We start from the raw sequence: 140556 nt of genomic DNA on the forward strand, positions 1-140556 counted from the left end.
AGGACGCCTCCACCTGGACGTCTGCCAGCCACCTAAAACTCAACATGTCTATGACAGAGCTTCTTATCTTCCCTCCCAAACCCTGTCCTCTCCTTTACTTCCCCGTCTGTGGACGGCACTACCATCCTTCCCGTCTCACAGGCCCGCAACCTTGGTGTCATCCTTCACTCTGCTCTCTCATTCACCCCACACATCCATTCCGTCACCAAAACCTGCTTGTCTCACCTCCGCAACATCGCCAAGATCCGCCTTTTCCTCTCCATCCAAACTGCTACCTTGCTGGTGCAAGCTCTCCATAATATCCCGACTGGATTATTGCATCAGCCTCCTCTCTGTTCTCCCTTCCTCTTGTCTCTCCCCGCTCCAGTCCCCCACTCCGCTGCCCGGCTCATCTTCCTGCAGAAACGCTCTGGGCATGTCACTCCCCTCCTCAAACCCCTCTGGTGGTTACCTATCAACCTCCGCACGAAACAAAAACTCCGCACTCTGGGCTTCAAGGCTCTCCATCCCCTTGCCCCCTCCCACCTCACCTCCCTTCTCGCTTTCTACAGCCCACCCCGCACACTCCGCTCCTCTGCCGCTCACCTCCTCACGGTGCCTCGTTCCCGCCAGTCCCGCCGTCGACCCCCGGCCCAAGTCCTACCCCTGACCAGGGAACGCCCTCCCTCCTCCCCTCCAGTCAAACTCACTCTCTTCCCCCCTTCAAAGCCCTCCTGAGAGCTCCCCTCCTCCAGAAGGCCTTCCCAGACTGAGCCCTCCCTTTCCCTCCGCCCCTCCCCATTCCCCCTCCTCCCTCCCTCTGCTCTGCCCCCTTCCCCCAGCACTTGTGTATATTTGTATATATTATTTATTACTCTATTAATTTTATTCACGATGCGTATGTGCGATTCTATTGATCTATTTTGATGGTATCGATGCCCGAGTACTTCTTTTGTTTTGCTGTCCGTCTCCCCCTTTGAGACCGCGAGCCCGTCGTTGGGCAGGGATAGTCTCTGTCCGTTGGCCAACCGTACGTTCCAAGCGGTTAGCACAGGGCGCCGCACACCGTTAGCCCCCCACAGATGCGATGGAATGAATGAACGACTTCCCTCCTTGACTCGGAGAGGTTAACGCGGGCCGTTCCCGCCCCGGTTCGGGCTCGCCGTGGGCTAGGTGGCGAATCCCGGTCCCTGCTAAGGGTCGGATCGGACGGTTTGGGTCTCGGCGGGAGAAAGGCATTGGCCTCTGGAGTCCCGAGGGGTGCCTGGGGCAGGGGAGTTAGGCCTCGGGTTCCACTATCAGGAGTCCCGACGAGTCCCCCTTTCCCGGGCACGGCCTCAAGACTTCGTCTCGCGCGAAGGAGTTGGCACCCAACTCTTTAGGCGCTAAACGGCAAAGTTGTCCCAGTCTTCCCCTAGCCCACAACCCCCCGAGGTTCAGTCGGGTCCGGATCCCCTTCTCTGTTCGTTCCCCGCCTAGAGAGCAGCCTGTGAGCGGGCCGCGAAACGTGGCACCCCGGGACCTGTAGTCCTCGCTCAGCTCCGCGGGCTGGGAGGGGAGCGGCGGACAGACTACATTTCCCAGACTGCAGAGGGGCGCGGCGGGAGAGGGAAGGGCGGGGCGGGGGAGGAGAGGGCGAGAGACTGTTCGTCCGGGACCGCGTTCGGTTGCCGCCGCCGCCGCCGCTGCCAGAGCCGTTGCCGGAGCCGGAGCCGCCATAGTGCTAGCCGCTCGGGTGAGTGTGGGGTGATGCCCCCCGGGCTGAAGCGGGCCGGGAGCGGGACCGCAAGCCGCGGGACGGAGCCGATCGCCTCCGGGTTCAGGGGGCTGAGGAGGAGCGGACTTGGCCACCCGGGCCCCGACCCCTCCCCACGCCCACGTCCCCGGCCCCCTCTCGCTTTCCCGCTTGGCCGGGGGCGGCCCGGCCCGACCCCGGGTCCCCCACCCCGGCACGTGGACCGCGAGCTCTCGCCCCGATGGGAGTGCCGGGGCGGGGTGGAGCGGGGGACGGCGCCCGGCTCGGCACCCCTTTTGCCCTTCCCGAATCTCGGGGCCCCAGGTGGGAGGGAAGGAGGGGCTGCCGGGGGCCTGTGGGGTGGCCCCCGGGTTTGGGGCGGGTGGGGAGGGCGGGAGGTGAGAGCAGAGGCCGTAAGCGCGGCGTAGAGCGGGGCCGGGAGGGGGAGGAGGAGGTCCGAGGATTCGGCGGGGAGATGTGCCCCTCGTGCGGGGCCCCCTTTCTGCGGGTGATTCCTCACCGGGTAGCTCTGTTCCTTTTCCTTTTCCTCCGGCTGGGCTGGTCCCGGCGCACGTTGCTTCGTTCTTGCCGGAGAGCGGGGCTCCCCCTAATTCGGTTAGGTGTATTGCAGGCTCCGGGCACCCCCATCCTAAACCCGTACCCGTGCCCGGCCTCGCCCCCCTTCCAGTTTCCAATTCGCCTCCCGAGCCCGTCCGAGTGACGGGACTGGAGTTTTCGGTCCGTAGCTATGCCGGTATTTCTCCCAGAGGCAGATCCTCTCCTTCGCTCGAAGTTGTGTTCGATCTGTGAGATTGACTTGGTGGCCCGGAAGGCTGGCGCCAGAATGGCCCGTCGGCTCTTCTGCTCGTCTTTCCCCGTTAGTGTCTCGAGGGCAGGGTGGCACCCCCCCCCCCCCAAGTACCCACTACAGTCCCCCTGCCCCCAGGCGCTCGGGGAATTCCGTCGGCGGTGACGATCTCGGTCCGGGAGACCTGGCGAATACCTTTAGCTCTCCCGAAGTCCGTGAAGGTAGGAGAGAAGCCTGCTGGTAAAAATGCGGGACTACTTCGAGATCAATCTCTTGCTATTCCGAGCTGGTTTTTCCAAACGATCCCGGGCAGCAGTCCCCAGATATTGGGGGCGAGGGGCCCCACGCGGCCCGTTTTGGCGGTTAGGTCTGGATTTAAAAATGAAAAACCAGAGGGGCTAATTTGGGAGGGAACGTTCCATTACCCTATTTATTTTGTCATTACCCTATTTATTTTGTTAATGAAATGTACATCGCCTTGATTCTATTTAGTTGCCATTGTTTTTACGAGATGTTCGTCCCCTTGACTCTATTTATTGCCATTGTTCTTGTCTGTCTGTCTCCCCCGATTAGACTGTAAGCCCGTCAAACGGCAGGGACTGTCTCTATCTGTTGCCGACTTGTTCATTCCAAGCGCTTAGTACAGTGCTCTGCACATAGTAAGCGCTCAATAAATACTATTGAATGAATAGTGTCCGTGTCCCTCCCCGTCCCCCCGTCCCCCCGATTCAGGGGAGAAGGCGTGGCCCGTGGGGTCTGGGACTGGGGCCAAGAAATCAACCTTTAAATCTCCTGGGTTGCAGCAGAAGTCATTTGGGACATCCTCTGCAGTGCCTTGTGAAAAGGATCCGGAGCCCGGGACCAGTAAACGAAGTGCTGATCTTCTTGATCCTGACTCCGTGTAAAGCCTTGCGTGAGGATGAGCCTATCGATTTCATTTCTCCTTTTCCAGAAGGGCTTTAGATTCGTTGGTAGCTGTCCTCTTATCGCAGCACTTGATGTTTATCCGGTGCCTATTGTGTGCAGAGCCCTGCGAGCACTCGGGAGAGTGTGCGGTAGAGTTAGTGCTGAGATCCCTGCCCTCGAGGGACATCCAGTCTAGCGGAGGGAGACAGACTCTAAAATAATTGAAAGGGAGAAGAAGGAAAGAGTGTTTAGGGTTTGAGTCGTGCTATCCCATTTCTCCGGTGGAAAAAGCACTGGAATAAGGGACACAGGCTACAGTCCTAACTCTGCCACTTTGCCTGCTGGTTGACTGTGGGCAGGTCGCTTAAGGTAGGAAGATAGGTTTAGGAGTCATCCGCATAGAGGTGGTAATTAAAATCAAGAGAGCGAGTGAGAGCTGGAGAAGAGAAGGGCATCCAGAAGGGAGCCCCGAGGGACGCTCTCAAGCGGCTGGGGGGATGAGATGGGAGGAAGAACCCGAGAAAGAGGCTGAGAAGGAGCTGCCAGAAAGGTGAGAGAAGAACCAGGAGAGAACCGGGTCCACAAAACCGAGGTTAGATAGTGGTTTTTTTTCCCCAGAAGGGAATGGTCTGCAGTGTCCGAGGCAGCCGAGAGAGGTCCAGAAAGATTAAGATAGTCCTGTAGATTTGTCATGGAGGAGCTCTTTGGGGACTTTGGGGAGGGCGGTTTTGGTTAAATGAAGAGAGCAGAAACCAAAAAGTCTACTTGTCTTCGTTGATACTTAAATCTAGATATGGCCTCTGGGTGGGATTGGGATGGATCGGATCAAAATGTACTGCATTTGCTGTTGGCACTAAGAGTTAGGGACTCGACGGGCAGCCTTGCTAGAGGACAGACTCATGATGGGCCGGTCTGGCTTATAGGGTTACACTGCTGAGAACTCGGTCCAATCTCTTAACCGCCATTCGCTAAGTAGCTGTTAGGATCTAAGCCCCTCCATACATCACAGGGATCTGGTGAGTCAAATTCTGTTTGAATGAAAGAAAAGGAAGAATTTTCCATTCCTCAGAAGAAAAGAAAGAAGCAATTAGTGTTGATATCGTTGCTTCTCACCATCTAATGATTAAAAGCTTGAGTAACCAAACAGTATTGGGCAATTGCCTGTCCAAGATATTCAAATCCAATTTTGTTCAGTTATCTGGACTTTCAGTGATTTGAACAAGCCGTAGTCCCACTTAGCTCAGATAATTTCCTTTTTCTTGCTCTGCGGTCACAGCCAAGACAAATGTTACATTTGACCCTCCCTTTGCGTAAAAATCCTTTTTCTTCTGCTCCCTTGAAGAGTGCGGTGAGTTTCCTGGTACGGGATGCATGCTTATTTGATTGCATCAGGCCAGTAAACACAAAGTAAATTGCAAGTATATTTGCAAAAGAGCCCAGAAAAGGCGTAGAGGAACTTGCCAAGTGTTTTACCTCAGCACCCCATATCTTGGGGGTTGGTTTTACTCTTTTTAATATTAGTTTCTGGCAGGTGGGACCTGGGGTGTTTTGTGCTGCTTATCAGTCTGTCAGTGGTGTTTATTGAGCATTACTGTGTGCAGAGCACACTGTACTAAGCACCTTTGGACATGTTACCATGTTGAGTGCTTCAGAAAAGCACCTTTAGTTTTCCAAACTGCTCAAGTCATTTGCAAAGAGCACTAAAACAGCCTCTCTCTGGATTGAGCAGAGAGTGAACCGAGCTCTAGAGTTGGAGGAGGGCTTGCCCAACGGGTGTGGGGAAGCTGTGATGAAGTCCTGATGCCTCAGACTTCCTTTTGTAATTGGTGTATGCTTTTTGTCAATCAGTGAGATATGTTAAGCGCTTAGCTTATGTGTGCAGAGAGCGGGTAGACAGCATCCCTACCCTCAGGGAGCTTACATACATTACAAATTCATTCATTCAATAGTATTTACTTAGTGCTTACTATGTGCAGAGCACTGTACTAAGCGCTTGGAATGTACAATTCGGCAACAGATAGAGACAATCCCTGCCCAATGACGGCCTCACAAATGAACAGGTACATAAGTGCTGTGGGGCTGTGGGGGGAGATGGGGAGCAGACGCGAATGCACAGGTGACACAGACCGGAGGACTTAGTTGGCTGGAACTGTGTCTGGAGGACCAGAATTTCACGTTCTTCGTGATTCAGAGTCCACGGCATACCCGAAGCCACAGCAATGACTGCCGCGGCCTCGGGTCTTCCAGAGTTTTTGTGGAGGCCTTGTGCCACGGGTGCTGTTCTCTGCCCCCCTGGGGTGAAGGAAAGCAGGACGGGGTGGGGTCTCCTCCATGGCGCAGAGGGGAGACGGTGCCAGTTTCTGGGGGAGGCAGCGTGGGTGGCGTACAGAGCGGGCCAGTGGGCAGGCGGAGCATTCCTCGGTCGTGGTGGTGTGGGGGTGCTGAGGATGCGTGGGTCGGCGAGGCTGCAGTTACTGAGTATTTAGCTCAGTTGGAGGTGAAGAGGGTCCAAAGAGGTAGAGCAGGGGCTTTTCTGCCCAGTCCCTCGCGCGCAGAGAGTGCCGGGAGCAGACAAGAGAGATCCTCAGTTGCGATGAGAGGGCGGAGGGTGCGCAGGGTGGGCATTTCAGTGTCGCTGCTGTGTTTTTCACCCAGATCTTGGTCGGGTTAGGCTCTCCTCTTGTCCCATTCCTGTGTGGGGGCGCTAGGTCGTTTGGGGGATTCTCCTGGAGCACAGTGAGCTTCAACCGTGAAGCAGCGTGGCTCAGTGGAAAGAGCATGGGCTTGGAAGTCAGAGGTCGTGGGTTCTAATCCTGCCTTCACCACTTGTCAGCTGTGTGACTTTGGGCAAATCGCTTAACTTCTCTGGGCCTCAGTGACCTCATCTGTAAAATAGGGATTAAGACTGTGAGCCCCACGTGGGGCAACCTGATTACCTTGTATCAACCCCAGCGCTTAGAACAGTGCTTGGCGCATCGTAGGCGCAGCACAAATACCACAATAATAATAACCTCTGCTCCCTTTCCAGTCCCAAGAGCCAGAACCTGCAGCCGGCACCTCTTCTGCGGGTCTTTCTGCATGGGGGAGACCCAGCCTGATCGTAGCTTCCACACTGGGCTCTCAGCTGCCGTCCTGTCTTGGTTTCCCTACTCAGAGACCGGGTTGCCTGCCCTGGGAGCGGGGGAGGGCGAGGAGCCAGGGAAACTACACCCCCTGCCTGCCAGCCTGGAGGGGTGGCGGTGGGGGTGCAGCCAGCTGGGAGCGATCAGATCGGGGGCGGGCTGGCCATCTTGGTCTCTGCAGTGCCTGGGCCAAGCCCCCATTACGGCGGGGCGAGGCCAGAGGGAGCTAGGGAAAGTGAAGACGGAAAGTGGGCAGTGAGAGGGCCGAGGAGGTGGGGTTGGGGAGGGATTGACCTGATAGTCCAACTCCCCTTCAGCCGGCCATGCCTGTCGAACAGGGAGGGCCCAGAAAACCCTCAGCCCGGGGTCTCTGCCCCTCCCGACCTCTCCCCTGGCACCCGCAGCCACTCTCCACCTGGTGGATCAGGAACCGCACCTCTACCCTTCAGGCCTAATCTTCATGCTGCTGGAGGCCCCCTGGGCTGGGGTTTTCTGCTGTTTGAAAGAAGTATCAAACGTTGAGGTGCAGACTTCTCATTCAAAAATAGTTTTGTTTTCTCCACAGGTAACCCAGCTAATGTAAAGAGGTCTGTTTCAGTCCCTTCCTCACCAGGGAAGGACCAACCCTCAGACGTGGGCCACCTGAGTGATCAGTACTTAGAAGAGTGGTATACTACACTTAACTACCCTCCACCATAAAGCCCCCTACTAATTTTATAGCCTGTTTACTGAAAATAAACCTGGATCACTTGAAATCGCTATAATGATTAGAAAGTAGAGCCATTTTAGTAATCTATCTTTTTACTCGTTTAAGTTGCCGTACTCCGCGGTCCTTTACAGTAGAACCATAGAGGAGCAGCATGGCTTAGTGGATAGAACACGGGCCTGGGAGTCAGGAGGACCTGGGTTCTAATCCCGGCTCTACCACTTGTCTGCTGTGTGACCTTGAGCAAGTCGCTTCACTTCTCTATGCCTGTTACCTCATCTGTACGATGAGGACTAAGACTGTGAGCCTCACATGGGACAGGGACTGCAGACCACCTGAATAGCTTGTATCTACCCCAGCCCTTAGAACAGTGCCTGGCACATAGTAAGCACTTACATGCCATTAAAAGAACTCAGAAAGATGAAATTTTGCCCTGCTGTTTGCTATCCTTTCATTACAGGTCTGTCCCATTTTCTCCTCCTCTCGCCCCCAACTCCCCCCACCCCCCAACACACACCTCCATTCCCTCCTGAAAGTTTCAAGTTCTTGAAAGCCCCCTCCTGGTTTTTGTTCGATTCATCTTTTCCACTCTCCAACAGTACTCTGGGTTCTGTACGTCGGTCTGTCACTGCTCTTTGCTCATGCACTGTGCCTCATTTTTGTAGGCTTCAGAGAGGTTAGGTAAACTCCTGGATGAGAAGGAACCCATTATAGACAAGAGAGGGAGGGAAATGAAAGCATTAGTGATATTGGATGGTGCATCCCTGACTGAGGATGGATGACAAGAAGGACAACTATCACATGGTGACTCCAAGCATCCTGTTGCCTGGGGCTCTTGCTTATCACGCTGCCTCACAATTTCTAAAGGCCTTATATATGCCCCCATTCAAGGTTAAACTCCTTGAGACAGGGACTGGGCATAGTGCAGCACACCAAATGATCGCTCAATAAATGCCATCATGGCTATTAGCACTGTCGGGAGCAACAAGGACATTGACCAGAACTCATCAATGTAGGGAGACTAGCTTGAGCTTCCCTCACTTTATTCTGGGGCTACTTTCTGAGAACGGGCATCATCGGGTGACTCCGTGTCAAGCGAAGTTGGTTTTATTTAAGAAATGGCGTGGGATCCAGATTCCATTCCAGTTGGAATTTTGGCCTGAAGAAGGCCTTCATAAAAGTAGGTTTCCTTTATATGTGCTCTGACTTATACATGCCAAGGTCGCCCCTCCTGCCATGCCCAAATCTTTTTCAGGGTAGCGGAATGGGGACCCAAGGCAGATAAAGGGGATTATTTCTATTGGGTCAGGATCTTGTCCCTTACCTAACATCGGGAACTAAAGCTCAGAGTATTTGTGGCACCACAGAGGGCAAGCCTAGGCTTTTGAAGTCACTGAGGGCTCCAAACGAGGTGGGAATATGTGAACCCTCCCCCCACCACCTCCCAACCTTCCACACCTCTCTACCCTCTTACTTTCTGTACTTTCCACAGGTAAAATTGGGGGATGGGGGAAACCTGCCCTTGGGGATGGTTGACAGTGCCAGGATTCTACCGAAGGGCCTGTAAACCTGACAGGGAACTCGACTTGGGTGAGTTTGTCTTTGGGAGAAGTCCTTGGAGAATATTTTTTGGGCGTGTTTAGCGGGGAGGTTAAGGAGTCAGAGGAAATGACTTTGAGTTTTTCTATTGTTCCTTTCCCAAGAATCAGGGCCTCTTAGAAGGCTGTCTCAGGGATTCCTAGGTGGGTGGCGGGTATTCTAGTCCCCCTTTTATGAGAGTGTGGAGAGGGAACCCCGAGGAGCAGCCATTAGCCCACTGCCCGAGGGAAAACAGAACTGGAGGTCCAAAGTTGGTATATTTGTCCAGGTCTGATTGGCACTGCCTTTAGGGGTGCTTTCTTTAACTAGCTTGCTTGGCCTAAGTATAATTAAGTGTGGGGCGCTGATTGCCAGGGTACCCAGACCATTGCAAGATCCTATGCATGTTACAGTTCCTGCCGGGGAAAGAGATCCTCACAAGCCCCCACTGAGGGCATTGGGAACTGAGTTGTGTGGCTGTCAGTCATAGTGCCATAGGATTCAGCGAAAGAAGGGTAAAATCTGGGTAGTAGAAGTGAGTGTGAAAGATCTACATGACATGTGGCACACATCTCTTCACTCCTGCAATAAAAAGAAAACAAAAGCTACCCTTCAGTGGCTACCCATCTCCCTCCACATCAAGCAGAGACTCCAGACGGTTGGCTCCCATAATAATAATAATGTTGGTATTTTGTTAAGCCTTTAGAACAGTGCTCTGCACATAGTAAGCGCTGGACTAGATACAGGGTAATCAGATTGTCCCACGTGAGACTCACAGTTAATCCCCATTTTACAGATGAGGGAACTGAGGCACAGAGAAGTTAAGTGACTTGCCCACAGTCACACAGCTGACAAGTTGCAGAGTTGGGATTCGAACCCATGAACTCTGACTCCCAAGCCCGGACTCTTTCCATTGAGCCATGCTGCTTCTCTAACTCAACTCTCTCCTTACATATCTATTCTCGTCACTGGTCTACTCCCCAGCTTGTGCTCTCTTGGCTCTTCCCAAACTAATCTTCTTCCCCAACCTCACTTTCTACTCCAATCTTTGCCCCACTGCTCATATACAGGAACAACTCCTCCCCTGCCAAATCCACCAGACAACATCCCTCCCCATCTTCCGGGAATATCATCTCTTCCAGGAAGTATTCCCCGATTAATTTCCACCACCCCACCACCCCAGGTCATCTAAATGGCACCAGCCACCCTTTGCATTTATTTATGTACGGAGCTGCGTACTCTACTCCATCATCTTGCCCTACTCCTGCTTTCACAAGTTGAATCTTTGCTTCTTCCTCCTGCTTCCACTATTTGTAAGTAATTTGTAGGAGTAATGATAGTGTTTATTAAGCGCTTTCCATGTGCAAAGCACTGCCTCCCCTATTAGGTTACCAGATCCTTGGGGGTAGGGACCTGGTTTTCTACTTCTAATGTCCTCTCCCAAGCACTTAGTACAGGGTTCGGCACATGGTAAGGTGCTCAATAAATGCAACTGAAGGTGATAAGCACTTCTTGTTGGTAGTAGCGGAGCCGACAAACTCAAAGATCTTCAGCCAGGAAATAGTGACCGCTTGAGGTCAACCCTCCATGTCCCCAACTTGATCTCGGCCTTCAAACTTTTTTCTCTGGCTCACTGCTGCCATCTGGGAGGGGAATACCCATGACCTTCATGGGCTCTATTAAATGAATCCAATTTCAAGACTTTGCTCCCCCAACCCCCCAAGGGCTAAATTCTGATAGTTTGTCCCAGCAGGGCTAAACTTAGCTCCCAGGTGAGGATCCAGAGGTAGAGCGTTTCCTTGCTCCAGGTCACCCAGCCAGTTAGTGGTCAAAAGGGGATCAGATGGAGCCTTTGCGGCCTTCCAGAGGAGTTAAGCTGTGGGGTACCTACTATGGAAAGGGCAGAAAAAAAAATGAAGTGAAAGCTTCTTTGTGTGCTTGGATGGGTTTCTTTGACTATAATAATAATAATGATGTTGGTATTTGTTAAGTGCTTACTGTGTGCCGAGTGCTGTTCTAAGTGCTGGGGTAGATACAGGGTAATCAGGTTGTCCCACATGAGGCTCTCGGTCTTAGTCTCCATTTTGCAAATGACGTAACTGAGGCACCGAGAAGTTAAGTGACTTGCCCAAAGTCACACAGCTGACAGGTGGTGGAGCCGGGATTAGAACCCATGACTCCTGACTCCTAAGCCTGTGCCCTTTCCACTGGGTTGTGCTGGAACCGGTGTAACAGTCTGGCATTTACCTGGGCGTGGTTTTGCTCAGCATCCTCTCCTAGAACGCTGGATCCTCTGGTCTTCTCTGAGTTGATTTGATCCTCTGGATTATTGATGTGTTTGCTGATTTCATTGCAGATCTGAGTGAGTGATTAGGGTGCTGGTTCCTGAATTGCAGGTTACAGACTCCTGGGGCAACTGAGGACTTTGGTAGCAGGCCAGAGTTGTTTTGAACTAGTTCTACCATGTTTCCATAAACACGGTGTTTGGTAAGAAATGCCAGTAATCCTGTGGAAGGAAGTAAAGGAGGGGAGGTAGGTGCTCGTGGAAAGCCTGAATCCTCTATCCCTTGTCTGTGCTTTCTCCCTGCCTCTAAGTTCTCAAATGGAAATACCCAAATGGCCATGCGCCTCCAAGTGTGAAAGGCAGATTCGGAGCTCGGAGGGTCGTAGGGCACTCTTGAGGCCTGTCTCCGGCCTGTCATAGGTGAGTGATATAAGTCACGTCCACTTGCCCTACAGATGCTTCTAGAGATTTGGCTGACTTTACAGTCAGTTTAACCACATCTTTTAAAGCAGACAGGCCTTTTTAAATAGTCACCACCGCCCTCATCATCATAAGTGTGGTGTTTGTTCGGTGCTTACTTAGTTTCCAAGCACCGTACTAACCCGGGGGTAGGTGAAAGATAATCACGTTGGACACAGTCCCCGACTCATGTGAAGCTCACAGTCTAAGGGAGAGGGAGGACAGGTATTTCATCCCGATTTTGCAGGAGGAAACTGAGGCCCAGCGAAGTCAAGTGACTTGCCAGAGTCACCCAGCAGGCAAGTGGCAGAACTCAGGTCCTGACTCTGAGGCCTGGCTTTTTCTATGAGGCCATGTTGCTTCCCATCTTTTTAATCTATTTTTTTTTTCCTTTTTCTTTTTTCGTCTCAGCCTTCAGTTGGGAAGAACTCTGAAAAGAGAGATTCCAATTCAGATTGGGTGTTGCAGCGGGGTTGTCATCAAACAGGTTTAAAGGCCCTGCTTGGTCAGGTTGCCGAACAGTTCTTCTAAGGGAAGGTTAGGGATGTGGAGGGAAAAATTAGGGGATTAGATGATAATACATCCCCTAACTATTAGGATAGATGCCAAGGAGGGCAAACCAGCAGTGTTTTTTTCAAGCATCGCGTTGCCACTGTCAGGGACAGAATATTGGGCCCGGTGGATAATTGATCTGACCCAGTAATGCACGAGTGGCCAAGCCTCATGAACCGGAGTCACAAAGCAACAATGTAATGTGGCCAAGAGCCAGAGGTGGTAAGTGGCGGAGAGCAAGCGTTCTGGGGGCCGTGGGAGGTGGGAAGTGGCAGCCGTTGGCTACTCACTAAGGACCAGCCTGTCGGAGTCACGACAAACCTCATGTCGGGCTGGGGGCAGCAGCGGTGGGGGGGCGTGTCGTCGCCTGGTGGCCCAGCCACCGCTGCCTTGCTCAGGGAGGACTCTTCCCGGGGCTCACAGGCTGACGTGGGCGGGGTGGCGGTGCTGGCACATGGACCTGGGGGCGGTTGCTGCCTTCCTGCTGGAGGTGACTCGCGTGAAACAAAGCGTCACGGTGACAGATGCGGATGAGCTTCAAATGGGATGGCGGCAGCAACGGTGCCCCTGGCCGTCTCCCGCCACTGTCTCTGGTGGCTACCGTTGCTGACCGGATCCCGCTTCCTCCAATTCTTCGAGGCCGGCGGAAGGTGGTGTGGGGACGGCTGGTGTCTGTTTGTCCTCCTGTTTGCCTGCACAGCCTCTTTAAATCGTCCTTCCCTGTTCACGGCTCCCTGGGGCCAATCTCCTACCACCTCGTCAGTTTAGAGGCAGCTGGGAGAGGGGCTGGGCACCACACCCCACCCTGGCCCGGGCCCACATGGGCGGGTGGGAGCACGGCCACCGAAGGGGCTGGAGCGGTGGCATGCTTTAGCCTGCCGCCGTGGCAAAAAGGAAGCCACTGAAGCAACTGAAGAAGAGGTGCAGTTTGGCCACCCACCCCCGGCAGTAATGGTTTTCCTTAGGTTCCATCGAGGGCTATCTAAATCTGGTTAAGGTGCAGTCCATGCCCTCTAGGGCCATCCCATCTAAAGTCTGCTCAGGCAACCTTAGCAACTCCAGGCAGATTACGTTCAGGGGCACTGCTAATGCCGAAGGCTCTACACCATGTGTGCACGTGTCACACTGTACTCAACTCATTATGCCCCCTCAGCACCCCCCCCCTTGGGTTTTAGTTCTTGGCCCTAAGGCAAGTTGGAGGGATGTAAGTTGTTGCTCCACCAGTAATATTTGTCCAGCTCCATGAACAGCACTTGTTTTGGGAGGGTGTAGTGCTCTGAATTGGTGTCTTAGCTTAGGGAGGTCGAAAGTATAAGCAAATTATCCTGAAATTTAGGGCAGGGTATGTCAACATGTCAGTTTGTTGGCTGTGAAATGTTGAAGGAATGTTTGGGTTCTGATTTGGGAGAGATTTGTGATGCTGGTTGTTACGGACAACAGCACCCTTAAGTGGCCCCCACCCCTCCCTCAAAAGAGCCCTGCTTTTTTTGTGTGGATTCTCTGATGTAGACAGAAGTGCCAGCTTTTCATTGTAGAGCAGGGGAGAGGAATGGACCCAAAGGGGGTGGGGATTTTAAGGGGAGATGAGGACTGAGAGGGGACGGGCTTCAGAAAACTTAATAGGCCTTAAAGTCACCATTTTGAGCCCCGATTGGAAATTCTCAGAACTTTCCAGAGACCTGGATGAGGAGGTTTGGGAGTCTAACTCAAAAACCTCTGGGGACAATCACCTCCATGGAGTGGGTCCCATATGAGAGTAGAGAGTAGTGCAGCAGTGCAGATAGTAAGACAGGTTCCGGTTGAAGTAGAAATGTTTAAATCGGAAATGGGTTTCATAAACGGTTTCCCAGATAAAGTCAAATATTTCTTTGTTCCTTGCTGGCTAACTTTTGTATCACTTCTCTCACCCTCCCCTGAAGTCAAGACCTTCCGGTATGCTCTGCATCGGTCAGATTAGTTGTAAAAAGGATGTAGTGTAGCGGGAGATGGTCTAGAACAAAGTGACAGAAATGATTAAAAGGTAGGACAATAAGGTGGTATGAAGAAAAGTTAAAGGAATTGGAATTGTTTACCTGGGAGGGAAGACTTAACTCTCTCGAGTAGAAGAAAGGTTTTTATGGGGAGGGTGCCTCCTGAGGACCAAAGAAATGAGATGGGCTTTAGTTAAAGCAGATGAGGTTTTGGTTGGACGTAGGGAGCAGGGTGGGAAAACTAGCATGGCTTACCATTTGTGGTTGTGGTTTAGTTTTCTCTCACCTGTTTGAAGGCTGATAAATTCCTTCAGGATCAGGACCACATCTGTTTCTTAAAGTAAATCCCTAACGCCTATTGCAGTGTTCAGCCCCCTAAGAGCAGTTGATAGCTAATTTTATTTATTGATGGTAATGTTTCTCAGCTAAAAAAAGCAGGAAGAGTCTCCACTGGCCTGTTACCTGCCTCGATCCAGGCCTGATGCTACTGTAATTAATTTTGGGTTGTAGGCTTGCCTCAATTCTCTCTGCTTTTTCAGTGTTGGAGAAGTTTACTGGAGCAGGTTTAAGCTCCTCATGTGGTGATTGGAAGTATCATGTCTTAGGGGAGCCGGACTTATAATTTGTTTCTAATAAAAATCATTACTTGATTGCTTTTGCTGTCCACTTTGATTCCCCCACACCCATCTCCCCTGAGCTTGGTTGAGCTACTTTTTTCTGTTTTGCTGGTGTGGATATGGCATTTCTGTGTGACTGTGGGCAAGTCACTTAACTTCTCTGTGCCTCAGTTACCTCATCTGTAAAATGGGGATTACCTGTAAGCCTCACGTGGGACAACCTGATTACCCTGTATCTACCCCAGCGCTTAGAACAGTGCTCGGCACATAGTAAGCACTTTACAAATACCAACATTATTATTTCTCAGATTTTTTAAAAGCTGACGTTGGCAGAACTCCTCTAGTTCCTCCCCAAGCCCTTTGAAATTGTTCCTGAAGCTCGCCGTGGGCAGGGAATGTGTCTGTTATATTGTTGTGTTGTATTCTCCCAAGCTCTTAATGCAGTGTTCTCTACACGGTGTACCCAGTAAATATGATTGAAATAGGATGATCATTGATCCTTCCATATTAGGTATCACCTTGCTTAGAGGGGCATGGGGGGCTTTGAGGTCTCACTTTTCACCTCCCGACCTTCCTTGCCTCTAGGGTTCTTAAATGTGAGTCAGCACAGTGCAGGAACTCAGTAAGCCTACCGAGGAGGTTGCCACTTGTTTCAAAGTATCTAATGAAGGAAGGAAAAAGAACCCTTAAAATGGTGTGGTGTTCAGCCTGGAAAGAGGAACTTTGTAGCGATATTAGGGTGATTGTCAGCCCCAGTCTTTGCCTATTAGTGACAGCCGGGCATCGGGCTGAGAAGCAGCATGGCCCAGTGGACAGAACACGAGCCTGGGAGTCAGAAGGACATGGGTTTTAATCCGGGCTCTGCCACTTGTCTGCTGTGTAACCTTGGGCAAGGCACTTAACTCCTCTGTGCCTCAGTTCCCTCATCCATAAAATGGGGATTAAGACCATGAGGCCAATGTGGGACAGGGACTGTGTCCAACCTGATTAATCTTTTGCCTACCCCAGCACTTAGAACGGTGTCTGGCACATGGTAAGCACTTAACAAATACCATAATAATAATAATAATTATTATTATCTGATTTTAGGGGTTGTGGCCACACCTGTTCATGCACATTGGGATAATTTTAATTTCATTCCCTTTCTCTCATTTGTTAGCCCTTGGCCTCAGCATAGGCATCGCCTCTCTCCTGAACACAAGATTGTTCCCCATCTTTACCTGGTGGCATCAATCAATCAGTGGTATTTATTGAGCACTTACTTTGTGTAGGGTACTGTACTAAGTGCCTAGGAGAGTATAGTCTGAGTTGGGAGACATATTCCCGACATCTGTCTAGTGTTTTGATTCCTGGCTCCTGCTTTTCAGGAGGTTTTGGCGCAGGTTTGGAGTTGCTTAGAGGGAAACTGTCCTGGTCCCTGGATTACCGGGTGGAAGTTAGTTTTCCCTTTATTATCCCAAGTAATCTTCTCCCTGGGATCTTCATTTCACCAAGACTGCCCTCTCTTAGGCCACCATTGCCCTTCTCATCCTTGCCAGATTTAATGGGCTCTCTTGACCTCTTGGCCTGCCTTTGCAGCTGTTGGCCTTTTCCTTCTGGAAACTCTATCCAATGTTGGTTTTCCTGTCATGGCTTCCCCCTCGTTCGCCTCCTGCCTCTCTGGCCTCCCTTCAGCCTTTCTTCTGGCTTCCACCTCTCACCCCTAACTGGACGTCCTCTACGGCTCTGTTCTGAATCCCCTTCTCTTCTCACTTTACTCACTCACTCGGCCAACCCCTCCAGTGGCTTCAGCTACCACCTCTGTGGGAATGCCTCCCAAATCTAACTCCCAAGAGTAGCCCTGACCTCCCCCTTCCTCTGCAGTCTTGCACTGCTTCTTGCCTCCAGGATATCTCCACGTTCCTGCCCACACCTCAAACTCAATATTTCCAAAGCTGAACTTTTCATCTTCCCACCACAATCCACTGTTCCACCTAACTTGCCCATCACGGTCGACAACATCACCATTCTTCCTGTCCCTCCTTGACTTGGCTTCCCCGACTAAACCCACCTGTCCTCTTCTCCCACTCTCTTCTGCATCACCCTGACTGGCTCCCTTTATTCATCCCCCCTCCCAGCCCCACAGCACTTATGTACATATCTGTAATTTTTTATATTAATGTCTGTCTCCCCCTGCAGACCATGAGCTTTTTGTGGGCGGGGAATGTGTATATTGTTATATTGTACTCTCCCAAGCGCTCAGTACAATGTTGTGCACACAGTGAGCGTTCATTAAATATGATTAACTGACTTCCTGTACCAACACTCCACCTTGGCATTCTCCCTGAGCTAGGCCCTCGCCCTTCCCTTTTACAGACTCTCCCACCTCCGACCCCTTGCTTGCTCACCCCCTTCCTTCTTCGAGTCTGCTCTTCCTTCCTTTAATAATAATAATGTTGGTATTTGTTAAGCGCTTACTATGTGCCGAGCACTGTTCTAAGCGCTGGGGTAGACACAGGAGCATCAGGTTGTCCCATGTGGGGCTCACAGTCTTAATCCCCATTTTACAGATGAGGTAACTGAGGCATCGAGAAGTGAAGTGACTTGCCCAAAGTCACACAGCTGACAAGTGGCCGAGCCGGGATTCGAACCCATGATCTCTGACTCCAAAGCCCGGGCTCTTTCCACTGAGCCACGTTGCTTCCTTTCTATATACAGCCCCTCTAGGCTGTGAGCTCATTGTGGACAGGCAGCATGCTGCCAACTCTGTTGTGTACTCTCCCAAGTGCTCAGTACAGTACTTTGCACATAGTAAGTAATCAGTAAATGTCATCGATGGATTGACCGAGTCATTCATTCATTCAATAGTATATATTGAGTGCTTACTGTGTGCAGGGCACTGTACTAAGTGCTTGGAAAGTACAATTCAGCAACAAAGACAGACAATCCCTGCCCACAACGGGGTCACAGTCTAGAAGCAGGGAGACAGACATCAAAACAAGTAAACAGGCATCAATAGCATCAGTATAAATAAAGAGAATTAAGACCTCCTGAAAAACCCACTTCCTCCGGGAGGCATAGTCTCAGGTTGAGTTCAGCTAAAGGTTGCCCTCAGCACTTACAATCTCAGTTTAGATTGTTACACCCTCATATGTTTAGCTTTATCCATCAACAACCATAATGCTTGTGAATGGCTTGTGCCTGTCAGTCTCTGGGATAGATGGTAAGCTTTTTGAGGGGCCAAATCTGGGTCTCCCAAGTGCTTTACACAATGCTCTGACTACGGTAGGCACTCAATAAATGCTACTGATGGATTAATGACGATTGATTCCGGAGTTCCGCCAAGTCCCGTTTTGGGTAGACGAGCCGTGCCTCCTTCTGCTAGCGTGGATGGTTTCTACCAGAGTGTCTCACCTGGGTTTCCCCGAGCTCTAGGCTTGCAAGGGTGTCACCTACACTCACTCCTGGATTGTAAAAACGAAGGTTGAGAGGGGAGCTTTGGCTTGACAGTGGAAAAGGCGACTCCTTTCTGCATATTGTGCCCGAAGGTAGGGTGGCAAGCTTAATGAGGTGAGCTGGCCAAAGAAAAAGGTCCTGACCCTCTAAGGGAAGTTGGGCGTGGGTGTGTGGGGGGTGGGGGTGGGGAGGGGACATGACCTCTGTCAAAGATAATCATTATTATTATGCAGATATTGCACAATATTAGAAGCATTTATCACCTGAATAGGATTTCCACAGGACCCCATATCCTAGTCTCAAGTTCACGCTGAAGTCTTAGCTGGCAGTTGTTTGTTCCTCAATGTCAGTGGTATTTGTTGAGCACTTACTGTGTGCAGAGCACTGTACTAAGCGCCTGGGAGAGTACGGTGTAACGGAGTTGGCACATACGTTCCCTGCCCCACAACACGCTTACAGTCTAGAGAGATGATGGCTGTAAATAATAGCTTAACTTAGACTTTCCTGTCAGGCTGAGTAACGTTTCCCTTAGTGTGTGAACCTGGGGATGCTCTGCTGTATTGGCAGGGAAAAAAGACTTGCGTTTTGGTTCAGTTTTAATTCTTTTAAATATCATTCAGAACCATAATTCTAGACTGCAGAGACACTGATTTATTATCTTAGTCATCTAAGTATGTGAACTCTAATTTTAGAACAGCCAGCATGTTGGAATAGTTTTATATTTGCTAAAAATAAACCTCCCGCCTGCTTGCTGCCACAATAAGCAGTGGCCTGGAGGGGAGGATCCTTCCTGGAAAATGCAGAGAGAACTGCTTCTGGTGCACCGGAAACATCACAGGGCAAAGGGAGCAGGTGAGGAGTTCAGGGAGGAGCAGGGGATCACCTCACAGTGGAATCTGGCCCCCTGCCCCCCGGGATAGGGGTAGCAGTCCCACAGGGAAGCCTGGGCAGCTACGGAGGTTTTCTGCAAGGAGTCACTGCCGAAACCACCCGTCTCCAGGCGAACCCCATGTCCTTGGGCGGTGGAAAACTAATTTTTGTTCTGTTCAGGACAGGAAAAGGTGCATCTCCCTTTTTTTTATGGTTATTTGTTAAGCGCTCACTATGTGTCGGGCACTGTAAAATGCTGGGGTAGGTAAGAAGATAATCAGTTTGGACACAGTCCCCGTCCCACATGGGGCTCACATTCGTTCTTCCCATTTTATAGGTGAGGTAACGGCGAAGTGAAGTGACTTGCCCAAGGTCCCACAGCAGACCAGTGGCAGAGCCAGGATTAGAACCCAGGGCCTCTGACTCCCAGGCCTGGGCCTCTTTCCACTAGGCCGTGCCCGCACACGCTCAGCTAATGTGAAAGTGGTTGGTCTGTCTGGTACTTTTCCCTAAGGTCAACTAGAGCCGGGCCAGATGTCAGGCATGCCCTGAGCCCTGTCCGGACCTGCAGCGCCCCCCTTCCCCCACCCTTCCTTGGGGTGAGGAGGAGGGAGCCTCCATGTAAATGGGCTTTTCAAGTCATGGTGAATCAATCAATGAGTGGTATTTATTGAGCAGTTACTGAGTGCACTGTTTGAATTAAGCATCCCTGGCCTTGCTGTCCCATGGTATTCAGATGGATTCTGCTCCCTTAGTTACTGAGGTTAGGTTGAAGGTAAGTGTAGCTGCGTAGGAGTAAGGGAAAAAAGTGTGTGTGTTCTCCTCACCTCCCTCCTCCAAATATTTGCTACCTTTGCTCTTTTTGTGGTGGAAGCCTGTTCCTACATGGTATGAAAACCTTCAATTTTCTCCTGGGAGAGGCAGCGGTGGGTGAGGCCTGAGCTAAGCTCCTATTAGGCAGCAAGTCATCCGGCCCCTGAGAGGTGGGAGGAAGGGATGGGGTGAAATGGCAGAGAATCTGAGTGGTCTCCCCATTGGGGTGTTGAGGGGTGGCTCATTGTTTCTGGTGACTACTGATGCCCCAGGCCCTAGTTTAAAATAACCATCGCTCTTCCCTTGTACTGTGGTAAGGACTCTGATTGCCTCCTATAACTTAATGCTTTTCCTAAGTCCAGTTAATCAGTCAACAGTATTTCTTGAGCACTTACTGTGTGCAGAGCACTCTACCGAGCACTTTCTACCTAAACCTGGCCCCTCTCTGACTTTCCCATCACGTAGACAACGCCACCACTCTCGCCCTGCCTCCCAAGCCCATAACTTTGTCATTTTCCTCAACTCATCTCTCTCATTCAACCCACACATTCAATCTGTCACCACATCCTGTCGGTTCTACCTTCGCATCATCGCTAGAATCCACTCTTCTACACCCAAACTGCCACCATGCTGAACCAAGAAATTTAGCATATCAGTTATATCATATCCAAAGGCAGAGTTCTCGCTAAGTCCATGTAATCAGGATTAAGCATGGCCAGTATAGCAGAGCTGGGGAGAGCCTATGTACAATTCCATTATAGTAGTAATAGTCTCGTCATCACTCCGACCCTTCTGCAAATATTCTTAAACTCTTCTATTCTTAAACTCTATTTCCCCTAACCCTAATCCACTTTAATGTCTAGTTCCCCCTGTACACCAGAAGCTCCTTGAGGGGAGGGTTAGAATTTACCTACTCTGTTGTATTGTACTTTCCCAAGCACTTAATACGGTGTTCTGCACACAGCATGTGTTCAGTAAATACATTGGTTGATAAGTAGTAGCAGTATTTATCGAGTGCTTACTGTGTAAAGCAGTGGACTGAGCACACTGTACTAAGCACTGGGAAAGAATAGACAGATGAGAATTAAACGTAGTCCTTGGTCCTCCTGGGCTCACGATCTAAGTATAAAGGGGGAGAGAGGATGGATAACAGATAATGAAAGGAAAGAGAAGAATCATTACTAGGTAAAATAAGAAAAGGTAAAAGCAATACAAACCCAAAGGCAACAAAAGATAGTGACAGGATTAATTTTAAAAAATTAAAAAACAATAGGGCCCTCTGGCTAGAAGAGCCCAGCCCAACCCCCCCTCCAGATTCCAGCTGATGCCCGCAGCAGATTGGAAGGGAGTGATCTGTTAGCGGTTGGGAAAGAACCTGCCTCTTCCTGATGGGAGTAAGGGGGCCCACAACTTGCAGGTGGACTAAGATCTTGCTTGTCTTCCTCTCCCAGGCTTATTTCTGGGCAGTGAGTGAATAGGACTATCCCCCCCATCCCCACCAGTCAGGGGAGAGGTGGGCAAGGAAGGGTACTGAGTTGCCTCATCTAATTCAGTGGGGCTGAGGCAGGAGAAAGAGGGAGAAGTGGGTGGCAGATTCTGTTATGAAGTTTTTGCCATCTGTAAATAATTTCGGACACTGAGCAGTGTGGACCAGTTCCTTATGGGCTGAGGAAGGACCGGCACTTATTATTGCCCAAGATATTTCAATCCTGTTAACTCTCCTCGTGGGCCCTAGTGTCAGGCTTCTGAGAAACTCCAGACAGCAGGCTGGGCCTTGGGCCAGGCTCATCTCACCTGAGAAGCTTTTCAGTCAATCAAGAGCATTTGCTGGGCACCTATTTTGTGCGGAGCCTCATGCTAGAGGCTTGGGAGAGTACAGTAGAGTTAGTAGATAGGATCCCGCAGGCACCGTTGGTAAATACCACATTTACTCACATAATTGTCTCTACCACGCAATTTCTCTCACTGATATTCGAATAAGATTTTTTTTGGTACTACTTACCGGTAATTGTAAGCAGTGATAGTAGCATGCACCTCGGTAGAAAGAGGGGATGGGTCAGAGGAGGTAATGCCAAAGAGGACTCAGTGGGAGGAGGAAGAGGGGAAGGTTGGGGGGAGTTACCCTAATTTATTAATTGGCTGTTGTATGCAGCCCTTGGGAGAGTGCAGCAGAAGGGGCAGAGCCTCCATGTGCGCTCTTACCTTTCTCTTCCTTCCCCTCTCCATCCCCCCCCCTTCTTTTCTCCTGCTCCTCTTTTTGTTCAGCTTAATTCCCCACGATCTACTTACGGCTTGGCGCCTCTTGTGTCGTCTTATGTGTTCTGTCCCCAGTGCCTGGTACAGAACCAAGAACGGGGGCAGCGGTGGGAGCTCAGAAAATGTTTCAGCGATGCTTTTGTAGAGGTCCCCCTGCTTTGGGACTGGATCTGATTCCATTGCTGAATGCCAAAGGGAAGCAGGGGAGGGCAGCTAAAACGTGAGGACTGCCTGACACCGTCGGGATGCCGGTTCCAGGCCTGGTTGAGCAGAGGTCCAGAGAGGAGGAATCCCTTCTGGGGCCAGCAGGAGCGGGGAGTTTCACATCCGAAGAGGCGACGATGCACTTTTCAAAGCTTTCTGCCTCTGGACCCCGATGATTTTTTGTTTGTTTGCTTTTTTATGGGCAGGGAACTTGTCTGCTAACGCTTTCGTATCGTACTCTTCCGAGCGCTCAGTACAGCGCTCTGCTCATAGTAAGCGCTCGATAAATATGAGCGATTGATCGATTGGTTATTTTTTGCTCTCACAGTTTCCGACACCGCAGTTGAGAATCCAGAATGGGAGACAAGCCTATCTGGGAGCAGATTGGATCCAGCTTTGTACAGCATTACTACCAGTTATTTGATACGGACAGAACTCAGTTAGGAGCAATATACGTGAGTATCTGGGGAGAGGGGCGAGGCCGATGGTTGGGGCTCACCTAGCCGAGTCAGCCCTAATTCCTGGGAGTCGAGGTCTTCTTCCAAGGAGGGCTTAAGGTGGAAGGGTGGGTATTTTAGTTTTGGAGCCAAAAAGCCCCCCAAGTACCTTTTGTCCTTTGCTTGTCCTGCCAATTAGGCAAGCTCGTAGCACCCACTAGTGGCCAGCCCTGAGGGAGTTCCTGGAGCCACAGATTCCCCGGACTTCCGATTGGCCTAAGCACTGTGGAAGCAGTGGGATAATACTCATGATAGTAATCATAATGGCATTCGTTAAGTGCTTACCGTGGGCCGGGCACTCTGCTGAGCACTGGGGCAGATAGAAGTTAGGTCGGACGCAGTCCCTGTCCCGCGTGGGGCACACGGTCTAGGGATGGATGGTGTCTTGACTTACTCTCCCAGGCCTATGGGAGGATCTGCCCTGGGTTGGCGCCACTATCTAAGAGGGCTTGTTTTTCTGTGTCCTTCCAAGTGTTTAATACCCGGTGTTGCCTCCAGTGGGTGCTCAGTAAACTCACTACTACTGTTTGGAGAAGCAGCATGGCGTAGTGGATAGAGCACGGGCCTGGGAGTCAGAAGGTCATGGGTTCTAATCCCTGCTCTGCCACTTGCCTGCTGTGTGACCTTGGGCAAGCCACTTAACTTCTGTGGGCCTCGGTTACCTCATCTGTAAAATGGGGATTAAGTCTGTGCGCCCCATGTGGGACAGGGACTGTCCAACCCCATTTTCTTGTATCCACCCCAGCGGTTAGTACAGTGCCTGGCACATAGTAAGCGCTTAACAAATGCCACAATTATTTGGGTAGTCACACCATTTTGGCTCGCAAGATAAAAACAAAGAGTGGTGGCAGTCAATCCGTGGTAATTATTGAGCGCTTACTGAGTGCAGGGCTCTGGACTCAACCCTTGGGAGAGTACAGTACATAGAGTCGGTAGGCACGATCCCTGCCCACAGGGAGCTTACAGTCTACAAGAGGAGCTTGCAGTCTAAAGGAAAGAGTATTACAACAAAGATGGGCAAACAGAGCTATCACTGGGAGCTCTGGGGTAAATTGAGAGGACCTGGCCTGGGGACCAGTTTGTGCTGGGGCCCCACTAATTTTTTGGCTTTGTCATTCCCAAGGGTATTTTTCAGCAGTCTTTCATGACAAGAAAAAAACTCCTCTCCTGGGAGCTGCTCCCTGTGATTATTATTATTATTATTGTCTAGACTGTGAGCTTGTTGTGGGCAGGGAATGTGTCTGTTTTTGTATTGTACTCTCCCAACCACCTAGCACTATGCTTTGCCCACGGTAAGTGCTCAATAAATATGATTGAATGAATAAATGAATTATTATTATTATTATTATATTTAAGTGCTTCCTGTGTGTAAAGCTAAGTGCTGGGGAAGATAAAAGTGAGTCAGTTTGAACACCATGCCTGTCCCACATGGGGCTCACAGTCTGAGTAGGAGGGAGGAGGATTTAATCCCCATTTTACTGCTGAGGAAACTTAAATCCTGTAGGCCTAAGTCCAATTGGTAGCTATCCAGTCCTGGAGGGGACAGGAAGGAATGTGAGTTGGGAAAGGGGAGTTGGGAGAAGTAAGTCAGCTAAGCAGTCTTTGGGGGTCAGAAGCTGGAAGGTCAGCAGAGGGTCAGAGCAATCAGAATGTGGGGTTGTTGGGTAGGAAGGGGGTTGGAGACCAGCAAGGACCCACACCAACTAGCCCCAGCCTTAGAGCCCCTGTTGGGCTCTTCTGTGAGCTCTCTGCAGACTCTTTGGTATCAGGAGGTGGCGCTTGGAGACAGCCTCTCTGCGGAGAAGAGGCTGTGTTGCTAAGTAAGAGGAGTTGGGGGGGGCAGTCCCTTCCTTAGAAAGCATCCAATCAGAATGGACAGCGAACTCCCTCTATCGGGCATCGACGTGGTCAGAGCCTAAAGAGGGACCGTGGTCTGGAGAGGACCATAATCCCAGCTCCGACTGCTCCCCTGTCCCGCCGGGTTCCGATCTGGCGTTGATACCATGGCGTATTTTTCTGAGGTTGGCCGAGTTGCTTACTGGGCTCTTTTTCTCCTCTCTTTCCCTCTGCTCTGAGCTGTTTCTTTGGAACAAGCCTCCTAGCCGGGACTTGTCCCCACCCCCTAGCAGCTGGGGTGATGATGATGGCGTCATGGCTCAGTGGCAAGTGAGCCCGGGCTTGGGAGTCAAAGGTCATGGGTTCGAATCCCGGCTGCGCCTCTTGTCAGCTGTGTGACTGTGGGCAAGTCACTTAGCTTCTTGGTGCCTCAGTTACGTCATCTGTAAAATGGGGATTAAATGTGAGCCTCACGTGGGACCACCTGATTACCCTGTATCTACCCCAGCGCTTAGAACAGTGCTTGGCACATAGTAAGCGCTTAACAAATACCAACATTATTATTATTATTATGGCGATGACTCCCAGCCTGCAACTTGGCTTGTAGGTGTTGCTCCCTTGAGACAAAGATGTTCTGGGAGACCCCCAAAGTATGGGAATCCACAGCATCGATTGGGGAACTCACTAAAGAAGTAAAAGACCCGACCCCAACGACTGAAGAGCTTTCAGTCTAAAGGAAAATCAGGGCCCGGATTAGGAGGCTGATGGGGAGCGGGGAGACTCGTGGCCTGGCTTCTGACTCCTGCTGAGGCGGCTGCCTCTTTCCTCTCTTTTTCTTACTGGTTTTCTGTGTTTCAGATTGATGCATCATGCCTTACTTGGGAAGGGCAGCAATTCCAGGGCAAAGCGGCAATTGTGGAAAAGTTGTCTGTGAGTATGCGACTCTCTACCCTTCCTTTCCTCGTGGGGCTGGATGCCGTGGTGATTTTTCAGCGTCGCCCTCTTACTGCTGCCGCCACCGCATTCACCCTTCTTTCTGTCCCTTCCAGAGCCTCCCGTTCCAGAAAATCCAGCACAGCATCACAGCGCAGGACCATCAGCCCACCCCTGACAGCTGCATACTCAGTATGGTTGTGGGCCAGCTAAAGGTAAGACCTACCTTTTGCTTTTCAAAGGACACTTCCTGTTGGATAGAGTGGGAGACGGGAGACTTGGGGAGGGAGGAATTTGAATGATTGCTTTGATTTTCTGCTCATTTGCCCTCTCCCACACCGTCTCCCCACCCCCAGGTTGGAGAGGTCAGTATCTCGGGCCTCAGGGGAGCAGGGCTCAGCTCTAGGACAGTCTGGGAAAGCAAAGGCACGAGGCCCTCCTGCCAGTAGGTATCAAATTTTGGCTGCTGTGGCTTGGGGCAGAGGCTCAGTAACAAGCCGTACCCACCTTGTGAGCGCGATGTTTCACGTCACTCTTACGGGAGGGAGCTTGGCCCCGGATCTAACCGGGGCATATGTCGGTGACCTGTTGCAGCTTCGGTTTAGGGGCAGAAATGCCCCCAGCCTGTTTCCCCTGGGACTGATCAGGACACAGGGTGCTTCACTTCCAAAGTCCTTGGACTGTGTTTCCTTCCTTGTGCCAGACTGCGACCCCCTGCCTCATGAGCCTTCCCTGATGGGAACCACCCCAGATAAAGAAGGACACTTGGACTGCTTCACCTTCACTCTCCCATCGAGAATAGTTCCAGTTAGTGCTCCTCGGTAACGTCCGGACGATTTGTTACCCACCATCCAAATCCAAATGGCTAGATTTGGATTTGGGCTCCCGAGTGGCAAGGGAGGCTATCAGGGATTTGCTGCTGGCCCTACCCGCCGGGGGTCCAGCAATTGGTTGTGGAAGATAGCGCTAGTGGGCACTTCCAGGGAAAATGGTAATTTGTTTTTTGTCCAACACTCTTCGTTTTCCAAAGTGCTTTCCCATCAGTTATTTCATTTGATTGCCACACACTCCCTGAGGCAAATATTTTTATCCCCATCTTACAGATGAGGAAACTGAGGCTCAGAGAAGTTGTGACTTGTCCAAGGTAACCCATCAGGCCAGAGGCAGAACCGGTACTAGGTCCCAGGTCTCCTGATTCCCAGCCCCACGCCCTTTTCCATTAGACAACACTGCCCATATTCGGTTCCCAGCAGTTTTCACTGACACCCCGCTTTATAGGAGATATCAGTCAATCAATAGAAGTATTTAATGTGTGTGTTTAATGTATATATGTACACACACACCCCCAAAAAAATATCCAAATCAGTCTCTTAAGCCTCCCTCAGGAGTATGTAATCAAACAGCAACTGAAATTGGGCAACCTCAGACATACCCTAGTTTGGTACTGGTTCTCAACTTAACCTAGGTTAACAACGTCCACTACCTTTTCATGCAACTTCTACTTTCCTTCTCACAGAAGGCCTTCTATATGGAGCTTCTTCTTTGACCATAAGGGCCTCCGTGTAAAACTTGTTCGGCTTGGAGCGGGGGAGCGAGATATACCGATCCTCTGTCCTCTCTGTCTCCCCTTCTTAGCTTTTTCTTCTGATCTCCCCTGGAATTGATTGAGCTCCAGCAGATGGGCTGGCCACCCTTGGAGTGATGGACAGGGCATGGAGTGAGCCCCTCCTTATGGCAGGTACCTCGTGGCAGAAAGGCCTCGTGGCAGAAAGGCTGTCATTTCCCTTTCTGGTTCTCACCACGGCAATGAGCCCAGACCCTTCCCAGAGCTTATGGACCTGGGAGCTAAAGCCCTGCATGGGAACTCTTATCTTACACCCGAACCTGCCCCGAACCCTCAGACCATCCTCCTTCCATACCTATAAAGAGCAAAAACAAAAAACCAATCTGTTTTTGTGCTCCGACCCCTAAATTTGCTGTGGGTGTACGTGGGTCGGGCTGGGCGAACCGGGGCTGTCGCAAGTCTCTACAACGTGGTGGCTGGCCGGCCATCCTCCCCTCAGAGAAGAGGGATGTGGGGCGAGCGGGGGTTGTTGGGAGGGAGGGCCTCAGAGCTGGCATGGCGCACTCCCAACCGTGAGACTTTCCTCGGGTATTTTGCTTCAGCAGTGACTCACTCATTTGTTTAGTGTAGAGGACCTTATCTGCACCTGACCTGAACCCACATCCTAATATTAATTATCCAATTCAACTAGAATCTTTGTGTGGGTACTTGTACATTGGGTCAGGTACATTGCAAATATGTGAGCCTGAAACCTTGGGCCCTGGCATATGCAGAGATGACTGTGATTCTCTATGATGGTACTTATATACTGAATCTGTATAGCACTTATTTCCCAAAGTACTTTCACATTATGTACCTGGCTTTTTTTCCCTTCACAACCTTCCAGTGAGAAAGAAAGAGGAGGATATTATTATCAAATGAGTACACTGAACCAAGCAATTAAGTGAGTTGTTCAGGGTCACAGAGTAGGCCGGGGCAGAGCTGAAACTGGCCATCAATCGACTATTCACGAGTATGAGCACCTACAAAATGAAACCTTTGAGCAGTTGGGTGTGCAAAGAGCCAATTGTCCAGTTTAAACACATGTGAATGTAGTTTGTGTCTATGTGGAGGTGTGATTATTGAAATAATAAGAATAATTTAAAGTTAATATTGTACTTACCTTGCCATTTTCTGATGAGAACTTGGAGGGGAAGGAGTGGAGGAGAGAATAAACGGGAGAGGAAAGTGAGAGAACTTAGTCTTGGTTCCTTTCATTTTGGGAAGGGGCTGCGGGGGTTGGCTGGTTGCTAGAGTTGCAAAACACCACGTCTGCCATTACCATTTCATGCTCCTGCATCTCCGGAGATTGTGATAAATGCGCATGGCGCCCGATGTGGGGGCTGCTCTTGCCTCCTACCCTATTGCTTCCCTGCCTGCAGCCGCACCTGCTGCCGCTCTCAGCGCACATGGTGCCTGGCACGAGGGGCTGTTCTTGCCCCAACTATCCATGGAGGTCAGTGGTCCTTTCCCTGCCCAGTTTGGCTGGCCCACCTCGATGTCACTGCTGCTTGTGTGGATTCTGGGGGACGGGGGAATGTGAGAGCAGCTCCACCTGGCCCTGTTGTCTGGTGAAGATGGAAAAGAACTACACTGATTCTTGGGCGGGGTTGGGGGGCAGAGGGGTGGTGTCGGCAGAGGGCAAGGAGTGGTGCCCCTCTCCTGGCTGCAGATCAGCCCCTTCCTGGCTCAAAGGGGCAGAGTTGGGGCACGCCGGCTACTTCCTGCCCAAACTGCCGTGGGGGCAAAGGTAACGGGAACTTACACTGGTGACCCACATTTGATATTCTAGGAAGGCGTAGGTTGCTGATCCTGGGTCTACTGCGTGCAGCTTACTGAACTAAGCTTGTGGGGGGATTCAGTAGAGGTAAAAGATAGTCCTGCCCTTGAGGAGTTTACAGTCTAATGAGGGAAACGGACACAAAATGACCAAGAACAGAAAGGCAGATGAGTGGAGGGGTGGTAGTTGGGAAGAGGGAGGAAGTAGCCTGCGGTGAAGACAATCAACTGGGGAGGACCTCGCGGAGGAGGTGGGATTTCCAAAGGGTTTTGGAGATGGGGAGAGCTGTGATGGTGGGTAGGGAATGTGTCTGTTTATTGTCGTATTGTACTCTACCAAGCGCTTAGTACAGTGCTCTGCACACAGTAAGCGCTCAATAAATACGACTGAGTGAATCTGGGTGATTTAGTTAGGTCCTCTGACCCAGATCCATGTTTTTTCCCTTGCATCACACCGCACTCCCATCTCTCCCAGATCTGGAAAGGATTGTATTCTGACACCCCCATCTAGACTGTGAGCACATTGTGGCCAGGGAACCCGTCTACCAACTCTGTTATATTGCACCCTCCCAAGTGCTTAGTACAGTGCCCTGCACAGAGTAAGCAGTCAGTAAATGCCATTGATTGACCCCCATCCAATCAGAATCGTGGGAAAGAGGCTGGGCACTTGGCTAGCTGGGCTGTCACTACATTGCGAAGGGGAGGGTTGCTGGCTTGTCAGTCAGTGCCCTCTGGGGTACTGTCTGCAGCTGGGCTGCCGACTGGAGCTGGGTCTTTCCCCCTCCCCCTCCCCCCAGTTGCAGGAGGAGGAGTTATCCTAGTCTGGGGGAACCTGGGTTTCCTTGGGGTGTCAGTGTCCCCTGGAGGTGATGTTGGAGGGAAGGCTTTGAGTCTAGATTCGGGGCTCCTCTGAGACCAAAAACTTTGTCCAAAATAGTGGGGTGGGGGTGGGGGGGACGACGGACTGTGGCTTGAGGGAGGTTAGGTTTTTCCGAGGTTTGTGCACGAAACGTCATGGATCCTTTCCATTGTTGATGGGTTTTCCAGCTCACATTCTGCTTCCTTTCTCATTTCTCAGATCTCTGACTCTTCTTCCTTCAGCCAGAAAGGAGAGATAATTTGCATTTGCATTGCCAGAGCCTTCTCGAGCAGAGACGGTGTCTTTAGCACCCCTGAAGCTTTCCTCTTGCCAGCGATACCTCTCTCTCTCTCTGTGACTTGGCTCAGATGATTTGACCAAAGTCTAGGGTTCCATCGAGCCTCCTTTTTGGCAGTTAGCTGGGAGCCTGGGTACGGTCTTCTGACCATCCCTGCGTGATGTATAAGGCTTGGCTCCTCCTGCCCCAGCAGCCCTTGGCCTGGTCCCTACTTGAGCAAGGATGACTCCAGGACACCAGGATAAGTGGGTGCTTCCCACCAGGCCCCTGGTGCTACCTGTCAGATTTGATGCTCACGACTGCTGCATGTGCTGCTTTCTCTTGGCAACGGGCAGAGCGGCAAGGCGTGGGGCTGCTTCCGAGAGCCCTGGGGCATTTACCCAGCCATCGTCACTCTGGGCCCATATGATTTGCCTCCATATATGGAGGCTGCCATTCCAACACCCCTCCACCCCCCAGGAAAGGGAGCAGACCTCTGCATTCCTGGGGACCTGGTTTCTTGGCCGACCCTCTGTCTGGTGGTCCGGTGATCTTGAGCCCCACCACTTCAGCTGTCACGAGGATGCCTGACTTCAGCGGGCTGAGTTTGAGTTGTGGTTGCACTTCCCCCGGCAGCGATTATCTTGTCTTTGGGGCCCCCGGGCATAGACAACCCTGGTGATGGGTACATGTGCTTTCCCCACCTCTGCTCGGGGGGTGCACAGTTTCACTTGGCTGGCCTAAAGCCCTTATGGACTGCCCTGGAAGCAGTGTTCTGTGGTAGCTCTGAATTTAGGGAGTACCTGAACTGGCCTACAGAGCAGCAGAAACATTTCCTTTGTGGGAAAGTCCTTGGGCCACAACTGAGATGGCCAATCCTGCCCTGCGTGTGTTCCCACTCTGCTCACAATTCAGCCTAGGCTGAGCAGTTTGGGCTCTTGCAGGCTTTTTGGCTTTCCCGAGCTTGTCTGGGACTGTCCCTGCCCAGAGCCTGAGACTGAAACCATGATCTCTCGGTGGGCTCTGTGCCCGAGGTCTGTGGGGGAGAGGGAATGAGTCTAGAGCTCCCCGCGGGGGGTTTAGCTGTAGTGCCCTGTACAGTGCCGCTCCCCCCCCGCCCACCCCACTCCCCCACCCCCGGCACCCACAGTAAGCACTGGTTTGCAATGGTGAGAAAAATCCTACTTCGGGGACCCAGTTGAACTAAGCAGTAGAGTGCTGATCCTTATGCCTCTGTGTGTTCAGGATGCTGGGAACCTGAGCTATTCTCAGAGTTCCTTTTGTATTTTTAGTGTCTTATCCAACAACACCAATATTTGAGTTACCGGGATGCAACAGAGTTGCTTGATTTCTGGCCTGCTAGTGTGGGGGCTGCCTCATGGAAACTCCTGCAGGTGGTTGGTTTCACAGCCTGAGGAGCACCAGCGCATCCCCTATGGTCATCTGTGGGGAGATTTCTCAGGTTTTTCTCCCTGTGGGGCAGAAGCTGATGGTCGGGGCAAATGACAGGGCGCCTCCTCCCCCCGCCCCATAAAACCCGGAGCTAGTTGTAACGCACGTAACGTAATGAGCTTGCCTGGGAGTTATCCTAGGCCACTCAAATGCTGTCCTTCCTCTCTCTTCACAGGCTGATGAAGACCCCATCATGGGATTCCACCAGATGTTTCTATTAAAGAACATCAACGATGCTTGGGTTTGCACCAACGACATGTTCAGGCTAGCACTGCACAACTTCGGCTGAGACCCTCTCTCCCCAAGGCACCTGTGCTGTCTCTTTCTCCCCTTCCTGTTATATTCATAACCCCCCCCACTCCCTCAAACTCTCCAAATATCATACACAAACCCACAATGCCACGGTGGGCGGTTGGGCGTATGCCCCCTGGCACCCTGCTCTGACGGTGGTGTCACCAATTGAGTGTGTTGTGCATGATGTTTGGACATTAGACTAGCTACATCTGACAGGAGAAGTTTGTGTTGTACCAGCGCATGCCTTGGAAAGACTAAATAATGCAAAAGGTTGTGTCTCTTTTTCTTTCTCTCTCTTTCTCTCTCTCTTACTCTCTTCTCCTCTCTCCTTTCCCCAATGTACTGACAAGTTACTCTAGTAACCCAAAGAAACAAAGGAGAAAGCAGCAGCTGCCTGCAAAGCCTAGTTACCAATTTGTTCAGATGTTCAATGCTACATTATACAATAAAACCATGAAAATTTTCTTAACAGTTTAAATTGTTTTAATTAGTTGGCTGTTAAGTGCATATCTTCAAAGTTTTAATCTGTTTCTTCCTTTGATATCTGGAAGCCCAGAACCACCCCCTTCAGACACCAAACTTCTGTAGCACTCTTAATCTGGACAGATTCCTTCCCTCCTGCCTGTCCCTGCAGCAGCAGCTGCAGGAGCAGCAGGAAATGGGCTCCTGGAGGAGGGGAAGAGTGCACCAACCAGTCGCACTAACAATGAAGCTTACGGCTTTCCTTGGAGTGTATTAAAATGCTGACCCTGGGAAACAAACAGGTCTTTCTCCTCTAGCCTTTCTGAGGCTAGCTTGCTATTCATGTCGCATAGAAACCAATAGGACAGCCCAGCCAGAAGGATGGATCTTCCCCTTTCCCTGGCGTCAGCGCCCAGCCTTTTTTCTTCCTAATTCTAGTGTTTTGAGTGAGTTGCATCTCCTCGCCGATGAGCAATTTGAAAACACTACCAGCCTTGAGTCCTGTCTTCCAGAGCCTGAAGGTGGCCGCCAGTGCCTACTAGAGTGACCTGCACCCCTTGGGGGCAGTTGGGGATTCCTCGTTGAAGTTTGCTCTAGGGTAGCGGCCGTTCCCTGGCATCGGTGTTTTGAGCTGATCGAGAGCCTTGCAATGGGGTTGAGGTTTAGGCGTCCTCTTTCTGGGTTGGACTTGTGCAGCCCCGTTTTGACAAGGGTGGGGAGAGGGGGAGAGTTGGTCCTTTGAAACTGTGCTTTGGAAAAGGGCTGAATCTGAGCTGGCCCTTTCCTCCCCTTGCTTCTCTTTGGTAGAAGCAGGTTCTTGAGGCTGTTGAGCATTTTCCTCCTGGACTGGCTTTCCGAGAAGCACTTTATTGCAACTAAGGCAAGGAAGGGACCTGGAGGGGGCAGAAAGAGGTTATTTGGCTTTCTTAGCGGACAAGGCAGCGGCCGATCCCGTCACCGGGAGGGCTGCCTCACCTGCTCCTTGGTAGATGGATCGAGCGGAGGGGTCCAACTCCCAGATGGATCCCTTGGAGCAGGCGAGGTTCCGGCCGGGTCCCTTCTCCTGAAAGGTATTGATTAAATCAAGCCGCTAACGGTTCCTTCCTCTGGTTCCCCGGGCTGAAAGGAATCAAAGGACGGAAGCAGAAAGCCAATGAACCCTTTTGTGAGGGATGAATTTGGGGGTGTTTCTTGAAACACTCCTCTCCCTTCTGGCAATCGGGGACACCTCTGAAAAGCTTCCAACCATGCAGCCCTATTTTACCCTCATAGGTTTTGCTGCCAGAATTTCTTCCATTCCTCCCTCTCCAGCAGATGCTAGTCTGGCTTGGTTTTGCCGCCTAAATCGAGTGCCAACAATCCCTCTTTGCACCCAGTCGACTCTTAAGGTGGGCGTGATTTGCTTGAATTTATTCTTACAAGGATGCTGTTCGCTGCTTTATCTCAGGGATTAAGATTTTTTTTTTTTTTATTCCAACTTGATGAGCTGGGAGGAGTGAGGAGCCAGTATTGAGATCTGGTTTCCTTCAGTCTGATGTGGGACCCATTTAAACTTGCCACTGGTAGACAAGGTTGTCATGGGCACAGGATCTACTGCTCTCACTAAAAACATCTTGTCTTTTTTCAGGCTAAACGGAGCAGTATCAGGACTTGTCAGGGGCAGCAAGGGTTGGTGACCCAGGCTAGTTGGCGGGGGGGGGATCTTTTTCCTCCCTCGAGCAGTATTATTCTATGCACTGGAGTGATGTCGCTGGGCTCTCCTCCCCCTTCTCCCCCTAAAATCAGAGTTCTTCAGCATGTGAAGGAAGGTCACAAAGTCTACACGTTCCACCTTGCCACTTTCCCACCTAGCTTTATCTCCTGCTAGTTACTGGCTTTCGTTTGAACCCAGGAACATCAGCCACCGTGGTATTATGTGGTGTGGCTGTGCAGATGTCTGTGCCATGTTGCCCTTGTGGAGATAGGAGCGGTTCTGAGTGCACAGTTGGCCTGTTGATCTGCTTGGGAATTGGAGCTCGCTCCTGCATCTTTTGGTTGAAGGGACCTTGTGCTCCTGGAATTCTTGTTCTGCTGGACTGTTCCCTGCCAGATTCCCCTAGGAGACACTGTTGCCTAGACCCATTAGCCTTAATCTCCAGGGTGTTCGTAGCCATATGAACAGGGAAGAAAAAAAAAAAATCAGCTTTGCGATTCTTGGTCTCTGAGCGGAATTCCTTGTGGGAATTCAACTGGTGGTGCCAGAAACAGTAAAAAAAAAAAAAAATCTGGCCAAAACTGGGTGTAAAGAGACCCATTTCTGTTCTCTGCTAAACGAAGGGATAAAGGCTGCTCTTCAAGTTTCCCTCCAGTCTAATCACGCCTTGAACTTCCATCAATGTCCTTCAGGCTGGTGGGATAGGGACCCAGCTTCCTTTGGTCCTCATTGCACCCTTCCTAGCCCTAGCGAAAACCCAAACCGAGCCAGCTCTGGACACATCCCAGGCTTCAGCTGGTTTTGCACAGTTTCCCAGGATGAGGTCTTCACTCCCAGGGCGCTTCCCCGCGGCCCCCCCCCCCCCCAAACCCTCCCTTTCCTAGAAAGCCATCAGACTCTTGGAAGAAATGGAGACCCATGAAAACTGCCATGGCTAAGGAGCTGCAGTGTGAAAAGGCCAGAACAGTTTTCAGTCCAGATGGGCCAAAGCTGGTTTATGTAATTCTGTAACTCAAATGTTTCCCTTCTGTATGCTGTTTACCAAGGGCTGTCCTCTTTCTAGGAAGTTGAGTTTCTCCCAGGTGGAGGGCCAACAGGCCATGCCCATCCTTAACTGGGCAGATGTGCTATGTTCTCAAAAGCAAAAATGTTTGTTATGAAGATAGGAGCGGATGTTATTTGGCAGGAGGAGAAGGGACTTGATCAGGTGCCTAGGCTAGAAATTTTGAACTTACCTGATACAATCATGATATAAACTGATGTATGATGGCTCCTCATTGTACCTGTGACTGAAATGTGTTATCAATAAAGCAGTTTTTTTTAAAAAAAGATGTTTCATTTGTTTGATCGGACACAGAAGCCTAGGCTGAATAAACTCTTGGGAACAACCCTTCCCGGTCTAGCCCCGACCTGGGTTTTGGGCTCTTGAGACTTGGTATCAGTACTCACTCTAGATCCTCCTGAGTGGGGTGTGGGCAGGGGGGTGTGGGCAGGGAGGAGAAGGGGCCAGGGAGGGGGGTGCTATAGGGATTGATCTCACCTTTGTTCCAACCCTCCAGGCTTGGTCTAAACCAGAACAAAGAAGTTCACGGGTTTAGGCCTGGGGTCAGTTACAGTTAACAGTATTGGGGAGGGAGGTATGTAAAGGGCCCCAGTATTAACAACTGCCAGGCCCTGTTCTCCCATCACTGCCATCCTTGTTTCCCCAGGCAGTCTCCTTTCCTCTGAGGTTCTGAGGGCAGTGAACGAGGGCATCGTCCTCCCTCCCCCCCTGCTCCCCTGTGTTTCAGGGAGGAGCCAAAGGAATGGTCAGCATTGGAATTCCTGCCCAGTAGCAGATGCATGGGGTCAGAGACCGGACCCCTTTGGTATCTGCTTCTCTCCAACTACATTCCTTCTCCCCTCTCCCCCAGCCCTGGCTGCCACCTCTTGTGGCTGGATATGCACCAGTCTTTCTAGACAGTACTGGATGGTTGTATCTGTATGTAGGGGAGGCGGCATTAGTTCAATTTGTTTAGCTAACTGATCATTCCAGAAAACCGGAAAACTCTTAGATTGTGAGTCCCATGTGGGACAGGAGCTTAAGCTGGTCTATCTTTTTTTTTTTGTGGTATTTGTTAAGTGCTTAGTAGGTGTCAAGCACTGCTGTAAGGCCTGGGGTAGGTTCAAGATAACCAGGTTGGATACAGTCCCTGTCCCACATGAGGCTCAGGGTCTAAATTGGAGGGAGGGGAATTTAATCCCCATTTTACAGGTGAGGGAACTGTGGCCCAGAGAAGTGAAGTGATTTGCCCAGGGTCACCCAGTAGACAAATGACAGAGCCGGGATTAAAACCGAGGGCCTCTAACTCCCAGGCCTGTGCTCTATCCACTAGTTCACGCTGCTGCTCTTGAATCTTGTATCTACCCCCAGCACTTAGCACAGTGCTTAATAAATCCCAACATTATTTCCAGAGCAGTAGGAAATTCAGTTCCATTATTCTGCATGCATATCTTGATGAACCACCTCTAAATAGGGGTCTTGGCAGCAGCAGGCTGAGTGGGTTCTGGATTGCTGTGCTTATGCCCCTTACTGAACAAGGAAACGGGACATAGCAATCTATTAACCGAATAACCTCCTCTAGCATTGAAGTGTTAATTTAGACCCTTCCTCAGCATTTACGTATATATGTACAGTATATTCAACTCTACCTTGAGGAGGAGCAGCCTGGCCTAGTGGCGAAAGCACCGGCCTAGGTAGCAGAGGACCTGAGTGGCTCTCATCCCGGCTCTGCCACTTGCCTGCTGTGTGACTTTGGGCAGGTCACTTAACTTCTCTGTGTCTCGTTACCTCGCCTGTGAAAAAGGAGGTACAATATTTGTTCTCTAGACTGGGAGCCCCCTGTGGGACAGGGACTATGTCCAACCTGATTAACTTGTATCTACCTCAGTACTTAGTACTGTGCTTGGCACATAGTAGGTGTTTAACCAATACCTTGATAATTATTATTATTACTCATTACCTTCAATTTATTAATTCCAGTACTTGTAAATATTTTGATACGTGGGGAGCGGGGGTCGGGGGAGACCAGGCCTAGGGCAGTGAAACAGCAGCTTTCAGCTCCTGGTTTCGGGAACTCTCTCCAGAAAACTAGGCGACACTGTTCAGATAAGTGGGAGGAAAGCTGGTGAGCTTCTCAAGAAAATAATTTATATGTAAGTTCCTTGTGGGCAGGGAGTATTGCCTCATGTTTCTGTTATTTTCCTAAGTGCTTAGAACAGTGCATTACACCCGGTGGGTGCTTGAGAAATGCCATTCTACTACTATTACTCGGTCCCCCTGGGGATTCACACTGTTAGCAAATCCCCTTCTTTCTTGCTTTAATGCTGCATCACCTTCTGCCTGCTTAGTCCTCTGTTATCCCTTTCAATCAATAATAATGATGTTGGTATTTGTTAAGCGCTTACTATGTGCAGAGCACTGTTCTAAGCGCTGGGGTAGATACAAGGTCATCAGGTTGTCCCACATGAGGCTCACAGTCTTCATCCCCATTTTACAGATGAGGGAACTGAGGCCCAGAGAAGTGAAGTGACTTGCCCACAGTCACACAGCTGACAAGTGGCAGAGCCGGGATTCGAACCCATGACCTCTGACTCCCAAGCCCGGACTCTTTCCACTCAGTACTGGGCCCCTAGATAGAATGTATTCATTTATTCATTCAATCATATTTATTGAGCACCTACTATGTGCAGAGCACTGTACTAAGCTCTTGGAATGTACAGTTCAGCAACAGATAGAGACAATCCCTGCCCAACAACGGGCTCACAGTCTAAATGGGGGAGACAGACAACCAGATGAGTAGTCTGGCGTATATGTCATCAAAATAAATAAGAGTCATAGATATATACATATTAACAAAATAAATAGAGTAATAAATAATATATGCAAATATGCACAGTGCTGTGGGGAGGGGAAGGGGGAAGAGCAGAGTATTATGTGTAAAGCACCGTATAAGCACGCGTGGGAGAGTACAATAAGAAATAGTAGCCACAGCCCCTGTTCTACGTCTACACTCCCTCCCTCAGAGAACTCATTTTCTCCCATGGCTTCAACTACCAAAGATGTGGATGGTTCCCAAATCTACATCTCCAGCCCTGATCTCTCCTTTACAGTCTCGTATTTCCTCCTGCCTTGAGGACATCTCTACTCGGAGGTCCTTTCGACACCTCAAACTTAAAAAACCGAACTTCTCATCATCCCACCCAAACCAAGACTGTGACTCGTTGAGGGCAGGGAATGTGGCTACCACTCTGTCGTACTGTACTTTCCCAAGTGCTTAGAACAGTGCTCTGCTCAAAGTAAGCACTTGATAAATAGGATTGATTAATTAACCCTGCCTTCTGGCTTTCCCATCACTGTAAAAAACACCACCGTCCTCCCTGCCTCACAAGCCCGTAACCTTGGCGTTATCCACAATTTGCCTCTCATTGAATAATAATAATAATAATGGTATTTGTTAAGTGCTTACTATGTGCCAAGCACTGTTCTAAGCACTGGGGTAGATACAAGGTAATCAGGTTGTCCCACGTGGGGCTCACAGTCTTCATCCCCATTTTACAGATGAGCTAACTGAGGCACAGAGAAGTTAAGTGACTTGTCCAAGGTCACACAGCAGACTAGTGGCAGAGCCAGGATTAGAACCCACGTCCTCGGACTCCCAAACCCATGCTCTTTCCACTAAGCCACGCTGCTTCTCTTTTAACCCACGTATTCAATCTGTCACCAAATCCTGTCAGTTCTACCTTCACAAAAAGGCTAAAATCCACCCTTTCCATCCAAACTGCTACTTACTATACTGATCCGAGCACCTATTCATTCATTCATTCATTCATTCATTCATTCATATTTATTGAGCGCTTACTATGTGCAGAGCACTGTACTGAGCACTTGGAATGTACAAACTGCTACTTACTATACTGATCCGAGCACCTATTCATTCATTCATTCATTCATTCATTCATTCATATTTATTGAGCGCTTACTATGTGCAGAGCACTGTACTGAGCACTTGGAATGTACAAATTGGTAACAGATAGAGACAGTCCCTGCCCTTTGACGGGCTTGCAGTTTAATCAGGGGAGACAGACAAAAACAATAGCAATAAATAGAATCAAGGGGATGAACATCTCATTAAAACAATAGCAAATAAATAGAATCAAGAATCAACCTATCCTGTCCCACCATGATTATTGCATCAGCCTCTTTGCTAATATCCCTGCCTCCTCGCTGTCTCTCCAGACTTTAATCCATACTTCACTCTGCTATCCAGATCATTTTTCCTCAAAAACACTCAGTACACATTTCCTCACCCAAAAGGTTATTCATTAATTCATTTATTCATTCATTCATTCATTCAATTGTATTCATTCAGTGATTACCAGGTGCAGAGCACTGTACTGAGCACTTGGGAGAGTTCCATACAAAATAAACAGATACATTCCCTACCCACAACGAGTTTACAATCTTGGGGCGGGGAGACAGACATTAATATAAAGAAATACATTCATAATAATAATAATGTTGGTATTTGTTAAGTGCTTACTATGTGCCGAGCACTGTTCTAAGCGCTGGGGTAGACACAGGGGAAGCAGGTTGTCCCACGTGGGGCTCACAGTCTTAATCCCCATTTTACAGATGAGGGAACTGAGGCACAGAGAAGTGAAGTGACTTACCCACAGTCACACAGCTGACAGGTGGCAGAGCTGGGATTCGAACTCATGAGCCCTGACTCCAAAGCCCATGCTCTTTCCACTGCGCCACGGTACAGAGATGTACATAAGTGCTGTGGGGTTGGGAGGGGGGATTAACAAAGGGAACAAGTCAGGGTGATGTAGAAGGGAATGGGAGAAGAGGAAAGGGGGGCTTAGTCAGGGAAGGCCTCTTGGAGAAGCTGTGCCTTCAATAAAGCTTTGAAGGGGGTAGAGTAATTGTTGGATTTGAGGAGGGAGGGGGGTTCCAGGCCAGAGGCAAGACGTGGGTGAGGGGTTGGTGGCGAGATAGACAAGATCGCCCAACCACCTCCACATCCAACAGGAACCCCTTACCATCGGTTTTAAAGCACTCAATCACCTTGCCCCCTCCTATCTTACCTTGCTGATTTCCTACCACAACCCAGCCTGCACACTTGACTCTTCTGATGACAGCCTACTCACTCTACCTCGATTTCATCTATCTTGCCGCCGACCTCTCGTGCACATCCTACCTCTGGCCTGGAACTCCTTCTCCCTTCATATCCTCCCTTCATATCCGACAGACCAGCACTCTCTCACCTTCAAAGCTTTCTTAAAGTCACATCTCCAAGAGGCCTTCCTGGACTAAGCTCTCATTTCCTTTATCATTACTGTGTGCAGAGCACTGTACTAAAGTACTTGGGAGAGTATGATACAACAGAGTTGGTAGACACATTCCTTGACCACAACAAGTTTACAATTGAGAAGGCTCTATTCCCCCTCCCTTATGCATCGCCCTTTCACTTGAATTTGTTCTCCCTTTATTTACCTCACCCCCACCCTCTCTCCCCAAGCACTGATATACATATCCATAGTTTATTTTAATGTCTTGCTCCCCCTCTAGACTTTAAGCTCCTTGTGGGCAGGGAATGTGTCTCAATATTGTACTCAATATTGTACTCTCCCAAGCACTGAATACAGTGATCCCTGCCCTCAAAGAGCTTACAACCCAGCAGGGGAGATGCATGAAAATTAAATGTGGATAGGAAGATAGGAACTAATAGAGTATAAAGATATGTATATGCATTACCCGGGTCGGGGGACTGAAGGGGGGGTGGGAGGGGCTGGGAGGGGGTGGGTTGAGGTGAGTCACCCAAAGGCTTAGGGGGCACTGGAGTGTTGGAAGTGGCAGTTGTTGGAGGGAAGGGAGGGGATGAGAAGTAGCATGGCTCAGTGGAAAGAGCCCGGGCTTGGGAGTCAGAGGTCATGGGTTCGAATCCCGGCTCTGCCACTTGTCAGCTATGGGACTGTGGGCAAGTCATTTCACTTCTCTGTGCCTCAGTGACCTCATCTGTAAAATGGGGATTAAGACTGAGCCTCACGTGGGACAACCTGATGACCCTGTATCTACCCCAGCGCTTAGAACAGTGCTCTGCACATAGTAAGCGCTTAACAAATACCAACATTATTATGAAGGATGGGAAGATGAGAAATTAATCAGGGAAGGCTTCCTGGAGGAGATGTGATTTTAGAAAGTCTTTGAAGATGGGGAGAGCAGTGAAGGAGGAGGGAATTCCAAGGAGGAGGGAAGGCATGAACAAGGCAGGAGAGATGAGAGCAAGACGCAGTGAGTAACTTGGTGTTAGAGGGCTGGGTTGGAATCGATCAGTCAGTGGCATTTATTGAGCCCTAACTTTGTGCAGAGCACTGAACTAAGCACTTGGGAGAGTGTAATACACAATACCTGCCTTCGCTTTAAAGCACTCCATCATCTTGTCCTCTCCTACCTTACCTCACTACTCTTCTACTACAAACCAGCCCACACAATTCACTCCTGTAATGCCAGCCTTCTCGCTGTATCTCAGTCTTGTCTATCTCGCTGCCAACCTCTTGCCCGCGTCCTGCCTCTGGCCTGGAACGCCCTCCTTCTTCATATCTGACAATTACTTTCCCCAACTTCAAAGCCTTATTGAAGGCACATCTCCTTCAAGAGGCCTTCCCTAAGTCCTCCTTTCCTCTTCTCCCACTCCCTTTGACATTGTCTTGACGTGTTCTCTTTATTCATCCCCCTCCCAGCCCCACAGCACTTATGTACATATAGTTAATTTTATTTATATTAATGTCTTTCTCCCCATTTAGACTGTAAACTAGTTGTGGGCAGGGAATGTGTTTGTTACTTTGTTATATTGTACTCTCCCAAGTGCTTAGTACAGTGCTCTGCACACAGTAAGCACTCAATAAATACAATTGACTGACAGAGTTTAATGGGAGACTGTAGTGGGACAGGAGTGAGGACAGGTTGGGGGGAGTGCCTTAAAGTCCACGGTCAGGAGTTTCTGTTTGGTGCGGAGAGGAATGAACAAATACTGGAGGTTTTTTAAGTCCGGAGAGATGTGGGCAAAACAGTGCTTTGTAAAAATGTTTGGGACAACAGAGCTTAGTGAGGACTGGAGAGGGCAGAGAGTGAAAGCCGGGGTGGGATGTCAAAGCAGTAGTCTGGGCATCCATAGTAATTCAATTCAATTATATTTATTGAGTGCTTACTGTGCACAGACCACCTACTACGCGCTTGGGAAAGTACAACAAAAAGTGACATTTCCTGCCCACAATAAGCTTACAGTTGCGGGGGCGAAACAGACATTAATACAAATAAATAAAATGACAGATACATTCATAAGTGCTGTGGGGCTGGGAGGGGGGAAGAGCAAAGGGAGCAAGTCAGGGAGATGCAGAAGGGAATGGGAGATGAGGAAGAGTGGGGCTTAGACTGGGAAGGCCTCTTGGAGGAGGTGTGCCTTCAATAAGGCTCTGAAGGGGGGCAGAGTAATTGTCTGGCAGATTTGAGAAGGGAGGGCATTCCAGGCCAGAGGCAGGGTGTGATGGAGGGGTTGGTGGCAGGTGAGATCGAGGCACAGTGAGAAAGTTAGCACCAGAGGAGCAAAATGTGCGGGCTGGGTTGTAGAAGGAAAGAAGTGAGGTGAGGTAGGAGGGGGCAAGGTGATCGAGTGCTTTTAAAGCCAATGGTGAGAAGTTTTTGTTTGATACGGAGGTGAATGGACAACGACTGGAGTTTTTTGAGGGAGGGGCAGGGTGACATGTCCTGAATGTTTTTGTAGAAAAATGATCCGGGCAGCAGAGTGAAGTATGGACTGGAATGGGGAGAGACAGAAGGCTGGGAGGTCGGCAAGGAGGCTGATGTAGTAATACAGGCGAGATAGGACGAGTGATTGTTTTAGTGGTAGCAGTTTGGGATGGAGAGGAAAGGGCAAATTTTAGCGATGTTGTGAAGGTGGGACCGATGGGATTTAGTGACGGATTGAATATGTGGGTTGAATGAGAGAGAGAGGAGTCAAGGATAACACCAAGGCTTGTGAGACGGGAAGGATGGTGGTGTCATCAGCAGTGATGGGAAAGTCAGGGGGAGGACAGGGTTTGGGTGGGAAGATTGGGAGCTCTGTTTTGGATGTTAAATTAGCATTATTTGAGTGCTAATAGTATTATTTATTGAGTTCTTACTGTGTCCAGAGCACTGTGCCAAGGGTTGGGCGAGACTACTCAGGTGGGAGTTAGATGTGGTCCTTGTCTCTTTTGTGTGTGTGTGTTGGGGGTGGGGGGGGAAACAACACATTCCCTGGGCTTCCCCCTTCCTTTCCCCTAAAAGAAATGACTCCAGAGACCCTCATCCCAACAGATATCTTTCTGTGTTTCAGGAACAAAGAATCAAAGCAGCATAGCCTAGTGGATAGAGCATGGATTTGGGAGTCAGGAGGAGCTGGGTTTGATATCTGTCTTCCCACCTCTAGACTGTAAACCCGTGGTAGGCAGGGATTGTCTCTATTGCTTAATTGTACTTTCCAAGCGCTTAGTACAGTGCTCTGCACACAGAAAGCGGTCAATAAATACGATTGAATAATTCCGCCTCTCCCACTTGTCCGCTGGGTGACCTTGGGCAAGTCACTTAGCTTAGAGAAGCAGCGTGGCTCAGTGGAAAGAGCACGGGCTTTGGAGTCAGAGGTCATGGGTTCAAATCCCGGCTTGGCCATTTGTCAGCTGTGTGACTTTGGGCAAGTCACTTAACTTCTCGGTGCCTCAGTTCCCTCATCTGTAAAATGGGAATTAAGACTGTGAGCCCCACGTGGGACAACCTGATTCCCTTGTGTCTACCCCAGCGCTTAGAACAGTGCTCGGCACATAGTAAGCGCTTAACAAATACCAACATTATTATTCTCTGTGCCTCAGTTACCTCATCTATAAAACGGGGATTAAGACTGTGAGACCCACGTGGGACACGGACCGTATCCTACCCGAACAGGTTGTATCTATCCCAGTGCTTAGTACAGTGCCTGTCACATAGCAGGCGCTTAACAAACGCCATTAAAAACAACCACAAAAGAAAAACCAAAGCAGGACGTCGATGGGAATCCACTTTAGGCTAGAGCGAGAACTGGAGAGTACGGCGGAGAGGTGGTAGCTTTCAGGCTGGAGCTTTCACTCATTCAATCGTATTTATTGAGCGCTTACGATGTGCACAGCACTGTACTAAGCGCTTGGAATGGACAATTCCGCAACAGATAGAGACAATCCCTGCTCAGCGATGGGCTCACAGTCACTTTGTCCTTGCTTGCCGGGCCGCTCTCCTCTCAGGGCCGTTCTTTCCTCCCAGGCCCATCATCTCCCCCTCTGGGCCGTTCTCTCGCCTCAGGACCGTCTCTTCGGGACGGGGAAGGAGGCGGGATCAGGGAGGGAGGACGGGCGGGAATTTCCCGCCGAAGGCCCGAGGGGGGCGGGGGGCTCCCGGCCTCTCTCCCGCTCCCCGCCCAGGCGCCTCCCCGCGCGCGCGCGATCTCGGCCCGTCCTTTGCCTCGGAACCTTGGCGGAGCGGCCCCCCGCTTCCGAGAGCCGTTAAGGGAGGAGGACCGGAAGCGGAGGCGGTTGGTGCCGTTGGCGGGGCGGAGGGAGGCCAGTGGTGCGCGGAGCGGTCTCGGCGGCAGGAGGCGCGACCGGCCAGCCGAAGCGGCCCTCCTTTCCCCAGCCCCGGTCACGGATCCCCGCGCTCAGATCCCGGCCCCATGGCCTCGTCCTGCGCCAGCATCGACATCGAGGACGCCACGCAGCATCTGCGGGACATCCTCAAGCTGGACCGGCAGCCGGGAGGTGAGGTCGGCCGGGGCGGGCCGGGGCTCCCGACTCGGGGCGACCAGGCCGGGGGCTGACGATCCGGACCGGACCGCCCTGCCCCGCCCCCGGCACCCACCCGGTTCTCTGGCGACCGGGCCCCGGCCTCCGCCCACGGCGCGGGGAGGCCTTGCGGGCTACGGCAGCGAAACGGCCGGACTGCGCTCCGGAAGCCCCCTCCTAAAAACTAGAGAACCCTAAAATGGGAGAGGGAGGGCAAGTGCGGCAGAAAGCGCTTCTCAGAACTCCTAGGCCCCATGTCGGGGGGTTAGGGGGTGGGGGAAGATCGAAGAAGACAAAGTTTTCCCGCCACAGTCCCCCTTTGGGGGCCTCCGGGAAAGGCCCGACTTGGTCCGGCACGGGGCCCGACTCCGGCTGGGCCTTCACGGCCCGACTCCGGCTGGGCCTTCACGGCCCCTTCTTTCAGATTAAAGGGTCCCGCTTCCTCGGCTGGGAGTCTGGTAGTGCCGTTGCCGAAGGGGAGACTGGACCCTTTCCAATCCAACTGTAGGGACCAGAGCAGACAACAAAACGCCCAGGCGACGATTTGATCGCGCCCAGGTGGTTGGCAGATGCTCACTTAAGTCTTGCTGAGCTTAAATGTTTGGGTTCTTCGCTGTTTGAGAGAGTAGGCAGTTCCTGGTTCTTCAAGAACTCAGTTTTCTAGGGAAAGAGACGAAGCAGAGCACGTACACATAAATACAGTTTCAAGAGGGCGTTGTGCCCAGCCACGGCAAGGCTCCATTAGAGCTTAGAAGGATCGCTGGTATTGTTTGCTGCTTTACGCTTGGGTCACGACCTATTTTATGTGCTGCTTTACTCCAGAACAAAAGTTCAGTGGACTGACTGCTACTGGTAAGTAAATCCCTCCTCCCCTGAGCAGAGATTTAGCATTCCACAATGAGTGGATCATCAGCAATGGTATTTATTGAGCGCTTACTGGGGGGCAGAGCACCGAACCGAGCCCTAGCACAGTCCTATAGAGTCGGCAGACACGTTCCCTACCCAAAAGCGGATCTTGGAATTTGAGTTAAATATCCTAGAAGAGACCCCTGAGCAGATAACCGAAGAAGTTGCTGAACAGGGGCATCCGTTTAATTTGGAAACGGACGATGCGGCTATCAGTGAGGCGACTTCGAAAGTCCAACATTTCACTGCAAAATGCCACAACGTGGAGTGGTTCTGGCTGCCCGCCGCCGGATACAGATTTGGAGTTAGGAAGCGTTCACCTCGATTTTCGATAAAGCAGATTAATTTCTAAGATTGACAAAGACCCTGTTGGGGAGGGCAGTTCAGAGAAACACAGAGTGCTCGGGAGCAGCGGGGCCTAGTGGAAAGAGCACCGGCCTGGGAGTCAGGGAACTTGGGTTCCAGGCTCAGCTCTACCGCTCATCTGCTGTGTGACCTTGGGCAAGTCACTTAACCGCTCTGTGCCTCAGTTACCTTGTCTGCTAAAATGAGGGTTAAGACTGTAAACCCAATTTAAAACAGGTACTGCGTCCAACCTGATTAGCTTGTATCTACCCCAGTGCTAAATACAGTAGCTGGCATGTAGTAAGCGCTTAACAAATACCATAAAAAATGAAGCTAGGCTGCTACAAGGGGGTAATACGTGAAGACGAGGGGAAGGCTGCTGGAATATAAATTGGAAGAATTCTTCACCCAAGTTGGAAAACCACCAGTCAGTAGAATAAGCTTTACTTCTGCAAAGACTCAATTCAATTTCACTGGATTTAGTCAGTGCCATGTTATGCTTTGAATTACTTTCACAGAGATCAAACAATTGTTGAGTGATGTTTAACTTTATAGAGGATGTAAAGGAATTTAAAATTATTTTTCCAGCAGCTCTGAAGCAGCATGGCCTAGTGGAAAGAGCCCGGGAGTCAGAGGACCTGGGTTCTGATCCCTGCTCCTCCGCTTGCCTGCTGTGTGACCATGGGCAAGTCATGTCACTTCACTTCTGTGCCTCAGTTTCCTCCTCTAAAATGAGGATCCAATACCCATTCTCCCTCCTCCTTACTCTGTGAGCCCCATCTGGGACAGGTACCGTGACCAATCTGATGATCTTGTGTCTACCCCAGTGCTTAGTTCAGTGTTTGGTACCTAATATGTGCTTAAAAAATACCATCACCACCAACGTACGAAGTTTCTGGGAAAAGGAACCCCATGGGTCAGCTATTCACGATAGTAGTTGTAGAAGTAATTGTATTTATTAGGCGTATACTGGGTGCAGACCACTGTACCAAGTGGTGGGCGAGAGTACAAGTGGGACCCAGACCCAGTTCCTCGAGAGGCTCACAGTCTACGATGCAACCCTGCTGTGTCACGGGGTCTGCGCTCAGGAACCTGACAAGCCCCCTCACTGGTGGAGTTTGGAGGGGTGACTGGTAAGGTGCGCAACAGGGTGTGTATCGTCCTCATCCCACCCTGCTTAAAGCAGCTAATTCATGGAGGGGCCCAAGTATTCCCTAGGCGTTTGCGCTACCTTTTTGCCTGCCTGCCTACCTTGAATCAAAGACATCAGCCAGCACACTGTTGGGAATGGAAGGTTGGGTACAGCAGACTGTCATGGTCTCTCCTGGTTCCCGTCCCTGGTGTTGCGTCGCAGCTGGCCATTGCGGGGGTGGGGAGGATGCTGGGGGCGGGGGTAACGACGACCCTGCCCCTGAGGGTATCGGACTCCGTTTTAATACAGTCGATGAGCAGAGCAAGCCACTGTAGCTCGTGCCAGCGCAGGTTAAGTGTAGTGTGGGTCATTTGGGAGATACCGACGAGCTTCCCACGGATCTGGCTTGGACCACCTGCCACTGTCGCCGCCTATCCCTTGCTCAGCTGCTCATTTATTGGGAGAACAGACGGTGCCTCGTTCTGGAGAGAGGACCTTGCTGGGGTTAAACTCGGCCGCCCCTTCTGCTCCTAGGACATGCCTGGGGCATTGGGAGGAAAGCACCTGCTGAGACGATGCAGCATGGTCTAACGAAAAGAACACACGGAAAGAGCATGGGCCTGGGAGTCCGAGGACGTGGGTTCTAATCCCAGCTCTTCCGTGTGTCTGCTGTGTGACCTTGGGCAGGTCACTTGGCTTCTCTGTGCCTCAGGTACCTCATCTGTAAAATGGGGATTAAGACTGTGAGCCCCATGTGGGACAGGGATCGTGTCCGACCTGATTACCTCGTATCTTCCCCAGCCCTTAGAACAGTGTTTGGCACATAGTGAGCACTTAACATATATCACAGTTATTATTACTTTTAGGAGACAGGTGTGTGCCTGGCTTCAGGAGTCCCGGTCACATACAGAAGGGTTTGCAGGTCCCTCTCTTTCCTGTCAAGGCACCTCCCAGCTAGAGAGATCTGCTGGGCAGTTGCTGCTCATAACTCCTGCAGTTGGACGCTCTCGCCCAGCCAACAGATACCTCCGCTTCTGGGTTCCTGCCTTCTTGCCTTCCGAGCCGGTCCTTTGACTATTCTGTGAGAGGACCGGCCTAGCCAGCATCAGAGCCCAGGCTGTGGTTGGTCTTCCAGTTCACCCACACTCTGGAAACTCACCCAGCCTGCCCAGAACCTTCTGGGGTGGCTGAGTTGGAATCTCATGAAGGAATCAACACTTATTTGTGTTTAGCTTGGCTAACAGCACCCAGTTGCTACAACAGACACAGCTGAAAACAGCTATTCCTACATGTGCTGGTAAAGTTGCCAATTAGGATCAGGAAGGAGCCGTTCCTCTATTCTGGCAAAAGAAACCAGATTCCAGAGATGTGTTTGCCAGCATGCCTGCTTGGGAGCTCACTTGAAGGGTCATCTTTCTTCTCAGCCCCGCAGCACCTCTGTGCATAGCTGTAATGAATTTTCATGTCCGTCTGCCTCTCTAGACGGTCAGCTCCTTGTGGTCAGGGAACGTGCCTACTGCCTCTGTTGAATACGGTACTTTCCCCAAGTACTTAGTACAGTGCTCTGCCCACAGTAAGCATTCAGTAAACACCATCGATCGATCTGTTGGTCTGAGAGGGGCCTGCAGACCAGTTTCTCCTCGGTCATTTCCAGGATCTCCCTTCTTTCCTTTCTTGAAAATGGGCCACTTTCATCCGCTCCCAGTTGCCTGCCGCCGAACCTGCCACCCTGGGCCGGGAGGGCTGGGCATACATTCCCGAAGCATACTGGGTAGAATGGGGGCACTGGCCCCGGCACAGCTCTGTGAGCTCTCTGAGGATGCTTGCTAAATAGTTAATCACGAAATGGAGAGGTGGTGCCCCCACATCGCTTTGCCTACATGTTCTAATCGGTAGCCGATTGTACAGGGCGTTCACCTCTTTGATTCTCTTGCTATGTCGGATCTGTGCTTTGGGACACCCTGGGTTTTATCATTTGCCTTAATTACTTCAATTGTATTTAATAATAATGTTGGTATTTGTTAAGCGCTTACTATGTGCAGAGCACTGTTCTAAGCGCTGGGGTGGATACAGGGTGATCAGGTTGTCCCATGTGGGGCTCACAGTTTTAATCCCCATTTTACAGATGAGGTAACTGAGGCACAGGGAAGTGAAGTGACTTGCCCACAGTCACACAGCTGACAAGTGGCAGAGCTGGGATTAGAACCCATGACCTCTGACTCCCACGCCCGTGCTCTTCCACTGAGCCACGCTGCTTCCCCAATGTGCAGAGCACTGTACTAAGCGCTTGGAATGTACAGTTCGGCAACAGATAGAGACCATCCCTGCCCAATAATGGGCTCACAGTCTAAACGGGGGAGACAGACAGCAAAGCAAAACAACAAAACAAGACAACATCATCAAGATATACACCTCATTAACAAAATAAGGTAATAAATAATATATACAAATGAGCACAGTGCTGAGGGAAAAGGGGAAGAGCAGAGGGTGGGAGAGGAAGGGAGGAGGAGCAGAGGGAAAGGGGGCTCAGTTTGGGAAGGCCTGGAGGAGGTGAGCTCTCAGTAGGGCTTTGAAGAGAGTTAGTTTGGTGAATGTGAGGAGGGAGGGCATTCCAAGACAGCGGTAGGACCTGGGCCGGGGGTCAACGGCGGGACAGGTGCGAACGGGGGACCCTGAGGAGGTGAGTGGCAGAGGAGCGGAGTGCACGGGGTGGGCAGTAGAAAGAGAGAAGGGAGGAGAGGTAGGAGGGGTCAAAGGGATGGAGAGGTTTGAAGCCAAGAATGAGGAGTTTGTTTCATGTGAAGGTTGATAGGCAACCACTGGAGGTTTTTGAGGAGGGGAGTGACATGCCCTGAGCACTTCTGAAGGAAGATGATCCGGGCAGCGGAATGAAGAATAGACTGGAGTGGGGAAAGACATGAGGAAGGGAGATCAGAGAGGAGGCTGACACAATAATCCAGTTGGGATACTATGAGAGCTTGTACCAGCACAGTAGCAGTTTGGATGAAGAGGAAAGGGCAGATCTTAATGTCTCATCTTCCTCAGCTCCCCTGCTCTCCCCCAAGAGTTTTCTGCGGGGTCCCGAGGATGGGATGGGCCGGAAGTGTTTTACAGTTGCCACTCAGGGTGACTTTGGTCTGGAGAGTTTTTCCCATCTAGCGGAGAGCAGCAGAGACATCCTCTCTGGTGGAAAGTCCCGGATCCCTGGGCTGCAGGTTAGCTGGGAGCCCGGGGACAGCCGCCCCGATCTGACACGGGCTTAAGCGGCATCGCCGCCGCCGGTAGTCATATCGGCTCAGCAGCGCAGCTTTCTCCCAGGGTTGAGACCTCCCTTCTTTTATCGGTTTCAGGTTCAGACCTGGAGAGCCAGCGGGCATCCAGCTCCTTCAATGGGGACCTGAATGGACTTCTGATGCCAGAATCCCTGTCGAGAGAAGGGGCCAAGCCAGGCCTCCGAGTGGGACCCATGGCCATCCTGCAGGAAAAGCAGGTCATGTAAGTGCTCCGGGGCAGAAGGGGTCACAGTGGGGATGGCAGTCTGAAGAGGGACCGGCGGAATTCCCGCCTCCCCCAAAAACTTAGGTCATGCTCCTTGGAGCCTGCGTTTTTGAGGTGTGAAATGGGGCAAGTAATCCCCCCCGCTCTGCCTGGGATGGGCATGAGCAAGCAGGAGAGTCTGTAAGGCGCTTTGGGGATGAAAACTTCCCCAACCCAGCGAAGAGATGGGAAAGGAAAGCTAGCAGTTCTAGGTGGAGTGTGCAGGTAAATGGGCTTCAGGGGGTTTTACTGAGTCCTCCCCTCCTGGGAGGGAGGCACCTGAGTCTCCTCAGCAGGCAGAAAACTCCTAGAAGTGGGCTCATGCCTGCGGGGCTGGGTGGAGGGCAGTGCCAAGCTGAAGGATGGATGCGGAATTGTCCCTAACGGGCTGTGGGAGTCGACCTGTCGGTCCCGGGATCATTCAGCCTTCCCTTCCTCGTTTAGCTGCCTGTCTGGGGATGACAGCTCCACCTGCATTGGGATCTCGTCAAAGGAGGTGGAGATCGTGGCCAGTAGCGACTCCAGCATCTCCAGCAAAGCCCGAGGGAGCAACAAGGTAAGGAGTTGAAGTTGGGATGATGATAATAATAAAAATAGTGGTATTTAAGTACTGACTATGCGCCAAACATTGTATTGAGTGCTGGGCTAGATACAAGATCATCAGGTGCCACATGGGGAAGGAGAAGTCTCTGGTTGAAGGAGAACAGATATCGAATCCCCATTTTGTAGATGAGGGAACTGAGACCCGAGAGAATTTGAGTGACTTGCCCAAGGTCACACAGCAGGTTTGTGGTAGAGCCGGGTTTAGAACACAGGCCCTCTGACTCCCGGGCTCTTTTCGCTAGACCGCTCTACTTCTCGTAGCTGAATGGCGGGGGCTTGGGCTTGGGTGGCTTCTCAGGTGGTGACCAGTTGGTTCTCGGGCAGGGAGAAGGATGCATCACAGCTGAGCATTGAGCGGCTCTGGTCTGGGTCCTTATTGGCAGTAGTTGGGCGATTTCTCGCCCGTGTACGAGGAGGGCAGCTTTCTGGAGCCCCACAGGTAGGAGAGCCTGTGGCATCTCAGTGCTGCTGATGGAGCTCTACCCAAGCTGGGAGCTGGCCAACGCTGCTGCCGCCATTCTGAGAGGCTTTCCCTCCTGTCCTTGCTGCCCCTCCCAGGGTTTTCGCTGAACCCGTCCTTCCAATTCCCTTGCTCCTACTTGGTCTCGCCTGACGTTTTGGTTTGGGGAAAACTGCAGGACTGGTAATCCCTTTTCCAGGGCTGCGGGGGCGGGGAGGAAGAGGAGCGGCTGCCCCCAAGATAAGCTCACAAAAGTAAAAAAAACGATTTCTCTTGAAAGTGAGTTTCTGGCCACTTCTGTCAATCAGTCATTTATTAGAAACTTATTGTGTGCAGAGCACTGTATTAAGGGCTGGAGAGAGTACAGTATAACAACATAACAGACATATTCCCCACCCACAACGAGCTTACAGTCCAGAGGAGTGGACAGACATTAATGTAGATAAATAAAATTACAGATACGTACATAAGTGCATTTCTGGTTTGGTGCCAAACACTTAGGCTTCAGCTGGGCCATGACTGGTTCTGGGATGGGCCGGGAGGGCGGTGGTTGGACTGACCCTGATCTCTGGCCTGTGCACAGCTTTACCTGGCACGGTAGGTGGGAGGCGGGAGGCAGGGGAACCTCTGTCTCTACTGCTCATCAGCAGCTCCCATCCTGGATTGGAGGCTGGCTCCCTGCAAGGTAGGAGTTGGCAGTCAGAACAAGGGAGTGGTTTAGAATGGAAAACCTCTGATCTCCGGAGTTCAGCAGAGCCTCGGTTAGCATTCTGGACCTGGGTCTGCCCTTGGCTTGCTGCAACTTCTCCCTTCAGCTTCTAGGGACAGAGTTAATGACCTTCTTCATTCAATAGTATTTAGTGAGTGCTTACTATGTGCAGAGCACTGTACTAAGCGCTTAGAATGGACAATTCAGCAACAGATAGAGACAATCCCTGCCCAGTGACGGGCTCACAGCCTAATCGGGGGAGACAGACAGCAGAGCCAAACAGAACAAATCAAAAACAAGACAACATTATCACGATAAATAGAATCAGGGGGTGTACGCCTCATTAACAAAAGAAATAGGGTAATAAATACTATATACAAATGAGCACAGCGCTGAGGGGAGGGGAAGGGGGAGGAGCAGAAGGTGGAGGGGGAGCAGAGGGAAAACGGGGGAGCTCAGTCTGGGAAGGCCTCTTGGAGGAGGTGAGCTCTCAGTAGCTTCTTCCCCTCTCCAGGTCGGAGAGTGAGCAGGGGGAGTTCTTCCATGAAAAATGCTCCAGGTGGGAGGGGACTGCTTCTCCACCTCATGCCTCTTATTTTTTCTGTAGGTGAAAATCCAGCCGGTGGCAAAGTATGACTGGGAGCAGAAATATTACTACGGGAACTTGATCGCTGTGTCCAATTCCTTTCTAGCCTATGCGATCAGAGGTGAGGGGTATGGCTGGCTGGCCAGCAGTGTTTTGGGGTTCTCTGGTTTTTCTTCATTTTTTTTTTTCTTTTGCCCTCTTGGGTCCTGGGGTACCATCAGAGCGCCTAGTGTCTTTCTTCGTCAGAGCTGAAATGCTGGTATAAGAGGTCCACTGCAGTCCCCTCTCCCTGAGCCCTCCATTCCCAGGTCTTCAGCCTGAAGAGAGGTGAACCCTGGGGATGAGGAGCCAGGAGTCTGGACTGTTGTGCCTGGGGCTCCAGTGAATTCACCCATCCCCCTGGGTCTAGGAGGGGAGAGTAATTCTCAGACTGGGGGAGGTGGGAGAAAACCCCATGCCCTGCCTGGCCTTTTGGGACCCAGTGGAGAAGTTGTTTGGGGTGGCTGGGGCTGTTGACCTGAGGCCAGACAGCGGGGCATCATGAGACCAAATGGCCGGCCCCAAGATGGAGAAGGAGAGAAGCAGGGGAGCTGGGAGACGGGGAGGCCTGAGCTGTGTGGGAGAAGGGAGGGGATAAGGGCTCCCTGAGACCGAAGGTGCTTTCATGGACTCATTCAGGGGTGGAGAAAGTGGGAGAACTTGTCGCCGTGAGATTGGACTTCCTGGTTCCCTCTCTTGGGGCATCACTTAGGGGTTCGGTGGGGATTCTGGGTCCTAGGAGTCTGGCAAGGGGGCTGGAATTTGGGCTAACTTATTCTGTCTCCACAGGTGCCAGCAATGGCTCAGCCATGGTGCGAGTGATCAGCGTCACCACAGCAGAACGTACCTTGCTTAAGGGCTTCACGGGCAGTGTGGCGGACCTGGCCTTTGCACATCTTAACTCACCTTACTTGGCGTGCCTAGATGAGGCAGGCAGCCTGTTTGTGTGGCACCTGTCCATGGAAAATGGCAAGATACAGTATCCTTGCGAGAACTGAAGCCACTCCCCCAGGTTGGGAAATGGCTTTTATTTCCCCAACAGATGGGCCAGCCTTTCTTGCTGGGTTTTGGTCAGCCGAGGCTATCTGGGAGCTGGATCTGCTGGCTGACTCTCCCTCTGGGCTCAGAAAGGTTGCTTCTGTGCTGCTCCTTTTTTGGGGGCGGGTGGGCCGGGGGCCACTCTTGGTCCAGAGGCTGTCCTCTGGGAGTTTCTGGGCTTCTTCTTGGGTACACTCGGTGGGGGATTTGAAAGTCCAAAGTTGGCATTTCTCCCCGAGGGGAGTTTCCTGTGCCTGCTGCTTGGCCCACTGGAGCTGGGGAACTTTCTAGATGTGTGTGTGTGTGTCCGCGAGTCCCCGTCCCCCCACGTGTGCTACCTCGACTAGCTGCTTTTTGCTTCTGGAGAGGGCTGTCCTTGGGCATCCAAAGAGGAAGTCCATCTGTGAGCCCAATCCTCCCATCAGGAGTACCGATCCTTAACTTGGGCTCAGAGAGGATATTGTGGTGAACATCAAGCGGCCTGATGGCACCCCGCTGAACCATTTCCGCCGGATCATCTGGTGCCCATACATTCTTGAGGAGAACAGTGAGGAGAGCAGTGAGGATGGCAGCCAGACACTGGCACTGCTGCATGAGGACAGGGTGAGGGAAGGGGTTGGGCTTTGGTCAAGGACGGGGGATTGGGGAGCAGCGTAGCCTGCAGTAGAAGTGAGCCGAATGATCACCCGGAAGTTTCCCGGTGGTCGGCCCCGCGAGCTCCCGAGACCAAGTGTCCCGGTGGTGCCCTCCTGTGCCCCTTTTAAAGTCCGGCGTGGGTTCAAGTTGACCCGGGTCAAAGCCCCAGAAAAGCTAGGTCATTCATTCGTTGTCGTTCCATTCATTGGGTCGTATTTATTGAGCGCTTACTGTGTGCAGAGCACTGTATTAAGTGCCTGGGAAAGTACCATACAACAGTAAACAGATGTATTCCCTGCCCTCAATGAGCTTACAGTCTAGAGGGGGGAGAACAGACATCAATACAAATAAATAAATTACAGATATGTACATAAGTGCTGAGGGCTGGGAGGGAGGAAGGACAAAGGTCCAGTTACAAGTTGGCCTGAGCCTCTCTTCTCCCCCACATGAGTTTCAGCTATTGATGCTGCCACTCACGTGGGATGCTTTAGCCACGTGTACACACTCTGTTGAAGGAACACAGTTCAGGAATGCTATTGGAATGCTTCACGTGCATTCCTTCCCCCACCTGACGTGAAGTCAGGCCAGAACAAACCACAGTTTTTTTGGTTTTTTCAAGGGAGTCATAGGAGCCTACAAAGCCAGAGCGAGTAGTTCTTGCTCAAGGCCTGAGGACTTCTCGTCTCGGTGCCCTCGAACATGCCGACCCCCAGCTCCTCGTTTCTTCCACATCCTTCTCCCCCTTCCCTCCCCCCCACTTGCCTAGTTAGCCATGTAAGACAGTGCAAGAGTTCCCTTTGTCCAGGTGGGGTTGGAAGAGGCTGAAGTGCCACTGGGAGGGATGGGCAGAGTCTCAGCTCTCAGCTGTAGGCGACCCACTAGAGGTCTTTTAGCCCAGAATAAGATAGGTGTGGGGAGGGGAAGAGGAGAACACCACACTGAAAAACTAGGAAATGCTGGCTTTTTCACAGTGCGTGTTCCAGAAAGCTGGCAAGTGGTTCGGGTGAGGGTGAATCTACCAGAACCTGACTATTTTGCCCCAAAGCAGCTCTGCAAGGGCGGAGCTGCACTTCTGGCCGTTGTCTCCCTCTGCCTGCCGGTCCCGGGGGATTTGTCCAACGTAGCTGACTTGGAAGGCCGCCGAATCCTGACCACAAGGTCCCCCCAACTCCATGTTGAGCTACCTGTGCCCCTCGGAGGCTGATTTTGCTCTCTTTTCCCAGGCCGAGGTCTGGGACCTGGAAATCCTTCAAGGCAACAACAGTTCCTGGCCCATGGACATCACGCACATCAAGGAGGGCTTTATCGTGGTGAAGGGTCACAGTATGGTGAGGACAGCTTCCCCCTAGCCCCAGGGGAATCACATCTCCCTGTCACTCGGTGCCCCGGAGCCTCCATTCCTCCGCTGCCCTGGACGCGGCAGCCCTTTCTCTTGGTCTTCCCTCCACATCCCCTCCTGAGGATCTGGGGGTGGGAGACTAGGAAGAGCACCCATTAGGCTGGGAATGGGCTTACACTTCAGAGGAGAGGTGTCTCTCCCATGGCCCCTAGTCAAACAAACATTCCCTGGAGGGTGGAGCAGGCTGTGGGACCAGGTGGGGGCTGGACACTGACAGCTCTGCTAGGATCTTAGTTCTCTCTGATGGTGGTGATGATTCATTCACTCATTCAGTCGTATTTATTGAGCACTTACTGTGTGCAGAGCAGTGTACTGAACGCTTGTAATGTACAATTTGGCAACAGATAGAGACAATCCCTGCCCAACAACAGGCTCACAGTCTCAAAGGAGGAGACAGACAGCAAAACAAAACAAGTAGTCAGGCATCACTACCATCAAAATAGATAAACAGAATCATAGATATATACACATTGTTAATAAAGTAGAGAAATAATATTCAGATGTACACAAGTGCTCTGGGGAGGGGAAGGAGTAGAGTAGAGGGAGGGAGGAGGGGCATAGGGGAAGGAGTAGAGTAGAGGGAGGGTGGAGGGGCATAGGGAAAGGAAGGGCCCAGTTTGGGAAGGCCTCCTCGAGGAGATGAGCTCTCAGTAGGGCTTTGAAGAGGGGAAGAGAGTTAGTTTGGCGGATGTGAGGAAGGAGGGCCTTCCAGGTCAGAGGTAGGACGTGGGCCAGGGGTCGACAGCGGGACAGGCGAGAACGAGGCACTGTGAGGAGGTTAGCGGCAGAGGAGCAGGATGTATGGAGTGGGCTGTAGAAAGAAGGGAAGTGAGGTAGGAGGGGGCAAGGGGATGGAGAGCTTTGAAGCCAAGAGTGAGGAGTTTTTGCTTCATGCGAAGGTTAATAGGCAACCACTGGAGGGTTTTGAGGAGGGGAGTGACATGCCCAGAGCGTTTCTGTAGAAAGAGAATCTGGGCAGCGGAGTGAAGTATAGATTGAAGTGGGGAGAGACAGGAGGATGGGAGTTCAGAGAGGAGGCTGATGCAATAATCCAGTTGGGATATTATGAGAGCTTGTACCAGCAAGGTAGCAGTTTGGATGGAGTGGAAAAGGCGGATCTTAGCAATGTTGTGAAGGCGAGACCGGCAGGTTTTGGCAACGGATTGGATGTATGGTGTGAATGAGAGAGCGGAGTCAAGGATGACACCAAGGTTGTGGGCTTGTGAGATGGGAAGGATGGTAGTGCCGTCCACAGACGGGGAAGTCAGGGAGAGGATGGGGTTTGGGAGGGGAGATAAGGAGCTCAGTTATAGACATGTTGAGTTTTAGGTAGTGGGCAGACATCCAGGTGGAATGTCCAGGAAGCGGGAGGAGATATGAGCCTGGAGGGAGGGAGAGAGAACAGGGGAGGCGATGTAGATTTGGGTGTCATCTGCTTAGTTGAAGCTGTGGGAACAAATGAGTTCACCAAGGGAGTGAGTATAGATCGAGAACAGAAGGGGATGAAGAACTGACCCTTGAGGAGTCACTACAGTCGGGATGGGATGGGGAGGAGGAGCCCACATAGGAGACCGAGAATGAACGGCCAGAGAGATAAGAGGAGAACCAGGAGAGAGTCCATGAAAACTAGGTTGGATAACATGTTGAGGAGGAGGGGATGGTCGACAATGTCAAAGGCAGCTGAGTGGTCGAGGAGGATTAGGATAGAGTAGGAGCCATTGGATTTGGCAAGAAGGAGGTCATTGGTGACCTTTGAGAGGTCAGTTTTGGTGTAGTGGAGGGGACGGAAGCCAGATCGGAGGGGGTACAGGAGAGAGTTGGAGTTGAGGAATTCAAGGCAGTGAGTGTAGATGACTCGATCTAGGAGTTTGGAAAGGTAGGAGGGAGATAGGGCGATAACTGGAAGGGGCAGTGGGGTCAAGAGAGGGTTTTTTAGGTTAAGGGAGACATGGGCATGTTTTAAGGCGGAGGGGAAGAAGCCATTGGAGAGTGAGTGGTTAAAGATGGAAGTTGAGGGGAGAAGGGAAGGGGCGATAGTTTTTATAAGATGAGCGGGAAAGGGGTCTGAAGCACAGGTGGAGGGGGTGGCATTTGCAAGGAGGGAGGAGATCTCTGAAGATACTGCTGGGAAGGATGGGAAAGTAGAGGAGGGGATTGAGAGCCGGGGGGATGGAGAAGAGGGAGGGGTGACTTTGGGGAGCTGAGACCTCACATGAGGGTGAGGAGTGATGATGGACTCCGCCGTCCCAAACGCCAGACCAGCCCTGGTCCCGAAGACTTCACGGGGCCTAGAACCTGCCTAAAGGAGTGAATCGTTAGGAGAGTGGTTTGCGCCACACTCCGGGCCTTGGCTGGAACCCCACTGGAGGAGATGAGGGGACGCGAGTGGCCACCATGGAAACTAGTGAGGCCTAGTGGACATAGAATATGGGCCTGAGGGTCGGAAGGACTTGGGTTTGAATCCTGGCTCTGCCATTTGCCTGCTTTGTGACCTTGGGCAAGTCGCTTCACTTTTGTGCTTCAGTTACTCCATCTGTAAAAATGAGGATTAAGACCTTGAGCCCCAAGTGGGATATGGACCCTATCCGATCGGATTAGCTATATCTACCTCAGCACTTAGGACCGTGCCTGGCACATAGTGAGCACTTGCAAATACCATTAAAAAAAACCCACCAAAAAATAACCCACTCTCCGGACTCCTACACCTCTAGAATGGCAGCAGAGCCCCCTGACCTCCACCCCACCCCCCGCCCCACTCCCTGTTGGAAGAACCTGGACTGGCACTGTGCTTTCCTGGATTCATAGAACAGTGGTCTTTCCAGTGGACCAGTAAGAGTGGTGCATTGGTTCTTTTCTCTGCACCTAGTGATGCAGTGCTGGACAAGAGAGAGAGAGAGAATCTCAGGGATCAATCCCGTGTGGGAGAGCTGAGCTTTTCCATAGTCCACCTGGGCTGGGCCTCCTGCTACCCCGTGTATCCGGGATCTCTCATCCTGACTGCAGGGATGGTGCCTTTTTTCAGTGCCTGGGTCTGGGTCTGTTTTAGTGCCTGAGTGAAGGAGCCCTCTCTCCAGATGGGACGGTCCTCGCCACCGCCAGTCACGACGGTTATGTTAAGTTTTGGCAAATCTACATTGAGGGACACGATGAGGCAAGGTGAGGCTTGGAGGAGACGGGTAACCCCCCACCCCAGCGGAAAGGCAAAGCTAGGGGCTGGGTTGGGTTGGGTGGGCTGGAAGTCTGGGTTGGGAGAGTCGGTGCAGAGCTCTGTACTGGTGTGCCGGGTCCGAGGCTGAGATGCTGCTTCAGCCTGAAACGGGGATGGCGAAAGGGGAGGCAGGGTGGCCAGTCAGGGTAGCCGGGGAGAGTGACTTGATGGCAGTACCGAGCCTGACTCTGGAGCGACTCAGCTCCAGACTGTCTTGAACCCTTTTCTTTGAGGTGGGCGGTTCCGAGCACTTTGGGTGGTCCAAGTGGGCAGCCCACAGGCCTGGCCCTTGACACCTTTCCTCCCTGCAGGTGTCTCCATGAGTGGAAACCCCATGAAGGACGGCCTCTCTCCTGCCTCTTGTTCTGCGACAACCACAAGAAACAAGATCCTGAGTAAGCCTCTTTCTCCCACTTTTTTCCCCCTCTTTCCCCCTTCTTCTTCCTGGGAACCTTGAGGAGGATTTGAAGCCTCCTCACATGAGCTCAGGGGCCCCGATTTGGGAGCCTCTGTCTGACAGCCGGTCTCTGTGGTAGACGATGGGGTGGTGGGGAGCGGGGCCAGAGAGTCCTAGAGAAGGATGGAGAGGCCCAGGCTGAGAATGGGGACTGCCCAGTGTGCCAGCCCCCAAGCTCTGGTGTTGCCCTGCAGGGTCCCCTTCTGGCGATTCCTCATCACGGGAGCTGACCAGAACCGTGAGCTGAAGATGTGGTGCACCGTGTCCTGGACTTGTCTGCAGACCATCCGGTGGGTTGGGGGCTCCAGGGGAGAATCAGCGGGCGGTGGGAAGGAATCTGATTGCCAAGGCTCTGACTCAGGGTATGGGGTCAGGTGGCGGGAGTTGCTGGCTACCTTCCTCTGGCTCCCGGAGAGAACCTCACTGGACCCGCTGGGGCTGTGGGCGGATGAAGGGGAGGAAGGAAAAGGAGCCAGACTTGGTGAGCCTGGGAAGGGCCTGGGGGCTTGGAGCTTCCACTCCCCGTGGCATCAGTCTCTTCCCTCTGTCCTCAGGGAACGAGCTGCGAATGTCTCAGTCCTGTGGCCTCCCCTTTTCTAAATCGGGTCGGGACCCAGGGCTCTGCCCTTCAGCCCACCACCCCAGTCTTGGCCGGGGGCTTGTCGGCTGTGTAAGAGGCAGGACTCCTGGGTTCTGGCCTCGCCTTTACCGAGAAATCGGCCTAGCCGTTTACCGCCCCGTCCTGTTCTTTCCCCCAGCTTCTCCCCAGACCTGTTCAGCGCTGGGAGCGTGCTCCCCAGCCTCAAGGTCTGCCTGGATCTCTCGGCCCAGTATCTGATCCTCAGCGATGTGCAGAGGAAGGTAGGGCTGGTGGAAGGGTAGCGGGGAGCTGGGCAAGGGAAGAAGGCCCAGGAAGAGCAGAAGCGTTCGGGGCTCAGGATGAGGCAGGCTAAGGGTAGAGGGGCGTGGGCCTGGGAGGGGAAAGGCTTCCGGGACCTAAGGTCCGGAACAGGCGGGGCTCGGGACGTGGCAGATGTAGGATTCGAAGGGTGGGAGTGGGCGGGTTTCTGGGTTCCAGGCCCTGGACCATAGACCCCTCTTCTGATCCTGGAAAGGTCGGGGTCGGGCTCGGCCTCCCCTGCCTCCCTACACCCACCCTGAGTTTCGGGCTGCGTCCGGCTGCGGGGACCGGGAGGGTGGCCGCTCTCGGCACGCGCGTTGGCCGCAGTGTCCCTGCTCGCAAGTGAAAGAATTGCCCGGGGACGGCCATTTTTGAGTCGGAGATGAGTGACTTTGGAACTTAAGAACGGACTAAGCCTGACTGGCAGGGGGGCGGTGGCTGAAGGAGGGGCAGGGTCCCGGGTCCAGGGGGTTCAGAGGTCAGGTGGCTTAGCTAGCTGTGGTGCGGGGTGCAGGTCCTGTATGTGATGGAGCTGCTGCAGAACCAGGACGAGGGCAGGGCCTACTTCAGCTCCATCTCCGAGTTCCTGCTCACCCACCCGGTACTGAGCTTTGGCATCCAGGTGGTGAGCCGCTGCCGGCTCCGGCATACCGAAGTACTCCCCGCTGAGGAGGAGGGCGATGGCTTAGGCACAGGTGAGTGCCTGTTCTCCATGCCTCTTCCTGGCCTCCCCCGTCCCTGCCCCTCCCCCTGTCCCTGCCCCAGCCCAGCCCAAGTGCTGAGGTGGCCCAGTTGGTCCAGCACAGCCTGTGCAGGCGTGGGCAGCGTTTCCTGGTGGGCGCCATGGGGGACAGGGGGAGCATTGGGTCTGGCGGGGTTGGGGCGGGGTGGAGGGGCCTCAGCCTGTGCCCCTGTCCTTGCAGAGGGCTCCCAGGGGGCTGGGGCAGTGGAATCAGCCGCCGGCGTGCTCATTAAACTCTTCTGTGTCCATACCAAGTGAGTACCAGGGCAAGGGGGCCCCTCTGTCTTCCCGTAGAGGCTGCTCCTCCAGAGTGGCCTTTGGCCCCTCCCTCCCCACCACATTTCCCCTCGCCAGCTTTGCCTGGCTCTGCTGCCCCCCATTGGGGCTGGATGGGCTAGAGCCCTGCCCGCTCCTAGAGCAGACACTACCCGGATTCTGCGTGGATGCTGCATCTCCAGCCCAGCGGCTGGGCCCGGTCTCCCCACCTGTGGATGGACGCTCCCCGCCCCTGCAGCCTCCCCATGTGGTACTGAGGAGGCCCTCTCTCTGCCCCCTTCCTACCCCAGGGCCCTGCAGGACGTGCAGATCCGCTTCCAGCCTCAGCAGAGCCCCGATGTGGTGGCCCCACTGCCCCCCCATGCTATGTGTGAGGATTTCGGTAAGTGTGAGGGCAAGACGGGCCAGTCGGAGTGAGGGGGGTTGGGGAAGGGATGTGGAGGCTCCTGAGGGTACACTCAGCTCTCGGGATCCCACCAGACAGAGTGGAGGACTGTCTCATTTCTGTATTTCCTTCTTTTTTTTCCCATCACAACTGCGGCTGCTTGTTGCCCCCACCCCCACTCCAGGATGGGGGTCCCAGCCACTCTCATTCCTGCACGCTGTCTTGCCCTGGGCTCTGAGCTGATCGGGGGGCCAGAAATCCATTGGGGAAAAAGGGTTGGAACTCGAGAGCGGAGCTAGTGCAGCATCTTTAAGGAAGGCAGCCATCAAGTGGTTTCTCCAAGTACCCTTGAGAAGCAGCGTGGCCTGTTGGGCTGGGCCTCAGGAGACCCGGCCTCTAATCCCCAGCTCGGCCACTGGCCTGGTGGGGTGACCTGGGGCAAGTCCCCTGTTCCTTCCTCTGTAAAACGGGGATGAAATACCCATTCTCTCCCTCCTCCTTCCTTGGGCTGTGAGTCCCGATGGCATGGTCTCTATCCCAGCGCTTAGCACGGGGTTGGGCGCAGAGTTCGCGCTGAACCAATGCTCCATTTCTAATTGGTGTCTTATTCTTGCTCCTGGTGGAGGCAGAAGAATGGGCTCGGGGGACCGCTGGTCTGAGCCAGTAGCGGGCAGGCTTGCTTTAACGTTCCGATGTTCCCCCTCCCTTGGATGCCCCCAGGATTTGGAGAACCCCTGCCAGAACTGGGCTCTGAAGGGTTGGACTCCGACAAAGGCTCCGGGCACAGCTCTCAATCTGACCTACGGCGCATCTCCGACCTGCCCTTGCCCTCTGACTTCCTCAGCCTGGCCAGTGAAGTCAAACCCAAGCTTATGACTCCCGACGCTTTCATGACACCGAGCGTTGTCTCTCTGCAGCAGGTGCCCATTGCCTCCTACCCTTAAATGCCGCCTGGCGGGGAGACAGGCAGACCCCGAGAGACCCCGGTGATCCAGGATTGGGAGAGGACTGGGGGGGCGGGGGTGGGGGGCAGGGATCGAGGTGAGCAAGGTACCCGACCGCGAATCCGAAGAGTCGTCTTCTCCCCCACCCTGAGCAGCGGCCCACATCGGCCCCTTTTGCTTCCCTCCCTTTTTACTTCTTTCCCCGTCTCTCCCCAGATCTCTGTGTCCCCTGCCAGCAGTGGCAGCTCACTGACAGCCGTGACTGGCTTGAGTAGCGCTTCAGCCTCTGACACCCCGATTCCCAGGTGAGGAGAGCCCCTCCAGAAGTTGCTGGGGCGGAGGACTGAAGGCGCGGTGCACTTTGGGTGGGGATGCTTGGACGGTCGGTCCGTCGAGCGGTCCGTCAGCGGTCCATCGGTTGAGCGATTACTGTGTGCAGAGCACTGGGCTAGGGGTTCGGGAGAAGGCAGTACAGAGGAGGAGGTAGGGGCACAATCCCTGTTCACCAGGAGCTGACAGACGAGAGGATAGAGTTGGTTTGTTTCCCCTTGCCACTCCCAGGCCACCTGAAGACTTGACCCTGAGCCCCAAGCTGCAGTTGGACAGCAGCCTAACTCTTAGCAGCAGCAGCGGCAGTTTGCAAACCAGTCCCCGCAGCCACGGCGTCCTTCTCCCTGGCCTGGCCGACAAGCTGACCTCCAAGGGGCCCGTCCAGGTGCGTCTCTTGGTCCCTGCAGCTGGGGGGCCGGGGCGGGGCGGCCCTGGGGGCCCACGGGGTATGGGCTTCCCCCTCGAGGCCGGCGGAAGCAGGGCGGGGAGGCTGGGATGCTAAGCGGCTGACTGAGCCGAGGTTCCTGAGCCGGGCCAGGGAACACCCCCCCCAACCCCCGTTACCTCTGGAATTGCAGGAGGTGGACCCGCTGGTGGTGCCTCAGACCTCCCCGACTCGGACCCGCTCCCCAGATGTCATCTCTTCAGCTTCCACAGCCCTGTCCCAGGACATCCCCGAGATCGCTTCGGAGGCCCTGTCCCGCGGCTTCGGGCCTACTCCTACCCCACCCGAGGGTCTGGAGCCCGACAGCATGGCCTCTGCTGCCTCTGCTCTTCACCTGCTGTCCCCGCGGTCCCGGGCCGGCCCGGACCCCAGTCCCCAGCATGGCCTGATTGGGAGCCCTGGAGAAGGGGACTGCCGGGGCACCCCCTCACTACTGGAAGTGACGCTGACACAGGAGACGGGGGTGGCTGACAGCCAGGCCTGGCCTGCTGCCCCCGACATCACCCGCGAGACCCGCAGCAACTTGGCCAACAGGTGAACCCCCACCCCCAAGATGGGGCAGGATAGGCTGGACCTGACCCTGATCACCATGCCTCCCAGTCACCCTACCTGGTTTACGCTGCCTGCTCCCACCTACCTGGCTTACCCTGCCTGCTCCCCTCCCTCTCCAACGTTCTTCTCGTCTTCCTTGGTCTGTGACTCATTTGCCCTTCCTCCCTCCCTCCCTCCTCCTCCTCTCTTTCTGGGTGACCTCTGGCCTTCGAATCCATTGGGGTGCTCCGGGTTCTTCAGCTGAACTTCTCCCTCCCCTGCTTGCTTAAAGGACCCTGAACCTCCATCAGGCTCCTGTCCACAGCTGCTGGGATGTGACAGAGAGCGGGCCTAGATAGAGGTGACCAGTTTGGGAGTGGGTCGTTCCCCACCATCTCAACTGCTCTGGCCAAAAGGAGGCCCAGGGCCCCATGTAGGTGGTGAGCTCTGTCCTCTGGGGTCACGGGCTCCCCGGCCCCTCCCAGCAGTGGCGGCTGTTCTCTCTCCCCCAGCCCCAGAGACGACATCCAGGAGAAGCTTAAGAGTTCGGCCTTCCGACACGCTTACCCCCTGCTGCAGCATGACAGTCAAGACGCTAGTGCTGAGCAGAGGTGATTGCGGTCTGCCCAATCTGGGGGCCCAACCTGGCTCCTTCTCCCCTCCGGCCCCAAGCTTAAACCCGCACCACCCTTGTCTGCTTTTGCCTTGGGTGTGAGTACTGTTCTACAGTGAGAAGCAGCGTGGCCTAGTGGATAGAGCACGGGCCTGGGAGTCAGAGGACCTAGGTTCTAATCCCGGCTCTGCTGCCTGTCTGCTGTGTGACCTTGAGCAAGTCACTTCCCCTCTCTGTGCCTGTTACTTCAACTGTGAAATGGGAGTTATTGTTACTTGAGAGCTGGTTCTCTGACCTTTCCCCTTTGATTTTGCCCCGCTTGTGTTTCCTTTGGGTTCCTGGGACCTCGGCCCCGAGGGAGATGTGAGGGAAGGGTTCAGAGGGACTGTCCCTCCTTCCGTATCGTGAATGATGCTCACCCTGTCCTGTTCTCTTCTCCCTCGCGCCCCCAACCCCCGGTCTCACAGTGACCACGATGATGAGTTGGCTAGCTTGGCCTCCGCCGCTAGCAGCTTTGGCCAGGTGGTCATTCCTCGGCTGCCTGTGAAGGATTGGAAGACCAAGCCTTCCCCCCGTACTTCTCCCAAGCTTAAAAGGAAGGGCAAGAAAGATGATGGGTAGGTGTGGGGCTGGCAGTTTGGGGCTGGCAGTTGGGCTCAGTGCAGGGAGAAAACAGGATCTGTGCCTGTGGGACAGGGGGCTTAGGTCCACTTTCCTAGACTGGACTGGGCTGGGACTGCTAAAAAAAAAAAAAGTGAGGGCTCAGGGCCGTGTCTTGGCACCCGGGGCTTTTCCTTGGGTCCCCCCCCCCCCACCGGACTAACCCAAGTCCCTGACTCAAGTGAAAGCAGGGAGAGCTAAGCAGCTTACGGTGGAAGGAGGGGAAGAAAGAGGAACTCGGGTAAAGGATGGGCAGGGTGTGACTTACAGAATTTTTGCACTCCCATTGCAGGGACACATCTCAGGACCCCCAACTGACTGAAAAGCAGGTAAGCAATCTTTCCCCCTCCTCACGCCTCCCACACCCGTCCCGGCTCCCCAGCTGAAAGCCTGAAGACAGAAGCTCCTGGCTATTGGGCCCGAGTCCCCCAAGCCCGGTTTGTCTGTGTACCCCACATTGGTCGTATTGGTCTCCTTCCTTCACCCTCGGCACTGCCCACTCCTCAGGGTGAGGGGACTGGCTGCTCATTCACCAGCCAGCCCCAGGGGGCCAGGTTGAGGAAAATGGAGCTGCTCCTTCACACCCCTGCCCTTGCCCAGTGTGATACCCCCCACTGACCCCCCGCCCGCTGACCCATGCCAGGTAGCAGAGCCCCCTGAGGAGTGGCTGGCCTTAGTGCGCGGGCAACAGCAGGATCTGATGGAGCTGCGACAGAACCAAGCAGAGCTGCTGCAGCGGCTGAGTGATCAACTGGACTCGATGCAGAGTTCCCTCATGGGCCATATGGAGAGAGTCCTTGATTCGAGGCAGGAGCATGAACGTATCCACCGAGGAGCAAGGGAGTCATTCCCGGTGGGGTGGGCTTGGAGGGGGTGCGGTGGGGCCAGGCCGCGAGCCAGACCGGCCTGGGGGAATTCCTTAATGGACGTCTCAGAGAGGCGGCTGGAGCGGGCCTTGGCTGAGGGTCAGCAGCACAGCGGACAGCTGCAGGAGCACCTGTCGCAGCAGCTGTCCCAGGCTCTTTCCTCAGCTGTGGCCGGCCGGCTGGAACGCACGGTGCGGGAGGAGATGAAGAAGACCGTGCCGCAGTGTGAGTGTTGACGGAGGAGCTGGGCTGGTGTGGCGCAGGGTAGGGGCTGGGTTGGGTGAGGCAATGGCGGTCCAGATCCCCAACGTCGTGGGGATTAGGCTCCCCAGTGCCAACTAGGCCTGGAAACCCTGGTGGCCCCCAGGGCCCCCAGGCTACCAACAGAGTGAAGATTGTGGTTCATTCATTCATTCATTCAATAGTATTTATTGAGCACTTAATATGTGCAGAGCACTGTACTAAGCGCTTGGAATGTACAAATCGGTAACAGAGAGAGACAGTCCCTGCCCTTTGATGGGCTTACAGTCTAATCGGGGGAGACAGACAGACAAGAACAATGGCAATAAATAGAATCAAGGGGATGAACATCTCATTAAAACAATAGGAAATAAGTAGAATCAAGGTGATGAACATCTCATTAACAAAATAAATAGGGTAATGAAAATATATACAGTTGAGCGGACGAGTATAGTGCTGACGGGATGGGAAGGGAGAGGGGGAGGAGCAGAAGGAAAGGGGGGAAAAGAGGGCTTAGCTGAGGAGAGGTGAAGGGGGGGATAGGGAGGGAGCAGAGGGAAAAGGGGAGCTCAGTCTGGGAAGGCCTCTTGGAGGAGGTGAGCTTTAAGTAGGGTTTTGAAGAGGGGAAGAGAATTAGTTTGGCGGAGGTGAGGAGGGAGGGCATTCCAGGACCGCGGGAGGATGTGGCCCAGGGGTCGACGGTGGGATAGGAGAGAACGGGGGACGGTGAGGAGGTGGGCGGCAGAGGAGCGGAGCATGCGGGGTGGGCAGTAGAAAGAGAGAAGGGAGGAGAGGTAGGAGGAGGCAAGGTGATGGAGAGCCTTGAAGCCTAGAGTGAGAAGTTTTTGTTTTGTGCGGAGGTTGATAGGCAACCACTGGTTGTTGGCGTGTGTGTGTGTGTGGTGTCAGTGGGCGGGGGGCATCCAGTTGACTATTTACCGCACCTGGGCCTTGAGCAGGTGTGTCCAGGAGCCTGGAGCCTGTGACAGGCCAGATGAGCAGCTCGGTGGTGGCCAAGCTAACGGCCGTGGAAGGCACATTGAAGGAGAGCATCACCAAGCTGGTCAAGTCCAAGGTATGGGATTGAGAACCCTGGGGCAGGGGGCATTAAGGCTCTTTCCCTGGAACCCTGGAGGTGGTAAGGGGAAGGAGTGGGGGCAGTAGGGGGAAGGAGAGGGGAGAGGGGACGGGATCTGAGCCCACGGGGCCCTGGGCGGGTCCTCACTCCTTCCCGCTCTTTCCTGGGCTTGCCCTAGAATCTGACGGATGCCATTGCCCGAGCCACAGCCGACACGCTGCAGGGGCCCATGCAAGCCACCTATCGCGAGGCCTTCCAGAATGTGGTTCTGCCTGCCTTTGAGAAGATCTGTCAGGCCATGTTCCAGCAGATCAATGATAGCTTCAAGCTGGGCACCCAGGAGTGTGAGTCCCGTGGCCCCTCGCCACTGCCTGCCTTCCAGTATCCCCTGGTCCTTGCCAGCGCCTCCTCTCCCTCCTCCCCACAAGGTCCCTTCAGGTGGATTCCTCCCTCTTTTCTCACTTGCTCTCCTCACCCAAGCCTCAGCCTTGGCCTCTGTGTTCTGGGGATGAGTCCGGGACCCGGATGCGGGGGTTTCTGTGGATGGGACCTGCCCGGGGATTCGGTGGGGGCCCCCTCGCGGGTCCTCCCTGATCCTCTCTGAGCCGCTTTTGGCCTTCCCCCAGACCTGCAACAGTTGGAGGGGCACATGAAGAGTCGGAAGAGCCGGGAGCAGGAAGCCCGGGAGCCAGTTCTGGCACAGCTCCGGGGACTGATCATCTCCCTGCAGAGTGCCACCGATCAAATGGCAGCCACCGTCACCAGCAGCGTGCGGGCCGAGGTGCAGCACCAGCTCCACGTTGCCGTGGGCAGGTGAGCGCAGGGGGCTGGGGAGCAAGGCTGGCAGTTTAGAGCTAGCTTTTCGCGGGCTGGATTCAACCCGCGGGCTTCGGGCAGACGTATTCTGCAGGGCCATTTAATGGCCCCGGTCCTACCTAGAGATAACCGGTAGGCGTTCCACGGTCTTGGGATCAGCGCACACCGGATCATTCCCGAGGCATTCGGCCTTCGGTGACCGGGCTCTACCGGAAACTCACAGCCGGAACCAGTATGGCTTCCTGCCTGCTGGATGTGGCCGCGGGAGGCCTCTTGGCTCCCTCCGACTCCGTCGTCTTCCACTCGAGGAATAGGAGTCTGGGTTGGGGGAGCGGGCAGCCCAGTTCCGGGAGGGCGGGAAAGATTCCGGCTGCTCTTCCTAGCCCGCCCCCAGCTGGGCCCTGGGCAGCGGAGGCAGGGGGCGGATGAGGGTGCGAGGCAGCCGGCTAGAGCCCTGTGTTCCAGGACGCCCAGGCCCGTCTCCCTCTTCTCTCCTGTCCCAGCATGCAGGAGTCGATCCTGGCCCAAGTGCAGCGCATCATCAAGGGAGAGGTGAGCCTGGCCATGAAAGAGCAGCAGGCGGCTGTCACTTCCAGTATCATGCAGGCCATGCGCTCGGCCGCCGGGACTCCTATCCCCGCCGGCCACCTGGATGGTCAGGCCCAGCAGGCCCACATCCTGCAGCTGCTCCAGCAAGGCCACCTCAACCAAGCCTTCCAGCAGGTATCGCCTACCCACGGCCCCACCTCTCCCTTCTCGCTCTTCCCACCCCGTCTGCTGGAAACGGTAGCGGCTATGCGGCCGGCGGGCCAGCAGGGGGGGCCAGATCCCCCCCCCCCAGGTTTGGCTCCAATCCGACCCCCAGCGGCTTCGCCCTTCTCCTCGGTCCCCTCTCGCTCTCTCTTTCCCCTTCCCACTGCTGCCTCTTCTCATCCCTTACGCTGCTCACCCAACTGACCCTGTTCTTCCACCACCCCTGCAGGCCCTGACAGCTGCCGACCTGAACCTGGTGCTCTACGTGTGTGAGACAGTGGACCCACATCAGGTGTTCGGCCAGCCGCCTTGTCCCCTGTCGCAGCCCGTCCTGCTGTCCCTCATCCAGCAGCTCTCCTCCGATTTAGGCACCCGCACTGAGCTCAAGATAAGGTGAGGGAGGGTTGGAGGCTCAGCAGAGTCTAGCCTGGAGATGGGGCTGGGGGCGGTGGGGGACCTGTCACGCGCACGGCTGGCTCCCGTCTGGTTCTCCACCCTTCCCCGGGCGGCCAGATGGGGCCCCAGCTTAGGTCTTCCCAGAACGAGAGGGGACGGGCCTCGGCCGGTCTCTGCTCCACCCTGCGAAGCCCACGGGTGCGGAATCAAAACTGGGTCCGAAAGGGTTCCACCCCAGGGGAAGCGGGGGGCCGCTCTGCCCTGCTCTGAATGCCGGCCTCCTCCCGCAGCTACCTGGAAGAGGCAGTAATGCATCTGGACAATGCCGACCCCATCACCCGTGACCACATGGGCCTGGTCCTGACGCAAGTGCGCCAAAAGCTGTGCCAGTTCCTGCAGGCCGAGCCCCTCAACACCTTGAACAAGTCGGCCCGACGCCTCACCATCATGTTGCAGGGCCTGGCTTCCCCCAATCTTAACTAATAGGTTGAGTGGGGGGGGGGGGTAGGGAAGGGAAGGGAGAAATTGGGGGGGGGGTTGACCTTGCCTGCTAAGGTCAGGCTTTCCCGCTCCCCGTTTCCACATTATGTGAAAGTTGCTCCTGCCCAGCCTTCCCTATACCTGGGGATGAAGGAGGCCAAGAGGAGGGGCAGGAATCTTGGCCTGTTTTTTTCAGATGCCTACAAAGTTTCTTCTGAAATTTGACTTTTGTCGAGAGGGAACCCTAAGCGTGTGACATCCCTCCCCCCAGTCCCCAGTCCCTCTCTTCCCCCCACACTCCCCTCCTGGCAGCTCCTGCTCTGGAGTGTAAGTGAGGGAGTGATGTTTCTCCACCGTTCCCTAGGCCAGGTGGGTCTGAGAGCGGGAGGTATCCGGTCCAGGCTGGGATGGTGCCGCTACTGTTCTCTTGCCCCGGGGGAGTGCATTCTTAGAATCGGTTATGTTACTCTGAGTGGAATTTTACATATTTCCTTTTTATCTCCAATTTGGATCTTTCTGCTTTTGAGAAGTGCTGGAGAGAAATTCAATAAACACCTTTTGGAGAAAAACCTCTGCCGGCTCTACTCTGTGTCCCGCCCCAGCTGAGGGAATCTTAAAGACGGTACTTTGGGACAGGGATGGAGGGAGTTGGCACGGGGCCCCACATGAATGAGTTTTGAAGTGCGGTGGGCCTCACTTGGACTTCAAGCAGGCCTTTCCCCCTTGCAGCTGAGATCTTGTAGTGGTAATAGTAATAATACTAAGCATTTATTGAGCCCCTAGGGAAGTACAGAACGGTGAAATGACACGTTCCTTGCCCACCAAGAGCTGACACTAGCCAGGGGAGACAGACAAAAATATGTATAAATAAGAGTGGTCAAAATAAATAATGGAGTGTACATACACACACACACACACACACACAAGTGCTAAGGAGGCTGGCGTAAATAAGTTCCTAGGTGCTGGAATTGGGTGAAGCGGTGCTACGGTTCAGGGTGCTGGGAAGTTAATAGGAGAAAGCTTGTTGGAGGGGTGGGCTTTTTGGAGGTATTTGAATGTGGGGAAAACTGGTGGGCGTGCCTTTCTGATAGGGGGAGGGAGGGAGGGCGTTCCAAGCTTGGGCAAGTTTTCTTGCTATTAATGGCCACTAATAATAATAATAATGTTGGTATTTAAGCACTTACTATGTGCAGAGCACCGTTCTAAGCGCTGGGGTAGCTACAGGGTAATCAGGTTGTTCCACGTGAGGCTCACAGTTAATCCCCATTTTACAGATGAGGTAAGTGAGGCACAGAGAAGTTAAGTGACTTGCCCACAGTCACACAGCTGACAAGTGGCAGAGCTGGGAGTCGAACCCATAACCTCTGACTCCGAAGCACAGGCTCTTTCCACTGAGCCACGCAGCTTCCACTAGGAAGCAGTTGTTTGCCTAGCCACCCCAGATCACTCTGTCGATCTGGTCCCAGCCGCCCAAGGCTGTGGATCCACCTCCGCTGTATGCTTCCTCTGCTCCTGGACCCAGGCCACAGAGCACTGTTGGACGAAGTCCAGGCAGGCCACAGAGCGACTTCTCCCACTTCAAATTCAACTTCGCTTGCTTGCCTCCGATTACCACTCGGCAACATTACTTCTTCCTCGTTGGCGCCCATGCCTACTGCCCCCACTGATCCTTCCCGACATAACTCCCCACATGTTCATTCTGTCTCGATCCTGTCGGTTCAGCCTTCACAACATTGCTAATGTCAGTCTCACCCTCTATTCTGTAAGCTCCTTGGGGGCAGGGAAAGGATCTGCCAACTCTTACACTGTGCTCTCCTAAGCACTTAGCCCAATGCTATGCACAGTGTAAGTGCTCGATAAATATGGTTGATCGATTAACTTAAGCCCCCAGCATCCCCTCTTCCCGACCCTTGCCCTGACAACCTTGCAGATTACTTTGTTGATCAAATTGCATTCAGTGCAGGCTCTGCAATGTTTGTCCACTTCTTCACAGCCCCTACATCCAACTGTCTTCCAAGGGATCTACCATCGGCTTTCAGAATGCAACCTCTACCTGGGCCTCTGACCCCATCCTTTCTCCCCTTCTAAAAACACTTGCTCCCATTCTTTCCTCCCTTAACGCCATCTTCAATCGCTCACTGATAGTTCCTTCCTCACTGCTTTCAAACATGCTCTGTCATGCTGCAAAAAGCCTTGGACCTTCTCAATCTCATTGCACCGTCCAGCTGCCGTCCCATTTCCCTGCTCCCATTCCTGCCCAAATGCTGTACACCTGTCTCCAATTCCTCTTTTCCGGTCCCTTTTAGTCCCACTAGAATCTGGTTTTTCCCTGCTTCCCTGAAACTGAATTATCCAAGGACGCCTTCTTGCCAAATCTAATCATCGCTACTCGATCAGTGCATTGCATTTACTGAGTGCTTACTGTGTGCAGAGCACTGTACTAAGCACTTGGGGCAGTACGATATAATAATATAACAGAGTTGGTAGACTTGTTCCCTTCTCTATCCTAATCCTCTGATCTCTCAGCTGTCTTTGATGCCATGGATGACTCTTCCTCCTGATAATGCTCTCCGATCTTGGTTTCACCAACACAGTTTTCTCCAGGTTTTCCTCCTCTGTTATTATCATTCTTATTATCATTACGCTCATGAAGCACTTATTATGTGCCAAGTACTGTGTACTAGGCACTGGGGTAGATAGAAGAAAACTAGGTCAGACATAGTCCCTGTCCCACATGAGGGTCACAGTCTCTGACCCCTCTCAGTCGCTTCTGCTGGTGTTTCGTCTGCCCCTAACCCCCTAACTGTGGATGTCCCGCAGAGCTCTGTTCTGAGCGCTCTACTCTTCTCATCTGATATTCACTTCCTTGGGGAGCTCATCCGCTCCCACAGCTTCGGCTACCAGCTCTATGTGGTTGACTCACAGATTAATTTTGCTGGACTCTATCTCTCCCCCCACCCCCACCTGCAACCTCATATTGCCTCTTGCCTGCACGACATCTCCATTTGGATGCCCCACCCGCACCTCAAGCTCAGTATGTTCCCAAATGAGTTGCTCTTCCTCCCGAATTCTCTCCTCCACCTAACTTTCCCGTCGTAGCTGGTACCACTGCTATCTCCCCTGTTCCTAAAGACCACAGTCTTGGCATCATGTTTGATTCCTCGCTCTTTTTTCAACTCACATCCAGTCTGTTGCTGAATCCTGTGAGTTTTTCTTCCAGCATTTCCTGCATTTGCCCTTTCCTTTCCATCCAAATAGCCACCTGGGGCAGGCGCTCATCAAAGCTCGGTTCATTCGTTCAGTTCTATTTATTGAGCACTTACTGCGTGCAGAACACTATACTAAGCCCTTGGGAGAGTACAATATAACAGTAAACAGACACATTCCCTGCCCACAGTGAGTTTACAGCCTTGAGGTGGGGGAGATAGTCCTTAATATAAAGAAATAAATTACAGATATGCACATAAGTGTTTTGGGACTGGGAGAGGGATGAATAAAGGGAGCGAGTCAGGGCGACACAGAAGGGAGTGGGAGAAGAGGAAAGGGGGGCTTAGGGAAGGCCTGTTGGAGATGTGCCTTCAATAAGGCTTTGAAGGGGGTCGGGGGGAGAGTAATTGTCAGATTTGAGGAGGGAGGGCATTCTATCACCGAGTCCCCTTGCCTTCAGATTCTCAGATTTTCCTCTCTCCTAGGTATACCTCACTGACTTCACTGTAGCTTGAATCTTTCTAAAATATTCGATACCTCTCTCCAATCCTCAAAGACCTTCAATGGACATTCATTCGTCTTTGCATTAAACAGAAAGTCGTGGCCATTGGCTTTAAGGTATGCCATCAGCATATGCACCCTCTCTCTCACCTATCCATTCTCTTCTCCTAGTGCATCCCAGCTCACACTCTTTGTTCTTCCCAGACTCATCTTTTCACAGTACACTGTTCTTGACTCTCCTGGCTCATTTTTTATGGCATTTGTTCAGCATATGGCATATGTTCCAGGCACTGTTCTAAGCACTGGGGTAGAAACAAGGTAATCAGGTTGGATATGGTCCCTGTCTCACATGGGGCTCATAGTCTTCATCCCCATTTTACAGACGAGGTAGCTGAGGCCCAGAGAAGTCAAGCGACTTGCCCGAGGTCACACAACAGACAAGTGGCCGAGCCGGGATTAGGACCCAGGTCCTTCTGATTCCCAGGCCCACGCTCTATCCACTAGGCCACGCTGCACCTCTGGCCTGGAACTCTCTCCCACTTTAAAGTTGTCGAATCACAGATCTTAAAAAAAATCCCACCTCCTCCAGGAAGCTTTCCCTGATTAATTTCTCTTCTCGCCAGATGACATCTTCCCTTCCCATTATCAGAGCACTTTTTGCCCACCTTAGCCCCTTGGTGTTCATTTGCTACTTGTTGCACTTTTGTAACTATTGTTTTACCTGCTCTATATGAGCACTTCTGCCATTATTTTATGCTGATCTCCCCTTGCCCATCCATCTCCACATGAAACAGAAACTCTCACCATCAGCTTTAAAGCACTCATTCATCTTGCCCCCTCCTACCTCACCTCACTCCTCTCCTCCTACAACCCAGACCACACACCTGGTTCCTCTAATGCTAAACTACTCACCGTACCTCGAGCTCGTCTATCTCGCCACCGACCTCTCGCCCACGTGCTGCTTCTGGCCTGGAACGCCGCCCCTCCTCATACCCAACAATTACTCTCCCCCCACTTCGAAGTCTTATTGAAGGCACATCTCCAGGAGGCCTTCCCTGATTAAGCCCTCCTTTCCTCTTCTCCCACTCCCTTTTGCATCACCCTGACTTGCTCCGTGTTCATCCCCCATCCCAGCCCCACAGCACTTAAATAAATCTGTAATTTATTTATTTATATCTGTCTCCCCCTCTAGACTATATGCTCCTTGTGGGCAGGGAATGTGTCCATTTATTGTTATATTGTACTCTCCCAATTACTGACTAGTCAATCAATGGTATTTATTGAGTACTTATTGTATGTAGAGCACTGTACTAAGTGCTTGGGAGAGGAGCCCCCAAAACCCACTCTCTTTGACATATTGTACTCTCTCAAACGATTAGTCAACCTCTCGGGGTCACACCTGGAGAGTGTCCAATACCAAACCAGTCTCGACTATGGGAGGGAGAGTCGCGCAGAGGCCTACCCATTCCATTCCTAGCTCGGCCAGCGGCTAGCGAGTGGAAGGCCATCTGCTACAAGTCAAAACTCCCCTCTGCAGGGAAGCAGCGGCACCGGAGAGCGTCGAGGGTGGAGACTCAGGTTTACTGTGCGGAAAGAGGCGATGGTAAACCGCTTCTGTATTTTTACCAAGAAAAGTCTATGGATTCCCTACCAGAACAACTGCAGATGGAGATGGGGTGTTCTGGGAGGGATGTGTCCACGGCGTCGCTATGGCTCAGACACGACTCAACAGCATAAGATGACAACAACAACAAACGTTTAGTACAGTGCTCTCTCTGCACAAAGAAAAGGCTCAATAAATATGATCGACTGATTGGTACGATAGAACGGAATTGGTAGACACCTTCCCTGTCCACATCGAGCTTAGTCTAGAGGATAGGGTAGGGATGGTGATGTCTTCTTCCACTATACTCTCCCAAGGTCTAAGTGCAGCGTTTCGTACAGAGTAGGTGCTCAGTAAGGGTTATTGACTGATTGACTGGGAGCCTCAGCTGAAGTCCAGGACAGAGGAGAAAGTGTCCTATCACAAGCTGTCTGGGACATAGGCGATGGGATGATGACACGGGAGACAAATTTGATGCAACTGAGGAAGTTGCTGCAGTTTGAATGGTGAGGGAGAGGAGGAGAGGCAGAGAGGCAGCAACTCCAGAGAGCAGGGAGGTCGTCCCTGCCTAGGTTAGAGGCAGAGGCCAGGCTGGGTCCCTACATGGGGCTCCAATCTAAGAATCAATAAATGGTATTTATTGAGCACTTACTTTGTGCAGATCACTATACTACATTAATTCATTCAATCGTATTTATCAAGCGCTTACTGTGCGCAGAGCACTGTACTAAGCGCTTGGAAAGTACAATTCAGCAAGAGAGAGAGACAATGCCTACCCAACAACGGGCTCACAGTCTAGAAGGGGGAGACAGACAACAAAACCAAACAAGTAGACAGGCATCAATAGCATCAAAATAGATAAGTAGAATTATAGATATATACCCATCATCAATAAAATAAATAGAATAATAAATATGTACAAAGATACCCAAGTGGGAAGAGGGTAGAGCAGAGGGAGGGAGTCGGGGCGATGGGGAGAGGAGGAGGACCAGAGGAAAAGAGGGGCTCAGTCTGGGAAGGCCTCGTGGAGGAGGTGAGCTCTCAACAGGGCTTTGAAGGGGGGGAAGAGAGCTAGTTTGGCTAAGCGCTTGGGAGAGTATGGCTTAGAGGATAGAGGGTGGGCCTGGCAGTTAGACGGTCATGGGTTCTAACCCCAGCTCCTCCAATCGTCTGCTGTGTGACCTTGGGTGAGTCACTTCACTTCTCTGGGCCTCAGTTCCCTCAACTGTAAAATGGGGATTGAGACTGTGAGCCCCTCGTGGGACAGGGACTGGGTCTAATCCGATCTGATCGCATCTACCCCAGCGCTTTGTACGGTGACTCGCACAGAGTAAGTGCTTAACAAATGCCATAATTATTATTATTTCAATTTAACAAGGCGAGCAGGTACCGGGGACTCGGTTTGTTATCCGTGACAACCCTAGGCGTGGCTTAGTGGCAAGAGCCCGGGCTTGGGAGTCAGAGGACGGGGGTTCTAAATCCGACTCCTCCACTCGCCTGCTGTGTGACCTTGGGCGAGTCACTTCCCCACTCCGGGCCTCAGTTACCTCATCTGTAAAAGGGGGATTGAGACTGCGAGCCCCACGTGGGACAACCCGATGACCTCGTACCTACCCCAGCGCTTAGGACAGTGCTTGGTGCATAGTAAGCGCTTAAGAAACGCCATTATCATTCTTGCGGCCCCAGTTTAGAGGGGAGGTTTTAGGCGAGAGTCGACGGGGGCTACGGAAGCTGACTTGGCCCCTCGTCACCGCTCTGGAGTTAGGGGCGCACCCGAAGCGAAGCGCTGCGGAGAGAGCGAATGAGACGGAACACCGCCCACCGAACCCTCCACCAATGGGGCCCGAGGGGGTGGAGCGGCGCAGTCCGGCCCCGCACGGTACTTAATTTCTGGCGGAGCCGCCTGAGCGCACAGTCGCTTTCCGGACCGTAAGTTTGCCCCTTGCCTGGCGGCCAGTTGGCCCTGGCGGCGTCCGGGAGGGGGGCGGGACGGCCTGCCGGCCGGCACTCTCCCGGTCCCGTGGGGCCGGCAGCGCAGTTCGGTTCCCGCCCCGCGGGGACCGAGCAGGCGGGAGCAGCAGCAGCAGCAGCAGCAGGAGGAGGAGGCTGGGGCTCGGGTTCCGGGACGATGCGCTGGTCCCGCCGCCGCCGTTGCTGCTGGAAACCGCTTCGCTTGCTGGGACCGCTGCTGCTGCAGCTCGGTGAGTCCGGGCCACCTCACTTTCCTCCTCTGCGCTACCCCATCCCCTCTGGTCCCCGGGACCTCCGTTCCCAGTCTCCCGACTGTAAGCCCGGCAAAGGGCAGGGACTGTCTCTATCTGTTACCGATTTGTACATTCCAAGCGCTTAGTACAGTGCTCTGTACATAGTAAGCGCTCAATAAATACTATTGAATGAATACCGGTGGGCTCCCACCGTGGGCAGAACACCGTCCTGGGCTCCGGGGAACACCTCTTAAACTTAAAAGACGCTGCCCCTGCCTTCGATCAAGCCGTCGGATCTACTGAGCGCTCCCCGTGTGCGGGGCAATGGGGTGGATACAATCCAGCTGACTTCCTAGACAGGTCTTCTGCCCACAGAAAGCCTGCCACCAGCTTACTGTCTAATGGGGGAGTCCAGCAGCCACTCGTGAGGCAGCTGACAATCACTCTCCCCCCGCCTCAAAGCCTCGTTGAAGGCACATCTCCTCCGAGAGGCCTTCCCCGACTAAGCCCTCATACTCGTTCATTCATTCGATCGTATTTATTGAGCGCCTACTGTGTGCAGAGCACGGTACCGAGCGCTTGGAAAGCACTCGCTATCGACCTGTCGATCGGTCAGCGGAATTTATCGGGCACCTCCCGAGGGCAGAGCACCGTACTAAGGGCTGGGGAGGTAAAATGGGGATTAAGATTGTGAGCTCCATGTGGGACGGGCACTGTGTTCGACCCCATTAGCTTGTATCTACCCCAGCGCTTAGAACAGCGCTCGACGCGCAGTCAGCGCTTAACAAATGCCATCATCATCGAAAGATTCCCCACCCTCAAGGATTTTACAGTCTAGCCCGAGAGACAGACATTAAAACAAATTCCAGGTAAGGGAAGCAACAGAGTCTAAGGATCTGTCCATAAGTGCTGTGGGTGGGTGTGGGTGTGAGTGAGAGTGTGAGAGGGAGAGAATGAAAGTGCTTAGGGGGAATAATAATGCCTGTTTATTAAGCGCTTACTACTGTGCTAAGTACCTTGCTAAATCCTGGGGGTAGATACAAAATAATCCTATAAAAAAAGACAAAAGAGAAAGAGGAGTGGAAGTTGTCCCAGGAACTGTGGGGGGACAAGGATGAGCAGGTAGGGCCAGGGTAGTCCAGACAGAGCAGTGGCGTGGAAGTCAGCTTTTTCTCCTGAAGTTTGTCTGCAGACCTGGGGTCTGTTGTTTCCCCAAGATGTGGGATGTTCCAGCTCTGAGTCCCCTTAGCCTCAGGTTGGAGCTAGAGCTGGGACTGAGTTATGGTACAGCATTGAGGCTCTGGGTTTCTGGGTCAGGAATATCATTTTCTTCGACTAGACTGTAAACTCTTTGAGGGTAGGGATCACGTCTAACCGACTCTCTGATACTTGACTCTCCCAAGTGCTTAGTACAATGCTCTGCATGCAATAAACTCTCAGCAAATACCATCGATTGGTGATGGATCGAGCAGGAACTAATTAGGACAGGCTGAGAGTTGGGGTGATGACCGGAACTCTTGGGGCACTGAGTGAGAGAATGAAGCCAGCACTGGCGTACATCTCCTGCATCCTTACGCTGGAGCAGGGATCAAGGCAAACTCTCACATTGACAGTAAATGCCCATAATCCCTTGTGGGCTGGGTGTGGAGGAGGATGGGGGGGGATTCTGGCTGGCAAAGAGGATGGAGTAGTGTGGGCTCTTCCCTCTGCCCACTCAAGTAGGAGTGTAGCCCTGCAACGATGGCCCCAGCTCCAGATACATCATCCCCTCTGGGCTCTCCGGAGTTGCTGCCTCTCTGCCTGTCCTCCTCTCCTCTTCTCGCTCCCCATCCAAACAAACTGCAGCTCCTGCACAATCCACCTGCATAATCCCAGAATGGCAGGAGAGGTCAGTTTTGGGCTTGAAGGGCAGGGACCAGGGAAGCAGGGTGGAGCTTCTTGGGGCAGGAGGAGCTCAAAGGACTCTCTTGGCTGAAAGACTGGAACCTCTCCCCGTAATGAAGCAGTTGCCCGCCCTAATTGGTGAGGAGTACTTACCTAGGTTGCAAGTGAGTTAATAGATGTCTAGGAGGAGATTCTCAGCTCTAGGTCAGGAGTACTGGAGTTACAGGATCGGTATGTGCATTCCCCATATGGCCAATTGAGACTTTCGCCACCTGTCTCCAACCTCACAGCCAAGAGGACCAAGCCAGCTTCCTGCCTGGCCCAAGAGGGAGAAGGGGAGAGAATCAGGCTAGTGTTGGCCCTTCCAGGTGGGGGTTTTGGGCGGGGGGGGGCCTCAACCACCACGGTTACCCTGCACCCCCCCCCCCAGCCATTATTGCTGCGGATTCCAGCTGAGTCATCCCCCTGTGTCTGGCTCCGCTCATAAACATACCTCCCTAGGGGGAGGAAGTGAGGGAGGGAAGGAAGAGCTGGCTTGTGGGGCTGAGGTAGATGACAGGTGGGGAGGACGTGGTGTGAGTTGTCCATGGTGTAGAAGGAGAAGATATATGTTCCTGTGACTCACTGCTCCTTTTCCCTTCCCTGCTCCCCTCCTCCTCCTCCTGTCTCTTTCCCCTTCCCCTCCTCTTCTCTCCCTTTCTTTCTTTTCCCCCTCTTCTTTCCCACAGTCCTGTTTCCCAGCCCTGGGACCACTGCTGGACGCAGCAGGTGTGACACCATCTACAAGGGCTTTGCTGAGTGCCTCATCAGCCTGGGGGATAGCATGGCCCAGGGTGACCAGCCTGAAGGACTTAGCCCCACACAGCCTGAGCTGGATGCCATCTGCAGGTGGGAACTCTCCCTCTCTCTGTTTTCTCTCCTCCACCTCCTGCCCATCCTTGCCTGTCTTTCTCCCACTGCCCTGCCCCTGCTGCTCTGCCTGTGCTACCCTGGCCCTGCCTGCTCATCCTTGTCTCCCCACAGTTCCTGGGACAACTTCCACGCCTGTGCCATTGGGGTCCTGGCCAGCTGCCCCGAGGAGGCAGCAGCCATCTGGGAATCTCTTCGGCAGGAGTCACGCAAGGTCCAGTACCAGGGCAACCTGCATGACCTGTGCAGTGCCCGGGCCCAGCTCCCCAGCAGCGTGCGGGGTGTGGCAGGTGATGAGACCAACCAGGAGACCCTGCGGGCTATGGCTTCCACCTCCTCCCCTGCCTCCATCCTTCTGGCAGCTGCCCTGGCCCTTGCCTGGATCATGGGGCCTCTGGCCTAGCTGTCCCATCCCCATCCCTTCCGCCGCCTCACATCAAAAGGAGAGGCTGGCAGGGAGGGCCTGGGGCAGCTGCAAGGGTGAGGTCTCGAGGTCCCCCGCCCTCCCTCCCCCCAAACTGGGGCTCCTGCTGTATGTCCTGCGACTGGGACCCAGGGGGCTGCCAAGCTCCTCTCAAGGCGGAGCCTCCTGCCCTCCTCGGAGGTGACTGCCTGTCCTGCCAGGCCCTGGCTGGATCCCTTAGTCTATAACCATCTTCCCGTCGCTGCCCACCTGGAGCAGAAGGAACTGCATCCAGAACTCTGGAACTCCCACCCAAGACCCTGGGTTCTCTTCTAGGGAGGGAGTCGGGGAGAAAGCTCTCCCCAGTCTGCAGCTCATTTCTCGTGTCCTGCAGATGAGGCCTAGTAAGTAGGTGGGAGCAAGCCTAGGTTTCCTCCAGCTGGAGCGAGACTCCACCCCCCAAACCCCTCTCCCCCTTCTCCCCCAGAAGCCTAGTCAGTCCCTTCTTCTTCCCTGCACTTAGCATCATAGTGGGGCTCCTAGGCCTGGTTCCTGGGTGGGGATGCTCTGGGTCCCTCCCTAATGGGAAGTCCTCACTGCCCTTAGTGCAGAGTGGGAGCCTTCCCCCAAACCAGGCCCCCCATCCTGTCTTGGTCCATCCTGGTTTCATTAAAAGGATTTATATTTGTATGAAGGGTCCTGTCTGTTTCTCCACCTTCCCCTCCAGTCTGGGACTTGTGCAGCCCACTGGCGCTCACTTGCCTGCCTCCAAACCCCTGGGAAAGGATGGTGTCTGGAACCGGGCACAGTAGCAGTGGGGGCTCACCCCACCCCCTGCCAACTGAGGCCCTTGGGTCTGCAGTGCCCAGAGAGGGTAGGCCCTAGTGGAGTTCTTGGGGGTATCAGCCCCTGTGGCTAAATGACAGACTAGGGGAAGACCCTGGTCTGCTACTTCTGGCAGTTCTCATCGCCTCAGTCCTCTGGACCCAGGAGGCAGGTGCGCTGGGTTCTTCTGGTCGTGAACCGCCCTGTTCTAAGGAGGGTGACTGGTGTGGGGAACCCAGGGACTGGCTCCCTCCGTCGTCTCCTCTCCTGGCAGGGGCGGAGCCTTAATTGACTGCCCACCCATCCAAGTTGAACCCGCTTGTTGAGCTTTAACTGCCCTTAGGCTGGGGAAGAGGGAGGGTTTTCTGGGTCCCTTAGCTCTCTGGTTCTGGGGTCCCAGCCTGGGTCGGAGATTGGGAGAGCTTTATGGAGCTGGACTCTTCCTGCGGTGGGCGGATTAGGGGCTCGGCTGGATTTACGCCTGGTTCTGCCTGTAATATCACTAATCTTCTGCCCCCGGGTGGGAAGGCCCTGAGGGCTGGGCATAGGTGTGGGAGGGGTTCCCATTCACGCTTTACTTGGGGCCGCCGGGTGGAGTTGTTGGCAAGAGGAAAAAGGGCAGGGGATGGGACCCTGTGTCCTCCCACTGGACACATCGGGCTGGGTTCTTTCCCAGAGAGCCCTGCCCTCCACCCTCCGCCATCCCCACCACATCCTCTGCATCCTTGCCTCTCCCTCTGCTCCATCGAGGCTGCCGGCTAGGAAGCAGCAGCTGTTACAGGGAGGAGTCGCGTTCCCCCCCAGGGCCATCCCAACTGGGACGGGAGGGACGGAAAGCGGAAGAAAAGGAGAACCGTTGTAGGGGTGGAGAAGAGGAGGGCTAAACTGCGGGGAGGAACCCCTCGGGGCCCCGGCCATGAGCTCAGCATTTTCCACTCACAAACAAAGTCCGATCTCTAGGGGTCCCGAGCTTCCTCCATTTCCCGGCCCCTCCTCGGGGCCGGAGGAGCAAACCCAGCAGCGCCCTCTGGGGGCCGGAGAAGAGGCAGGCCTTGAAAAGAGAGCCCCGAATGGGAGGCAGCTGACTTGGGAAGAGGAGTGGATTTCATTCATTCGGTAGCATTTATGGAGCGCTTACTATGTGCTGAGCACTGGACTAAGCGCTCGGAATGGACAATTCGGCAACAGATAGAGACCATCCCTGCCCACTGACGGGCTCACAGTCCAAACGGGGGAAGACAGACAGCAGAACAGAACAAAACAAGACATCATCAAGATAAATAGAATGAAGGAGATATACGCCTCGTTTGTACCAGGCCTATCCCCAGAGGGTGGGGGAAATCTAGTCTTGACTCCGACTGACTGCTCTTCTGCCCCCACAGCAGAGCTGGCCGTGAGCTTGGGCCATCCAATCCTTTTTCACCATCGGCCCCTTCGCTCCCAACCAGGGAGTGGCCCGTTTTCAAGTGGGGATGTTGCAGCCCCCATCCTGCACTACCGGAGTCCCACATTTTTTACCTCACGGATGAAGGTTGGGGCATCGGGCTTGGGAGGGGCAGGCCCCTCGCGCCTACCCTGAAGGTTTTAAAACCCCGGCGACCTACTTTCCGCTCCCCTCTTTGCCGCTGATTCTTGGAAATGGCCACTTTCCAGACTTTCCCCATCATGGCAGATGAACTGGAGAGGGGCCTAATTTGCTCTCTGATGCTCTCAGGCCGGGAGATTAAACGCTTTGTGGAGTTATCCCATCTCTTCCCTTCCCACCCCTCCCTGAGCAGAATCTGAGCCACGGGAGCAGGGGCTGGAATTCAAAGGAGGAGGAGGAAGAAGGCTCAGCTGGGGGTCTCAATACCCATAAGCTGCCCTAGGCAATGCAGCTCATCCCAGTGCTGCTACGAGAGAGGAAACAAGTGCCAAGAAAATGACTGGGGTCATGAAGAAGCTGGCCTCAGGAGCAGAGCCATTCTTCAATGCCCTCTCCTCTATAGTGGGCTTACAACTGGCCCTCATGCCTACCTCCATGAGAGAAGAGGCCACTCCTGGGAATCAGATGGATCACCAGCTCAAACACAATTTTTGGTGTGTTGGTGACTGTGTCTTTCTGTCCCCTAGATCTCTCTGCTTCCTTGGGGACCAGGAGCTCTTTTCCCCACCAACATTTCCTTGCTCTGAGACCTAGCCCAGTACCGGCATCAGGAAGAGGTGGGAGGATCTTAAACCCTACCTCTGGCTGGGGTGCCAGGAAGGGAGCCTGACACCTATCACCCCGGATTCCAGCAACTGGGAAAGGAGTGACGATGCCAATGTGGGGGTGCCGGTGATGTGGCTGCCTCTCCCATATGTGCTCCAAAACTAAGGCTGACTCAGCAGCTGCCTACTATTCTAGGGTGGCCCAAGGAAACCACCCACCTATAAATGGTATTTAATGAGTGTTTTTCATGTGGGGCGGGCACTGCATTAGATGCTAATGAAACATCCCACAGAGATAAAGACAAAACCCCTGCCCTGGAGGAGCTTACAGTCTAATGAGGGAAACCAAGCAGACCTAAATTGAGGCATAGACAATAGTTAAAAAGAGTAAGAGAAAAGAAGTAAATAATACAATGGATAAAAACCTCAAAATCCAAGCGATCAATACATGAGAGTTGAGGTGGCTGAGGACTGTGGGGGGTTAATAAGGGAAGCCTTCTGGAGGAGGTTGCTTTCTTAGAATGGCTTTGAAGAGGAGGGGAAGAACACGGTCTGGTCAAATTGAGCCAGGGAGGGCTGCCCAGGTGGGTAGAAAGGAAGGAGCAATAGGTTAGACTCGGGAGAGGCAAGAGTGAGAAAGAGCTAGGCTGTTTGCTTGGGAGAAGCAAAGAGCGGGAGCTGTGATGTAGCAGGAAAAGGGGAAAAAAATAGGTAAAAGGGATTACACATGAAGCTGGACAGTCGGAGAGCCAGTGGTGAAGAGCATTTGTTTCATGTGGGATGCACTGGGGAGCCTTGAGGAGGCGAGTCATATGCTCTCATAAGTGTGTTTAAAAGTTGGTACCTGCAGCTATATATTGGATAGATTAAAGAGGAGAGAGGCTGGAAACTGGGAGATCAGTAAGGAGTAGCTTTTTCCTCATTTCTCAAGTGGCTTTCTCCTCCAAATAATAATAATACTAATTGTGGTACTTGCTAGTAATTACTATTATTATTACTGTGGTATTTAAGTGCTATGTGCCAAACACTGTACTGAGCCCTGGGGTAGATACAAGATAAGCAGGTTGGCATGGTCTCTGCCCCTCATAGGGCTCTCAGTCTAAGCAGGAGGGAGAACAGGCATTTAATTCCATTTTACAGATGAGGAAACTGAAGCACAGAGGAAGGGAAGTGACTTCCCCGAGGTCACACAGCAGGCAAGTGGTGGAGCCAGGATTAGAACCCGGGTCCTCTGACTCCCAGGCCCGTGTTCTTTCCACTGGGTCACACTGCTCTCTCCTATCCCTCTAAGCTAAAAGAAAGACTTCAGACAGTTGAAGAAAAACTGTAAGTTTGGCTGAAGGTCTTTGCCTCAGGCCCGTAGATTTCATAAAATGACGGGCAGCATGGACTAGTGGAAAGTGCACAGGATTGGGAATCAGGAGACCTGGGTTCTAATCCCATCTCTGCCGCTTGCCCACTATGTGACCGTGGGCAAGTCTTTTGACTTTGGAGCCTCAGTTTCCTCTCTTGGAAAATGGGGATTAAACATCTGTTCTCCCTCCTAGACTGTGAGTCCTGTGTGGAAAAGAGACTGTCTGATCTGGTTGTATTGTATCTACCCCATGGCCTAGCACAGTGATGGCACAGAATAAGTGCTTAAATACTCATCAATAATCTCACCACTGATTCAATCTTTCTGAGCCTCAGTTTCCTCATTCTTAAAGTGGGAATGAAATACTCACTCTTCCTCCCTCTATGATTGTGGGTCCAGTGTGTGACAGGGACTATACCCTAGTGCTTAGCCCAGAAGTAAATGCTTTAAATATATCATAGTATTAATAAGAAAAGTAACAGAAATCAAGACAGTTTTCATTATTTGGCTGCGATGATTGGGAATGATCAATCTGATTTTTGCATGGCTTTAACTGGTAAGCATTTTAACTCGACGAAAGAGGCAATGGAAGCAGAATGGGGAAGGAGTTTGAAAACGCATCTTCCCCAGATAGGCAAGTGGTGGGAATGCTCTTCTGGGCTGAAGAGAAGTTAGGGACCAGGAGGGAACCCAAGGAGTTGTGGCAGAGATATTTCCAGAAAAAACAATGAATAGGGAAGACTGATCTCAAACTAAAAGAAAGGTGTCTTTTATATAAAGGCGTTTGAAAGAAACAGTAATATTGGCTCTAAGTGGGAAGATGTACAGAAGAGGAAATCGAAAAAACTTTTCTTAATTTAACTATGATGAACCTGGGACTGAATGTAAAGGTGTGGTGTGATTTGCCATGCAAAGGAGACAGTAAAAGCGAACGATTGTATTGAAGGTAACATGGACAAAACATGCCCAAGCAAAGGATGTGTAGAGGAAATTCAGGAACACTTGATAGCTAGATGTCAAGTTGCCAAAAGCTTTTGGACAATGCAGGTTATTTTTTTTTAACTTTTATAAAAAGACTGCATAATGTTTGTAAAACCAGGAACTGTGGAGGAAAATAGCTTTGGTATTATTGTATAGAAAAGTAGGAATACAATGTTATTTAAGGGGAGATCAGAGGAGTGGTGGGTGGGAATGAAAAAGGCAAGGGGAGAATGAATGACAGAAAAGGAATCTGGAATAAGGAAAAATGTTGTTAGTAGTGCTACTTAGTGTTTCATAGAGACAGTTGTGGCTGCCTGTAGGGATAGGAAAAGGAAAGGGGAGGGAGGAAGAGACAGGAGGGGATTATTTTCATGTCTGTCTCCCACTCTTAGTGTAAGCTCACTGAGGGCAGGGAACACATCTACCAACTCTGTTGTACTGTACTCTCCCAAGTGCTTAGTACAGTGCTCTGCCCACAGTAAGAGCTCAAATACCATTGACTGACAGACTTAACTGAGCACCCATTTGGATGCAGTGCAATATACTAGGCTTTTGGGAAGTATTGTTGTATTTAAAAGATATGTAAATGTCATTGGCCTCATAAACTGACTTCATAAGGATTTTACCAAACTCATCTTCCCATCCAAACCCCCTCCACCCCTAGACTTTCCCTACCCTGCAGGGAAAATACCACCGTTCTCCCTGTCTCACAAGCCCATAACCTTGGCATTATCCTCGAACCAGCTCTCATTCAACCCGCATATTCAGTCATTCAGTGAAGTCCTGATGGTTCACAACATCTCTATAATCCGCCCCTCACTCTCCAGCTTCATTGCTACCATGCTGGTCCAAGCACTTAATCACATTCCGCCTTGACTAATGCATCAGCCTCCTCGCTGATCTCCCTGTCTCCTTCCTATCCCCAGTCCTTACTTCACTCTGCTGCCTGGACCATTTTTCTACAAAATTGGTCAGTGCAGATCTCCCCATTCCTCACAAACCTCCAGTGGCTGTCCATCCATCTCCACATCAAACAGAAACTCCTTATCATCAGCTTTAAGGCACTCAGTCAGCTCGCTGTCCTCCTACCATGACACTACCCACACACTTTGCACACACACACAACCTCTCTCTAACACAATCTCATCTATCTCGCCAACGACCCCTTGCCCACCTCCTCCCTCTGGCCTGGAACTCCCTCCCCCGTCATATCTGACAGACCATTATATCACTGTTTATCCTCAAAGCCTTATGAAAATCACATCTCCAAGAGGCCTTCCCTGACAGCTTTCGTTTCCCGTATTCTCCCTCCCTTTCGCATCATTACTCTTCAAGCACTTGGACATTTACACTCGAGCCTCCCATGGACATTTACACTCGAGCCTCCCAGGCCCATATCCTTAGACTCTGCCATTTCCCCTATCAGTAGTTGATTTTAATGTCTGCCTTCCCCTTCAGACTGTAAGTTCGTTATAGGCAGGGATACTGCCTACCTACTCTAGTGCACTGTCCTCTCCCAACTGCTTAGTACGGTGCTCTGCACACCGAAAGTGCTCAATAAGCAACGTTGATTGATTGATCTACCTGTGCCAGACGGACCCTATTCCCACTCATCTCTTAAAAATGCTTGCGCTCACCTTCCTCCCCTCTCTTTCTGCTATCTTCAGGATCTGAGATGGTTCCATTCATTCATTCATTCAATAGTATTTATTGAGTGCTTACTATGTGCAGAGCACTGTACTAAGCGCTTGGGATGAACAAGTCGGCAACAGATAGAGACAGTCCCTGCCGTTTGACGGGCTTACAGTCTAATCGGGGGAGATGGACAGACAAGAACAATGGCAATAAATAGAGTCAAGGGGAAGAACATCTCGTAAAAACAATGGCAACTAAATAGAATCAAGGCGATGTACAATTCATTAACAAAATAAATAGAGTAATGAAAATATATACAGTTGAGCGGACGAGTACAGTGCTGTGGGGATGGGAAGGGCGTGGGAAGGAAGTTCCGCAGTGGTGTGGCCGACTGTGTCAGAGCTGAAGGAGCTCTGTTTGATCCACTCCCCATTGCCAGTGGGGCAAAGCAGGACTGCATAATAGGCCCAGTCCTGTTCAATTTATTTCATGGACCCATGCTGGAAGATTCAACTTGGATCTTGGACACCGCCATCAAACCAGGCTTCCGATCTTCAGGGAAACTTTCCACTCAGGCTATGAGCATCATCGTAGATTCTAGAAGTGTTCAGAAATTGCTATATGTGAACACCCCTCCAGCATCTGAGCCACACCTCACTGCAGTAGCAGGGTGGAACAGCCATGTTAAAGAGCAGGAATGCCTGCTATGCTAAGTGTACATCCCACAACTAACAAGACATACACTTGGTTTTTGCAGTAGCGATGATGATGGCTCTGAGCCATCCACGCTTTCTCTCTCCCGCTCTCCCCGTCCTCAGCGGCACATGCTTGGCTGGGAGGGAGAAGGGGTGGAACTGTGGTCGCAAAACAGAATACCTCTAAGACCTCGACTGCAGCTGACATTACTGCACCCTCGCCCATTCCTTAAACCATCTTTGAGTATGATACTCACAGTGGCTTAGTAAGGCATTCCACAGGATAGGCGGGCTCAGCAGGAATCCTGAAAATAGCTGGTTAATGTGGGCAACGAAGACTGCAGTGGCTACAAAGGCAGCTACCCGGACAGCTCCCCATCGAGCTATGGTGCTTGGGCACGGCACTGGCACTCTGTTGCCATCACTTTGACTGCAAATAGGTTTTGTACCTATAATTCTTACAGCGTGCTGCATCCCGGCCCACCGACTTGTTTGTTGCACTCACTGCCCTAGTGGAAACATGACTAGCAGGGATAACAGAGTGTAAGTAACGATGCAAAAACCATTATCAGTATAATCAATTCCTTTGGGCAGATCCTTGGGCCCAAGTTTTCGGGATTCAACTGACTGGGTGATGACAGAAGACTCCATCATCACAGACGGGTGATTGTGCCCTAGAGGTACACACCAAGGAAGATATACAGGAGACCCACTTTGCAGAGTCACCCTAGTTATGAACTGACAGTAGAACTGCAGAAACCTGAGGTAATATATCAGCCTGCCCAAGCAAACCCTGCATGCCACTTTCACTGGCCACAAGGAACTGAATGCAGTCACCGAATCCTGTTACCTAGGCAGCATGCTGTCCCGCTTTCCAATGATAGACAAGAACGTAGATACTGCTGATAATGAGACTAGTCCCACTGATATGTGTTACAGAAAGAATCTCTTGCACATTTTATCCATTAAAATACAGTAACGCGCCTTCCCTGGTCCCTTGCCATTCAGGTGAACTTTGTCCATAACTAGTTAAGAAGGGAAAGGTATGTCCCACAACCAACAGGGCATACATTTGAGTTGTTTTTGCAGTAGAGGTGATGGTTGGCTTTGAGCCATCCAAGCTCTCTCCCCTGCTCTCCCTGTTCTCAGTGGCATGTGTTTGGAGATGGCTGGTAGGGAGAAGGGATGCAAGGTTTGGTCGCAAAACAGAATATCTCTGAGACCTCAACAGCATCAGACACTACCGTGTCCTCACCCATTCCTTAAACCGTCTTTGAGTATGATCCTCAGAGTGGCTTAGTAAGGCGTAGGGGGTCTGCTTCACTTTCTTTTAAAAAAAGCAGAAAGGCAAAAACAAGAAACAAAAAAAATATAGCTATCCCTATATATGGCTTCCATATGAGGGTAATGTGAAAAGATTAGTACTAGTCTTTAAAAATACAGACTGAGAAGGTATATATTTGAAGTCTGCAAGATCAAAAAGGATATGGACCTGGAAAACACAAATTTGTTAACCAAATCCCACAGAACAGAACAAGGGAGCCTCTACCTCAGCTTGAAGAAGGCAGTTCCCAGAAAAACAGAAGGTGACAATTAGATAGTTCTCTTCCTAGAGAGTAGTACGCACAGTGAATGGGTTACCACAGGAAATAGTACAGGCAGAAAATACCAATGGGTTCAAGAAAGGTCTGGATGAATTCATGGATGAAAGGTCTATAATGAGAGGACAAAGGTAGTGAGGTCAAATAATGTATCCCTAAATCATGCAGAAGAATGTCAAGGAGAGCAATCATCACCTTCTTCTTCAAAACCTTTTTTGGTGCCACTTGCAAATTGGGACATTGGAAAATGGATAGCAGTAAGATCTCCAAACTCTATGGTACTGAAATGGGGCTATCAAAAAACAAAAGGGACAGAGGAAATATTTTAAGGCAGTCAGTAAAACCCAACCTCAGCCAATGTGACCTCAGAGCTGAAAGCTTGGCATAGTGCAATCAAGAAAAGATCAGCTCTTTTAGAGCAGAAGCAGAGAAGCAGCATGGCTCAGTGGAAAGAGCACGGGCTTTGGAGTCAGAGGTCATGGGTTCGAATCCCCGCTCAGCCACTTGTCAGCTGTGTGACTTTGGGCAAGTCACTTAACTTCTCGGTGCCTCAGTTACCTCATCTGTAAAATGGGGATTAAGACTGTGAGCCCCACGTGGGGCAACCTGATTCCCCTGTGTCTACCCCAGCGCTTAGAACAGTGCTCGGCACATAGTAAGCACTTAACAAATACCAACATTATTATTATTATTAGCAGAAGCTTTGAGAGGATTGTGAGACAAAAGGGCAAAAACAATCAGGCTGCAATCGTGTCATCACAACAAGGAATGACTCTTTGTGTGGGCATGGTGTGGTTAAGGTGGCCAATCCCCACATTGGTTTTAGCAGCCACACCTGCATCCATAGTTAAACTTCACCCTGTATAACTAAATTCTTCAAAGAGGTGGCATACACCTGCTGCCTCCACTTCCTCCCTTCCAACTCTCTTCTCAGCCACTAAGATCTGAAAATAGCACTCTTAACTTTACTGAGACCAAGGCTTCCATTAAATTGATTCTGATAAAATCTAAGCGTCTCTCCTCTGTTGTAATGAGAGGCAGCACATCTTCGGGGAAAGAGCACAGGTCACGGAGTCAGGAGCTTTGGGTTCTAATCTTGACTCCACCACTTGCCTCCTGTGTATCCTTGGGCAAAACACTTATCTTCTCCGTGGCTCAGTTTCTTCATCTGTAAAATGGGGGACTCCATATTTGCTCTCCTTCCCACCAGGAGCCACCTCTGGGACCAGGATTGTGTCTGATCCGATTATAGTGCATCTACCCCAGACCTGAGGGCATAGTAAGCACTTAATAATAATAAGTTGGTATTTGTTAAGCGCTTACTGTGTGCAGAGCACTGTTCTAAGCGCTGGGGTAGACACAGGGGAATCAGGTTGTCCCACGTGGGGCTCCCAGTCTTTATCCCCATTTTACAGATGAGGTAACTGAGGCACAGAGAAGTGAAGTGACTTGCCCACAGTCACACAGCTGACAAGTGACAGAGACGGGATTTGAACTCATGACCTCTGACTCCAAAGCCTGTGCTCTTTCCACTGAGCCACTACAGTTATTATTATTCATTCTTTTAGACCTTTGGGCTGTTTTGACACAGTGACTATTTCCTCTTCCTAGAAACTTTCTTTGAACTTGGTTTTACAGACCCAGCGCAATCCGCAATCCTGGCTTTCATCCCACTCCTCCAACCAAGAGGAATCAGCATCTTTCTCACTCTCCTTTGCTGACTTGTCTTCCTCTCCTCACCCTATAATGGTTGTGGATGTCCTTCAGGACTCAATTCTGGGAACTCTACTCTTCTCACTTTACACTCATTATCTTGGTGAATTTATCTGCTCAGTTTCTATGCTGATGACTCCCAAATCTTCATCTCCATCCCTGACCTCTCACCTGTTCTACAATCTCACATTTCCTCTTGCCTTTAGGACATCTTTTTTTTTTTAAAGGCATTTGCTAAGCACTTCCTACGTGCCAGGCACTGGGGTAGATACAAGATAAGCAGGTTAGACACAGTCCATGTCCCACAAGGAGCTCCCGGTCTTAATTCCCATTTTATAGATGAGGTAACTGAGGCACTAAGAAGTGAAGTGACCAAGGTCACACAGCAGACAAGGAGTGGAGCCAGGATTAGAACCCAGATTCTCTGATTCCCAGGCCCTTGGTCCTTCCACTAGCCCACACTGCTTCTCGTCTTCTGGATGATCTGCTGGAAGGGAGGATTGAGCACTGTGAGCCCACGTGACATCTTTATATCACACCGTACATCCTGCACCCCTTCTGAGAAGCAATGTGGCCTAGCAGAAAGAGGCCCAGGCCTGGGAGTCAGAGGACCTGGGCTCTAATCCCGGCTCTGCCACTTTGCCGTGGCCTTGGGCAAATCACTAACTTCTCTGGGCCTCAGTTCCTTCATCTGCATAATGGGGATTCAAAGCCTGTTCTCTCTCCTACTTAAACTGTGAGGCCCATGTGGGACCTGATTATCTTGTATCTATTGCAGCACTTAGTACAGTGCTTGTCACAAAGTAAGCACTTATCAAATGCTGCAATTTGCCACACATCATTAATAATTGAGAAGCAGTGTGGCTCGGTGGAAAGAGCCCGGGCTTGGGAGTCAGAGGTCATGGGTTCGAATCCCGGCCCTGCAACTTGTCAGCTGTGTGACTGTGGGCAAGTCACTTCACTTCTCGGTGCCTCAGTGACCTCATCTGTAAAATGGGGATTAACTGTGAGCCTCACAGGGGACAACCTGATTACCCTGTATCTACCCCAGTGCTTAGAACAGTGCTCTGCACATAGTAAGTGCTTAACAAATACCAACATTATTATTAATTATTATTCTGTCTCCACCCCAAAACCATAGCTGGAGCCTGTTCAGGGAGAGGAGGCAGAGGGCATTCCACAGCCAAACTTCAACTGCTGGCTTCTCTGGGACACCGCGAGGTTCTTCTCATGGGCTGCCCCCCGGCTCCTTTAAGAGACAACCACACCAGCCAACAGGGCTCAGGAAGCCTCCATCCTGGGGCTGGGCTCTGCTGAGAGAATGTGAAAGAGTGGGGGGACACCGTTGCCCAGAATATTGGACATAAAAATATTTGATCCCATATCTGGGACTAGACAGAAACAGACCAGCTGTAAACCAAATGGCCTGGTGTAAAACTGGCCAAAAGGCCACTTTAGCAATCTCCCTCACCCTAAACACCACAGGAGTGAAATAGGGAGAACACTGCGGCAGTTCGTAATCAAGGGGAAAAAAAAATCAGAGTAGTGAGGCGTCTTTACTTTCTGAAAGCATATAGTAATAATCAGAAAGGGATAACTCATTCTTCTCCATTTAACTCAAGCAAGGAGAAATCTAGAATATTCAAACTGCCTCTGGGAGAGTCTTTTGGATTACTAGAGCTCCCAGTTAACAGAGCAGCAACTCCTCCATATCCCAGGTCTTTTTTTTATGGCATTTGTTGAGTGCTCACTCTGTGCCAGGCACTGTACTCAGCGCTGAGGTACATACAAGTTAATCAGGTTGGACACAGTCCATATCCCACATGGAGCTCACAGTCTTAATCTGCATTTTACAGTAGAGGTAATGGAGGCACAGAGAAGTTTTTTGTTGGTGGTGTTAAGCGCTGACTATGTTCCAGACACTGCTTTAAGTGCTGAGGTAGATACAAGTTAATCAGGTTGGACACAGTCCATAACCCACATGGGACTCACAGTCTTAGTCCCCGTTTTACAGATGAGGTAACTGAGGCACAGAGGTTTTTAGGGGGTTCTTTTTTGCTGTTTAAGTGCTTACTATGTGCCAGACACTGTTCTAAGCGCTGGGGTAGATACAAGGTAATCAGGTTGGATACAGTCCATGTCTCACATGGGCCTCACTGTCCTGATCCCCATTTGATAGATGAGATAATAATAATAATAATGATGGGATTTGTTAAGTGCTTACTGTGTGCCAAGCACTGTTTTAAGCACTGGGGTAGATAGCAGGTAATCAGGTTGTCCCACATAGGGCTCATAGTCTTAATCCCCTTAATAGGGGAAGCAGCGAGGCTCAGTGGAAAGAGGCTGGGCTTTGGGGTCAGAGGTCATGGGTTCGACTCCCGGCTCTGTCACTTGTCAGCTGTGTGATTGTGGGCAAGTCACTTAACTTCTCTGTGCCTCAATTACCTCATCTGTAAAATGGGGATTAACTGTGAGCCTCACAAGGGACAGCCTGATTACCCTGTATCTACCCCAGTGCTTAGAACAGTGCTCTGCACATAGTAAGCGCTTAACAAATACCAACATTATTATTATTATCCCCATTTTACAGATGAGGTAACTGAGGCACAGGGAAGTTAAGTGGCTTGCCCAAGGTCCCACAGCAGACAAGTGGCGGAGTCGAGATTAGAACCCACGTCCTCTGACTCCCAAGCCCATGCTCTATCCATTAGGCCACATGATTTTTCTGGTAAGTGACTTCATTCATTCAGTCGTATTTATGGAGTGCTTACTGTGTGCAGAGCACTGTACTAAGTGCTTGGGAGAGTACAGTGGCTCAGTGGAAAGAGCCCGGGCTTGGAAGTCAGAGGTCATGGGTTCGAATCCCAGCTCTTCCACCTGTCAACTGTGTGACTGTGGGCAAGTCACTTCTCTGTGCCTCAGTTACCTCATTTGTAAAATGGGGATTAACTGTGAGCCTCACAAGGGACAGCCTGATTACCCTGTATCTACCCCTGTGCTTAGAACAGTGCTCTGCACATAGTAAGTGCTTAAATACCAACATTATTATTATTATTATTACTATATCTACTTCTGACTTGCCCAAGGTCACCCAGCAGACAAGTACGTTTTAGAGACTATCTAGTGGATAGAGTATGGGCCCGGAGGTCAGAAGGACCTGGGTTCTAATCCCTGCTCAACCATCTGTCTGCTCTGTGACCTTGGGTCGGTCACTTCACTTCTCTGTGCCTCAGTTATCTCATCTGCAAAATGGGGGTTAAGGCAGTGAACCCTCCGTGGGATGGGGGCTGTGGCCGGCCTGGTTAGCTTGTATCCGCCCCATCACTTAGTACAGTGCCTGTTGCATAGTAAGTGCTCAACAAATACCATAAAAAAGTGGCAGAGTGGGAATTAGAACTGCCTCTGGGAGAGTCACTAGAACATTTGACAGCCCTCCCTCCACTCACGACAATAACGATAATGGTGGTATTTGTTAAGCACTCACTATGTGCCAAGCACTGTTCTAAGCATGGGGTGGATCCAAGGTAATGAGGTTGTCCCGCGTGGGGCTCACAGTCTCAATCCCCTTTTTCCAGATGAGGTAACTGAGGCCCAGCGAGGTGAAGCGACTTACTCCGGGTCCCACGGCAGACCAGCGGCGGGGTCGGGATTAGAATAATAATGGTATTTGTTAAGCGCTTACTATGTGCAGAGCATTGTTCTAAGCACTGGGGTATATCCAGGGTCATCAGGTTGTCCCATGTGAGGCTCACAGTTAATCCCCATTTTCCAGATGAGGGAACTGAGGCCCAGAGAAGTGAAGTGACTTGCCCACAGTCACACAGCTGACAAGTGGCAGAGTCGGAATTCGAACCCAGGTCCTGCGGCTCCCAAGCCCAGGGTCTTGCCAGCAAGCCACGTTGACACTCCCCCAGTGCCCTAAACGGCCCGGCCGGCCGGTCGCGTGAGCATGGGCAGCCGAGAAGCAGCGTGGCTCAGTGGCAAGAGCCCGGGCTTGGGAGTCAGAGGTCATGGGTTCGAATCCCAGCTCTGCCACTTAATAATAACGGCATTTGTTAAGCGCTTACTATGTGCAAAGCACTGTTCTAAGCGCTGGGGGGATACAAGGTGATCAGGTTGTCCCACGTGAGGCTCACAGTTTTAATCCACATTTTACAGATGAGGTAACAGGCCCAGAGAAGTTAAGTGACTTGCCCAAAGTCACACAGCTGACAAACAGTGGAGCAGGCAGCTGTGTGACTGTGAGCAATTCACTTTGCTTCTCTGGGCCTCAGTTCCCTCATCTGGAAAACGGGGATGAAGACTGTGAGCCTCACGTGGGACAACCTCATTCCCCTGTATCTACCCCACCGCTTAGATCAGCCCTCTGCACCTAGTAAGCGGTGGCTCAGTGGAAAGAGCGTGGGCTTCGGAGTCAGAGGTCGTAGGTTCGACTCCTGGCTCTGTCACTTGTCAGCTGTGTGACTGTGGGCAAGTCACTTACCTTTTCTGTGCCTCAGTGACCTCATCTGTAAAATGGGGATTAACTGTGAGCCTCACGTGGGACAACCTGATTCCCCTGTATCTCCCCCAGCGCTTAGAACGGTGCTCTGCACCTAGTAAGCGCTTAACAAATACCAACATTATTATGATTATTCAGGGGTTGCGATGACCAATAACACCAGCCCCGTCGGCGGGCTGCCCTCCGGCGCTTTCAGTTAGAGCCCTAGGAGTCGCCGTCGACCCTCTCCAGACGCTAGCTCCGCCCCTCCGCCGTTGATCGACGGGCGGCCCTCCCAGGAGCGGCCAATCCCGGAGCCTTCCGTCCCCGCCTCCTCGGGGACCGGCGGGTTTGTTTTGGCGGCCGCCGCGCACTAAAGTGACGCTAGGGCGCTGACGCAAGAGGATGGCGGCCGCGGCGTTAGCAGCGGAGGGGGTGGCCGGAGCCGCCACCCCGGGACCCTCCAGCGGAGCGGCACAGATGGCCGGGAGCCTGTGGGGGGGTCAGAGGTGAGCCCGAAAAGAACAGCTCGAGAGTCCGTTCTGCGCCTGCGCCCCGCCCCCCCCCTCCCCCCTCAGCGAGGGGGGACCCGCCTCGGAGCCGGCCCGTGAGCCCTTTCCCCGAGCGGGCCGGGCCCGGCTGCAAGATAGAGCCCTGCTTCCTTTCCCCACCCCTCGAAGCCGAAACTCTGTGCGCAACGCAAAGACCGCTCTGCGTCTGGAGCTCCCCCGGTCCTCCCACCTGGATGAGCAGGATGCATCTGCACCCTCCCAGGAACTCCCCTTTAAGCCTTCGGAAGCTGACGAGTGGCTCTGCGGTCTGGTTCCGCCAAAGCCATTTGGAGGCAGCTCTGAACCACTCCTCGAGCTGACCGTTTCGACGTGAATTCCCCGACTGTGTTTCTGTCACTTACGTTCTTCTGCGTCTTGCACCGCCTTCGTTGGTTCGCGCCTGTCATCCCGTTTCTGCCCTGGGGTCTGTCCGGTCTCAGCCTTAGATTCCTGAGGGCAGACCCGATCTTCTCCCCCGTCCAGCACAGGGCTCTCAAGTGCGGGAGACCGACCCTGACTTGTGAGGTGGAGGGGTAACCCGCTTCCCTCTGACTTGTATTGACGCTGGGGTTCACAGGCGGGGCCCCGGTTCCCAAGAACATCTCTTTTTCCCTTTTTCCTTTCTAAATCCCCGTGTGCCATTCTACAGCACCGATGTCTTTTTTTTTTTTCCTCCACTGATGCAGTCTGGGTGTCCCAACGGAGTGCCACCCCTGTTCAGTGGGCTAACGGTGCCCCAGGGATTGGTGTTGGAGAGCTGCAGGTTCAATTACTTGGTTTCCTGAATTCTGGAGGGGCCTGACTTCTCTGTGCTGCCGGCCCAAGCGCAGGCCGGCCAGATAGGATTTGTGCTTACAAACGTTTCCGCGGCCACAACGCAATCGGCGTCTAGCTCAGTGCAGTGATTCTCTTCTTTGGAAAGATGGTTTGTGAGGTGCCCTTTGTCAGACCCAAGTCTGTTCAGCAGAACCCACTGAAGACATAATAATAATAATGTTGGTATTTAAGTGCTTACTATGTGCAGATCACTGTTCTAAGTGCTGGGGGAGATACAGGGTTAATCAGGTAGAAGGTAGGAACTGAGAGCCGAAACTAGAGAAGCGGTGCGGCCTAGTGGATATACAGCATGGGCCTGGGAGTCGGAAGGCCCCGGGTTCTAATCTCGAGTCTGCCACTTGGCTGCCGTGTGACCTTGGACAAGTCGCTTCACTTCTCTGTGCCTCAGTTACCTCATCTGTAAAATGGGAATTAATACTTTGAGTCCCATGTGGGACATGGACTGTGTCCAACCTGATGAGCTGGCATCTACCCCAGTGCTTAGTCCAGTGCCTGGCACATAGTAAGCGCTTAAATACCATTAAAAAAAAATAATGAAGAACGTGTTCCTGATGAACGTGTTCTTTTGGTCAGACTGTTTCCAACTCGGTGAGTGTGTTCCTCCAAAATCAGGCTGATGGGCAAGTCTTGTGCCTAACCTGGAGATGTATGATGCTAAGCACCTGCAGCCATTAATGGGAAAGTGTCGCTTTAGTGGAAGGAGCCCAGGCCTGGGAGTAAGAGGCCCTGGGTTCTAGTTCTGACTCTGTCACTTTGCTGTATGACCTTGGACAAGTCACTTAACTTCTCTCTGCCTCAGTTTCCTCATCTCTAAAATGGGGATTCAGTCATCAATACCTGTTCTACCTCCTACTTAGACTGTGAGTCCCATGTGGGACCTCATTATCTTGATTACTTCAGCACTTAGTACACTGCTTGGCACATAGTGCTTAACAAATACCATTGTTATCATCATTATTATTATTAATGGAGAGGAGGGGTTTAAGAGATCCCTGAGGATTTATCTGAAGCCAAATACAGTTATTGAACAGTGACTTGCTTTGGGTGACCTGGCCATTATGTGCTTGGGTGTGGGGGTGGTAAGGGCAGCAGAGTGTGCGTCTTTCTCCCTTGTTCCACTGTGTGCAGCCCACAGGTTTTCTGGTGGAGATTTTGATTTGCCCGATTATTTTAATCCATCCCACCGAGTGCTCAAAAATTGGCAGATCAGTATATTCTCATTTCATTCTATGATGTTCTCACCAAAGAAATGGATAATCCAACTAGTTGCTAGCTGGGGTTTTTTGGGTGTGTGTGTGTGTGTTTTTACCAAATTCCAACTCTTAAGCCATTGATTCTCTTGACTTGGTGTCCCTGTGTGGCTTATCAGCCCAGCACTTCAAGTCTTGTCCATTGTCTTTCCCCTAGATTTTGTAGGAATGCACTCTGGTACCTGGCATCCCTGGCAGCTTTGTTTTGTTTCAGTGGACTAGAAACAAACTGAGCTTGGACTTCCAGGAGGGCTCCCTTTAATGGGAAATTCATTCATTCAGTCGTATTTGAGTGCTTACTATGTGCAGAGCACAGTGCTAAGCGCTTGGGAAGGTACAGTACAACAATAAGCAGTGAGATTGCCGTCCCACAACGAGTTTACAGTCTGGTGGGGTAGGGGTGAGATTACCTAGCATTGTTCTGGAGCTGATGGAAATTACAGTTTTTGCCAGAAGACAAGCTGGAGCTGGGATGGTATCACTATTGAAACATCACTGCCTGGTGCTTAAGTGGGCAAACCCCTTTGGGTGATTTCATCGTTGTAGGCTGGAAAAATGGTGAGAGGTGTGGAAATGCTCAACTTAGCTGAAAACCTTCAGAGAGAGCACCACAGGCAGTGATGTTTAAAAATGTGAATCAACTCCACTGTTCAAATTTGGAGGTCCATGTTAAAGTTTTGTCATCTTCCCTGGGGGAAAATTTCAAATGGCTTTGCCTGCCTTAAAAGGAAACTCGACTTTATTAAGATGGTCGAAGTCATTTCTTTGAGTCAGAGACGTCCTTCAGCTCGTGCCCACGATGCAAATGTATCCATGGTTGTGAGCATCACACTGTGAATCTCTTGCACACTCATTCACCGAGCCCATGAAAATACAGTAGTTCACCTTTCCTAGCCATTAGCCATTCAGGGTGAACTTGGCTCAGGTACTGATGGTTAAGAGGGAAATGGTATATATGACTGCTAGCAGGACATGTGCTTAGGTTGTATTGCTTTAGTCACAGGGAGCCTTGAGCATTTGTCCATTGATTGGCGGTATTTATTGAGCTCTTACTGTGTGCTGAGCACTGAACCAGTTGCTTGAGGTCCTTAGGGAGGCACCCCTCTAAGGAGGAACCTCACAGATAAAGTCTCTGCCTCGCAGGTCCGCCTTTGCAGTCTAACTAGGTGACCTGTCTGTCTTCCTCAGAGAGTGATGCTTTTTTTCAGGATGGACCTCTTGCCAAATAGCATTTTGATCTTCTTTAACCAGCTTTTTTGCACCCCAGAATGAAAGGCAATTCTTCATATTTATTTAATTAGCCTTACCTAGAATCAATCATTTATTTATTGAGTGCTTACTAGGTGCAGAGCACTGTATTAAGCACTGGGATAGATACAAGCTGATCAGCCACAGTCCATGTCCCACATGGGGCTCAGTCTTAATGCCCATATATTTTACAGATGAGAGAACTCAGGCACAGAGAAGTCAAGTGACTTGCCCAAGGTCACGCAGCAGCCAATGCGGCAGAGCTGGGAGTAGAACCCAGGTCCTCTGACTCCCAGTCCCGGGGTCTTTCCACTAGGTTACGCTGCTCCTGTGACTCAGGGGTTCTCTGCATGCGGTTGTGTGATAAGGATAGGAAGATTTTTAGGCTGAACTGCCCTCCTCTCTGGGAAAACTTTGAGAAGAGAGGCCAGTGCTGAATGGGACGGTTGTCCAGTGAGTAGAATAGATGTGAAGGCAATGGGCTTACTGCTCAAATATGTAGACCTAGATTTCTAATGAGCTGCCTGGCGCAAAGAGGGCTTGTGATGTTACTTGACTCCCTATTGACCCCGAGGCTTGGCCTCAGTTAAGGTTAGGACTGAAGTCATCTTAGCTTGTAGAATTGGTTGTAATGTCCAGGTTCCTGGGCTGCTGCATCTAAAATTGATCTCTTTCATTGTTCTAAGTTGGGATTTAGAACTTGGATTGGGTTTCCTTGTGCTTCCCGGTTCGCTCTGGAGGGGCCGGCAAATATAAGCCCGTCGTTCTGTCCTGCAAGATGTGGAAGTTACAGCCTGCCTGATGAGGACAGAGGAAATTTTTGTCTTTGGGCTTAACGTTCGCTTGTCCTCTGGAAACCCTATTTCTCTGTCTTATTTGAGCAGGTCGTGTCCCAGATCAGAAAGACAGACTTGAGCTAATGTTTGGTACTTCCCCTTTGTAGCCAGGTTGGCCAGGAAAATGGGACCAAAGGGGAAGGATGGGGGCAAACCTATAGAGTAGGACCCCCTCCCCATAGGACCTTGTTGGAAAGGGGTTCTCCTTGACCAGGAACTCTTTGGAGAGACCAGCACAGGCACTAGATTTGGTACCCAGCATGGCTCAGTGGAAAGAGCATGGGAGTCAGAGGTCATGGGTCCTAATCCTGCCTCTGCCACTTGTCAGCTGTATGACTTTGGGCAAGTCACTTAACTTCTCTGTACCTCAGTTACCTCATCTGTAAAATGGGGACTAAGACTGGGAGCCCCATTGGGACACCCTGATCACCGTGTATCCCCCCCCAGTGCTTAGAACAGTACTTTGCACATAGTAAGCGCTTAACAAATACCATCATTATTATTATTACCCATATCCACCCCACATCTGTAGACTATTGGTCCCGGACCTGCATGATATGTCTACTTACCCGGCCCCGTCCACAACTTTGCTGCCTCTATGAGTCTGGCCCGGTAAACTTCAGGTCTCTGCCGCAGGGAGGCTGAGAAGCTATGGGCCAAGGAAAAACAGGCAGCCACTCAGTCTGACCTTCTGCCCTCCCCGCTGGGCAGAGAAGATAGTGGCAGGGCTGGGAGGGGAGGAAAAAGGCTCAAAAAAGGAGGAAGGGGGTGGGGAGGCCTCAGGGTGGACTGCCGTGCCATCAGGCATTCTGATGGCGGCAGCTGCCCAGTCATTGAGTCCAGCACCAGCTGACCTTTCCCGCCTTGGCCTACTCTTCTGACCCAGATTATCCAACCCAACCCGCCACTTTGCTGCGGGTATCTTGGGATCAGGTAAAGTGTGGGTATACAGGCCCCTACCCTGAGTTCCTCTCTGGGGTGGTGGTGGGAGATATGTGACAGAGTTTGACTTTTTTTTATGCGGTAGTCCAGTGAATCTGGTGTGGAGAAAGGGAGAGACGGGTAGGGGGAGTTCTTAGAAACTGTGCTCTCTGACAGGCACAAAGGTGGAGATCCCCCTGTGTTCAGAAAGGGGTAACAGGTGGAAACCATGCCGAGCTGGCTCTACCCACTTCCTTTGCGTCCCTCAGGAGCTTGCCTGAAGGAACCAATGCAACTCTCGCATCAGGAACAAGAATGACCATGTCCATGCAGCCATTTTGATGCGGAAAAATGCCATCAAATAACTGCGGAGGACTTGTAATGCATTCATTAAGTAGTTTTATGCTAAACTGTGCAGTAAGTACAAGATTGCCAGATTGTACATATTCTCCATCCTACATGGAGCTCTGGCTGTTTTATTCCCATTTTACAGATGAGGAAACTGAGGCCCAGAAAGGTTACGTGACCTGCCCAAGGTCACCATAGCAGGTCAGTGGAAACTGCTTCACTATGCATTTTCATCTTCATTAGATAGGGCCAGAAGTCAGCTGCTCAGGAAAGAGCTTCTTCAGGAGAGCCCTCACTAATCAGATTTTTAAAATGTGAGCTACTTGACCCAAATTCCCTCAATAGCTGACAGGTTTTCTTGGGCATATTATGTTTGTATATGCAGATGGCCAAGGAGGATGCTTTTTTAAACCAACAAAAAGCCTGTCTCCCTTATGCCATTTGAAAGTTTTCAGCTAACCAGAGAGCATCTAGCACTCTTGCCATGATATGAATAGAGGGTCCAGAACCCTTTTCCCCTGACCCCTGGAAGTAGGGACTCTTCCTTTTCTTTCACCAATGGTTTGTTGGTCCCTGCAGAACTTGGATTCTGTGGGCTGGATGTTCAGAGGGCCATGGGCCACCTTGGTGGTCACCTTTCTGGGGGTGGGCCAAGGGGTCAGCCAGACTGCAGTAATGAGGGTGGTGTTTGTGAGCATGGTCGGAGGAGGGGGAAGAGAGAGGGAATCCATTTATGAATGTGCAGCTAAGAAAGGAGTTGAATTCTAAAAGGAAATGGCCTTCTCTTACCCTAGGTTACTGATCTTATAGTTCAGAACAACAAAACTGGAATTTTCTTATCTTTTCTCTGCTCATTTTGTTTATTTTTTTTGGTCCTCAGCCAGCAAAGTAAAACTAGATGACTGCTGTGATTGGTTGTTAATCATCAGTGTCAGTCCCAACAATGCTTGCGGCACTTGACCAAACAGAGAAGACAGGGGTGGCTAAGACTCACAAAGGAAACTCATGCTTCTGTGAAGTGGCCTAAAATGGTAGGAGAGGGACAGCCCTGGGAGTCTGGAGACCTGGGTTCTCATCCCGGCTCTGCCACTTTTTTTTTTTTTTAAAAAGGTATGTGTTAAAGGCTTACTGTGTGCCAGGCATTGTACCAAGCACTGGGGTAGAGACAAAAGTATCAGGTTGGGCACAGTCCATGTCCCACATGGGGCTCACTGTTTTAATACCCATTTTACAGATAAGGTAACTGTGGCACAGAGAAGTGACGTGGATTGCTCAAGATCACACAGCAGACTTGTGCCAGAGCTGGGATTAGGACCTAGGATCTCTGACTCTCAGAAGCATGTTCTTTTCACTAGTCTATGCCACTCGATTGCTGTGTGACCTTGGGACAGTTACTTAACTTTTCCGGACCTCAGTTTCTTCATCTGTGAAAATGGGGATAAGATAGCTGTTCGCCTTCCCTCTTAAACTGTGAACCCCAGGAGGGAAAGGGACTGTGTCCTTTCTGCTTATCAATGAATCATAGTAAAACGCCCAATAAATATGTGCAGAACACTGTACTGAGCGCTTTGGAGAGTGCAACAGAATTAGCAGACATGTTCCTTGCCCATAAAGAGATTATAGTCTAGAGTGGGAGACGGACATTACAATGAATAAATAAGTAAATTATAATATATAAATTACAGATACGTAAATAAGTGCTGTGGGATTGGGAATGGGGTGAATATCAAATGGCCAAAGGTCACAGATCGAAGTGTGTAGATGACGCAGAAGAGAGAGTTGAGGAAAAGAGGGCTTAGTCTGGGAAGGCCTCCTGGAGGAGATGGGACCTTTAATAATGCTTTGAAGGTGGAGAGAGTGGTGGTGTGGCATATATGCTGATATTGTATCTACCCTAGTTCTTATTATGATGCTTGACACCTAGTAAGTACTTAATAAATATCATCATTATTATTATGATATGGCCGAGAACTGAAGGTCAAAAGAGTACTTGGGCGTTCCTGTGACAGTGGCAGAGAGGCTGGTTTGGTGGTGAGCGGCAGAGAGCAGGCATTCCTAGGTGGGATGGGGCTGGGTGAGGTCAGTGGCGGCGGCAAAGAAGATACCTGGGGAGCCAGGCCTGGGGGTGGAGCCCATGTGGGTGCTGATATTGTTGCTGACACATGGCCCAGCAGATAGAGCATGGGGCTGGGAGTCCCGAAGGCCCTGGGTTCTAATTCTGGCTCTGCCGCTTGTCAGCTGTGTGACCTTGGGCAAGTTACTTCATTTCTCTGTGCCTCATCGGGAAAACGGGGATTAAGGCTATGAGCCCCATGTGTTCTTGTCTGTCCGTCTCCCCCGATTAGACTGTAAGCCCGTCAAACGGCAGGGACTGTCTCTATCTGTTGCCGACTTGTTCATCCCAAGCGCTTAGTACAGTGCTCTGCACATAGTAAGCGCTCAATAAATACTATTGAATGAATGAATGAATGGGACACGTACTGTGTCCAACCTGATTACCTTGTATCTACCCCAGCGCTGCTAACATTGCCTGGCACATCGTAAGCGCTTAACAGACACCACACACACAAAAAATGGCACACTGCAGTCCAGTGCTGCTGCCACAGCCATGAACGTGAATAAACTGCTAGTCTCATCGTAAGAGAAGAAGGCTCCTAAAGCATGGTTCAGCCACCCCTGACCTAAGACCTGGGCCCCTGCTAGGGGCCAGTCAGGAAACAGAGAAACAGTGCCTGGGGATAAAGACAGGAGGAGTTAGGTTGCCTGCCTGCCTGCCATACCCCAAAGCTGCTGGACTCTTCCTCAACAAAAAAAGGGTTAAGGGGCTGGATCATGAGTTTATGACCCCAGATAGGTTATGACTGAAGATCCAGTCAAGCGCCCACCTTGGCATGCTGAAGAAGGGGAGGTGATTTGGCTGTGTTCTGATGAAGTGGGTGGTGGGAGGTATGAAGCTAGGAAATCTCCCGGGTTGAGCGAATGCTCTCTAGTACACTTTTTGTGGGATTTTTTTGGTTGGCTAATTGCCCAATGCTAAAATGCTAGTTACTCCTCTGAACGGAAGTATCCTCTGCTGAAGACTCAGCAGATTTGTGACTTTCCAGTAGGCTACATAGAAAAAATTCCCCTTTAAAATGGCAAGAAAATAAAACAATCTAATACCGTTTTGAAAGGCAGGAAAGGGTGCTTCATTCTCGGAAACTTGGTTAAAAGCTGGAGAAGGGCTCTGGCCCATTCATCCTGGAAAATGCTTCGAGAGAGTTTGCTACCCAAGGAGACTGAGGGGAAATTCTTGCCAGTTTTTTCTCTTGGGTTGCTGCCCTCCTCTTTCTCTCTCTCTTTCTCTTTCCTCTCTCCTCCCCCCCCCCCCCCCCCCAGAGTACATAGTCAATCTGATTCATTCTGAACTACCTCTTTGGAACTTTCCCAGGATTGCCATTGCTTTGAAGAATGAAGCCTTGAGTTCAGGAAATTTTCTCTGAAAGGGACTGGGGATGAGGTTTGGGATGCTTTTGGCTCTGGCTACATGTAAAACTTCTCTCACAGTTCTCTGTATATGCCTTTTCTTCCTGTTTCACAGTTCCATCAACTCTGCCCAGTCAACCCAGCCCAGCATTGCCCCTCTTCTTCAGTCCTGTGATTCTTCCAGACTCATCTTCCGTACAGTAGAAACTACTGAACATGTGGTGAGATTTTAATGTTGTAGAAACAGAGGATTGTGTGTCTTGTTCCATCTGTGTGGATGGTACTGGATCATCAGTTGGGACTGAGAGTGAAAATGGATGTATTATGAAGGAGCAGCGGCAGTAGCCGCTGCATCATTGTTTTTTTTTTTCCTTTTAGAGTTTTTGTGGTATTTGTTAAAACGCTCAGTATGTGCCAGGCACTATACTAAGCTCTGGGGTAGATACAAGATAATCAGGTTGGACACAGTCCCTGTCCCACAAGGGGCTCACAGTCTTAATCCCCATTTTACAGTTGTTCTCACTTATCTTTTCCCGGATGCCTGTCCCATTGAGCTTTTGGATTTCTCTCCCTGTGCTTTGGCGTTTTCTACTGCCATGACTGAGGCAGCAAACCCTTTTACAGCAAACTCTGGCTGTGTGGAACTCCTGGCAGGGGGGTGTTTTGCTCTTCCTTCCCAGAAGTAGTTTCGGCAGCTGCCTGAAATATAGTTGTGGTCTGACCCTTCCGACTCTTCAGCCAAATGCAAAGAGGATTTGTTAAATGTGATTCGAGTGAGGAGCAGCTGTGGCCGTCTGGGGTCCAGTGATGCACCGTGTCTGGGAAGGTGCTGCATCAGTATGAGCCTGGATTTGAAGATTTCAATAGACTAAATGAAACCAGGAGATTATATCCCAGGAAGGAAGCAGGGTTTGAGGTCAGCTGGGGTAAATAAACCCTTGGCTCTCATTCATAGTTGACTTCAGGGGGTAGATCAAGATTTGCTTTTCAGAGGGAAATGGAAAATTATGTATTTTGTCTTGCAAAACTTCATGTCAGGATTGAAGGGTCAGATACGAAAAAGGGAGTGCATTTAACTGGAAAGTGGAAGCTACTTTTCTTTGTAGCTGGATCCTAGAATTTGTCCTTCCCCAGAAGGAACAAGGCACCTTTGTGACCCCACCGTTGTGACCCTGAGGCGAAAGCTTTAATCGTGAATTATTTTCTTTTGGATCAGAGGGGCAGGGGGACTGCTTTTCGAGTTAGCGCAGTTTGTGGGTTTGATTACTTCAGAATAATAATAGAAATGATTTATTTGGTTGTATTTTTGCCCACTGGCCTGAGAATTGGGGAGGCAGCTCCTTCCAAACCTCAGGAACACTAGTGGAAGTAGCATTTTTCCTGATCTGTTGGCTCTCTACTCTGCTCTGTTCAGTGCTCATGTTTCCTTTGTGAAGGAGATGAGACCGCCAGATTCCAAAGTCTTTGCTCTGAGCTTTAAACTCAAGGAAGGAGGAATTCTTTTCAAATTGCGACTTAGTTTAAAAATTAATTTTCTGAGTCCACTGCTCGGGTCTGTTGCGGCTGTGGTGGCACTCGGCCTGTTGCTCACTCATGGGCAGTCAGACAAGAGTCCGGGCAAAACTTGAGCAATTTTGCAAGAGGCAGAGAATGAGGAATTTCCCCATTATGGAAGAAAAGGGAAAGGAAACCTCGTTTTAGCTGAGCAGCATGCTGATGTTTTCTTTCTAATGGAGACTCTGACCTCTGGCCTGGGTTTCTTTCAGTGCGTTTAATTGGTTTGGTTGGTTTTCATGCTGTATTAGTGAAAAATTTAGCCACCTCTATTTTAGTATCTGTAAGAGTGTGTTTTGAATTCTTCCTCTCCCTCCCTTTCATTTCAAAGAGCACTTTGGGAGAGTTGAGGGGGCGACAAAAAGGCCCCGGCTCTTGGCAAAGAAGGTTAGGGGCCTTTGCATGAAACAGGTTTTTTAATTTAGCATTTCTCACTTGCATGTGCTTTGCCATCAACAGTGAAGTAATTGTCACAGTAACCCTGAAAAGTGGGAGGGTGACACATCCCATCTTGTCTCTCCCCCAGAGGAACAGAATGGCCAGCCTCTGGGCTTTCAATCAGGTCAGAACACAGAATAAATGGTTCTCTTCCTGCTTTCCAGGGCCATTATTGCTCTCAGCTGAGGGTGTAGGTGAGGAGTGGGTGACAAGTGAGCTGTCGCTAGTTAGGGCTAGTTCTTGGGTTCTACTTCAGACCTGTGAAGCAGGGAGTTTTCTAGTTAGATTATTGGAAGTCAGGAAGGAGTGTAAGCTCTGAAGTGCAATATGTGATCTTGAGGAACAAGAGAAGCAGACCGAAGATAGTAAAATGGCCTCCTGAGAATGAAAGGGCTAGTCAGACACTCGGGGCAAAATTCTGAGGTAATTGGTGGAGAAATTTTCCCCTGGCAGTAGATCTGGAGCCTGTCTCCTGACTCAGCTGGTGACTGTTCAGGTCGATCCCCATGCCGAGAGCCTTTGTTGGGAGCATGCTATTATTATTAATATTATCATTATTCTATTAAGCACTATGTGTCAAGCACTGTTCTAAGTGATGGGATAGATATGAGTTCAACAGGTTGGATACAGTCCTTGTCCCACATGGGACTCACAGTCCCAGTGGGAGGGTCATATACGGTCAAATCCCATTTTTCTAGAATCCCCTTTCTTTAGAAATCCATCTCCATGGTTAGTACTGTGTCCCCTGCTCTCCGCACAAGCTGAAGTCATCTGTCTTTGCCTGGAGCCAAAGAAGCTATGTCCACAGCCTCTTGAAAGGTTCCCAGGCTGGGTGGATGGGCAAGTGACTTCTGACTCCCAGCACTCTGAAAAGACTCCACCATTCCCTTGCTCCTTCCCCCATCACCCCTGAAGTAAGTTTGACTGAAATTTGGCTTCTCTAGAAAATCTCAAATGTTTCGAGAGGAGTGTGACAAGTCAATAAAAAACAGCTAAAAATGAAGGCCCTGAAGATTGGTAAAGGGAACAAATTCTTCCACTCCTCCCAGAGCTGAGTGAACAGGAGTGGGATTAAACTGCTGCAGGAGGGATGTCAATTGAAATGGTATTTAGTGTGCACAGCACTGTACTAAGTGCTTGGGAGAATACAGTATAGCAGAGTTGGTAGACATATGTTCCCTGCCCACAAGGAGCTTACAGTCTAGAGGTTTTCTTGGGTTGTTATTCCTTCTTTCATCTCAAGTGTCACAGTATCATGCAGCCATTTGATCAGAGTCCAGCCAGGGAGCCTTAAAGCAGTCTTCTCCTCCCCTCCCCACAGGATGGCGTTGAGGGGAAAAAGCTTTTTGAATGTTACCAAGAAGCCTCCTTGCAGTCACAGCAATTCCTTAATCTTAACACGACAGCCAAGCATTGAGACAGTTTGTGAGATCTTAGGGATGGTCAGAGCTTAGGCTACAAACATGCCAGTCACAGTCTGGGGAATGGGATCTCTCTGGTGACTCCATTCTTTTGAGAGAGAGAGTGAAAATAAGAGTGTGTGTGTGTTCTCACCAAAGATTGGCCTTCTCTGACTCCCTCCCTCTCTTTGTTTCTGCCCAGGTCTGATTGGGGACACTGCCCGAGAAGTGGGTCCTGTTGGCACTGACCTGAGAGAATGCCTCCCCAGCTGGGTGGCTCCCTTCCGTGATGGGCTGTGGGACAAGCAAAGTCCTCCCTGAGCCTCCCAAGGACATTCAGCTGGACCTGGTCAAAAAGGTCGAGCCTTACACCGGCCACAAGAACGATGTGTACAAACATTTCATCAAGGATGATGGAGGGTACACCATCAAAGCTGGCTCCCCTTCGCCCCCTCATAATGCCAACCCCCCCGCCGGTGGACACCTGGCTGGCCAGATGGAGTCCCCCGAGCCCCGCAGGAACAAAGTGGCCAGATACCGGGCCAAGTTTGATCCCCGAGTGACAGCCAAGTATGACATCAAGGCCCTGATTGGCCGGGGCAGCTTCAGCAGAGTGGTCCGTGTGGAACATAAAGCCACCAAACAGCCCTATGCAATCAAAATGATTGAGACAAAATACAGGGAAGGGAGGGAAGTGTGCGAGTCTGAGCTGTGTGTGCTGCGTCGGGTCCGCCACACCAACATCATTCAGCTCATTGAGGTGTTTGAGACTCAAGAGCGAGTTTACATGGTGATGGAGTTGGCCACCGGCGGAGAGCTGTTTGACCGGATCATTGCCAAAGGCTCCTTCACCGAAAGGGATGCCACCCGGGTGCTGCAGATGGTCCTAGATGGGGTTAAGTACTTGCACACACTGGGCATCACGCATCGGGATCTCAAGCCAGAAAACTTGCTGTACTACCACCCGGGCACTGACTCCAAAATCATGATCACAGACTTTGGACTGGCTAGCGCCCGGAAGAAAGGGGATGATTGTCTGATGAAGACCACGTGTGGCACACCAGAGTACATTGCCCCCGAGATCCTGGTCAGAAAGCCCTACACCAATTCTGTGGACATGTGGGCCCTGGGAGTGATCTCGTACATCTTGCTGAGTGGGACTATGCCCTTTGAAGATGATAACCGGACCCGGTTGTACCGGCAGATCCTGAAGGGAAAGTACAGTTACTCAGGGGAGGTGAGTGTCCCTGCTTGACCCCTGGGGCATTTGCCCTTGTTTGTGAGGAGGGATGGGGACTCAGGGGCTGGCAAGCCCTTATATCTGGTGGGGAGGCACCGGGTTGGGATTTCTGAGGCTGTCAGCTATGTGGGTAGTATAAGGAAGGGAGAGAAATGTGAGAGTCTGAGCTGTGTGTTCAGCTGTTCATTCAGTTGTATTGAAATTGTATTTCAGCTGTGTAAGCTGTGTGTAGTTCTAAAGGGAATTGCCTCTTCCTTACCTACCTTCACTCCCTCAGATTATCATTTTTATTCCTCCAGTGTCTCTTCTAGTCTGACTCCTCCTCATTCTCTTCCTCCTTTTCCTCCCTCCCTCCTCTTTTTCCTTCTTGTCCTCTTTCCTTCATTCAGTCATATTAAGCACTTTATGCAGAGCACTGGACTAAGGGCTTGGGAGAGTACAATACAACAATAAAGAGTGACAAATCATTGCCCACAACAAGCTCGTAGTTTAGAAGGGGGGAGATAGACATCAATACAAGTAAACAGATATCAATACAAATAAAATTACAGATATATACATAAGTGCTGTAGGACTGGGGGTGGGGGGAGAGCAAAGGGAGCAGAAGAGAGTGGGAGATGAGGTAAAATGGGGCTTAGTCTGGGAAGGCCTTTTGGAGGAGATGTGCCTTCAGTAAGGCTTTGAAGGTGGGGAGAGTAATTGTCTGGTGGATTTGAGGAGGGAGGGTCTTCCAGGCGAAGTAGGCCTTGGGCCAGGGATCAGTGGTGAGACAGGCGAGATCGAGGCACAATGAGAAGGTTAGCACCCGGGGAGCAAAGTATGCAGGCTGGGTTGTAGAAGGAGAGAAGCGAGGTGAAGTAGGAGGGGGCAAGGTGATGGAGTGCTTTAAAGCCAATGGTGAGGCGTTTTTGTTTGTATGGAGGTGGATAGGCAACCACTGGAGATTTTTGAGGGGCATGAGATGCCCTGAACGTTTCTGTGGAAAGATGAACTGGGCAACGGAGTGAAGTATGGCCTGGAGTGGGGAAAGGCAGGAGGTTGGGAGATCAGTAAGGAGGTTGATGCAGTAATCTAGGTGGGATAGGATGAGTGGTTGTATTAACATGGTAGCAGTTTGGATGGAGAGGAAAGGGCGAATTTTAGCGATGTTGTGAAGGTGGGACCAACAGGATTTGGTGATGGTGAGAGGAGAGGGTTTGGGTGGGAAGATAAGGAGCTCTGTTTTGGACATGTTAAGTTTGAGGTGACAGGAGGACATTGAAGTAGAGGTGTCTTGAAGGCAGGAGGAGTTGTGAGCCTGGAGAGAGTGAGAGAGATCAGGGGAGGAGATGTAGATTTGGTTATCATCTGTGTAGAGATGTGTAGTTGAAGCCGTGAGAGTGAATGAGTTCTCCAAGGGAACAAGTGAAGATGGAGAATAGAAGGGGACTGAGAATTGAACTTTGACAGACCTCCCACAGTTAGGGAGTGGGAGGCAGAGGAGGAGCCTGTGAAGGAGACTGAGAATGAACAGCCAGAGAGTTAAGAGGAGAACCAGGGGAGGACAGAGTCAGTGAAGCCAAAGTTGGGTAACATTTCCAGGAGAAGGGGGTGGTCCACAGTGTCAAAGGCAGCTGAGAGGTTGAGGAGGATTAGGATGGAGTAGAAGCCGTTGGATTTGGCAAGAAGATCATTGATGACCTTTGAGAGAGGCGGTTTCAGTAGAGCAAACGGACGGAAGCCAGATTGGAGGGCGTCCAGGAGAGAATTGGAGGAGAGGAATTTGAGACAGTGGGTGTAGATGACTCGTTCAAGGAGTTTGGAGAGGAATGGTAGGAGGGAGATGGGACAATAAGTGGAGGGAGCTGTGGGGTCAAGGGAGGGTTTTTTTAGGATGGGGGAGACATGGGCATGCTTGAAGGCAATGGGGAAGAAGCCATTGGAGAGTGAATGGTTGAAAATGGCTGTTAGAGAAGGAGGGAGGGGGCAAGAGTTTGGATAAGGTGCGAAGGAATGGGTTCCAGTTCACATATGGAGGGGTTAGCATTTGAGAAGAGGCACATCTCCTCTGGAGATACTGCTGGGAAGGATGGGAGAGTTGAAGAGGGGGCTGGGAGGGGGAGGGATTGTGGAAGGGGAGGAGCAATTTCAGGGAGCTCATACCTGATGGTGATAATTTTCTTAATAAGGTAGATGGCCAGGTCATTGGAGGCAAGGGATGGGGGAGGCGGGGGGACAGGGGACCTAAGAAGGGAGTTAAATGTCTGGAACAACTGGCAAGGGCAATGAGCATGGGTGTCAATAAGGGAAGAGAAAAAGTTTTGCTGGGCAGAGGAGAGGGCAGAGTTAAAGCAAGCAAGGATAAACTTGAAGTGGACAAAGCCTGATATTTAGATTTCCACCAGCGGTGTTCTGAGGCTCAAACACAAGAGTGAAGGAGGCAGATTGTGCAAGTAATCCAGGGCTGATGGGTAGTGTTTCATGCTCGTAGGGATGGGGAGGGAGTGAGTTGAGTTCAGTAGACACGGTGATGTTGAGAACATCAGTTTGGTCATCAAGAGTGGGTAGACTGGATATGGAGACTGTGGGGCATGGTGAGTTGAGAGGTGGATGGGGTCGAGAGATCAGCGGTCTCTGTGGGGGGATAGCACAGATTTTACAGGAAGGAGGAGTGTGGGAGAGGAGGCAAGTGAGAAGGTTGTGGTCAGATAGAGGGATTTCAGAGTAGGTGAGGGTAGAGATTGTACAGTGGTTAGAGATATCAAGTGTGTGTCCAAGTTGGTGAGTGGGAAGATGGGGTGGAGCAGGGGGTTGGCGACTTCTCAAGCTTCTTGAATCAGGGTTGGAGAAAAAAAGGGAGACAGAGCCACGCTCCAGAATATCTATCTATTTATCTATCTATAGATAGATATATAATATATTAAGTGCCATCAAGTCATTTCCAATTCATAGCGCCTCCATGGATATACTTTCTCCAGAACGTCCTGTCCTCTGCCATAATCCGCAACCTTTCTAATGGTTCTTCCGTTATCATTATGGTTTCTATTTATCTACGTGCTGGTCTGCCTCTTCCACGTTTTCCCTGGACTCTTCCTAGCATTAGTGTCTTCTCCAGAGAATTAGTCCTCCTGATTATGTGTCCAAAATATGCTAATCTAAGTTGTTATTTGGCCTTTCGAAGACCACTTTGGTTGAATTTGCTCTAAAATACATTTGTTTGTTTTTCGGGCAGTCCATGCAAAAGTCTTCTCCAGCACCACATTTCAAAAGAATCTATGTTCTTTCTATCCTGAAATATATATGTATGTATGTATATGTATGTGTGTGTGTCTCTCTCCTGCATTTTGGGCTTGGTGAGAGCAAGGATCCTGTCTTCTTCTTGCTTTCTCCCCACGCCTTGTTCTCTTTCTGTCTACTGCTTCCCCTGGGGCCCAGCTAAGGCAGCAGTGAGTGCACGAAAAATTGGTCTCCAAAAGTAAGTATCACACAGATCGGATTGTAGGCTGAAGGTCAGATGCAGGACTGGTATACCGATCCTCAGCAGAGCCGAGTCATAGCAGGGGTGGGAACTGTGCTTTCCTGGCCTCCTGGAAGCCCAAGCAGCTTGGGGAGCAGATCGGGGCAAGGCTGGGCTTGCTGGCAGTGGGAGGGGTGGAAAGTTGGGGAGCTCCCAAGCACTGCGCCATTTGGTCCATCAGCGATATCGGTTTGGAACGTCCCATTTCTCTCTCTGCTCCAAACTGTAGCAGCAATATAAACTCTGGAGGCCCTGAGGCGTGAGGTGAACTGCCAGGCTTTGGTGTGGTCAATAATAAGAGGAAATTCCAGCTCAAATCCCAAACTCACACTGGTCAGATCACAGCAAGGGCATGATGTGCTGATTTAAACATTAGCAGAGTGGTTGCATTTTAACTTAGAATATTTCATTCCTGGAGCTGCTTTGGCTGCTGAGACCTCAGAGCATGATTCAGGGTCTCTCCTGGCACAGTTGAGGGCAGGGGTCCTGCCTCCCAGATCTATTGAATTGTCTTCTACCAAGCACTTAGCACACAGCAAGCACTCATTCAGTAGCAGTGCTTGATTGATTGATTTGGGCACCCCATGGCCATGTGTTTATTTTTTGACGTGGGTGTCTGATTACAGGCGAGGCATTGATCTCAGGAGTTGGAGGGTAAAGGAGATTTTTAAATATGCTGTGGTGTAGGACATAATTTGTAGGTCTGCACATAAGTTCTTGATTTGGGAATCTTTAAACATATGCTCTGTCAATTTTTTAAACTTTACAGGCTCCTCCTAACCTGCTATTGATTTTTCAGAAGCTGAATTACAAATGAAGGCAGTGGTGATTTAACTTCTCTCATCGATGGACAGAGTTTGGATTGGGCAAGGGAATTTTCTTTACTAATCTTTCCAGATGAGATAGCCTGCCTGGTTGCAGATTGATGCGCAGCACTTATGGACATATCTGTAATGTATTTATATTAATGGCTGGCTCCCCCTCTACACTGTAAGCTCTTTGTGGCAGGGAACATGTCTGCCCTCTCTGTTGTATCGTACTCTCCCAAGAGCTTAGTACAATGTCCTGCACACAGTAAGTGCTCAATGCATGCCATTGAGTGATTGATTGGGAAGTGACTTAGGCTGCTTTGTGCAAAGGGTTAAGAGGATCCTGAAGTCACTGTAAGCCTCACTGTGAGGTTCCCATGGCTGTACTTGAAGCAGCTGAAGCCTTGTCAGTCTGTAGTAAGCCCTTATATTTGCCAATAAGATTGAATTCCCCAGTTCCTTTAGGTAGGGGACTCCTTGTATGTCTTGTCCTCTGGCAGAATGGAAGGGACCGTGCTCTGATTGTGATCCGATCCCTTTAGCTCACCTTCTGACTCTTCTTGGTAGAGAGGCAGGCTACTACTTGGCATCTCCCAGTCAGAGTTAGCTGGCCTTGGGCAGGGCGGTCGGGCAAAGGAGAGGTGCCTGCTTTGAGGGGAGTGTGCCATGTCCTTGTGGGGAGGAATGTCAGAGGTCATCTGAAATGGTCACCTTGGGTGTAAACGTCAAAAGCTCACCCACAAGTTTAGAGCAGGAAAATCTCTTGTTTCCTGAGTTTCCAAAACACAACCCTCTCTTCCTGGGAATGAGACCGGTGAGAGCCCTTAGTGCAAGTGATAATTTGGGGTGAGGGTTGGGGGCGGGGATTACAAGGGTAGGTTGAGGGGAAGCACAGAGTTCCGAGTCTTCTGCCCAACAATGATGGGGCCCGAGTGTGGATTCTGACCTGACTGTGCCGTTTCACCCTCCCCCTCCCCATTCCCCAGCGGAGAGCTGGATAAAAGGCCAAAATGCATGTTGACTGGTAAAGTAGTCCCATTTTCTTGACCCGGAATGAAATGTCACCCAAGCTAATGCTGTGGCTTTCAGTGAGAGTTCCACTTGCCGTTGAAGTTCTATTCCTGGAGTGCAGGATGTGCTTGAAGAGGCTATTAGGAGGAGATCAATAGACAAGATATTTCATAATAGGTCTTTGAAGTTCTGCTGACATCAGCTGCTCTAATTATCACTACCTTATCCTCTGGCAGCTTCTCGCCCATGCAGAGGGCAGGGTCCAGTGGAGTACAGAGATGAACCAGTTCAGGCCAGACAAACTTGGGAAGAGCTCCTGTTGATGGCTTGTTTGGGAAAGGGTGCCCGCAGTTCCTCAGGCCACAGGACCATTGGTCAACAGGAGGCCCTCTGCAGACAGAAATCGGCCTCAACTGTCTTAGCAGCAGCACTCAGATAAGTAGGTGGCAAGTCCAGTCTCATGGTAGAGTATTGAAAAGGGCTTTCACGTTCCTAATGTCTAAAGCAGGAAAGAACTGGCTTCCATCTGGATTCTGGAAGCTCCCGCTGAACTGTAATTTCATTTTGGGCAGGGAATGTGTCTGTTATATTGTTATAGTGTACTCTCCCAAGTGCTTAGTACAGTGTTCTAGCACTCAATAAATGCTATCAATTGATTGAACTCGACTGTCAACATAGTACCCCTCTCTCTTCCCTACATGGGCTGAAATTATAGCCTGAAGAGTCAGAGCATCTTATTCATTCATTCAATAGTATTTATTGAGCGCTTACTATGTGCAGAGCACTGTACTAAGCGCTTGGGATGAACAAGTCGGCAACAGATAGAGACAGTCCCTGCCGTTTGACGGGCTTACAGTCTAATCGGGGGAGACGGACAGACAAGAACAATGGCACTAAACAGCGTCAAGGGGAAGAACATCTCGTAAAAACAATGGCAACTAAATAGAATCAAGGCGATGTACAATTCATTAACAAAATAAATAGGGTAACGAAAATATATACAGTTGAGCGGACGGGTACAGTGCTGTGGGGATGGGAAGGGAGAGGTGGGGAGCAGAGGGAAAAGGGGAAAATGAGGCTTTAGCTGCGGAGAGGTAAAGGGGGGATGGCAGAGGGAGTAGAGGGGGAAGAGGAGCTCAGTCTGGGAAGGCCTCTTGGAGGAGGTGATTTTTAAGTAAGGTTTTGAAGAGGGAAAGAGAATCAGTTTGGCGGAGGTGAGGAGGGAGGGCGTTCCAGGACCGCGGGAGGACGTGACCCAGGGGTCGACGGCGGGATAGGCGAGACCGAGGGACGGCGAGGAGGTGGGCGGCAGAGGAGCGGAGCGTGCGGGGTGGGCGGTAGAAAGAGAGAAGGGAGGAGAGGTAGGAAGGGGCAAGGTGATGGAGAGCCTTGAAGCCTAGAGTGAGGAGTTTTTGTTTGGAGCGGAGGTCGATAGGCAACCACTGGAGTTGTTAGCGTTTACCTATCCCTGTGGCTTGAAGAGAAGATGAGTGTTTGTAGGAACTGAGAGATCTGAAGAGAATCCCCCTGCTTCATTGGTCAGAGTAAGCAAGCTTCCTCCTGAGAGGCTAATGTGCCAGCTTCTGGGCCATGGGCTTCTCATCCTCCTTTTCCTCCCTGTAAAGCCCACTCCCTATCTCCTGGCCTGCAAAACTTTCTCCCACAGATCCTGTGGTCTTCTGACCCTGTTTCAGAATGAGGCAGGAATGGGAACAGGTGCCCCTTGCAGCATCTCCACCCCTGCCAAAGCCGAGGCAGAGAACCCTGTGTCAGGGAGCATGAGTTAAAAGGCTTCTTCTTGCATTTCCTTCACTGGCCCTGCCTGAGATCCCCACTGCAAGCTCCGCATAGCTAGGGAGCAACTCCCAAAGGTGAAACCATTCCTGGTGCCTAACCATCCCAAATACAGGTGGCCCCACAGTCAGAAGGGTATAGGGTTAGGTGGGCATGGGAGGGGGGCAGTATGTGTGTTTGGGGAGGGGTGTGTGTGTGGGTGGGGGGGAGAGAATCTAGGGAGAAAAGGCAGAAGGGAACTAGGCAACTGGATGGAATAAAATGAATTTCCTTACATTCCACCCTATCCACTTGGCCCAACATTTTTGAACCCATTCCTTTTTTCCTCTGCTGACTCTTTGTGTTGCTTCTTCAAACTCCTAGATTCACAGGGCAGCCAACTTCCTTTTCCCAATTTTAGGCTGTGGTGTGACAATTCAAGAGAGCCAGATTGATTTCTGATGTTATGCAGTTGGGCGGCACCTTGAAGACTGTAGCTTCTTGAGTTTTAATGTGCATCAGTGCCTGGGGAAACTGAAGATTCATTGTCATATTTTTTGAGCGCTTACTGTGTGCAGAGCACTGTAATAAGCGCTTGGGAGAGTATAATACGACAATAATCAGACACATTTCCTGCCCACAACGGGCTTACAGTCTAGAAGGGCACAGGGTTGTCAGACTGCGATAAGTGGTGGAATCAGCCACAGTCCTCCAGCATCCAGGAAAGGGCACAGATGGTTCTCACCTAGTTGTGAGCAGGGAATGTGTCAACCAACTCTGTTATTTCGTATTCTCCCAAGCGCTTAATACAGTGCTCTGCACACAGTAAATGCTCAATAAATACCATTGATGATGATGCCTGCTTGTCTTAGAAAATTAAGAAAGACATCGTCTGAGGTCTTGCATTGTGTCCGTGACTAGCTGGAGCCAGAGTGGGTCTGATAATTGCTGTCACCTCTACGTTTTTTCCTCCCTTCTCTTCTCCCCTCTCTCCTCCTCTTCCCCTCCTCCCTCTGTCCCAGCCTCCTGTTACTGTTGTTGTTACCAATACTAATATGTATTAGGTGCTTACAGTATGCCAAGCACTAGGGGGAATTAAAATAAGAATCAATTAGGACAGCTTCCTAGCCCCAAGGGGCTCACACTCAAAATGGGGGAGGATAGAAACATAAAATAGGAAGAGTATTTAATCCGGTCATCAGTGAAAACAAATCACATTTTTGACAAAGTATCAAGAGTAAAATTTGAGTTAAAGACAAATCTGGAAGTTAAACTCTTCTTGGAGGAGGCAGTCCTTGGGCTCTTCCTCTCTGCTCCAGGCCAGCAGTCCTGAACTGTGTGAAGGTGGCTTCTGTCCTCTTCTTCCACCTTCTCCCCAGGCCCCACCTTACCCTGTTCCTGGGGAGAGTCGGCCTTGGCACTCCTGTGGCATTGGGTAGGAAGAGGGAGGGTGTCCCAACCATGGGGGAGTTTGTTTTGAGAGAGGTCTCTGTTTCTGCCCCAGGGTCTATTGACCTGTTAGCCTCCAGTCCTTGAGGGATTTGGTAGGGTCTCCTGCTGACCTGGGCCACTCTGGTGCTGGGTTTGGGGAATACCTGAGTGGGGCAAGACTTCTATCTGCCCGCGATTTATTTTGTCCTCTTCAGGCAGAATAGTATGGCTGCCTCATTTGGATGCAGAAATCATTACTCATGAACTGACACAGCCTAGCCAACTGCCTCATGGGTGGGTGGGAGTGGGAAGTAGGGGAAGAGGAACAGCAAGACTACTATTTCTGTCTCAGGGCAGGAAGGGAGCTACAAGCAGAGCTCTCTTGGGCTGCCTTTAGCTCTCCAAATCACACACAAGCTTTTGGGCTCTAGCCCCTTTTTCCTTTCTTGGATATGTTGGAAGCCTCCCTGAGAACCTAGACTCACTTACCCCTCTGACTGCCAACAAGGAGCTTCAGTGAAGGGAAACTGCTTCCGTTGTGGGTGACAGACAGGGGCCTCTCCCCACGGCAACTCTCGTTCCTACAGAAACACTGCACTCTCTGACCTGCCAGAGCAGTTCATTAACCCTGAGGTCAGAGTTGCTTTTAATAAATTCTGTCTCTTGTTCCCCCTCCTCCCCCACATGACTGTGAATACACATTTGTCACCGTTAATGAAAGATGATGTGCTCTCATGTTTAGAAGCCTCTGTGCTTCCCTGCCAGAGATCACCTTTTCTCAATTGTTACTCTCCCACCCAATCTACTGTAACCTTTATCTCACTGGTCCTCCAGCCTCTCTCGCCCCTGCAAACTGTCTATAAAACAGCTCCCACCACGATCTTTCACTCTCCTGGGTCTTGCCTTTTGATGCCCTTTCTAAACCCTCCAACAATTTCCTTGTCCGTCAAAATATTGCAGCCATCTTTCATGCAGATCTGAGAAAGAACAGGGTTGGAATCCTGAAACATCTTTAACAATAGGTGGTACTTGAATGGAGACTGCCTTGTTTGTTCACTAGCCCTAGAGACTACTCTACTGACTAGGGAATTTTTCCAACACCACTTGCCAAGAGACTTAATGGGCTCTTCCGCTTTTCCAATGCAGAAGAAAGATTTGCTCATGAACCTGGATTTTGGCAGAGGGAGAGTTCAGGTCCCTGATGAACTAGAATTTGCAAAGAAGAAGAATTTCAGTGGCTAGTTAGGGTTGCTGTTGGGCCCTGACCCCATTGCCATCCAGGCCACTGAGGGACACTTGTGCAAAGGAGAAACATACCATTGAGGGTGATGCAGGTAATTCTCTCCAGCGTTTTTTTAGGTGGTATTTAAATGCTTACTATGTGCCAGGCATTGTACTGAGTGCTGGGATAGATACAAGATAATCAGATTGTCTGCATTGTTGTTGTTCTCAGGCACCCTCCTGAGTGCAACTTTAGAGGATCCACTCACTGAAAAGGAATGAGGCCTAATGGAAAGAGCCCGGGCCTGAGAGTCACAGGACCTGGGTTCTAATCCTAGCTCTGCCACTTGTGTGCTGTGTGACCTTGGGCAAGTCACTTCACTTCTCAGCGCCTCAGCTACATTGTAAAATGGGAATAGGACTGTGCGCTCCATGTGGGACACGGACTGGGTCCGCCCTGATTAGCTCGTATGTACCCCAGTGCTTAGTACAGTGTCTGGCACATACTAAAGTGCTGAACAAAGGCTATTAAAAAAAATCCACTGGAATGGCACAGTATTCTCTCCATTCTGAGATTTTGTAAGTTTTTAACATTCCATCCCAGAACTGCCCTCCTTCTTGCTGCCTATTGCATTTACATCTGGAAAATTCAGTTCACTTCCACCTTGAAATGGGGAAACCATTTAGGGGTTTCTGGTTTTACGTTTTTCCTTTGGAGTTTCTTCCTTACGTCTTTGCTAGGTAAATCTTTTGGTCTTCTGCTTATTCCCCTGCTCACTGTTGATGACATTCATTCTCAATTAACCTTTAGCTGGTGAGATATCTTCATAAGAACACAAGACCATAAACAAGGCTGGTCCAGATGAGTGGTCCATTGAGCTCAGCATGCTATCTCCAACAGAGGCAACAGGATACTTGAAAGAATCATGTGATAGTTGCCCTCCTTTGCTTCCATCCTAATGTTGGGGACGAACCATGTAGCATCCTTAGCTTTCCTTCTAGTAACCCATTATGGGGTTTTTTTTTTTTTGGTTTTGTTTTACTGGTATTTGTTAAGCACTTACTATGTGCCAGAATTGTACTAAGTGCTGGGGTAGTTACAAGATAGTGAGGTTGGACACAGTCTTAATCCCCATTTTACAAAGGAAGTAACTGAGGCATAGTTATTTGGTTTACATCGTTTAAGTGACTTGCCCAAGGTCCCATAGCAGACAAGTGGCAGAGTTGGGACTATTTCCTAGTTGCTCTGACACCCGGGCCTGTGCTGCTTCCCACTGTCCAAGTATCGATCCAAACTTGTGTTGAACCTGTTGCTGTTTTCCATCTGCACAACTTCTTGTGATAACGTGTTCCATATTCTTACCTTCTGTGGTGTGAGGAAGTGTTTCTTTTTGTTTTGAACCAACCATTTTCAAGATCCAGTGAATGCCCCTTTATCCTACTGCTGTTAGATTTGGGGAACAAGAATTCCATGTTTGCTTTATCAGCTCTCTTTATGACGTGGTAAGCTTCAGTCATGTTCCCTCTCACCTTTCATATTTCCAGAATGCAAAGCCTTAGCTACGTTCAGAAGCTTTTCCATTCCTCCAATCATCTTGGTTATCCATCTCTGTACATTCTCCAGCTCCATTATGTTCTTCCTAAAGACAGTATTCCAGATGCAGGCATACAGTGATTTTCATCTTGGCAAAATTAGGCTGTTTAGTTTGTCTATCCTTTGCCTTCCAGCTCCCACCATTGATTTGGCCCTTTGGCCTACTGCTGCACATTGGCCTGATGATTTAAAAAAAAGGCTTCCGTGACTCCTAGATCTTTCCTGAGTCATGGTGCCTGATAGCTCACGCAGTGTTAGGAGTCTTTTTGAGGTCTGCCCCATCTGCACAGCATTTCACCATGGGGTAAAACAGTATCGTCTTGCAAACCTGTAGCTTTTTCTGTGCACTCCCTCTTTCAGGCCATTTTTGAGGAAGTTAAAGAAGCACAGTGGTAGTACTGATCCCTGATTGACCCAACCCGTATCACATCAGTGCTCTGCACACAGTAAGTGCTCAGTAGTAAATACCATTGATTTGTCTCCATCCCAAAAAGTGACTGCTTATCCTTACTGTCCATTTCCTGTCTTTGAGCCAGTTTTCCATTGACTGAACATTCCTTTCAGTCTCCTGAGTATTCAGGTTTTTGAAAAGCCTTTGAAGTGGTGCTCTGTTGAAGACCTTTGGAAATCCCTCCCATGCTTGTTGATTCCTTGAAAGAACTCCAGCAGATTAGTAAACTAGACTGACTGTAAGCTTGTCTCTAGACTGTAAGCTTGTCATGGGCAGGGAACGTGCCTGCCAATTCTGTTTTATTGGACTCTACAAAGCACTTAGTACGATGCTCTGCATATAGTAAGCGCTCAATAAATACCGTTGATTGATTAGTGAAGCCTGATTTCTCTTTACAGGAACGATTTTATCTTTTCCCCCCATAGATTGTGTTTTTCTAAATGCTCATTGATCCTACTAACTTGTCAGGTATAGAATGAGACCAACCAGTCTCTGATTTTCAGGCTGTTCTGAGGAACCTTTTTTGAAGGTGAACGTTGCATTAGTACCACCAGTACTCTGGTGCAGTGGTCCGTTGTAACAGTAGGTTGCACTCCCTTGACAGGGTTTATTTTAATTTTAATGGTATCTGTACTGTGTGCCAAGGACTGTACCAAACGCTGGGATAGATTCCAGGTAATCAGATGGGACACAGTCCCTGACCCCCCCAGGCTCAACCTCCCCTTCACGTTCCTAAGGTGAATGTGATCTGATCCTGGTGAATTGCTTATGCCCAGTTTATCAAGTCATGCCAAAAGATTGTGTATCTTTTAGACCCAGTTTGATCAAGTTCTTCCAGCTCATCATACTACAAAACAGATTTTGGATGTAGCCTCTTGGCTATCTTCAGTTTCTCCTTGGGTGCAACTTTTAACCCTACGTTCAGACAACCCCGCTGCCTTGCTTTTGATACAATGCGTGTTTTCATTACGCATTTTGGCTAGAACACAACTGAGGGCTTAGGGAGTTCTCTTTCGACAATGATTGACTAGAATGTGATGTGGGTGGCTTTGGTACTTCAACGTGACTTCTCTTTAATGCAAGGTCCTCCAAGAATGCAACACCCACATTAAAGGAGAACTGACTGTATTTGATGAATCTTTTGTTGTTCTTTGGCATCTCTTACAAAGTGCTCTTCAAACTCCTTTGTGGCCTGCGTAATTTCCTGTTTGTGACTGACCTGGCACTCTTTGCGGACTTGCCCATTCTCAATTAAGTGAGATTTCTGTTTTTTAAAGAGATGACTTTTTCTCCTCTAATGACTTATTTTGCCCTGCCAGATATCTGTACAGGGTTTCAGCTTGGTCACCAGGGGTTTTTTTTTTCAGTGGCACTCACATGACCTGGGCTTCTTAAATGTTGGAGTTAATTTTTTTTTTTCTCTTCTATTCAGCTTAACTAAATATTGCTTTTGTTTCTTAGTTTCCTTTTCTAAAATGAAAAATCTGTTAGTTTTTTTTTGAACTTGTCCCCCATAGGAAGAATGTTAAATTTGATTGAGTCACTATTGCAGAGTAGCTCTTCCATATATACCATCCTGTGGTATCGTGTCCACTACTTAAAATGAAATCCAGTGTATTATCTTGTTGGCCTTTTGAAGAGCAGTTCCAGAAAACCGCTATTTAGCCTGTCCAAAAAATCTTCCCTCCACTTCTCTTCCTAATGAGTTATTTGGGCAGTCTACGTATGGATAATTTGGATCTCCCACTCACTTGTCCTTGAGTTTGCTGTTTACTTTTCTTCTTGATCAAGTTGTGTAAAGTTAGAGAGCTCACTTATTCCTAACCCTACCTCCTGGAAGAGTCTGCTGGTTCTCTCATCCAACAAGGTACTGTAAATTGCCACTTTTTTTTTTTTAAAGCTTTCTTTATCTCTTTCCTGATACTTCAGGCATTTTGGCGTCCAAGTGACGGTTCTAAGCCAAGCCAATTTTAACTAATTTAGTGAGTAAAATTGGGTAGACACTGCATCATTTCCTGTAGTTAAATATGATATAGAACCTTTTTGGTGTTCCCTTCGTCTGAATTGAAAAATATCACGTTGGTCTGCTGTGATTTATCCTGCGTATGCTACCAATTTTACTTATTGCTCACGACTCCATTATGTTCCAGGTGCTATGACTTTTTCAATATTTGTTCCATTATTTTATTAAGTCTGGTTGTCAGCCGTCTTTACTTACCTCACTATTACTGGTCTGTCAATATCGAAGTCTCCCCCCACTCGCCCCCCAACTTCCCCCATTAGCAAAAATTGAACAAGATTGAGTCCTCCACATCCTCTGAGTCAGCTACCCATTGCCTGTCTGCACGTCAGTCCCCTCTGCCCCCCAATTATCCTGTGATACCATGTGGGACACGGACAGGTGGGGGCCCACAGTCTCATTTTAGTACTCATCTGAAGTTGCAGAGATGAGCAGGATGCTCACTAAAAAGGAGTTTTACTAAGTGAGTTGTCTCGTCTTTCCTTATTTTATTTTTGTGTCTCTAACTCTAGCAGTTTTCACTATCTATCATGTTTCTGACTTCTGGCTCCCCTACTCATACTCTCCCCTTCACTCTAACCTCAAGGGATGATGTCTCTGGGGTTTTTTTTTGTTTTTTTGGGTTTTTAAAAAATGGTATTTGTTAAGCATTTATTATGTGTCAAATGCTCTTCTGAGTTAATTAGGATAGACACAGTCCCTGTCCTGCAGGGAACACCCAGTCTAAGAAGTAGGGAGAACAGGCGAACCAAGTCACATGTTAAATGACTCGCTCAAGGTCACACAGCAAGCATGCTGTTCTGTCCCACCACGTATCTTGGGATAGGAGGAGGAAAGGGTATAGCCTAGGTAGGAGTAGGACTGAGGCTCAGAATCAGTTGAATTGGTGAATTCATTTTCATTCATTCAATAGTATTTATTGAGCGCTTACTATGTACAGAGCACTGTACTAAGTGCTTGGAATGTACAATTTGGCAACAGATAGAGACAATCAATCCCTGCCCAGTGACGGGCTCACAGTCTAATCGGGGTGGTGGGGGGGGACTCAACTCACCCAACTGTCATTTCTGCACTTTCATGCAGAGCCTAGAAGCTCCAGCAGGCACCTTGGGCAGGGATGGAGGGACCCAGCCCTGGCCCCCTTCACCTCTGGCCCCTAGTCTCTGGGCCTCTTCATCTCGGGGCTTGGACTGCAGCGGTCAGGGTACGGGCCTGAGTGGGCGTCCCTCCTCACCCCGAGCCAAGCGTGAGACGACCTCTGGAAGCTCGATCTGGGAGTCCAAGGGGGCATCCTGGGTCCTCCACCGTCCCGGGAAGGGAGGGTCCAAGCAACTGGAGTCCCATCCTGAGCCCAATAGGGAGGACCTGGGTCAGCATGCCAGCCCTTTTCCAACCAGAGGGCAGAGAGGTTGAGGTGTTTTTGATGACTCTGTCTCAGGGAGCTGAGGAAAGGAAGGAAATCTGGGTTAGGCTGTCTCGCCAAGAGCTGGCAGTGTTTGACTCAACCTTATCGTCCTGGGGTTTGGAATATTTGAAACCCAGGAATCTGGGATTAACCTTGTTTTCTAGGATTCCCTTGGACTGTTCTTCATTCCTCCTACCCACCCTCCCCCCCACCCCCCAACCTTTGTCTCCTTGTTCTGATCACTTGAGGCAGGAGCATAGACCAAGGAGAAAGTTTAGCCTAAGTATGAGTGAAGGCCAATGATCTGGCAATAAGAAAAAAAAAAAACCTAGTGGAAAAAATGGGAGAAGAAATGCCTGAGAGAAACATTAATGGGTAGCCCTGAGAAAGAACACTGTTTTTCTCTAGGACCCTTATAACAAATCTTCCCCTTCACTGGTTTGTGTGTGTGTTTTTTCGTTGAGCGGCCGCCCAAGCTCCCTGTCTCAGGAGGATCTGGGAAATCCCCAACTCAAGAAAGGCCAGGCAGAGCCTTGATCTGGCTGTGAATCTGGTGGGAGTCCCCTTGGTCCCCTTCTACACCGTGGCCGGAGAGAGCCAAGGAAACTTATTTTCTCTCCCTTTCAGCATATTGGTGGTAGCTATTTGTCTTTAATAATGATGGTGTTTAAGCTCTCACTGGGTCCAAACACTGCACTAAGTGCTGGGGGTAGATACAAGTCCCTCTCACAGATGGGGCTCACAGTCTAAGTGGGAGGCAGAACAGGTATTGAATCCCCATTTTACAGAGGAAGAAACCAAGGCCCAGAGCAGTTAAGTGACTTGCCCGAGGGCACACAGCTGGCAAAAGGTGGAGCCAGGATTAGAACGCTGGTCATCTGACTCCCAGGCCTGTGCCCTTTCCTCAGGTCTCGGTGCTATTACCCAAAGAACCAGAAGCCATGTCAGTTGCAGTGCCTTGAAGAGTATTCCTGTTGCAACTGCTTTATTGTCAGGCTGACATTTTTAGTACATTTGGGTGGGAAAATTCTTCATCTGGGCTGAAGGGAGATTTGGATCTTTTTTCATTTCAGTTTTTCAATGCATCTCTTCCTTTCAGCTTTAGGGAGGGGATCCAATTAGTCCAGGAGAGCTTAAGAGGAGATGAGGTTGGGGGGGCGGAGGGCACCCAGACCTCCGGATCCCAGTTGGCCTGCCGAGACCCTATCATGTGATACTCCTCGGCCGAAGAGGTGCAGGGTGTTCTGGAGTCAAGAGCAGGCACGGTGAGTCAGGAGAGCCTCTCTGCAGGCTCTCAAGGAGCTTGGGTCAGCTTGATGGGGGTCGGGCTGCTGCAGTTGTCTTAAACCTCCCCTTTCTTCCCTTTAGGGTTTCTTTCAATCAATCAAATCAAGCAATGGGGTTTATTGAGTGCCTACTATGTGCAAAGCATTGTACTAAGCACTTAGGAGAGTACAGTTGAATAGAATGAGCAGAATGTTCCCTGCCCATAATGAGCTTTCCACATGCAAAGGCCCTGAAGGCTTTTGCATGTAGGTAGCCAGCAAAGCTCCCCCCTGAAATCTCGGCACAGCCAGTAGGAAAGCTTGGCGCTGATACACTTTTAAAGGTCTCTTCAGCTTCCTGCCTGGGATGCTCTAGCAGTCCTTTGGAAAAGCATTTAGAAATGGACTGGAATGCTTTTATTTTGTTTTGTTTTTGAAGATGTTAGCTTTGATCCCACTGCACTAACCTGAGGTAGCTGGACCCTTGAGGATGCCAAAATATTTTAGAAGCAAAATGATGACTTTCCCGTTGGGTTCTGAGTTCAGAATTCAACAGCTCAATGCAGCAGGTGATGATAGCAATTCCAGGTGCAGGGCTGATTGGCTGTTGGAGCCAAGCCTGTCATCCTTCTGCTTGCAGACAGCCGGGCTCCTGCTTGCCGCTGCTGGAAGTGGAGAAATGGGTTTCCAGAAATGGTGTTGGAAAGAAGATGTCTGGGCCGTGTGTGATGATGATGGTGGTATTTGTTAAGCGCTTACTATGAGTCAAGCCCTGTTCTCAGCGGTGGGGAAGATACAAGTTAATCAGGTTGGAAACAGTCCCTGTCCTACATAGGGCTCACAGTCTAAACAGGAGAGAGAAAGGGTATTGAATCCCCACTTTACAGATGAGGAAACTGAGACACAGAGAAGTTAAGTGACTTTCTTGAGGTCACACGGCAGGCAGGTGGCAGAGCCAGGATTAGAACCCAGGCCTCTGCTCTCTCCTTTAGGCCTTGCTGCTTCTCCACAAAAGCATGTGCTTTTGTGCTGCTGATATGGGGTCTTCAATTTACCTGGGTGTTCCTTTTACCTTTGGTCTGTCCTGGGAGTGGATATTCTGGTATTTGCAGAGTGCTAGTTAGCTGGAGCTAGTGAGGGCAGCCACTGCTGTCCTCCTTAGTATTTTGGCCCGAGGGCTTGATTGATCTCAGGGCTTTGGGAAGGAAAGTGGAATGTGAGAGCTTCGTTGATGCAGCATAAGGGGAGGAACGAGGAGCCTGGAAAAAAATCTGCACTATGTATGATTACATTTTCATTTCTCAATTCCTGGACCCCAGAAAATGCTGTTATTGGTCTAGGCGGGTTTCCTGGAAAATGAAGAGGACTTTTTTTATAGGGTCCCTGCTAAGATCAAAGTCCTCTGCTTGAAGAAAATCTGCTCTCTTCCTCTGTTGCTTCTGACAGGATTTTAGAGTGCATATTGCCTTTTCCTTGCTTGCTTATTTGATTTCCTTTTGCCCTCCACTCAGTTTGGGACTAAGGAATGACATACCCTTACTGCATCTTTTGTGTGATTTTTAGGCCCTGGCTCTGCGATGTTGTGCAGGGACTGCTGTAGAAATCTTAACATCTGAATCTTAAATGATGTAACAACAACATCCTTGTCCTTATTAAGTCCTTTTATATGCTGTACACTGGGGTAGATACAAGAGATCAGGCTCACAATCTTCTCATTTTACAGATAAGGAAAGCGAGGCCCAGAGAGGGTGTGACTTGCTTGAGTTCACACAGTGGCGGAGATGGAACTCAAACCTGGGTCTTTTGATTCGCAGCCCTATGTGCTTTCTGCTAGGCCATGTCCCTCTTGAAAACCTACCACAGAGTATTCCCTGGAGTCAGTAGAAACTAGCACTGAGTTTCAGGGCAGGTAGGGAATGGATCACTAATATCAAACATATCAAATGCCTCCAATTCGCATTTCCCACCTTGGATTAGCAATGCAGTTGGTCCCTGTGAATAATATGAGGGGTAAATCAGTGTACCACCTCTTGGAAATCAATCGCTTGCCATTTGTAGAATCAATCAATGTGTGCAGAGCATGGTACTAAGTGCTCAGGAGAGTACAGTATAACAGAGTTGGTGGACACATGCCTGCCCGCAAGGAGCTTACAATCTAGAGGTGGAGAGACAGACATTAATATAAATAAATAGGTTAAATTACAGATATGTACGCAAGTGCAGTGAGGCGGAGGGAGGGATGACTAAAGAGTGCAAATTCTAATGCAAGGGTGTCACAGAAGGAAGTGGGCGAAGAGGAAATGAGGGCTTAATCCAGGAAAGCCTCTTGAAGGAGGTGTGTTTTTAATAAGGCTTCGGAGGTGGGGAGAATTGTGGTCTGTTGGACATGAAAGAGGAGGGAGTTTCGGGCCAGAGGCAGGACGTAGGCTAGGAGTCGATGACGAGATCGAGGTTCAGTGAGTAGGTTGGCATTGACCCCATGGCTCCTTCTAGTTATCGCCCCATCTCCCTCCTACCATTCTTCTCCAAACTCCTTGAGCAAATTGTCCACACCTGCTACCTCCAGCTCCTCTTCTCCAATTCTCTCCTTGACCCCCAGCAATATAGCTTCCGGCCCCTCCACTCCATGGAAACAGGTTTGAGGTGTCAGCCAAGCCAAGTGAAGACAAGGTTTTAGGATAGGGGAGACATAAGCTTGTTTGAAAGCATTGGGGAAGAAGCTTTCGGAGAGTGAACAGTTGACTGTGTCGGCCAGGGAAGGGGGGAAAAAGGGAGGGGGCAAGCAATTTGATAAGATGCCAAGGGATGGGGTCAGAGGTGCAGGTGGAGGGGGAGGATTTTGAAAAGAGGCAGATGATCTCCTCTTGCGGTGCTGCTGGGAAAGATGGGAGACTTGAAGAACGGGCAAGAGGAGGGAGGGACCGAAGGGGAGATTTTAGAGAAATCATGCCTGATGGTTTGAATTTTCCCAATTAAGTATGTGGCTGGGTCATTAACTGCAAAAGATGGGGGGAAAGCGAGGGGATGGGGGGTTAAGGATGGACTTAAACACCTGAAACAAATAACATCTGGGAATGTTATCTTGGGTGAGACTGCTGTTTTGTAGCAGTATTTGGCTTGCGTCACTAAGCGAGCAGCTCACCTTCACTGGCATGTCTGGCTCAGAAGTGCAGTCGGTAAAGAGCATACCTTAGTACCCCTTTCTTCGAGGGTAGATTGTAGGCTTTGCGTATGTTCTAGTTTGTTCACAAGGATCTCTGTGAAGCATAGACAGGGCACAGATTGGTCTTCCCATTTTACAAATTTTTGGGTGCCAAGACCCAGAGCAACTTGGTGGTTTGGATAAAGTCACTCAATCAGTAGCCGTGGGATTAGAGCCCAGACTTCCTCGCTTTTTGTCCAGTCCTCTTTCCTCAGCTCTGCGGCTTCCTGGGAAGAGTGAACTGTTTTCCAGTGTGGTGCCAGGGTTCTCTGCTGCCTGGGCTCTGAGGGTAATGACTGTGCTCTCCAGAGTAGGTGACAGAAGTCCCAGTATGCGATTGAGGCTGGTATCATCCTGTCCACCCACCGTGGCGGGGGTTGAGTGGGGCAGAAAGTCTTCAACAGAAAGGGAAGAGGAAGGGCCCTTGGGAAGTAATCAATCGTATTCATTGAGCTCTTACAGTGTGGAGAGCACAGTAGTAAGCACTTGGGAGGGTATTATACAACACAGTTGGTAGACCTGCTCCCTTCCCACAAGGAGTTTACAGTTTAGAGGGGGAGACAGGAATTAAAATGCATTACAGATGGGGTTCGTAAGTGCTGTGGGGCTGAGGGTGGGGTGAATATCAAGTGCTTAAGGGGTAGAGAGCCAAATGCACAGAAATAGGGGAAATAAGGGCTTAGTTGGGGAAAGCTTCTTGGAGGAAGTGGGATTTTTAATACGGTTTTGAAGCCCTGGGAGAAGGTAGGTGCCTTAGGTTGAATTCCAGTGATTCTTGTGGCCAGTGACACTGAACTTGTAGATTGGATGCTTTGGTGCCTTTGTCTACTCAGCACCATCCTGAGGGGTTTCCCTCCACACTACCATCTAGTTTAGCTAGTTAGTAAATATTGGTGGGGCGCCTCTCTGTGCCCTGTGTTTGCTGGGCATGGTATAAACTTCAAGCTAAAAAAGACCTGCTCCGTTGTAGGCTACCTCTGCTGTCAAAATAATTGCAAGAACAGGGAGAGAAAAGGGAAATGAAATCCTTATTAGTCAAATACTAGAATGTAATTTAGTTTCATTCAATTCCCTTGGAAACTAAATAACATCAAGTCTAGTAGTAATAATATTTATGAAATGCCTACTGGGTGCTGAGCACTGTACTCAGTGCTGGGAAAAAATTATTCTTTAAATGCTGTCATTTCCTACCCGTAGAGACTTCGTGGACACACCCTCTTCAGAACATCCCATTTTCTGTCATAAAGTCATTCTGGTATGTGTACCCATAGAGTTTTCTTGGTCTAGATATGGAAGTGGTTTACCATTGCCTTTTTCCGTGCAGTAAAAACTTGAGTCTCTGCCATCGTCTTTGATCAATATTATGATCACTTGATCATCTGTCTTGGACTCTTTCCCATATCGCCACTGCCCAGCACAGGTGAATCGACTTTGTCTGATGCTTCGGCTTAAATCTTTCCATTATGGGTAGCCCTAAATGGCACAGCTCTAAGCTTCATCAGAGTATGCAAACTCTCCTGCCACAAGAAGGCGTTGATTCATAGGAGAGGGGGAAAAATACATCAATCATAATTAGACACGGTTCCTGGCCCTCAAGGAGTTCACGGTCTAAGAATAAGCAAAGAAGAAGGAATGGATGACAGACCCATAAGAAGCGAGGAACCAATAGAAATGTAAAAACAATATAAAAGACGAGGGCAACGATAAATACTACAAGAGGGATAGGGCATTGTGGCTAAAGGAATAGAGTTTCAGGCTCACTGTGGCTTTCCATTATGGCTTCCATGTGGCTTCCTACTGTTCTGAAAGTTGAAAAGGCATGTTATCACTGCTTCCTTGCCCTTTCTGCTTCAGAAGGCTCCTGGTGGAGGGGTGGGGGTGAGGGGAGTGTACAGGTGGGCTCTCTCCTCTGCAGCACATGATCCATCTGTCAGAGGTAGGGTTTTTCAGCCTTTGGATTCATCTGGGTGAAGAAGCCAAGAGTAGTGGCCATGGAGTACAGTTTACACATTTCACCAGCAGGTAGCTAACATCTGGACGCAATTGGGGTCTCCCTTAGTAAGGCAGCTCGTCTGGGTATGTTTAACCAGGGTGGATGAAGTTCTGACTTGGGTGTTCCTGGAGGCTGTGATATATGGAATCCAAAGCGTGTGACAGTTGGCTGCTTCCCCTACCCGTAATGTATTTTAATGAGTGTCTCCTCTTCCCAGCTAGACTGTCAGCTCCTTCAGAGCAGGGATCGTATTGACTTTATTGAATGCTCCCAAGCTCTCAGTCCAGTGCTCTGCACACAGTAAGCCCCCAGTCGATAACCATTGATTGTTGTCCAAGGGCTAGTTTAACTTAATCAGGCTGTGAATGAGTGAAAGTGGGGGTGAGGAGGGAAGAGTTCCCACTTCCAATCCGGGCCAGTCGAGGGCATGGAGATCCAGACACCTTGCTTTGGAAAGGCAGAGCACCATCCTTGAAGTCTCTAGTGTCTGGATTTTGTGGATTCTGAGTTTCAGGCTCCTCTGAAGCCACTGCACTAGCCAAATGCTGAGCTGAGAGTGTTCTCCAACAATTCCTGCATTGAGTTTGGTTCGCACATCTCTTCCAAGAGGCCTTCCCCTACTATGCTCTTATTTCCTCTTCTCCCACTCCTTTCTGTGTCAGCTTGGCACTATTGATCGTTTTGATTGAGCACTTACTGTGCAGAGCACTGTACTAAGCACTTGAGAAAGTGCAGTATAACAGAGTTGGTAGACACTGCCCACTAGGATTTGTACCCTTCATTCACCCCACCCTCAACCCCACAGCACTTATTTATACATATCCATAATTTAATTGATGTATTCATATTAATGTCTGTCTCCCCCTCTAGACTGTAAGCTACTTGTGGCCAGGGATCGTGTCTACCAACTCTGTTATTTTGTATTCTCCCAGGCGCTCACAGTAAGTGCTCACTAAATATAATTAATTGGAGCACCGGGCTGGTGGAGCCCTTGGCTTTAAGGCTACAAGGCTGTGGTTTTGCTTTTGCTAGATAACAGGACCCCCCCACACACATACACACCGTTGCTGCTGCTTGCAATCGGCAGCCTCCTGGCTGTCTGTGACTGCAGGCAGGGAAGCTCCTGTCATTGTGGTTTGTTTTGTGTGCTTTCCCTCCAGCATGATGCTTTGAGGCTATTAGGAGTTTTCTGGAACCGAGAGCCAAAATGGAGCTGTTTAGGAAGTACGGCACATTCTCTTTTATCCTTTGAAATTGAGAGGGTTTTGGCAAGGGTACTGCAAACAATGGATGATCCATATTCACATACTCAGGCACACACACTCTCAACTCTGGACCCTGGGATGGCTTCAGTGTGGTTCTGGCTTGTCTGCCTTATCACGAGGAGGACAGCATCTCTGTCCGTCCCAGTTGTGTGCTATGGGGAAGCTGCTATGCTGGGGGAGGAAAGTCCCTGGCAGCCACCAGCTGGGGGGACTGTTGAGCCCTTTGGGGTGTGGATGGGTGGGTGAGGTGGTCACTGGATCCAGTCTAGAGAGGGATGAGTTGAGAGATGGAAAAATTCCAAATCCACTCTAATTCTCTGCAGGTCAACTGGCCACTGATAATTGATACTCTAGTCTCAGGGTGTAGGTGGGCATGGGGAGGGAAGCTCATTTCTCATTGATGACCCACTCCTCTAATTTGTTGGCTTTTCCTTCCTCCGTCCCTGCCTCCTCCCTGCCCTGGAAAGTGTGAACTTGATTCCAGGGGCCTCAGAACAATTTCCAAATATGTGGTCTGGCTAGAAATGAATATTTGAGGTAGAGGATGTAGCAAGCTGGAGAGATGGAATCCACCAAGAAGGGGTAAAAGGGTGGTGGTCTTGCTGATTTGTCCTGAAGCCAGAGGTGAAAGCTGCTGTGGCTGGACACCTTATCGGCATTATTTATTGAGCACCTTCTCTGCACAGAGCACTGTATAGAAACGTTAGGAACACGCATCCTAAAAGTAGGCTATGCCATCCCAACTCCTGAGGAATTTACAATCCAAGGGGGTAGACAGGCAGACACAAACTGTGTATACCTACTGTAGAAATGAGTGAAAGGGTAGATGCCCCTTAAAAAAACAAAATAAGTAGAAAGTGAACCCATAGTTATACCCATGAATGCTAAGGCTATAATTATGTTAGAGAAGATAATGGGCCTGGATAATTAACTTCTCTGTGCCTTAGTTACTTCATCTGTAAAATGTAAAATGAGGATTAAGACTCTGAGCTCCACATGGTACATGGACTGTGTCCAACATGATATGCTTGTATCTACCCCAGCACTTAGTACAGTACTTGGCACATAGCACTTAACAAATACCATTGAAGAGGATTATATTTCTACAGAAATGCTCTGGGCATGTCAACCACCCCCCTTCAAAAAATCTCCAGTGGTTGTCTATCACTGGTTGGGAAGCAGCGTGGCTCAGTGGAAAGGGCCTGGGCTTCGGAGTCAGAGGTCATGGGTTTGACTCCCGGCTCTGCCACTTGGCAGCTGTGTGACTGTGGGCAAGTCACTTTACTTCTCTGTGCCTCAGTTCCCTCATCTGTAAAATGGGGATTAACTGTGAGCCTCATGTGGGACAACCTGATTACCCTGTGTCTACCCCAGCGCTTAGAACAGTGCTCTGCACATAGTAAGCGCTTAACAAATACCAACATTATTATCAACCTTCACATGAAGCAAAAACGCCTCACTGTTGGCTTCAAAGCTCTCCATCACCTTGCCCCCTCCTACCTCACCTCCCTTCTATCCTTTTACAGCCCAGCCTGCACACTCCGCTCCTCTGCCGCTAACCTCCTCACTGTGCTTCACTCTCACCTGTCCTGCCGTCAAGCCCTGGCCCATGTCCTACCTCTGGCCTGGAATGCCCTCCCTCCTTACATCCGCTAAACTAGCTCTCTTGCCCCCTTCAAAGCCCTACTGAGAGTTCACCTCCTCCAGGAGGCCTTCCCAGACTGAAACCCCTCCCCCTTTTCCTCAGCTCCTCCTCCCCTCCCCATTGCCCCTACTCCCTTCCTCTGCTCTACCCCCTTCCCCAACCCACAGGACTTGTGTATATTTTACACATTTATTATTCTATTTATTTTATTAATGATGTGTATATATCTATAATTCTATTTATTTTGATGCTATTGATGCCTGTCTACTTGTTTTGTTGTCTGTCTCCCTCTTCTAGACTGTGAGCCCGTTGAGTAGGGATTGTCTCTATTTGTTGCCAAATTGTACTTTCCAAGTGCTTAGTACAGTGTTCTGCACACAGTAAGCGCTCAATAAATATGATTAAATGAATGAATGAAAGAAAGAAAAAATGGTGGATGAGAGGATGGTATGACCAGGAAAGTGAAGTTTTGTTGGGGAATGCCTCCTGGAGTAGATGACTGTTTGTTTGCTTAGTAGGGCATTAAAATGGGGAGGGTCATGGCTAAGTGGATGGGAAGGGGGAGCGCTTACTATGTGTCAAGCACTGTGCAGAGCCCTGCAGTAGATGCAGTATAATCAAATTGGACATAGTCTCATCCCATATGGGGCTCACAGTCTAAGGAAGAGGGAGAACAGGAATTTAATCCTTATTTTACAGATGAGGAAACTGAAGCACAGAGGAGTTAAGTGACTTGCCTAAGGTCACACAGCAGGTTGCTTTGGGCCCCCCAAATACAGCTCCTTAGCTCCTGGTTTTCTGTGCTTAACTTTACGAGGATGGGGAAAGGGAAAAGTGAAGTTAGAGTGTGTAGGCTGCCCCTTCTGGGGATTTAACTCAGTTTCAGGTCGGTCACCTGAGCTGATGTAGAAGTTACTCCTGATCGTCCCTGACTTGCTGCTCTAACCTGTCGTTGCTTCAGAGGCTTTCTTGTGGAGGTGAAGCAGTGTGGCCTAGAAGAGTCAGAGGACCTACCAATCAATGGTATTTATTGAGCGCTTACTCTGTGCAGACCACTGTACTAAGTGCTTGGAAGAGTACAATACAGCAGAATTAGCAGACACGGTCCCTGCCCACGAGCTGACAGTTTGAAGAATTCAGGTGGCTGAAAAACCAGACTACAAATGTCTGTAGAAGACACAATCAAACTGTATGTCACAAGGCAGATATCTAGATGAGAATCTACCTTAACTCTCATTATTTTGAGAGAACTCATTAAGGGCACACACAGTTTGACTGTCACTACCACCTCAACCCCAGAGCCCAATGCTAATCTTTAAAAGCCGTATTAAAGCAGAGGCCCTTAAAATCAGGCCAACATAAATGGGAGCATATCGTAATTATACAATTTCACATCACATGAGGCAATTATGTATTCCACAGAATACTGATTTTGACCAATTGAAATTCCCCTTTCAGTTTAAGTAATTTTTCAAAGGCTTTGCCTTTCCTGGACTTGGGTTCTAATCCTGGTTCTGTCACTTATAATAATAATAATGTTGGTATTTGTTAAGCGCTTAGTATGTGCAGAGCACTGTTCTAAGCACTGGGGTAGATACAGGGTAATCAGGTTGTCCCACATGAGGCTCACAGTCTTCATCCCCGTTTTACAGATGAGGGAACTGAGTCACAGAGAAGTGAAGTGACTTGCCCACAGTCACACAGCTGACAAGGGGCAGAGCCGGGATTCGAACCTTTGGCCTCAGTTATCTCATTTGTAAAATGGGGATTGACTGTGAGTCCCATGTGAGACAGATACTGTGCCAACCTGATTACCTTGCATCCACCTCAGCACTTAGAACAGTGTTCGCCACATAGTATAATTATTGTTATTGTTATTATTCTTGTGTGGGGCTTCCAGGACCCAGACCTAGATATATAGTGAGGAGAGATTGTCAAGGATAACTGAGAAGGGAAGGCACACTTTTGCCTGACAATCACTTTTTTCTGAGCCATGGGACTGGGAACTCCACAGGCTCAAATTCTGTGCTTCGACCCAGCTCGAGCCAAGAATCATGAGTGAAGGACCTGAGTCCATCTTTCTATTGATTGGGCCTAGCCTAATAATAATAATGTTGGTATTTGCTAAGCGCCTACTTTGTGCCAAGCATTGTTCTAAGTGCTGGAGTAGATACAAAGTGATCAGGTTGTCCCACATGAGGCTCACAGTCTTAATCCCCATTTTACAAATGAGGTAACGGAGTCACAGAGAAGTTAAGTGACTTCTGGGGGTGGGGGAAGAGATGGATCTTGGGGTACATCCCATTTTCCTGTAACCTGGAGATACATTCTTAGACAACTCTGCATGCAGGAAAACTCACATCGAAGAAGTCGCCATGTCCAAAGCCATGTTTCTTCCAACACTGCTCATTATGGAGCTGGATGAAGGCATGCTGTCGGAAGAACGCCCCCTAACTCTGCTATTAAGTTCTAGTCAAAGTGGGTAATGAAAACATACATGCATTTGTGAACGTGCAGGTGTGACAACTTGCATTTACATCATGTACTGTGCCAAAGGGCAACAATTTCCAGAAGCACTAGCATGTTGGGCTTGCCTCAGCATATGTGCGTTGGTCAAATCTCTGATTTGTATGAGCCACATATCCAGAGGAACCTAGGAGGCTTTATAAGAGTTCTTGAGCCCCCTCTTTAGCTTTTTCACCACCCAGTTTGACCCTGGCTTACAGACTGCGGTAGGCCTAGATTTATTTGGGGCTCTGCCATGGGGGCTGCCCTGCCGCTCCCCAGAAAAGTCTCAGAAGAAGGAGAATTGGTTGACCCTCTGAGCCCCCAGACACAGAATTATGTAGCTTAAATTTGGATCACTTCTCACCTGAGGGAGTGCATTCCCTGGTGGAGTGAAGGATTAGAGTTGGGGCAGATGGCTTACCTGTTAAGTGCTTCTCTTCCATTGCCTTTGAATTTGAAATTGAGGTATGCTCTCTTTCAGATTCACTCCTCGGCCTTATGGCTTGAGCTAGAAAAATGGGAACAGCAGATGGGGTCTTTGCTAATGGCCCTCTTGAATCAATCCAGTAATGATATTTATGGAGTTCTTACTGTGTACAGAGCACTGTACTGAGGACTTGGGCGAGTCCACTACAACAGGGTTGGTATACACATTCCTTGCTCACAACAAGTTTACAGTCTGGAGGGGCTAGCTAAAGAGACCATCCGGAAATGGTGGTAGTGGTGAGGAAGGGGAGAAAGGATTATAATCCAAGGAACCAGGAACCAATATTAGCCAGTTGTGACTAGGAGTGAGATCAGTTTTGTGTTTTTTTTCACTGCTGTTCTCATCCTGGGTTTAAGTGGTATATGGCTTAATCCTGTCCAATTTAAAGTAAAAGGTGATGAGATTTAAGTCAGGAGCGGGTATTCTTAAGGAAAAGCCAGGGAAAGACTTAGCTGGAGTTTGGGGCTTCAGCCGTCCAGTGCACAAGCTCCCTGGTGAACTGGTGGTGAACTGCCCCCCACCTCCTGTCACCTAGGTGAAGATGGACAGCCGTGGAGGGGAACTGCTGGAATGGGAAGAGATATCTGAGTGGCAGTAAAATGCTGGGCTGGTGGAGGGAAAGATGTAAATGCCTAAACCAAGGCGAACTATGAAAAAAGGGCCTTCCTCCAGTGAGAGACAAGACCATAGGGACCATGAGGCCCGGTGGAAAGAGTACCGGGCCTGAGTCAGAGGACCTGGGTTCTAATTCCAGTTTTTCTAGTTGCTCTGCCAATTGCTTGCTGTGTTACCTGGGGCAAGTCATGTAACGTCTCTGTGCCTCGGTTTCCTCAACTGTAAAATTGGGATTCAATATCTGTTCTCCCTCCTACTTAAGACTGTGTGCTCCCAGGCAGAGACCCTGTCTGACGTAATTAACTAGTACCTACCCCAGTGCTTAGAACAGTATTTGACACATAGTGAGTGATTAACAAGTACCATAATACAAACAAACAAATCCTGATAGCTGTCCCTTGATGGTAGAGTTCTATGTGGGCAGGGCCATGGATGGTGGGAACCAGGTTTAAGTTATATCAAATGTCCTCATTTTGGGCTGCCTCAGACATGGAGGCAGTAGCCTGGGTCAGGCCCCAGGATTTTGGCCCATGCAGGGTTTTTAGTACTAAATGGGCAGCGACTTGAGCGTCTCAGGGCTTAAATAGATGGTCAGATTTGGAATCGGGGATCGAGGGTAGGGGATTTATCCAGACCCAACGGAAACTTGTGGATTTCACCTTCCCCTGGAATGCTGGGTGGAAAGGATGACCATCATGGTTGTTGGAGTCCTAAGGCTGGTTTGCTTCTGGGAGTTGAAGTTCTGGAGGTTCTAGGAACCTCTGAGGCCTTAGGCTTGCCCCAATTCCTGAAGAAGATGCTAGGAAAATTGGTAGATACTATGGGAAGCAGCATGGCCTATCGGAAAGAGCCCAGATTCTAGTCCTGGTCCTGCCACTGCTTGCTCTGTGACCTTGAGTAAATCACTTAACTTCTCTTGGCCTCAATTTCTTTATCTGTAAAAATGAGGATAAAATACCTGTCACAGCCCTGCTGCGACACTTCCTAGTTGTAGTGGATGGGTGAAATCTATTTCCTTAGATTGTAGGGAGGACTGGATGCCTGATCTTCCTGGTCCCCTGCTTTGACCATCTGAAGACCAGGGGCGTGTTGTCTGATAGTGGTGGGAAGAATATAAGTGTTTTCTAGGGATCCACCAAGTCCCTTGGTTTCCTTAAAATTTGGCCTAGAAATGCCATCGTCTTTATCAGCCACAGCACAGCTCCTTGTGTGTCTGTTTATTGTTTTATTGTACTCTCCCAAGTGCTTAGTACAGTGCTCTGCACACAGTAAGTGCTCAATAAATTTAATTGACACACACAGCTAGGCATGTGGGTGTATCCAACTATAATCATAATGAATATGAATTATGGTGTGTATTCAGCACTTACTATGTGTTAGGTGCTGGTGTGGTTACAAAGTTATCAGATTGGATATAGTTCCTGCCCCGCTTGGGGCTCACAATCTAGTTTCCCCATTTTATGAATGAGGAACTGAGGCCCAGAGAGGTCACACAGCGGGCAACTGATGGAACTAGACCAGGTCTCCTGATTCCAAATCCAGGGCTCCTTCCACTAGGCCACACTGCCTCATGGTAAACCCTGTCCCTGCCCTTGAGGAGATTATACTCCTAGTGGGGGAGACCGGTGGACACAAATCACCAAATTTACATTGGTTGTTATTGTCATCAATAATAATAATTGTGGTATTTAAGTACTTATTTTGTAATAATATAA

The 140556-nt window shown here is 50.7% G+C and overlaps 4 protein-coding genes across 5 annotated transcripts in view; all 4 read left to right on the forward strand.

The window, feature by feature from the left end:
• The first annotated feature begins 1623 nt into the window (after window positions 1-1623).
• On the forward strand, window positions 1624-35308 carry NUTF2 (nuclear transport factor 2). The gene is made up of 5 exons (XM_029050854.2): window positions 1624-1714; window positions 22623-22749; window positions 25486-25557; window positions 25677-25775; window positions 31706-35308. The coding sequence occupies exons 2-5, from the start codon at window positions 22651-22653 to the stop codon at window positions 31817-31819; spliced, it is 384 nt and encodes a 127-aa protein (XP_028906687.1). The 5' UTR covers window positions 1624-1714; window positions 22623-22650; the 3' UTR covers window positions 31820-35308.
• Window positions 35309-44594: 9286 nt separating this feature from the next.
• On the forward strand, window positions 44595-70948 carry EDC4 (enhancer of mRNA decapping 4). The gene is made up of 29 exons (XM_029050898.2): window positions 44595-44842; window positions 50600-50744; window positions 51231-51342; window positions 53166-53265; window positions 53973-54162; window positions 54674-54824; window positions 56081-56185; window positions 59303-59412; window positions 59776-59859; window positions 60116-60211; window positions 60680-60782; window positions 61337-61517; window positions 61746-61818; window positions 62131-62222; window positions 62946-63145; window positions 63386-63474; window positions 63731-63884; window positions 64078-64478; window positions 64988-65086; window positions 65556-65705; window positions 66041-66077; window positions 66392-66569; window positions 66684-66839; window positions 67814-67929; window positions 68111-68276; window positions 68559-68745; window positions 69252-69471; window positions 69731-69894; window positions 70188-70948. The coding sequence occupies exons 1-29, from the start codon at window positions 44758-44760 to the stop codon at window positions 70378-70380; spliced, it is 4137 nt and encodes a 1378-aa protein (XP_028906731.1). The 5' UTR covers window positions 44595-44757; the 3' UTR covers window positions 70381-70948.
• Window positions 70949-77596: 6648 nt separating this feature from the next.
• On the forward strand, window positions 77597-81778 carry NRN1L (neuritin 1 like). The gene is made up of 3 exons (XM_001521675.3): window positions 77597-77889; window positions 80505-80664; window positions 80800-81778. The coding sequence occupies exons 1-3, from the start codon at window positions 77817-77819 to the stop codon at window positions 81086-81088; spliced, it is 522 nt and encodes a 173-aa protein (XP_001521725.1). The 5' UTR covers window positions 77597-77816; the 3' UTR covers window positions 81089-81778.
• Window positions 81779-96895: 15117 nt separating this feature from the next.
• The window catches only part of PSKH1 (protein serine kinase H1), a 61264-nt gene continuing 17603 nt past the window's right edge, over window positions 96896-140556 (forward strand). The window contains exons 1-3 of one of the 2 annotated variants that reach the window (XM_007666330.3): window positions 96896-97071; window positions 106134-106239; window positions 109613-110647. In XM_007666330.3, the coding sequence (XP_007664520.1) occupies window positions 109700-110647 (948 nt within the window). In that variant the 5' untranslated portion in view covers window positions 96896-97071; window positions 106134-106239; window positions 109613-109699. The remainder of the gene's footprint in view (window positions 97072-106133; window positions 106240-109612; window positions 110648-140556) is intronic. The other variant, XM_003430487.4, reaches the window with a different exon arrangement.

This window comes from Ornithorhynchus anatinus, chromosome X1 (assembly GCF_004115215.2).
Source record: "Ornithorhynchus anatinus isolate Pmale09 chromosome X1, mOrnAna1.pri.v4, whole genome shotgun sequence".
NCBI classification, from domain to species: Eukaryota; Metazoa; Chordata; class Mammalia; order Monotremata; family Ornithorhynchidae; genus Ornithorhynchus; species Ornithorhynchus anatinus.

Excerpts from the sequence above, each read along its gene's own strand:
- NUTF2 (XM_029050854.2), top strand. The coding sequence starts at position 22,651 with ATGGGAGACAAGCCTATCTGGGAGCAGATTGGATCCAGCTTTGTACAG. Across the intron at positions 25,558-25,676 it reads CAATTGTGGAAAAGTTGTCT|AGCCTCCCGTTCCAGAAAAT; the intron begins GTGAGTATGCGA and ends TGTCCCTTCCAG. Across the intron at positions 25,776-31,705 it reads TGGTTGTGGGCCAGCTAAAG|GCTGATGAAGACCCCATCAT; the intron begins GTAAGACCTACC and ends CTCTCTTCACAG.
- EDC4 (XM_029050898.2), top strand. The coding sequence starts at position 44,758 with ATGGCCTCGTCCTGCGCCAGCATCGACATCGAGGACGCCACGCAGCAT. Across the intron at positions 59,413-59,775 it reads GAGGGACACGATGAGGCAAG|GTGTCTCCATGAGTGGAAAC; the intron begins GTGAGGCTTGGA and ends TCCTCCCTGCAG. Across the intron at positions 62,223-62,945 it reads TGCTATGTGTGAGGATTTCG|GATTTGGAGAACCCCTGCCA; the intron begins GTAAGTGTGAGG and ends GGATGCCCCCAG.
- NRN1L (XM_001521675.3), top strand. The coding sequence starts at position 77,817 with ATGCGCTGGTCCCGCCGCCGCCGTTGCTGCTGGAAACCGCTTCGCTTG. Across the intron at positions 77,890-80,504 it reads ACCGCTGCTGCTGCAGCTCG|TCCTGTTTCCCAGCCCTGGG; the intron begins GTGAGTCCGGGC and ends TCTTTCCCACAG. Across the intron at positions 80,665-80,799 it reads GAGCTGGATGCCATCTGCAG|TTCCTGGGACAACTTCCACG; the intron begins GTGGGAACTCTC and ends GTCTCCCCACAG.